At 51.8% G+C, this 142985-nt stretch overlaps 4 protein-coding genes, 1 long non-coding RNA gene and 1 other non-coding gene across 8 annotated transcripts in view; 3 read left to right on the forward strand and 3 right to left on the reverse strand.

Moving 5' to 3' along the window:
* LOC122370610 (allatostatins-like) overlaps nucleotides 1-4640 on the forward strand; it is a 20822-nt gene extending 16182 nt beyond the window's left edge. Inside the window, exon 2 of the mRNA XM_043346340.1 lies at nucleotides 3450-4640. Coding sequence (XP_043202275.1) covers nucleotides 3459-4289 — 831 coding nt within the window. The 5' untranslated portion in view covers nucleotides 3450-3458 and the 3' untranslated portion in view covers nucleotides 4290-4640. The remainder of the gene's footprint in view (nucleotides 1-3449) is intronic.
* A 17605-nt stretch (nucleotides 4641-22245) lies between these two features.
* On the reverse strand, nucleotides 22246-25404 carry LOC122370608. The gene is made up of 2 exons (XR_006254580.1): nucleotides 24237-25404; nucleotides 22246-23308 (listed from the first exon to the last, which is right to left on the reverse strand). It is a non-coding gene; the product is annotated as an uncharacterized LOC122370608 (long non-coding RNA).
* Nucleotides 25405-25533: 129 nt separating this feature from the next.
* Nucleotides 25534-34579, forward strand: LOC122370604 (COMM domain-containing protein 5-like). 3 transcript variants are annotated; one of them, XR_006254579.1, is made up of 5 exons: nucleotides 25534-25824; nucleotides 30839-30951; nucleotides 31578-31752; nucleotides 31917-32027; nucleotides 32985-34579. XR_006254579.1 is itself a non-coding variant. In XM_043346331.1 (5 exons), exons 1-5 carry the CDS (start codon nucleotides 25650-25652, stop codon nucleotides 33157-33159), a joined length of 780 nt encoding a protein of 259 aa, XP_043202266.1. In that variant the 5' UTR covers nucleotides 25636-25649; the 3' UTR covers nucleotides 33160-33853. The 3 variants fall into 3 exon arrangements, 2 of the variants coding, with proteins under 2 accessions (XP_043202266.1, XP_043202267.1); XM_043346331.1 differs by having other exon boundaries at nucleotides 25636-25824; nucleotides 30808-30951; nucleotides 32985-33853; XM_043346332.1 differs by having other exon boundaries at nucleotides 25817-25824; nucleotides 30846-30951; nucleotides 32985-33853.
* LOC122370603 (protein qua-1-like) lies at nucleotides 34507-37145 on the reverse strand. The gene is made up of 2 exons (XM_043346330.1): nucleotides 37060-37145; nucleotides 34507-35509 (listed from the first exon to the last, which is right to left on the reverse strand). The coding sequence occupies exons 1-2, from the start codon at nucleotides 37126-37128 to the stop codon at nucleotides 34754-34756; spliced, it is 825 nt and encodes a 274-aa protein (XP_043202265.1). The 5' UTR covers nucleotides 37129-37145; the 3' UTR covers nucleotides 34507-34753.
* A 1557-nt stretch (nucleotides 37146-38702) lies between these two features.
* On the reverse strand, nucleotides 38703-103212 carry LOC122370606 (protein dachsous-like). Its single transcript, XM_043346338.1, has 32 exons — nucleotides 103203-103212; nucleotides 101598-101623; nucleotides 100981-100988; nucleotides 96752-96970; nucleotides 92358-94185; nucleotides 71137-71305; nucleotides 67650-67885; nucleotides 66370-66601; nucleotides 65544-65716; nucleotides 63907-64732; nucleotides 60600-60712; nucleotides 56678-56843; nucleotides 53610-53692; nucleotides 53056-53226; nucleotides 52140-52271; nucleotides 51727-51965; nucleotides 49620-50002; nucleotides 48287-48755; nucleotides 47638-47753; nucleotides 47051-47265; nucleotides 46574-46734; nucleotides 45768-46016; nucleotides 45343-45451; nucleotides 44965-45123; nucleotides 44442-44641; nucleotides 44196-44313; nucleotides 43487-43933; nucleotides 43105-43266; nucleotides 42507-42787; nucleotides 42147-42287; nucleotides 41630-41831; nucleotides 38703-41333 (listed from the first exon to the last, which is right to left on the reverse strand). Exons 1-32 carry the CDS (start codon nucleotides 103210-103212, stop codon nucleotides 39261-39263), a joined length of 10116 nt encoding a protein of 3371 aa, XP_043202273.1. The 3' UTR covers nucleotides 38703-39260.
* A 38332-nt stretch (nucleotides 103213-141544) lies between these two features.
* Nucleotides 141545-141616, forward strand: Trnam-cau. The gene has a single exon. It is a non-coding gene; the product is annotated as a tRNA-Met (tRNA).
* The last annotated feature ends 1369 nt before the right edge of the window (nucleotides 141617-142985 follow it).

A 142985-nucleotide genomic window follows, 5' to 3' on the forward strand; every position in this document is an offset into this window, starting at 1 on the left:
CTGTCAGCAATGTCAAACTTGCAAAATAAACGTTTCAAATACATATACTGTTGCCCATTGAAATCGCTGAAGGTTCTAAAGCGATCGGTTAGTCGATGTATTTAGATATGATGAGCACAGGAACTTTCCTTGAGGTAAGGTCACTTGACGTGACTGGTGACCTTGAATTGAAAGACTTGGGCGGGAAAAATGGATCATTTGAAATCTTAAAATGTTAGATTTTAACAATAATTGCAAACACTATCCCGGCCAAATAGTGAGTGAGAAGGGAGCGATTCCCCAACCCCATGTTTAGCTCCTATAATTGAGCTAATCGCTAGAGCCTCGCGGAAAAAAAAAACGAGCGCTTGCGTCGTTACGTGACGCAGCGACTGTCACCCCATTTTAAAACATCAGTGACCTCTTAGGGCAGGTCAAGGGCCCCAAGGCATTGGATCGGTTTTTGGTGAATAACTTCGCAAATAAAGGTCGCATTATCGTCATTTCGATACAATCGTGTTTTCTGTTCTCAGACGCGTCGATTTATATGCTTTTTTTGCATAGGTGAAGCAATTTAGGATGTTTAGGTCAATGTCATGTTAGGGCAACACAGGTCACGAAGCTTTTGAAAGGAGGACATGCTGCATAACATTTGATTCGACCAGTCTTGCAGAGTCCATTGATGGCTGTCCCGACTGGCTAGCTCATTTTGATCGGGAGTTATTGACGAGCACTCCGTCACGCAAGGTGAACAATGCAAAAGTGAAGCATTAAACCTTGCCAAGAATGTATGAAGTCACGATTTCATGTGCGTGAGGTATATTTTTAGCTCATTTCCGACGCCAAATTAACAGTTTCCATATTTTCCCATTATGCTTATATGACACTAAGTGCATTACGGATTTGCATCATTTTATTAACCGACAACCGTGCAGTCTGCAGAGGTTTACTTAAGACGTCATAGTTAAGTGACCTGACATGAAAACGGGTTGATTTCAAATGATCCGGCTTGAATCAAATGTAAAGCATATGAAATGTCAGCCTTCTATAATCAGTGTGCTTTGAGCTACCGCAAAAAAAAAATACATGGTGGCGGCACCCACCCCTTCTTCTCGGCCGGCGAGGGTTAAACCTCGCTTCGAATTATTGCAGATAATGATGCGACCGAAAACAAAGCATTTATCTGTGTCTAGAACGGCCGCTGACTTGTTGGACAAGATCCCAGTCTTAATTTGCTAGATGGGAATAAAATACTCGGCATATGATGCATATATACCCCTCGATTTGCCCTCGTGCAAAATCAATTCTAATCATCCCTGTCGCCTTTTTTATCCGAGATGATGTCGCCACTAAACGGGTTGTTTTGTTTGCTTGCTTGCGTTGAATGGTCATTACGGATTATTGCAGGATTATGATATAATAGGAACGGGGCAAGGGAGGATATGCACTGCAGTGCAGGTGTTTAATTTAGATCACAAAGGCATCGTTTCCGGCATCGTGCAGAGTCACTATCTTCCCCTCCTCTGCACTGCGGCATCTCTGCGCCCCACACACGGCGTCCTCACTCCACGACCGGCCGCCGCCAACTGATCCACTCGCCGGGCGCCGCGACCTGACCCGTGTCACTGCCGCGGCCTGCGCAATAGAGTCGGGGCTGGAATCCGGGGGTTCGGCCGGCCGGCCGCCTCTGGAGTGGGGGACTTTTTTAGTAGACCTACTGTACAATCATATTCAATAACCTGGCCCTTATATAAACTTGGATTTCACATGGCGATTGGGAAGGTAATGTGACAACATTGTAACAAGAAACAGATGCTGTTATGCCTACACTACAGGTCCGATGTGACATTTTGCTGGAGCATGGCGCCACAGTGAGCGTTTTGCTCTCCGTTCCTACTACGCATCAGTTGCCTTCGTGCAGTGCGTTTGGGTCATTAAACATTTAACATTTATTTTTAATGCCGAGCTTCAGCGTTTTGTTAGAAGAGCCTCTAAGCCTAATAAACAATATGTTACGCATAAAGGGCCCAATTTCATTTCTCCTTGCATCTCTTTCCACCATTCTGGTTACCTATCTTCGAGTAGGGGAAGTTGGGGGAACGCCGAATACTTTTTTCTGACGCCCGTAGCACGCAAGGTAGACAACATAAGCTATTCTTGTTGGCGTCATTCGAGAGGCCAGTCTTTTGCCTTTCAAACATACCAGGCGCATTTGATGAATTCGCATGCCGTTAAGCGCACAAACTAAAAATATCAAAGAAGTGATTTTTCGGCGTTGCCCCGGACTGCGGGGAAAGCCGAAAATGGGAGAAATGATCTACGGGGAATGCCGACATTGATGTTTTGCCACTTTATCTCAAACTTATCCAGAATTTATCAAAGCTGACACGCGTTTCAAGAGCTTGAGGACGCTTGGTGCACACTGGAAGTTATAATTGTGTGATATAATAAGAAAATGCCAGGTAAATAATTCCTTATAGGTAACAGGCCGTTGTGTCGGTTGAAAGTGTAATTTGTGTGACTAAAAATTCGCGTTGCTATTCTACAGCAGTAAAGTCCACGTAGCGTGCTTTAACGTGCGTAATTGCACGTTTTCGGCATTACCCCAGCCAGCCATACTTTCATTTGCAGGCCCATAACTTTTCAACGTGCCGTATAAATTTCAAATAGGCAGCACACTTATGCAAAGACATGCTGAAGATTACTTGACCGAATTGGCCAGACAAACTGAGTAATGAGTAAGAAATGCGGCTTCAAAGGCGCATGTAGTACAAGGAACGCGTACCTTGAAAACGCTCTTGGCGCCCTCACAGCCGAAGTATTCCGAATGACGACTCGTAACAAACATGCGATAATTGTAGTCACTTAAGCTTCAGAGCATCACGGACAGGTGGCATCCATGTCTCACGGTTTTCGAAATATCTCGAATTTCGGCTTTGCCCCAACTCCGGCATTGCCCCAACTTCCCCTATTAGCCAACATCCAGCGTGCCATGTGTAGATAAACTGTGCCGCACTACACTTGTGTACTGCGGCGCAGCCTACCATCGCCAACGCCGCCCTGTCAGCTTCGCTCTGAGACGGATATTTGGTCAACGTTGGTGAAACCATATATGAATTATGATATGACAACAAGTCCCGACGATATTTCACAGCAGTAACTAAGCCTAATCCCTGTTTATTTAAAGCCACGTATTACACACATTATTAAAAAGTTTGTTTTCGTTTATCTGTTGGGTGATTTAGTGACCATTGACTATCGAAGGAGGTAGGTAGGCCTATTTCCGCACCGTTTGTGCACTATTTCAAGTACTAACTTATTACGAACTTTTGAGAAAATTGACTCTAGTTATGCTATCGTGATCAGAGGCCAGAGTAGGACAGATTAAAACAACTGACTTCACCTGAGTGCTAAATCTTTAGCACGCTCGTCGCTCAAAGCTCGAAATCACAACGCATTTTTCGTTCCAGAAATCGGTGATGCTGCTACTGGCCTTCTGTCGTCCGGCGCTACCGCTTCTGGTTCTTCTGCTGGTCTCCCACTGTGTCGCTATCAGGCAGCCGGAGGTCAGGGGTACCGACCCAGGCACTCCTGCTGCTGAAGCTGCCATCACACCTCGGCTAGTCTCCACAGACGCAGACACACAGTCCGGAGGAGCAGAGAGTCCATCCGACATCCCTCAGCTGGCCGCCCCACAGTCTGGCGAAAGTGTCGTTCGAAGGAAGCGAGAAGGGTCAGATCTGAACGCACCCACTAGAAAGCGGAGTCACTGCAGTCAGGATCTGGGTGAGCGGCCACAGCGCTATTCGTTCGGCATCGGCAAGCGGACGCCTTACGCCTTTGGACTCGGTAGAAGAGGACCGTACTCATTCGGACTCGGAAAACGAGCACCTTATTCGTTCGGGCTTGGAAAACGGACGCCGTACAGCTTCGGCCTCGGAAAGCGACGGCCCTACAGTTTCGGTCTGGGCAAGCGCCGACCGTACGGTTTCGGCCTGGGGAAGCGTTCGTGGGGCTCCTGGTTTGACGGGCCGACAACGAGGGACCTGCTGAAGCGGCCGAGCTACAGTTTTGGTCTGGGGAAGCGCGGCGCCCCGCTCAGCCACCTCTGGGAGACGGAGTCGCTGCCGGACGGTGGGCCGCTGCCCGCGCCGGCGGTGGAGGGGGCTGCTGAGCCGATGACGGCCCTGACGGGCGCGGGCGGCTGCCGGGAGCTGCAGAAGCTGGGCCGGGGCCGGGGCAGGGCGGAGCTCACCGGTCCCCTCCCCGGCGCAGAGCAGCGGCCCGGGGAGCGCGTTCCGGTGATATAAGCGGAGACATCACGACGGGTGGCTGTCACAACTCGCAGGACACATGCGATAAATTAATGCAATTTATCGGTCAACACGACTGCTGTATAAAAGATCGAGCTTTGACACACTAACTGAAGTGCAAGACGGCCGTTAAAGTGAATCAGTATCACTTATAATTCACTTGTATAGCCACTTAGATAAGTACCTATGTAATGTATGTAGCAGGTACTTGCATATCTTGTTTTGTGCGTTTGAATGTATTTGGATATTATCATTATTATCGTAGGCATTTTTTCGTAGTTTTGCCGGTATCATTACATTCTGGTTATCCAGGGACCTTATCCTTTTGTATCCTATTTTCAGGATGTTTCGATGTCATGTTTTACATTCACAGGGGCGGATCCAGGAAAACTCCAAGGGGAGGGTCATGAATCGAAGTGGTGCCCCTACCTATACCCAAAATTAAAAACTCAACGGATTTCGTCCACTTCATTTTGGTGGTGCCCCCATTTTCAGTTTTTTTTCTTTTTAATTTTTATTTTTAGTCAGTATCTTAACTTTTGCCACAACCACATTTACCAATTGTAAGCAAGTATATATGAATGTGCTATGTGTATATGTTGCAGGCACTTTAGAAAATCAGTCATTTTGTAAAATGCCTAGGCATTTTACAAAAAGACGGCTGTTTGAAAAATGACTGAACGCAACCAGGCTTTTTTCAAAATGGCTAGCCATTTTACAAAATGACTAGGCATTTTGCAAAATGCCTGACCAGCATGGAACGTAGATCCCACTACAGATACTATGGCCAACAGTTTTTGGACGTCTTCCTATACCCATAAAGGTACGTGTTCAGCCTGTAGCTGATCGATTTGAAGCTCTGTGATGACGGTAATGCTGAGTAACGACCAGGTTGAGTTGCAGACTCGGCTGTGGCATAAAGCATTGTTTAGTTAACGCTGTAAAAACTCCCAAGTATTTACATCAACGCCGTTCATGTTCTGCCTGAAACTAGACCTAACAAAACCAGCCGGAGACCGGCCCTAGTCAATAGGCAGGCCCGGTTGATGTACAATTACATGTAAACGAATGAGTGTAGTCTTTGTTTGATTGTGTCTTTGTTTGACAGCTTTGAGTACCTACTTGCATGGTCCCAGTTAAAAATATCAAGCTCCACATCGGGAGAATCATCAGGTCGCTTTGCGTAGGACGAGAGCGTTGGTTTCAGAAGACACTAACGCCTAAGTGTGTGGGATCGAATCCTCGCGGCCTCTAATGGTTTTACAGATACAGGCCGGCATAGGGCCAGTCGTTTGTTGACGCTCCAGATCGATCATTTTAAATCCAGCAGCGTCGCTGACGTGGGGGTTGGAAATGTCGCGGGCCTGCACTTCTCAAAATAGAGGTAGGTATGGACTTCCCACTGCTGGACTCCTCTGGTCATAATGCTGGACTCCTCGGTCCACCTACACGCTACCAAAACGTATATAATTGGGTACTCGTATCTTATCCCGCGCCCCGCTGGGGGGGGGGGGGGCAGAATCTGCCCCCCCCGTTTTTCGCCAATAACTTCTAAACGCGTTACGCCAGCGACGTCAAACTTTCAGTACCTTATCATACATCAATTTGACACGTTCCCTGAAAATTTGAGCGAAATCCGTCGGAAATTTTTTGAGAAATTGACGTTTTAGTGACGTCATGTTCGCCATTTTCGCCTAAAAAACGGCAAAACTTTCAAACGTCGCTAACTTCTTCATTTTTAAAGGAATCAAGACGTAACAAAAAAGGTTATACGTGATTCAACTTTGTCTATCAAATGGCTATCTCGGTTTTTTGAAAATTTTGGATTTTGGCAAAAATTTTTCCAAAAAACTGACTTTTTGGGGAAAATATTTATCAAATCCAAAATTTTGAGTTTATCGAAAAAACCGGAATACATGTCAAAGAAGTGGTCTATGTGCACCTACATACCAATTTTTAGAAGAATCGGTTAAAAATGTGGGAGTTATTCAAAATTTCCTGACGTCACGACACACAAAAATTTTGAAAAATGAATTTTTTGAAAGTTCTAGACCTCGTACGGAAATAAAAATAGCACCATTCGATTCGCCGTGAAAAACTGCATCGGATAGACACCTTTTTAGGCCTTAACAACCAACTTCAAAATTTGACCTCACTTGACCTGACCTTGACCTGACCTCGACCTGAAATTCATCCAGAGGTGGTCCATATCACTTATTGAGTGTGCCTATTGAATTCTATGAGTAAAATGACCCATAAAACATGTGTCGCACATGCCCTTTTCTATATTTTGTTTTTGGTGACCTGACCTGACCTGACCTTGACCTTGACCTTGACCTTTGAATGACATTGTGTGCAACGAATATTGTCTTGGTAGTCTAAGAACACGTTTTGGGCAATCAGTCTCAGTCCATTCTTCGGCAACTACGGTGCAAGGCCGATACTGTAGAAACTTGCATTTTGTACCCTTGACCTGACCTTGACCTGACCTCTGACCTACTTAAGCAAAAAAATTTGGGCTCTTAAGATCCGCCTTGTTGAGAGCTTTCGATTGCCGTTTTCCCCGTCTTTCTACGACCATCGGCTCGGAAGTTAGACAGGGGGGGGGGCAGAATCTGCCCCCCCCCCCCCCCCCCCAGCAGGGCGCGTATGGCTGAATAGCCCAGCGGGGCGCGGGTTATATCTACAACACGCTGCTCAGTCACTTTGTAAAATGGCTAGGTATTTTGTAAAATGCCTAGGCATTTTGCAAAATGACTGGAGAGTCAGTCATTTTGTAAAATGCCTAGGCTTTTTGCAAAAAGCCTGGAAAATCAGGCATTTTGCAAAATGCCTAGGCATTTTACAAAATGACTGATTTTCTAAAGTGCCTGCAACATATATATGTTGTGGACGCTGAGTAGTGAGTACTTACCAGGAACGTTATCAGGTAAGCGAATCGTTGTCAGTCCGACGAACTTGACCCTGGCGTCTAAAGGGTCTATCCTTGACACTTCAGGCTTGTCAGGGGCACCAAAGTCCTTCCAGGGACACCACAAACCTGTCAGGGGCACCTACGGCCTTGTAGGGGCGCCACAGGCCCGCCAGGAAGCAGGGGCACCACAGGTCTAGCAAGTATACACGACAGGCCTGTCAGGGGCACAACGGGCCTGTTGGGCCCATGAGCACCCCTAGGGGCAGGGGCACCACAGTCCTTCCAGGGGCACCGCAGGCCTGTGAGGGGCACCAGCGGCCTAGCAGGGGCACCAGTCAACACAGGCCTGCCAGGGGCACCACAGACCTGCCAGGGGCACCAGAGGCCTGCCAGGAGCACCACCGACCTTGCAGGGGTAACTTGGGCCTGTCAGGGGCACCACGGGCCTGTCGAGAGGCACTTCAGGCTTTTCAGGGGCACCATAGTCCTCGGCCGGGCGCAGGGGTAGCAGGGGCACCAGAGGCCTGCCAGGGGCACTACAGGCCTAGCAAGGGCACCACTGGTCTATCAGGGGCACCACGAGCCTGTCATAGCCAGGCATCTCAGGCTTGTCAAGGCCCAGGGGCACCACAGGTCTGTGAGGGGCACCAGCGACCTAGCAGGGGCACCAGTCAACACAGGTCTGCCAGGGGCGCCACAGACCTGCCAGGGGCACCACAGACCTGCCAGGGGCACCAGAGGTCTGCCAGGGGCACCACCGGCCTCGCAGGGGCACCTTGGGCCTGTCAGGGGCACCACGGGCCTGCCGAGGGGCACTTCAGACTTTTCAGGGGCACCAGTCCTCTTAGGGCGCAGGGGTACCAGCGGCCTAGCAAGGGCACCAGAGGCCTGCCAGGGGCACCACAGGCCTAACAAGGGCACCACGGGCCTGTCGGGGGCACCTCAGGGTTGTCAGGGCCCAGGGACACCACAGTCCTTCCAAGGGCACCGCAAGCCTGTCAGGGGCACCAGAGGCCTGCCAGGGGCACCACAGGCCTGCCAGGGGCACCACAGGCCTGCCAGGGGCACCACAGGCCTAGCAAGGCACCACTGGCCTGTCATGGCCGGGCACCTCAGGCTTGTCAGGGCCCAGGGGCACCACAGTCCTTCCAGGGGCATTACAAGCCTGTCAGGGGCACCAGAGGCCTAGCAAGGGCACCACAGGCCTACCATGGACACCACAGGCCTGCCAGGGGCACCACCGGCCTTGCAGGGGCGCCTCAGGCCTGTCAGGGGCACCACGTCCCTGCCGGGGACACTTCAGGCTTGTCAGGGGCGTTACAGTCCTGTCAGGGCCCAGGGGCACCAGGCCCGTGGTGTCCCTGCTAGGCCTGTGGTGCCCCTGGTGGTCCTGTGGTGCCCCTGTCAGGACTGTGATACCCCTGATAGGCCGGTGGTGCCCCTGGCAGGTCTTTGGGCCCCCGGGCCTCAAGGGGGGGGCCATGACCCATGTGACCCCCCCCTTGGATCCGCCCCTGTACATTCAAAATGTTTATAGCGTTGTTTAGTATGGGAATAGTTGTTTAGTATGGGAATAGTATGGCATAGGTACCTATGCCTACCTAAAAAGTTGCTGAGATTCGGCCAGCTGAGTTTTCAACCAGACGCAGGTGTAAAGGTATATTTGATAATGTATGTATGTGCCAAGTCGGATCATGCCTTTCTTATGTTTGTGTATCTCATATTATGTTTTCAACCTTGCTGAAAATGGCCGCATTGCAACTTCCTTTAATACAGCTAAACTACTACAAATCATGGTCTGATTTTACCCAATACCAGCAGCCTTTTATAGAACTTTTAATGCCTACAAATGCTGCGATTGGATTGGGTATGCAGCTGGAACAGACTGTCATTGGCAAACCAAGTATTTCGACAGTCGACGGACATATCAGTTTTCTACATACTACATACGGCCGAGGAGAGGGCCTACCTCACCGTTTCACCCAGCCTCCCCCTAGATAAGCTGGAGCCTTGCGGAAAAGGTGGAGTCTTGCGGAAAAAGTGAGCGCGTGATTATAAGAAGCACCGACTGATACCCAATTTTAATCTCTCACATCAACCAGCGAGCTCTCAGGTCAGATCAAATGCCTCAAAATAGGGATCCATTTTTGTGAGACACCTTGCCAAAATAGTCGCATATCCGCGAGAGACTGTCAGAGGCCATTTTAGGGCTCTGTGTGTCTGGCGTGAGGCCCGAGGAGACTGCCTCGGGCCCTATACCATTTTTTCACATGGAATTTGGAACCAAAAAAGTATTGTTTTGGATTGAACCTAGACTAGCTCACAAATCAGGATCTTTACGGCCCAACGATCACCTAAGGCAAAGATATTCCATTTCTCGTTCTGAAATAATTCCCTTACGCAAGAATGCTTCCCTTACGGAAGAATGCCAAGAATGCAGCCACCTGTGGCAGAAACCAATCGTCAGTCAAGCAGCAAGCCCTGCATGCAGTTGGTCAGAGCCAAGGGTCGGAGCTAGGTAGGTGATATCTTGGTTCTTGCTTCTTGATGTAGTATGATTAGTAAATGTGTGTAGGTTATTACCTTCGGCGGCAAACACATTGAAGTAAAGTCATATGGCCAAACACCATCAAACCTCTGCCTTCTACCATTTCCTAAAATCGCCACTATTTCGGGACTCTCCAACGCAACTCGCTGTCCAGACGTGAATATGCTCTACTATTGTAACTGTTCTTTTTAATAAGGGGTCGCTATTCATATGATAAAAATCAAATTCGCCGAGTACCTTCAACGCAAATGGGACCAACATCATGCTGCATATATTTATGCGATCAAGCGAGAACTTAGAACATGGGTCACATGTAACCAACCAGACAGGATACGCGAGGTGAGCCCATGGCCAGATTGAGGTGTGGTCATACCCGCCTCACCCATGGCCACCTTTTTGATAGGACGGGGCCTCCGATTTGCCACACTTGTGACACATACATCTCCGTAGAGCACATTTCAATCGCATGCACGACATTGCATCACGAACGAAGACACACCACTAACTATATCTTGCGGCAAACACCTTAAAAAGACCTTCCGACTCTTCTCGGGGACGACACAACATTGACAAAACAAACCTGGTACTTGATTTCGTCCTAACATCACCTTACTCTGAGCTACCTACTTTAACGGCCTTGACTTAACTCCTTGACTTGACTCCTTAACGGCACCCGTCTCGCTACCACTAGGCTGACTTGGGATAGGGGATGGGACGATGGGTCGAGTTTTTCGCTGGCACCGACCGAAACACAGAGCTTCGGCGGCAGACGGGTTTTCTCCAGCCGCGGGAGCAGGCCCTTAGAGGCTTTGCGGCCCAGCGAGCTACACCAGCGGCGCCCACTCCCTGCCACTGATGCCAGTGGCCTCTACACTGGGGTTAAATCTGCGGCAACAGACATACCCACCCTGTTTTCCCGACGCAAACCAGCCGCTGATCTGGGGATGCGGTCGGGAACTGTCCAGCTGGGTGAATGCAGGGGCGTCGCCACGGATTTTTGAGTGGGGGGGGGGGGGGGGGGGTCGGGTTTCTAGTCTTCACCCGATGGGTAGGGGTGTTTTTTTACCACACTTCCCAGTTTTGTGCGTGCGTATGTGTGTGTGTGCGTGTGTAACAAATCGGCGCGCAGCGCCGCCAAATTTGGTATAACCTATTAGATAGGTATACCTACCTACATCACTTGCGTAAAAATTATCACTGGTCACTTAAGGTCAGGTCGCCATGTCAAGTTCAGTTATACCTACGGTATACCTCTATAAAAACTTTCCTGAGTTTCCCCTCTCGCCATTCTTGTAGCTTTTCTCCCATAACTTCGAAATTTGGTACACTGTATAGGTACCTATAATGTATGGGGTTATACGTGTCAGCAATTCATGATTCTAACTGAGGATTTACATCTATGATCTGAAGGCAGGTCAAATACGTGACCTCATCATTAGAAAATAATGAGAAATTAGAAAAAGCACGAATGCCTCCTGCTTTGAGAAAGTTCGTCAGAAACGCAAAATATCTTTGGAGCCATGACAAATCAGCTCATTCATTGCCAGGGACAGGGTGCAACTTATGGCGAGTGATGACTCGAAAGGTCATTAGTGGAAATGTCCATCGATGGCCACCAGCATTTTTTTCTACAACTTTTGACGAAGACGCGGTAGAGCGATGACAGCACCTGGAAGGTGTTCACTGTTCAGCTCAACAACATGGATCCATTCATATGACTATATATGGCCTTGGTTCATATGCAGCAGGAGGTCCTTTTTCGATCAGGACATAACGTTGACCTGAGGTCGTTTTAACGTTAATTCTGAATGGTCAAATTTTAACTCATGTGACGCGTCTCAAAGAGATCAAGACGGTGATGACAAGACAACATACACCTTTTTTCGATCCGAATCGGCATCTGGTCAGTTAGTTTCGACAGATCTGCATTAGGAACGTCAGCTGGAGTGCGCTTTCGACAAACCACGCCTCAAACTCGGCATAGTGCAGCAGCGTGACATGGGGCATTTAATTTCGACAATGAGCGTGATTTTGACACTGGCCAATGGATTTCGGCACACGGCATGGGACTATGACATCGGGCATTGGAAAAAGGCAAATTTCATTTTAAAATGACAATGGTCATGCAGTTTCGTTGGCCTTTTAACCCGGCAGTTGCTGGGGTATTTCGCCACCCACCGTTTGCTGGGGGGGGGGGGCGTTAAACGCCCCCAGCCGATAACTCGAGAACCAATAGGCGCAGCGAAACGCACGAGGCGGCAAACGAAAGAACGCGACGAGACGCTTCAGATGAGTACTTTAAAGTTGAATTTTGAGGTCACAGGTCGGGTCAAGGTCAGGTCAAACACCTGAAATCGGGCTTTCAGTAGCATGGATTTCAGGACTTCGCAATGGGCGCCTCTCGTCATAAACTCTGTTAAAACGGTGCACAATCCATCATATAAGGCCTACAAGAGTGTCAGCTCTATGTAGGGGTCAATCAAGCATAGGTCAGGGTCAAGGTCAGGTCAACCGGGTAGGCACATATCCCCGAAAATCAAAACTGATATTCGCAGCCTGTGACACATGTTTTATGGGTAATTTGGGGCGTAGAACACGATGGTCACATTCATTTTATCATATGTATACGTGTTTGGCTCAAAAACCTCAATTTAAGAAATGCATGTATCATACACCTTTTTTCGATCCGAATCGGCATCTGGTCAGTTAGTTTCGGCAGATCTGCATTAGGAACGTCAGCTGGAGTGCGCTTTCGACAAACCACGCCTCAAACTCGGCATAGTGCAGCAGCGTGACATGGGGCATTTAATGTCGACAATGAGCGTGCTTTCGACATTGGCCAATGGATTTCGGCACACGGCATAGGACTGTGGCATCGGGCATTGGAAAAAGGCAAATTTCATTTTACAATGGCAATGGTCATGCAGTTTCGTTGGCGGTATAACAAGTTAAATCGAACAAATTTAAAACCATATTTTTTACATTAATGCGTTTTCAATGCTTGCCAATAGAATTTATAGCATTTTTCCTTTTCTTAGACTTCCCTTGCATAAATGGAACACAAAATACGCCAAGGCCGTGGTTTTAAGGTCTAAACGTTTTTTTTTTTCTGTGAATGGAGTTTGAGTAGGCTAGCAAGCCATGTCAGAGTCATGAGGTGAGAGGATCATGCGGAGGAAGCATTTGGGTGAGTCTACCAGTACGTGAGCAGTGAGCTGCGGCGGCTGACAAGGCGCTGGTATAAAACTGTCCCGCTACGGATTTGCAGCCAAAGCGATCGATGGGTCAGCCCGTAGCGGGTCTCCACCTTTCCAGAGGGCAGTTTTTTTTTTGTCCAGAAATACAGTTGACCATGACTGACCACCACCACCGTCCTGCAAACATTGTTGCCGCTCTCCGGTGACACGCCCATTCCCATCTCGGCAGACCTGAACCATCCGCGCTGGCGGTCAGCGCCACTCACAATGTGTCGACAGATCGACACAAATGGAAAAAAAATCAATATTTTTGTTTTTCATGCAAGAAATACGGCTGAAACATTGTCAACTTTAGATGCATTGAAAAGAGCGAGGCCCCGAATGACCCCCGTCAACCTTTGGATTCGCTAGAAGCGTGGCCCCGAATGACCCCCGTCGCCCTTTGGATTCGCCAGTGCTTCCACATTGTCACAGAGTGATGCAAGGATGGTGACCTCGAATGAGGTCAGCTTGTGTGCCGGAAGCGGGTGATGTTAGGGACGAACCGGTGTTAAGGTTCCAGAGCGACTGACGAAATTAGGTGCCCCTTGCCGTATTCCAATGAACGGTTGCCGCTTCGGATTGAAAAAGGTGTGGTTAGGGGAAAGTGGGGTAAGACGGTCAAGGTAGGTAAGACGGGCACCCCCTCTGCAGACCAAACCAATAGCGCTACGAGCGAGAAAAATTAGGACCAGAATAGCCTTTCCCACTACACACCGCCATTGAAGTCTGGTGAATTTGTGTTCGGTCAATAATCTTTTATTTTGATTTCTTTAAAACACTCATTTCATTGAAAACATTCATAATGTATTGTGCAAGCTTTTGTGTGCAGCACTATAGAGTTAAAAACTGGCAATCACTTGTGGCACACTCATATGCCTCCAGTGTTCATTCACCGCGGATTTGCTTTGTCTGCATCAAATTGTCCACAGAGAAAAATCGTGCTGAACTTCTGACATTGAGTTTGGGGTAAGACGGGCAACTATGAATCCGATGGGTCTGTAATGGTAAAAATATTTTTGTTGCTGTAGGAAAAAAGAAGCATTTCTGATAAGAATATGTTCGATTCCGATACTCACAGACATGTTAGCAATATTCCTTCGGCACAGTTTATTCTCGAATAATGAATGTGAAAAACGGCTCTACATGGCTTCTGAACTAGGGCCTATATACGAGTATACGCCTTCTGCACGAATCTCGTATACTGCCATTTCCGAAGCACTTGAGACCAACGAGCGACTGTATCAATGCGGCTAATCTCGGGCATTTGCTGCGAGCTGTGCTGGTCGGTGAAAGAAGCTGGCCGTCTTGCCCTACCCATGTGACCGTCTTACCCCATGGAGTGGGGTAAGATGGGTTTTTGCAAGGTTTTGCAAAAATAGCTGCAGTTTATTTGTTGAGTCAGGTCTAAGTCTCATCTTCTGGCAAATGGAAGTAAAATGTCTGTAAAAGGTTTTCACTCAGTTTCCCGTTTCTATGATGTTTCTAACCGGCCGAAAAATGGCTCCAAAGTTAAGGTGCCCGTCTTACCCCACTTTCCCCTACTTAGCAACCAAACGCCCATATTGAGTGTCTCTTTACAGTACTGTGGAACATTTTAACGCACATTCTTAGAATGCCTTTCCGAAAAGATGAGAGTTGCTTAATTCACTGATGAGATAAATTGACCATTGTCTAGCTTGGCTGCAAGCTGCCGACGTAAAATGCAGTATGACAAAAAATAATGCCCTTTGTCGATATTAAATGCCCCTGCCGTTGTTCAATGACCCTGGTCAAGTATCAACAGATGCTAGTCTAAATCCGTGAAAAGTGTCGAAATACGTGCTCCAGTGTCGAGTTGTTGGAGTGCCTGTCGAGATAAGGTGCCCGCTGCCGTAATTGAATGAACGGATGCCGATTCGGATTGAAAAAAGGTGTACGTACATACCATACAAATTCACGGAATCGAAAGTTATTGCAAAGCAGATGTTTCGGCAGAATCTGTCCAGTTAGCTGTTTGCCTTCTTATGGGCCAAACATAGACCTGAGATGAAATCTAACGCGAAGCTAGCGAAAGAGCGTTAAAAGAGCTATCGAATAGTTTTCTGCTTCACTGTAGCCCTTCTATTGGTGGTTTCCCAGTCGCTAACGTATTTAACGTATACTAAACTAACGCTGAGGCATGCTTTCGACCCCTGATCGATCTACAGGTTTGCGGAAAAAAGAGCATGCTGACCGTGACGAGAGAAAGCCGATGGTACCCATTTACAAGTTTTCGGGTCATCTCAGGACTCAGGTCATCGCCAATAAGTAGAGAAACTCGGGACCTGCTAGAACTTAACGAATGTAAGTTGTGATGGTTTTTCGAGGTTCTGATTACGAATGTTATCTTAGTTTTGAACGAAGATGATGACTCCATGCATTTGGGGTAGATCAGGTCAGGTCAGATCGACCAGTACCTAATAGTGGATGACCACCACCGATTGCTTCCTAGCATGTTATATGAATAAGCAACACAACTACTTCTTAAATGTTCAGATGGGCGCTAAGTTCAAAATCAGCTCCAAAAACTACCCTATCAATTAAAAGCACGTTATGAAAAAGTGAACTAAGGTCATCTTTATTTGAATCAGGGATATCGATTTATTTTAAGTAGGTGATTAACTCGAGCGCACCGGAAGTTTTGTTGCAATCGGCTCCTTTTTGCGCGACTTCTTTGCGAAAGCCCGAGACGGTTCCATCTGACTCCCTTTCCCCTACATGTGCACTGTACAGCTAGTTGTGACGGTAGCCATGGGGCTGAGGCTAGTTTGTAGTTTTGTAGTTAGGTACTGATCCGACGAATCGACTGCGACCATTTTTTTTAAACGATCAGACGAACGCTCGGGGCAGTTTTGGCGCGTCCAATCCTTTGAGGGATAAAAAGGTATACTAGGATGGGGGCTACTTAAAAACATTGTTGTGCTGGTGTTCCCCGCCCACAGCTAATTGACCTTTAGGTAATTGGCTAATTGGCTTTAGGGAGCTCTTGAAGCGATTTTGAATCTGATGTATTTGTTGGTGTTGCTGACGCCTGCTTCACTGACATAAAAGCTAAAAAAGCATACTCAGCATCGCAAAAAGTGGGGGGGTCGACACCCCCAGTTTTCAAGAGTGGGGGGTCACGACCCCCCCGACCCCCCCGTCGGCGACGCCCCTGGGTGAATGGCAATGCACCCTGCACAGCCGTCACAATCTATAGCAGCGGTCTGATGATGCTGATGCTGATGATGTGGTCGGGCTGTCACCGGTTGCATCGGTAGCCCTATAAACGCGCGTCGGGTGGTGGGAGGTTTCTGGGATATGGTTAGGATGTAACCTGGACAGAATTAGACAAGTCAGCTTCTGTCCGCTCCAGTCCTCTGCTCACCATCCGTCACGGTCACCAGTTTCCTCTTCCTCAGTCTCCAGAGCTTGTAGAGTCCCTCCTTGTTCTTCTCCATCTCTTCCGTGCTTTCATTGAAGAGGAATGTCTTCAGGACTTCTAGTTGGTCTTCTTGGTGTGGGCGTTGGAGTGAAGTCATCTTGAGCCGTTCTTCTGCGAGTTTGGTGCACTCAAGCAGGAAGTGGTGCTGGTCTTCCTCCCCATCTCCACACAGGAGACACGTGGTTTCTTCGCCAGTGTGTCTCTTCCTAGTCTCCAGCGGAAGCGTGTTGGATCTGGCCTGGAAGAGTATGATTGACGATGCTGTGTTATCGTAGATCGGATCTTCTTTAATGGCTGTTTTGGCAGATCGGTATACCATTATACTGGACTTGGCCTCGAGCTCTTCTTTCCACTGTTTGTCATCCCACTCTTTCAGGCGTTTCTTCAAGGTAGACTTGTTCATCCTCTCCAGTTCTGCAGCATTTAATCCCACAGCTTCCAGGTACCGTTTCGTTGTCTTCGCCCATGTACTTTTCCGCACTTCTAGTTCTGCTCTGGCGATCCTTCTGATGAGGTCGTTGCTTCCTTGCATCGCGCCTCTCAGGAACTGCAAGTGCCCTTCCATGATCCTGGTCTTCATCAGGGAGGTTCCCACCTCACCTCTGAGCGTACAGATCGGCGTGTATCTCGGTGCTCCCAGAATTTGTCTGAACACTCCATTCTCACATACTTGGAGCTTCTTGATGTCTGCGTCCGTAAGGCTCAGGATGCTCGCCCCATGAAGAAACGAAGGGAGCGACAGACATTTCCAATAGCACTTGCCAATCATCAGCTTGTTGCAGCATTTTTGCGTTATTCCATAGGTCATGTTGGCCAGCTTTTGGGACTTCTGATGCATTACGTTGATGTGTTCCTTGAAGAGCCTTTTCTTGTTTGTGACACAAACTCCCAGGTACTTGATCTGTTGAACCACAGGGATGTCTGCGATGACCTTGGGTTGCTCCTGACAATTGTAGATGATGACCGCGCTCTTGTCTTTGTTTATCTTCAAACCGAACTTGCCACTGATGTCCGCCAGCGTTGTCACTAGGTGCTCTGTCTCCTGTAAAGTCTCAGTTAGGACGAGTCCGTCGTCAGCAAAGAACAACACTGGGATTCGGACAATATCATTTTTGAAGCCCAGTCCCGTATCTGTCAGAGCTTTGGCGATAAGGTATGTTACAATCTTGAAGCTTGTCGTTGACCCATTGCATCCTTGTCGTATTCCTGATGTGACGTCGATGACTGCTTCAGTCCTGTCATTGAGCTTGATTTTCGTTGAGTCTCCCTGGTAGATTTGCGTCGTAGCATCAATGATTTTGGAGTCGATCTTGTAGAACTTCAGGGCTTCTACCATTTCAGCTCTATTAACCGAATCGAAGGCCTTCGAATAGTCAATGGCTGTCACAAACAATGGCTTTTTCCTGCGAAAGCTGTCTTCAACGCAGTAACGCAATAGGAATAAATTGTCTTCAACCTTCCCCCCACTAGTGAAACCTGCTTGTATCTCTAGCATTTCATCATTATACTTTAAGTGACTCTCAATTTTATCCTTCAGAATACTCATGAACAGCTTGTATGATATGTTTGTCAACGCTATGGGACGCAAGTCTTTTGCAGTGGGTTTCTTGATCTTGGGGATCATTTTAGTCTTCGACGTCTTCCACGAATCTGGCTTCGAGTCGGCATCCAGTTGCTGTTGTAGACAGCTTGTTAGGGTATCTAGGCCTTCCTTCGTCATTACGAGTGCTTTGTATAGTTCCGGTTTGAGCAAGTCTGGTCCTGGTGCAGTTTTGTTCTTCAGTCCGGATACTGCTTTTTTCACATCTTCTACTTCAATCTGTGTGGGGTTCATCTGTGATATTTCCTGTCTCACAGGGAGAGCCATATCCATCAACTCTCTCATGTGTCTCGGGAAGTGGGGTCCCTCGTGCACAGTTCTCCTCATACCTTCTTCATATTCCTTCTTCACATCACTGTTCCATATTTTACTGATCTCGTTTGAGTGCTGCTGGTACACAGTTTTCCAGAATTTCACCAACTCCTCTTCTTCCACTTCTGGTTCCAGTTTCTTGCCTTCATTGTCATACAGTTGGATGTCTTCTTGGTTTCTCTCCTTCTTCCTTAGTTTGTCAATGTTTTCAAACATTGACTTGCTCTTGTTAGCACTGTTCCTGATTTCTTCAGTTGTCTTCTTTTCTGATTTTGTCACAGCCTCTTTCACCATTTCCTGGACCTTCTTTTTCTGTATTTTATACTGTTCATTGAGCAGCTTCTCTTGATCTTTGTCTTTGGTGTTTCGTTTTTCCCGGTTTATGGCCCTGCGTTTCTTGATAGCTTCCCTGATTTCATCTGTGACCCATGGCTTTTCTTTCACCTGTTGCCCTATCAGGCTTTTCTTGCGGTATGTTGCTTTTAACTTGCTGTTGGCCACTTCTGTCATCAGGCCATTGAGCTCCTCTATGTTTGTTATGTTCTCATTTCGGAGCCTTCTCTGCATCTCTTCTCCGAAGAGTTCCAATGAGCCAGCATCTACCTTCCAGAATTCTCTGACACTTGTCGTTCCCTTATTAAAGCTTTGGTTTCTTGTGGGTATTTCCATTCTGACCGAGATCATATGGTGATCTGAGAGGTCAAAAAGCTCCCTCTCTTCATCAATTGTCATGCTCTCAATACGCTGATAGCACCTCCTATTTGCGAGGACATAATCGATTGCACTATTTTGGTCCTGCCTTGACCATGTATATGTACCTTGGCAAAATTCTTCTAGGTTTAGCAGTATCAGTGATGATTTATTTGTCCAGTCTAAGACAATTCTCCCATTTTCATCTTCTCTTTGATAGCCAAGCTGTCCAATGTGTCCGTTCATGTCTCCGAGCAACAATAGAGCCTCATCTTTTGCCATAATTGTTTCAATTATGTTATCAATTTCAGCTTTCATGTTTTTATTCCTCTCACAGTCTTCAGCAGATTTCCTTACAGACAGATATACAAGGATGATGTGCAACTTAAAACACCCTAATTCCATGACTGCATGCAAAATGTCTGTGCTACACGTTCTTTGTTTTGCAACACTTGTCCCTTGCTTAGTTTGGAACATTATCCGGAGTCCCCCTCCCTTCTTATCCCTCATCTCTCTCATACTCTCAATCATTGTAACACCTACAGAAACTTCATACTTTTCAAATTTTTGTTGTGTTTCTGTAAGACACAGTATATCACAGTTTGTTTTCAAAAGTTCTTCAAGCTCAAGAAGTTTATTTCTTGTGAGGCCCTGCACATTCACCATGTTGACTGTAACAGTTTTACTCTTTATCAGCTGATTTCCCCTTTTCTTCTTTCTTGGTAGTTCATTGGTTTCTGATGACCCTTCCTCGAAAGATCCTGTGTGTAGCAGTCCCCTTTTCCTCGAGTTCCTTTTTCAGCTCATGGAACTTCTTCCTCTCTTCTGGCGTTCTATCCAGGGATATGTATTTATTTTCTATATTTACCTCTCTCATCCTCATGCGGTTCTTGTAGATTTCTTCTGCCTCTTCCCTGCTGGACAGTCTCACCAGCATCAGCCTGTTCTTCTTTGTCGTCTCATCTTTCTTTCCGAGCCTGATGATTTTTTCTGTCTTGAAGCTCCTGTTTTCTCCCATAAGCTTTTTCATCATTTCCTTGAATTGTTGTTCATCATGGTCTTTTCTTTCTTCAACATTGGCAGACTTTGACTCGTCTATGTTGTGGAAGATCAGGTTTTGTGCTCTATTCTCCTTCTCTTTCAATCTCACGACTTTCTCTATGTTGGTTGTGTTACTCTCCAGGACTTGACTTTGTTGGGCCATCTGCCTCACCACACTTTCTTCCATCCCTTTGAGTTTATCACTCTGCTCTTCACTTTTCTGTTTGATAACATTGACTGCTTCAGACATTTCCGCTGTTCCCTTCATCGCAGACTGCAGTTTGCCAACTTGATCTTCTATCTTCTTTGCAGCTTCAGCATATGTTTTTGCTGGTTGTGTTTCTTTGATGCTTGTGATGATCACTTTCTCTTGCTGCTTCATGGCTGCCAGGATTTCTTGTTTTTGGGCCTTGATGGCAGAGATTATTGCCTGGTTGTCTTCCTGCACATTTTCTTTCTTGTCAGCCTTTGGTTGTGATTCCTCCTTCTCTTCTCCCATTGTGATGGCCCTTCTTGCAAGCTCTGGGAGGATAGCACGGCACTCCGAACATAACCAGAACACTCCCTTTGTCTCCTGGAGGGCTTTGTAGGTTTCCGACTGCACCTTCTGGCAATCCAGATGGAACCAGAACTTGCATCCATCACAACATACTCCATCTTGATTGTCTTCAACCTTGAGTCCACACTTCTTCTTGCTTCCTTTTCTTCTTCCTGGTCCTCCCCGGCAGATGTCGTGAGACGGCTGGCTCGTACCCGACGATGAGCGACTTCCAAATGGTTTATAAACATTAGAGTCTAGCCGCTTTACTCTACTTCCACCTTGTCCTTCCACATCCTGGTCATCATCGTCAGAGTCGAGTTCTTGAGTTTCGTTGAGCGCCTGTCCCACATTGTCAGTTCTTGTCTCTGTTTGAGCCTTAGCTCTATTTAGTTCTCCGTTTTTAGAAGTATCGGCCTGTGATTTATCCTTCTCCTCTACACTGGGTGACCCTGGTGGGGTTCTTTCAAGCGTATTTGATGGTTTAAATACGTCTCGATTCATGCCAGGCTGAGACGCCATATTGGGTTTAGATCATGCCCATGCCAGCATGCACGAGCAGGAACAGGAGGGTCAAACAGAAAAGTATGTGCAAAAACAGAATAACAAAACAATAATTCAGGCAGAATAATGCAACAAAAAAGAGTATAATATGCTGAAAACCAAAAATAAATATAGGACAAACGGGACACCCGACCTACCACGCCTAGCAACTGCCAAGGTATATGCCAAGGTCTGATACTCCCAATCTGCACACACCGACTGCTGATGGGTGCAGTTATTTTTTTACATCTTAGTTTTTGTTTATGCGTTTTTAGACGTTTCTCGGCGCACTGTTGTTGAAGTTATACAGGCCTATTTTACAGCTATTTTTGATTCACAAAACTACTGCAACTTTAAGAATTTTTTTTTTGCATATTGACATTTTGATGGAATTGGAACGCATTAAAAGATTTTTATTCTTAAATGTTGAATGCCAATATAATAACAATGTGAATCGAGCCACGCTCGTAGCGAAATATTACGAATCAATGATAACAGTAACCGGCAGAAAATATGTAGTTACCGCGATTGTATAAGATAATACTATATGTTCCGCGTGAAATTGACAGGAGATACCACAAGAATAATAGCCTAAACAAATATTGAAATAACTGAAAGCTCATAATACCCGCTTAGCACTGCTAACGCTGACCATTTTCTTCGAAGATTAAATGCTTACCATACCATAACATCTGAAGATAATGAACTTGAACCTCGAAAAGCGAGTTGTCCAGTTTCAGTCTCAGTTTGTGCGGTACTGGGATACATTCATTATCAGTGAATCAAATAAAAATTGTCCGGGGCATCATGCTGTGATTATATGAACCAGTTAATATGTATAAAATCTAGTTATTGGCCAAACGTAACGGCCACGGACCGTAGGTTGACGACCCCGAAATTTAGCGAAATGAAGAATAGGTTCAAGCAGTTTAAATAATGCTGGTGCGAAGAGTTGAATAGTGATGTAAATGTGGCCACAGTCTACAAACACGATAACAAATATCGATTGCGCTTCGCTCAACCAGAGCCATGCTCGTTCTTGCTCATGAAACAGTGCACCCCCATAAAATGAAAAGTCTGAACGAATGCATTCAGGTTCCCACCTCTGAATCACTTTATATTGAGATCCGTTTCTTAACAGGAACACAAACGCGGTCCATCAATTTGTCAGTACTAAGGCAACAGCGTCTGACAAATGACAACGCATTAAATGGCCAACTTCTGACACTATCTACCAATACGAACGGCAATAAAATTGCATTGCAAAATGCAAATAGAATTGCACGATTTCCAAGCGCAGCTTGAAACCAAGTGCGACCAGCTAGTGTCATTTTCACAACCAAGTGCGACCAGTTAGTGTCTCGAGACACATTCCAACTGCATAGGTACCGCAGTAACCCATTAGGGGCGAAAGGAAACACATGACTTGTGTACGACCAGCGTTCTGTCAGCGTACGACGCATAAAGCAAACTGCTCAAACAACTGCGGTCCCGAACAGCACAACACAGAGCTCCGAAACGAATGGTTTACAAAAGTCTACGACTGACGACATCGAAACAGTACGTTCATCGGGACTAGACGTCACATGACTCGCTCAACCCAGCTGGGTTATGGGTACTAATTGCGCTTCAAATTGACCTCTGACAGCCATTTACTTACGCTAGTTTGATGCATAAAACTGTACATTGAAACTCAAGCGACAGATAGGTCTCCATCATACAACAGAGCACCTCGCTAAAACGAGCGCGAGCGCACGTTTTGAAAAAACCGCACTGTTACACTAAACCGCACTGTCACACTGACAGAACACTGAGCCGCGAGTCGTGACAGTCGCACTGCGTCATATGCACGTAGATGTCGCACTCACGGCACTGTTGCTGGCACTGCGCTGCGGGTGGACACGCGCGGTGCAGTAGCTCCACGGTGTGCGGCTCACCAGAGGGATTACCAGTCTCCGACCAGACAGTCCAGGCGGGAAATGCGGTGTCTTCAATCATGACCGCCGTCCCCGTCTCCGCGGAGTGCCGCACGGCGGTGACGCGGCGGCGTCGGATCTTGAGCTGGTGGACACTGGACTCCTGCCAGAGCTACCAGCTTCAGCCCTTCAGCATCCTGTCATCAGCAAACTCCAGCAGAGCTCCAATGCAACTGGGAAAATAAAATTTATGCTGTTAAGCTAAATCATGCAAAACATTTCCTTGCACAGGATTCTCTTGCGCAGTTCAGCAAAATCTTCTGTGATATCCATGGCCGTGACAACTGACAAGAGGACTTGATGCCATTGTAAAAAATATAGGTTCATTGGTTCTCATTTACCCACATCAAGCCTCTATAGGTACCATTCACTTGTATATCATGAAGTATGTTAACTACACAATATTTATGCAATAGACTGACATGAAATATGTAGGAATGGCAAGAGAGATGGGTAAATAAGCCAAATAGGTTGCAGGATTTATTGGCACCAAACAGGTCAGAAAGTAGAAGTTCAAACAATCTTACAAACTACCCAGAGAAAGGCTTTGAATTAGGTACAAAATCATGCAACAGAAATAAAAACAATGCAGTTTTGTAGAGCATTTCCCAAAAGATAATTGTGATTCAGCCTTGCTCTCCCATTCTGAGATTGAATAAATACAAATTATGAGGTGAAAGTTACTAAAAAGCAGTTTTTGTTTTTTTAGAAAACAGCTTCAATCCATGTTTGCCTGATTTCAAACTCAAGGCAACATCTCATAGCTTTGACAGCATGAAATTTCATTTTTGAGGTTACAATTTCCATAATCAATTGTCCCAAACAGTGCACTTTAATATGGATAACTAACACCAAATCAGCCAGCCTTGTATCTTTATCTGGTGAAACTCATGAAACCAACAAAGCAAACAATTTCTGGGCAAAACATTTAGGTATTTGACAAGCTCAAGCACTAGCCACTGGAGCGGTATGATGGGGTCTCGTAACTTGAATGTTCAGTCTGTAAGAGCATGCCTGACTTGACTTAACGGCTTTGAGGCATCACAAAGACTTTTGCAGCAGCTCCTATTCTTTTTTAACATAAACTTAAACTATCATTACCATGCTATGATGATGAGGTGGCTGGTTTCGGTCGCATGAAAAGTAGCAGCCCTTCTTCCATTCTATTTCCTTGTTTTCACATGCTGGACAAAATGTTTTTTCTTCCACGTTCCTTCTGTCTTTATAAAAAATAATAGATAACATAATTGCTTCACTTCTTCTTTATATTTCAAGTATTGCTGCTTCAATCCATCACATCTCCCCAGGGCATATTTTAACACACTGACTGCGTCCCATTTTGGGACGCAGCCCCCTGCCTTTGGGACGTAGCCCTCGCGAAATTTGAACCACTGCGTCCCACACTGAAATGCCACGGTTTTATACCCCTAGGGTATGTGCCCTGCCCAGTGTCCTGTCCGTAGGTCTTGTACCTTGACCTGCCCTGCTCTGCATTCAGGCTCTGTGCCCCGCCTTGCCCTGCCCTCAAACCCGATACCTTATATGATACCCGATACCCGATACCAGCCTTGCCTTTGGACCCTGCATCCTACCCAGTCCTCAAGCGCCTAATGTGTCTTATCTTAGCCTCATGGCCAATGCCTGCCCTGTCCGTAGGGCTCAGACTCTGTGCCCTGCCCATCCCTGAGGTTCTGTTTAGAGATGTTAAGGTCGAGACCGCAGGCCCGGCGCCGGGCCCAAAATCGGGCCCGGCAGGGCTTTTCCATGACCTGAACGCGATGCTGCCGGGCTCATGCCGGGCTTGCAGAATGAACAGCGTAATGCTGAAAGGATGTACCGCCGGGCTTGATGCCGGGCTCAAGTATACTTGCACTCAGCACTCATAATTATATGAGTGCTGGGCTTGATGCTGGGCCTAACCAAACTTGATGCGGTGCCGGTCCGGTACTAGTCCCGGATTTCGGGGAAATTTTGACACCTCTAGTCCTGTTAATTGCCCTGCCCTCAGATCCAGAAGGTACTTATATTGATAGAGAATAAAAATATAAGACTTTAGCTAAAACTGGAGAAGAGTAAGACTATCCCTGAACCTGGGCGGAACCGACAGAGGCGAGGCTGTATACTGTACATTATCTCACTTGCATTATATACTATTTCGCTTACGATGTGCCCTTTCCGATCGAAGCATGTGCCCTACGCCATCTTTGGGACGCAGTAAAAAATCCTTAAAATATGCCCTGCATCTCCCGTTAGTAAACCATTGCCCTATGGCTGCTAAAGTAAATAAGTGGAATGCGCCAGAAATTGTCAAAATCGCGCCAAAATAGCAAACTAAGATGAGAAAAAATAACCGCACCCGGCCCTTTGTCTGTGTCAACAGCGCCCTCTGGTGGTTTTTTCCAATAGCGGCGAAAGATATCCTTTGAAAGTCAACCTGTGGTATTGTAATAATATTGTTAAACAAAAGAAAAGCCAGAAACAATATTGTTGAAGTCTCAAACGAAAGTGGAGAAAATGCCGCCGAAGTTGAAACTGAAATCGCAAGCGGAAAAAGGCGGGAGTGCGAGTGCGCCGTGTACGCCGACGGAGACAAATGCGCAACATATAGGCAAGGATATAAGTGCCGCGTCGGAAAATAAAAATGAGGACAGCGATGTAAGTAGTGGAGCTGTGACCAAGAAGCAAAAAGGTAAGAGGGGAGATGATGAAGGCAAAATAGTTTGCAAAGGTCCCAGAGGAGGTTCGTGTGGTAAAACTGTGGAAAACAATGCTGATGGGGGCATTGAGTGTGAATTGTGTCTCAACTGGTTCCATCCTGCATGCCAGGGACTACTAAAAGAGGCCTATGTAGCCATCAGGGAAAATAACCTGTTCTGGCTGTGTCAAAACTGCAAAGTGTTCATGCCAGAGTTCAGAACCTTGGTGCAGGGCAAACTCGGAAAAGTTGTTAATGAGATAGACCAAGCACGCCTACTTCGAATGGAAAGAAAGATAGACGAGTTGAGTAAGGCTGTTCAGGAACAGCACACACTGGCCAGCAAAATGAGAGCAGAAGAAGTAGAGGTAAGAAAGACCTATGCAGATGCTTTGAAGATGAACAGCAGTACAAAACCGGCAGAGTCAATATCAGCAGAAATTCAGGGTTGTCTCTCTGAGCAAGCTGAACAGGAGAAAAGGGCTAGGAACCTAGCAATCTATAATTTACCTGAAAGCCAAGCAGCTTCCGCAGAGGAACGGATCAAGGAGGATATTTCTCTGTTCACGGACATTGTGAAACAGGAATTAAAAAGGAATGTCAAAATAGAAAAGGCATTTAGGGCAGGGAAGAAAGTGGAGGAAAGGCCCAGACCCTTGATTGTGACAATGGAAAACGAGGAAAGCAAGTGGGATCTGCTCAAGGCAGGAAACGGTCTAAGAGAGAGTATAAATGAAACTGCTAAAAGCATATACATAAACAGGGATCTCACCAGAAAGGAAAGAGAGCAGGCAAAGAAAGTGAGAGACGAGTGCAACAGGCGAAGAAGTGCAGGGGAAAAGGTAAGGATTTTCAAAGGAAAATGTGTAGCTGACACTCGAAAAGCAAGTGATGTGAGGGAGAATCCATCCCGAGGGGACGGACCTGTTGGTTCTACCCCGTCAGGACAAAACTGACTAACAACAGGAGGGAAAAGGAAACTGAGATCTCTTAGAGTGCTGTACACGAACGTAGATGGGCTGTTAAATAAAAAGGATGAACTGGAATTAAGGATAAACAATTCTGCAGCCCCCCACATCATCATTTTGACTGAAGTGATTCCCAAAGCACAATGCAACGAAATAGTGCAAAGTGATATAAGGATTCAAGGTTATCAAGCACCGTTGATTAACTTTGTATTGGAAAGTGAGAATCCAGGAAGAGGAGGCAAAAGAGGGATTGCAATATTCATTGCAGAAAATTTGCTAGATGTGGAACAGTTCAATGTCGGCACAACACTGACAGAAGCAGTTGGTGTAAGAATTAGGATCTCCAGCTCAGAACAGGTGAGAGTCGTGGGCATGTATAGAAGCCCATCCATCAATGGACTTGAATCTACCAAGGAAATATGTTGCCTGATTGAAAGATTCACTGAGTCTGAGAGATCTCCAATAATATTCCTGGGGGATTTTAACTATCCTGAAATAGACTGGCAAAGTCATACAGTACGAGCAGGTCAGAATCACCACTCTAATATGTTCCTGCAAGCATGCCAGGAAAATTTGCTTACACAATTTGTACACCAAGAAACTCGCTTCCGCAAAGGGCAAAATTCCAGTACACTGGATCTTATACTTGCTACAGAGGAAGATATTGTCCAAGATGTGCAACATTTGGCCCCACTTGGACATAGTGACCATGCAACTTTGTCACTCCAAATACAATGTAACTGCTTGGAAGCAAAATGCTGCCCAATGAAAAGGAATTACAACAAGGGTAATTATGGAAGAGCCAAAGAGCTGTTACAACAAACTGACTGGAGGGGCATGGCAGAAGGAGGCATAGAACAAGGTTGGCATTTTTTCAAGTCCAGAATGGATGAAATATGTAATGAAGTGTTTCCTCTCCAGCAGTCGAAGCATAAGAAAAATATGTACATGAACAGGGAAGCATTCCGATTAAAAAACAGAAAGGATAAGCACTTCCGGAAGTTTATCAAAACAAACTCTGAAGCAGACTTTCAGAGATATAAGACTAGTAGAAACAAGTTGAGATCTTTCACGAGGAAGCTAAGAAGCAGTTTTGAGAAGAAACTGACAGGTGAACTTAAGTCTGATCCAAAGTCGTTTTGGCGATACTGCAAGTCTAAAGCAAAGACACAAACCAAGATAGATAAGTTCATCAGAGAAGATGGCACAGAGGCAAAAATATCAAAAGAGAAGGTACTTGAGTTGAACAGATTCTTTTGTTCTGTGTTCACCAAGGAAGACATGGCGACCCTACCAGCAGTTACACCAGTGGAGGGGAATCAGATACTAGACGATATAACCATCACAAGAGAAAAGATTGCAAACAAGTTGGTCAAGTTGAACAAATCCAAGGCCCCAGGTCCAGATGGGGTTCACCCCAGCATTCTAAAGGAGACAGCAGAAGAAGTTAGCTTACCACTGTCAATTCTGTTTCGGAAGTCAATGAACGAAGGTAAACTGCCAAGTGATTGGAAGATAGCAAATATTAGCCCAATTTATAAATCAAAGGGACGCAAAGATAAAGTAGAAAACTATAGGCCGATTAGCCTAACTTCACAGGTCTGCAAAATATTTGAATCTTTGATTCGGGATGAATTAATTGATTTCTTCATGGACAGTGAAGTGCTCTCTGATGCCCAGCATGGATTTGTCCCTGGCAGGTCCTGTATATCTCAGATGATTCTTGTCATGGAGGAGTGGTCAAGGAACCTGGATGATGGTACCCCAGTGGATACAATTTATCTTGACTTCAAGAAGGTGTTTGATGCTGTGGCCCATGAGAGGCTAGTCATTACCCTAAGAGGACTTGGCATCAGTGGCAACCTACTAAACTGGATAAGAGATTTCCTGTTTGGGCGCAAGCAGAGAGTGGTACTCGACGGGACAAGTTCTGAATGGGAGGATGTCACCAGTGGAGTCCCACAAGGAAGTGTCCTGGGCCCCACACTCTTTGTAGCTGCAATCCAATCTCTGCCAAAGGACATAACAAGTGCCATAATGATCTATGCTGACGACACGAAGGTGTATCGGCCTGTATTAAGAGAAGAGGATGCAAGACAGCTCCAGAGTGACCTTGATACACTGCTTGCGTGGTCCAACAAATGGCAATTACCCTTTAACACCAGCAAATGTAAGGTCATGCACCTTGGAGCCACAAATATAAAGTACAAGTACACTGTTGGAGACAGGGAGCTGGAAGTCTCATCAGAAGAGAGAGACCTTGGGATCCTGGTTGATGACTCCCTAACATTTCATGCACAGGCAGCTTCAGCAGTGGGAAAGGCCTTCCGCACTTTGGGTCTGATACGACGCACTTTCCTGACCCTAGACGAAATCACACTGCCACTACTTTTCAAGGCGATGGTTAGACCGATACTGGAATATGGAAACTGTGTGTGGGGTCCTGTCTACTGCGGTGACCAAGACAAGGTTGAGAGAGTTCAGAGGCGGGCCACAAAAATGGTAGCATCAGTCAGGCATCTAGCATACAAGGAGCGGCTGGAGAAACTGAAGCTACCAAGCATGCACTACAGAAGAGAAAGAGGGAACATGATCATGGTGTATCAGATTCTAACAGGAGGAATTAGGATCGACCACACCCGGATCTTTCAGAGGGCTCCACCAGACGCCACCACAAGAGGACACTCACTTAAGCTGATTAAACCATCGGCAAATCGCGCGCAGAGGCAGAACGCGTTCTCGCACAGAGTTGTGAACAAGTGGAACAGTCTCCCTGAAGAAGTAGTAAATGCCAGGACAGTCAACAGATTCAAAAATGCTCTAGACAAACACTGGAAGAACTTGCTGTACCAAACCAGAACCGACTAAACTACAAGCCAATGAGCAGGAAATCCACAGGCTTCCTTTTCCTAGCCTATCACCTTTCCTGTAATTCAGTAAGTAAGTAAGTAAGTAAGTAAAACCAACATTGTGGTTTTGATTTTACCTTACATGATAACACACTTGGCTGCAATGGCACATTTAATTTAATACTGTGAAAAGACCAGTTATAACCACTTTACAAGCACAATTGCACCTCATGCCGACATCCTTTTCCAAAGACAGTCAGCAGCGTCTTTCGTCAAAACTGGATGATCAATCCCCTTTCAACTGTTAACATCAACAATATTTCTTCATGGTGTGATCTCCATATGGAAACCTTGCAGGAAAAGAATTAATGTCAATTGTCAGCTCTTCAAAATTTCTTTGGACTTTAACTTGGAGTACCATATCCAGTTTGCTTTGATATTTTGTTTTTTATTCCATGTTGAAGTTGAACACCAAGCTCCAGATATAGCAGGCAGCTTGATCATCTTCGGCCTTGGTATAATATCAGTCCAAGTTCCAGTGGTGGGTATCTTCTAATATTCAAATTAAAATGAAAAGCAATAGGCTTTCTCAGCGCCGACGACGGATTTCACGTTGATAAAAAAGGGTGCTCAAGGTCAGCAAAACTCGGGTTCAAGGAATGGCGGGCGTTGAAATGACTGCTGACGTCATCAAGAAACCGCTAATGGTTAAGATATAGGGACTAAGCTGGTCCCACCCTGCAAGTAAAGGGAAGAAATTTCTTGAAAACCATAAAGCTGCGGGGGTTGCGACCAGGATAAATGGTGGTTTCTGAGCCTGGCCGCAAACTTGGCTATCTCAACTCAAAACTAATGTTAAGGTTGGATGGTCCCTTTAACTTCTTTGAAAATATCTATTTATTTAGTTTAATAACGTTTAAAGCAAAACTCATAGAACTATTGCAAAAACCTTTTTTAAGCAGCGTTATATATTTTTCCTTTAACATGCCTTTTCTAAATTTAATCATTTAGTGGACACTTTCCTCAGTCATATTGAATCGCATAAGCTGCGCGTATGTGACAAAAGATGCGCAAGAACTGATTGGCAAATTATTGTTACCGCCAATATTATGACCCGTGCCGCATTGTGTATTTATTTATCGCCTTGCGGCTTGCTTCAGCATATGGATACTTGCCATTTTACATTTCCAGTTTCAAGATGACTGATTTTCTATTTGGTTCTTCAAAACTGCCTCTAGAAATAAAACTGCTGCATTCTGCAGAAAGAAGCATATCAGAGACTGACTTGAAAACATTGCTTGAAGGTGAGTAGTTTTATGGAATATGGTTTGTAGCGTTTGTAGCTCAGCACGATTGAGTCAAAATGCTCAGAACATTTTGCAGGAATTCAGTTCGTTTTATATGCTATGTAGAAGTATGCATCTTGCTCTGTGAATGTGATTATGCAATAGTTTTAGGGTGATTGGATTGAATGGTGGAAGATGAGGTGTTTACCTATGTTTGAGTCAAGGCCATAGGCCCATAGGTATATACCAAGGTTTGAGTTTTATTTTGGACAGGAATCTCAGTATTTTTCATGTTTACCTACTCTTGGTATGCTGCATGTATTGAATCAATGCCATCAATTTTCTATAGCTGTAAATTCCCATAATGATATATCTGTCAATGACAGGCGAGAGGTGGTCAAGAAAAGCATCGTTACCTTTTGCTGCTAATGAATAATGATGTGGTTGACGACTGACGTGTAGATTTCGTTTTGTCATAGGGGCAATATATTAATCTCAACATTTTCCATTCACTGATGGCATACTGACTCCATGGCCCATGCTCCATTTGCTGCTGGTGGTTTACCCCAGTCTCAGTCTCTACCCTTCCCTTGCCCCCTAACTGACCTGTCAGCCCCTGCCCCACTGACTTATCTGTCCTCCAGCCGCCTCGCTGCACCTGGCTGGTCACCAGGAGGAGGCCCGCTGCCGGTACGAAGCAGTGCCCGGCCGGCTGGCAGCTGTCTATGGCGGCCTCATCAGCCTGCTGAGGGCCGGCCGTGCGCTGCCACCGGCCCGCCGCCGCGCCGACATCCTCACAGACGCCCTCCGACGCTACAGGTTGGTCAGAGAGCAGATTGATATCTGTGGCAGAGCTAGTCAGTGAAAGGGACTCGCCTATCGTGACTCGATAATATGGTGTGATTGTCTGTTGTCATGTGTACTTGACATCAAGGCATCCAATTTTGTCGGTCGTAACACCTATGCTCCTGCTTTTCTCTCAGAGTACCAGACAGTTGGCACTCAGCGCTGGTGGCGGCGATGTGTGCCTCTCCTGAGCCGCCGCCAACGGCCGGCCCCGTCCAGTGGACTCTGGATGTAATCATCTCAGACAGGTCAGCGAACGGGGCAAGGTGGTGGAGGGTATGGGGGCGGGGGGGGGGGGGGGGGCTCACTTTTGAATGCTCTGTTGGGTAGTGTGTGCAGTAGACAGTCTGAAGTCCTTTGCGGCAGTGGAAGTGCCTACGAAGCGTTTTCTTTAAATCACTGGTTTTAGTTGCATGCTGTTGCTTATATCTAGCTAGTGCCTACTGCTTGTATTTCGGTATGCTTAGTCGCCTTACGTTACATTCATTGGATGACCTCTCTGGAAATATTGCTCCTCGACCTCGACACTATAAATTTGTTTGGCTGTTCGGCCGTCATTGTTTCCGTATTTAGTTGTAGTGAGCTCCGTTTGGTGATGTTCGTTTTCTAGCTCGACGGTGGCGGCTGTGGCTTTCCGCCCATAGTTGTCTTTAATCACTAAGAAAATGCACGGCGTCTGAGCATTCGTAACTACCGTTCTGAAGGTGGAATATGGGCTTTGTTCGTCGGAGCTGAGCAACTAGATAATATGGTGGAGGCATTTCCGTTTACAAACATTTTCGTGTCTAGTATGTTTACCAATGTATCAATGCTGCCGCAGTCCTTATTTCATCATCTAAGCTCAGATGGCGTTTCTTTTACCAAATGTGCAGAAGCCCTCTGGAAATTTTGCGTTGATACCGGATGGGACGTTTAGTGTTGCCTATCCATATATCGTATAGTTATTATTTAACCCAGTTTATGTAAAAAAGTCCAGCAATATGCGTGCTCCTTGAGCCATTTTCATACCGACAGAATTATTTAGCTCTCATGAAAAACGTTATGTTAAAACAAAGCTAAGTCGAACACTTCCCATGCTGATGAAAGGCTTACGCGAAGGGGCACGCGTAACGCTTATGGGTGTTATACATCTGCTTAATCTTTTTTATCTCACTGATAGGCCGCTTTTCATCCATTGTTTTCTCAGTCGATGACATACCTTTCAGTGAGCGAGGACAAGTTTTGGAACCATCTGTGGGGCTGACTATACCGAACGCTGCTGGTGGCGGCACCTCTCTGCAACTACCGAAAGCTCAGTTTCTGCGACTTCGCCGTGAGATGGCAGTGGCGCGCCGTGAGGTGGACAACGTCCAGGCCAAATTCGCATCTCGGGTTAGCTGATAAAGTGGATGATTTTTGGTGACTTGCTTTCCCTCGAAATGCAAGAAAACATATGCACCACGAGGACTGGGTTTCGACCAAGGTGCCTTATCAGTTATCACCCTTGCATAACTGAATGATGACTGGTACAGGATTGCCTGCGCCAATGTGTTGTAACTTATATCATAGCTGTAGTGGAGAGAATTTCGTGTACTGTATGAACTGATGTGCAATTTATTCGTGTACTGCGTGCCTTGAGCGGGCACCCTCGCGTAATCACATAATATTGCGATCGTATCTCGCGAATGTGATGCTTTCTGTGTCCACTTTGTATCATTCCATTGCTGTATGAACGATTAGTGCGTTCCTATAATTGCCTCTTCCATCATTTTGGTATTATCTTATTTACCCAGTCGAATTGCTTCTAGTTGTAACTCTTCTTTCTTGCAACGAGGTTTCGAAACGTCCGGATTTAAAGTGCCCACCCGTTGGCCCGTTACTTTTGTATCACCAGGAAATTAAGAAGTTTTATCGCGATCGAAACTACAGTACATTCGACCAGTTGGAGCCATATGGTCAGTAGCTATATAGTATATTTGCAAATTTCGTTACTTCAAAATTTTCCTTGTTTTTGTCGATAGGATCAATGTGATATACCTACTCCATGTTTGATCTATTATTTCCGTATAAATAAAATATAATGTTTGCTGTAACATTGGTCAGTGTCATTTTAACGACATCCTTCTTCAACGACACTTGGGATGTATTTATAGATATTTTCTCGACATCTTGTTAGCGCTCTTCCCAGACCCAGAACACTGAAAAGATCTTTATGAGGTACAAGCCGAGGTGTACCAGTGTTCTACCGGTATGCGTAATGTTATTTATGCGATAAATAGCGCAGAACCCATGTCGGGAGTCATGTGTGAAAAACGCTAAGAAAGGTTACTTTGTGTTCCGCATAGGCATTTAATGGGACTGTTCAGGTTCATATTACTCAAATAAAATATTTCAATGTGTGAGCTTCTCACATTTATCTCACAGTGAGAACTGCAGTAAAATTATCTCCGTGGTCCCTGTAGAACAAAACGGATGTTAGAAGGAATGATCCTGTAACTTTCAGGTCATCATGCTCATTGCACAATGCGCACGTCTGGTTTGCTCCATTTTCCATACAGTGCATCGGGGTTATAAAGGGTCTCTTTTGCGAAAACGTGAAGGTTATGTAGACTAAAGGCCTCTATATCTAAGCGCGTATTGAACCAGTCATAGCTTTCGGTGAACGTTTATTGAAAGTGAACTAAGCGTAGAAAATATGCGATGGTTGTCCATTTTTCGGACTGTGATGTGTGCTCTCAAAACGGTTAGTTACATAATTTGTATTCTACATATTAATAGCCTGTACCTACAACAGTTGCTAAATAAATAGAGGACTAGAATATCACAGAGTGCGAGCGGTTTAGAAAACCGGCAGATACAAGAGTCCGATGATGAATAAAAAACACGACATGTGCAGACAAGACAATTCTACTGTTCCGCAAACTTCCATTAACTCCGAGAGTGTGCTTAGAGTTCAGAAACTCCTTATTTTCCACGATAGTATCGGTTATTGGCGTCAGGCATACTGGGGCATCACGATCTCGGTGGCTGGCGAGATGGTGGCCATCCCCTCGCCGTCTCCGCCCGCGGTAGGCCTCTTCTTCCGTCGTCGGCGACGGCGCAGACAGCAGGTTCCGGTGCCGTCCTCGTCCCCTCCGACCCGACAGCGGCGGCGTCTCCGACGGCGCTTCACATCCCGTCCGCCGTCAGCCTCTCCGTCTCCGTCTTCGCCCATCTCTCCGTCTCCGTCCATCTCACCGTCTCCGTCTTCGTCCTCCTCTCTGTCTCCGTCTTCGTCTTCATCTCCTACGTCTCCGTCCATGTCCTCGTCTCCGTCTTCGGTGTCCATCTCAGCTCCGACTACCAGGGTGGCGTCAGGGTCGGTCTGTGCCGCCTGTCCTCCCATGGAGCCGTCACCCCCATCGGATTGTGATGGCGTCAGGTCGCTCCCTGAAGCAGCCTCGCCTCTCTGGCTGCTGGAGTTTTCACCACCAGGAGCAGGGCCGTCCCCGTCTCTGCCTGTAGTGCTTCCCGCGCTTCCCCCGCCTGTAGCGCCAGCTCCGCCGCCTCCTCCTGTATTTTCAGAGGTGGCGAGCGATTCCTGTGCCGCCTCTGTGGGCAGCGGGAGTGGCTGCTCGGCTGTGGCAGACGCCTGCGTAGTGGCAGCGGTAGTTGTAGTGGTAGTTGTAGTGGTAGTGGTAGTGGTAGAAGTCTTGGCAGCGTTCTGTTTTTTACTCAGTTTGATGAGATCTGTGATGGATAACGGCTGGGGCTGTGGGCAGAAAGAAATGGATCAACTGGGGCGTCTAACAATTAGCCTGTGTATGTAGATCAGCGACTATCACGATACCATTTTTGCAGCGATCACAAATAAGTTGGCTGCCGTTCCGGAAGAGGAGCGCCGATGTACCCTCCATTTTCAATTACAGTAATTGGTGTGACTGAGTACCTACTCTATTTTCATGCGCAGATGCGCCCTTTAGTCCATCTCAGTTTAGCTATAGGTCAATAGGGTAGCCTGGGGCAAGACGCCCCAGATAATTTATTTTGCTACATAAATTTTGTCCCACATCACCTGGAAGGCCAAATCAGTGCTCAATGCGTTCTTTGGACATTTTACTTTAAATTGCACCCCTCAAATTCATTCACTTATGATCGGACTCCAAGCTAGGAAGTGATTTGTGAAGCAACTGCAAATGGGGCATTTTGCCCCAACCCCAGGGCAAAACGCCCCACGGCCTGGGGCAAGTAGCCCCATACTTTAGATTAAAGATTTAACATGGTAGTTGGCTAAATCTTATGTGAGAGGTCCGTTAGACCTCTGGAGGCACGGCACTGAAGTTAGCACATTCCATCCTGTCAGGTGTTCAGCTCTGACACTATTATATGAGCAGGTTTTTCACCTACCTCATAAGACCAAATAATAAATTATTGCAATGCGAATGTTAACAAAATACTTCCTTTGCCATCCAGTTGCTGAGAAAAATACACATAAAGGCATAGAAACTTACTGTTCGCCAGCTACCGAACATTAGAAAGTGGGTAGCCCGAACAATACATGAGGTAAAACGCCCCAGGGGCTTTTTGCCCCGCGACCTACTGGGGCGTTTTACCCCATCACGTAGTTCGGTCAGAGAACAACGCCTTGCACTCCAGCAAGACATAATTTAACACGAACCAACCCGGCATGATAAGCGTTAGACAATAGTTGTTCAAAATACATAAATGTCGTTAACCTGATGTGGACCATAAAAGAACGCCATGATACATAATCTGACAACAAAACATAAAAATCACTCCAAAAACACATTTTTGGCTATATCTCCCGAAAGAGTCATCACAATTTCTTTCCAGTCTGCTCATACAATGATCATATAGTGCACGTTTTATAGAAGAGATGATGTTTCCCCAGAACTCTGCCAGCTCCGAAAAACATCGGTGAGGCGTTTTACCTCGGCGGGGCGACTTGCCCCGGTCTACCCTAATAATCAGGCCGATAGACATTGATGGCAAAGAGCGAGATTGTGGGACACGACAGAGATAGAGTTAATTCGATATCAGTTGCTTTCGGGTTCGGCGAATGATGCATTTAATTTCTGTGCCATTTATAGTTACCAGACCATGGTCGCAATCTGTGGTTCTGTCGACGTTAAAAATTAACAAAAAAGCTTTGTTACTTGTTAGACAAAATTTTCAGATGATATAACTTTTTGAATCATGCGAAAGCAAAAGATGAACAGAAATCATGTAACTATTCCTTATCCGCGGCCTGGGCCACATAACCCCTGTTCTGCTGAAACCCTTTCGGCTTCACCGACTCACCGCGCTGGTGACGGGTCTGGCGACGAGCGCGATGGTGCCGAGCACCACCAGAGCCAGACACAACCTCATGGTGCTGGTGTCGAGCGAACACTGCGGCCGCTGACAGCCGTGACTGAACGACCAGCCCTCTCGCTTCCCACCCAGTCCCCCGCCGCCCTCTGCCATGAACACCCCGCCACCCCAACTGCCCCACACCATCGAAACCCCGGGGGCCCGGAGGTCGTCATCGTGCATGTCTGGCTACCGGCGGCAGGTGGTCGCGGTGACGGTCACTGGCGGAAGCTGGATATCGGGGATGGGAGAAGGGAGAGATGGTGAGCTGGTCAGGCTTCGACGCCTCCTCCGCCCTGTATCCAAAAACACATAGGTCATGGGTCCAATGCAACTAAGCAGGCGGCTGGAATCTTAGTGAAGAACAAAATCGGACACTTATTTGGGTGCTGGTCTTTGGTCATATATTGTATTTACAAAACGTTTGATCGATTATGAGCTAAAACCGGAACCGGAATCGGACAGACGGCTGGCGTTTTTCCCGCGAGGTCGCGCCGTTACTGCATAGTGGCGCGTCCGCTCCATAATGTGTCAGCGTGCCCTGGGGCGATGAAATGGTCAGCCCGAAACGGTGGTCTGGCGTCATCTGAGGTCATTTCCGTGGTCAATGATTCACGGTTTGCGATTGTTCAATATGATGTGACAGTCCCACACAGCCGTATTGGTTGTGCTTTTGGTTCTGATAGGGTAGAGGTCATGGGCGCGAAAGATGCACTCTGCACAGCGCACAACGTAAAACCGCAGACGAGCGTTGTTAATCGGATAGGCAAGCAATGTGGCAGGCATGTGCTCTAAATAAAAGTAATGGTGTTGATACTTACATTATATAAATCGAAACGTTCAGAAGTGAGGCTTCTCAGGGCGAACATTCAGCTTGCGCTCATAGGTGTGCGAGCCTTGGCATTCATCTATGACTTTTGCAAGCATGAAAAAAAACGCTTACGATGCTGATTGCTGACATGATAGCGGAGACTGGAAAGCTGTATTTTCCGGTGAAACTGGATACCATTATTACCGTTCTGCGTTGTCACTGCAACTAAAAGGTGCCAACAGTGTTGCTCTCGATAATCGTTTCGTGGTTCGACCGTCGTTAGTGATCGTTAAACGCAGTCGTTGTCTGCTGATGGCCAGAGGAAATCCCCGTCATCAGGAAGTCACGCGGACGCTATGTCCCAGTGGCACGCGAGTCGCGCGCGTGGTGCCCGTACTGGCACCAGCGCCAGTTCGATTGTGGTTTAGCGTGTACCGCGGATGCACCCCGCCCTGTGTTAGGGCAACGGGAACAAAACTTCGTAGTTGTTACGAACTAGCGAGTGGCGACTCTGTATAAATGCGAGGCCAAACATACTGTATTCTCTCCTTCTCTCAAAATGCGACATATTCGGTTGTGCCGTGTTCCTTATAGCATGCTATGAGATGCATCTTTTCATGGTCTCGAAGCTGTAGGTAGGCTTCATTCCGGAAACTTGTAAACTTCGCTTCTTGCGCTGCGCTGATGCGCTGATGATGTGCGCTGATGACCACTGTAGTCCGGGTGCCCAAAAACCCCTATTCATCATCATCATAGCCTTAAAGCCCACATAAAACTTTGCTTTCACGTTTGGCACAAATTGACCGTCGTTTATTAGCAAACTCAATACAGACACGTTTATGAAATGCGCACAATGTTACTGCGGTCAATACATCAATGGACAGTTTTGATTTCATTCACTCTTGCAGGCAGCCACATAACAACAGAACAAACAACATCTCGCTCAGTCATACAACCGGAGGTGATAAAATATCAAAAATGCCACAAACCTCAAAGCTGTCGAGTTCAAAGCCACAAATATCAACGAATATCTTTCGCACCGCTCGACAACTTTTCGAATGTTCGTAGCAAAGCTTCACCATCATTCGGCGGTGGTAAAATGGTGCGTAACGTTTGGCATATGTGACCGCGGCGGGTCACACACTGGTCACACAGGTCACTGACGGGTCACGCCGGTCACACACGGTCGTGACCAGCCATTATACCCTATATCACATGAAGACACGAGCGGTGCCGAGCGGGGCGGCAGACGCGTCACTGCCGCGCGGCCGCTGTCGCCACGGCCCACCGCGCGCGATGGCATGGGCGATGAACACTACACGCGCTCGGAGAGTTGTGCCTAGAGGCGCAGTTCGCTCTCTGAGCTGGACGAGGCGCCGGCGAGCAGATGCGGCCGCCGGTGCGCCGCCGATGGGGGCACGTGCGCTACGTGACGCGACAGCGACGGTGACCGGGTGGCCAGCGGGCTGAGCGCCGGCGAGAAGGACGGCGACATGGCCGGCGCCGCGAACACGTCGTGCGCGATCGGCGAGCGCGCCAGCGACGGCGGAGCGCCCGGGCCGAGACCGGAGCGCGGCACCACGGGCGCCGCCACCGAGCGCGGCGCTACGTTGGTGAGCAGCGGCGGCGGCTTGGCCGCGCTCACCGCGTACGGACTGGGCGCGCTGTCGTCTTTGAGCCGCGCGATCTCGGAGAAGACGTGCGCCAGCGGCTGGTACTGCGGCCCCCAGTTAAGCAGGTAGTCCCAGTTGTAGCTGCCCGTCAGCTCCTCCTCGCTGTGCACGATCGAGCTCAGCGAGCCAGTCATCGACGGCTGCGTCTCGTCCAGGCCGAACGCGCGCGTGCCGTCCATGATGGCCTCGTTCTCCTCTGCCCCCACCGCGGTCAGTTTGGAGGACAGCAGCTCACCGAGCCGCGCGGCGCCGTCCGCAGACCCGCCGCCGTCCAGCACGTGCGCACTGTCGGCGCGCGCGCTCTGCGAGTGCGAGTCATCGCGGGACGTGTCGATACCCAACCTGGCCAGATACTCCTGCGTGTTGTGCGCCGACATCTCCGATAGAGAGTCCTCGTCGGGCACGGCCAGCTGGCGCAGCTTCTGCTGCATCAGCGGCCCCTCGTTGATCATCCGTATCTCCTCGTCCTCATCACCGTCCTCCGCCGAGCCGCGCCCGGAGGAGGCCGACCGGTGCGACTGCTCAGAGAGCTCAGAGTGCGTGTTACGGCCGGCCGGGCGCGGCTCGGCCGTCGCGCCGCCGCCGCCGCCGTACGGGTGCACGATCTCACTGTACCGCGGCGGGAACTGGAGACCGGCCGCCGGCCCGGCTCGCACCTCCGTGTCGAACGACGTGTCGAACTGGTCGGCCATCGTTGGCTTCCCTACGCGTCGGTTACGCATGTGTAGGAACACAAACGCGGCGCCGAACGCCATCACGATGAGGATGATGGCCACCAGTAGACCCACACCCCAAGAGGCGAGCCCGCCGCCGGCGGCGGCCGGCAGACCGGTCCCGTTCAGCGATGGGTCCAGCACCACCTCGACGCCAGTCAGCGCACTTAGACTTCCCGGCCGGCCGCTAGAGGCCACTATCTCGAGCCGCTCGCTGGTGGTGGCCGGCGGCTCGGCCTCGCGTCGCGCCCTCCTCCGCTCGCCCAGACTGCGCGTCACCACGATCTCACCACTGGTCCGGTTCACGCGGAAGAACTGGTGCGGCTCTCGCAGTCGGTACACCACCTGTCCGTCGGCGCCGCGGTCGCGGTCGGTGGCCACCACCCGACCCACCACGTACCCGGGCGGGCCGTCGGCAGGCGTGCGGAACTGGTACTGCTTCTCGGTGAACTCAGGGGCGAACTCATCCACTCCCCGCACCGCCACTCGCACAGTCGCCGTGGCAGTCCTTCCGCCGGGGTCTGCCGCGCTGATGGTGAACGTGTACAACTCCCTCTGCTCGTAGTCGAACACCGCGGCCGTGGTGACCTGCCCGGTGAGCGCGTCCACCTGGAACCGGTCTCCGCCATCCGTCAGGGTGTAGTTTAGCCGCCCGAAGCGGCCGCGATCGGCGTCGTTAGCGTGCGCCGTGAACACCAGCTGGCCGGCCGGCGCGTTCTCCACAGCGAACGCGTGGTACACGGGCTGCGGGAAGCGCGGCGCGTTGTCGTTCTCGTCGCTGACGCGGATGTGGACGGCGGCTAGCGCTGAGAGCGGCCGGGCGGGGTCGCGGTCCGTGGCGCGCACCACCAGACGGTACTCTGAGAGCCGGTCGAAGTCGAGCCGCTGTCGCAGGCGCACCACGCCCGTGTCTCCGTCAAGGGCGAACGCCTGCTGCTCGTTGCCGGAGGTAATGTCGTACACGACGGCAGAGTTCTCGCCGGCGTCCCGGTCGGTGGCGAACACGCGGAGCACCTCGGCGCCCACCTGTGCAGGGGAGGGGGAGGGCGTCAGCGGGGACAAGCTAGGGAAAGGTCATGTAAATACTAAGCCTCCTGGATTTTCCAAAGACGATTACGTTCACAAATTTGGTAATCGTAAAGGGGTTTGAGAAGTCATGAAATAAGTCCAGTTGTGGTAGGCGTCTAAATAAACCACTTTCTCAAGGTACGTGGTCGAAGTAGAATTTTATCAGTTGCTCTAAAATGAAAGAAACTGCATTCCGTCACCAAATGCCTGTCTCTATGCATCTCCTGCCGACTCTCCCGTTATCGCCTTCTCACCTGGGTCTGTTCGCTGATGACTGCCGTGTACTCGGTCTGGTTGAACTGCGGCTGGTGGTCGTTGACGTCCGTCACGTCGATGACAATCTGCGCCGTGGTGTTGCGCGCCGGCGTGCCCCGGTCGCTGGCAGCCGCGTCCAGCACGTAGCGCGCGCGCTGCTCACGGTCCAGCGGACGCACCAGCAGCAGCTCGCCAGTGGTACTGCAAGACAGAGAGGAACGGAAGTGAGTGATGGCGGAGCTCATCCACTTCCGGTGCGGTGAAGCAGGGTTGCTTGCTGTTTGGGGGTCTTTCCTGTCTCGGAGCATATGTAGACGAGAACAACTATGAGGGCCATTGTGCTATATTCCGCTACATTTGATAAACATCTATTTGCTCACTTTAACCGCACGGTGATTGAAGCCTTCGGTAAATATCTATCCTGTAGCCAATGGATGTCGAACTCTACCATGGCCAATCAATTCTCTCAGCACTATGTCGCCGGGTGATGCTCCTATGTCCCCCACAGACACTGACCTGGCGATCTGGAACATGCCGTCCTCGTTGCCGCTGACCAGGCTGTAGTCGATGTTACGGTTGTTGCGCGTCTCGTCCACGTCCTCGGCGCTGACCTGCAGGATAACCTTACCCAGTGCTGTGTCCTCGCTGACACGGGCCCTGCGGGCGGGAGGGGGAGAAAGCATTGGTTACCATTCGATGAAAATAAGATAAAACGAGCCCAGGCATGTAGTTTGAGGACAAAATGTCATGCTTTCACGCTAGCAGCAGCTGCGCCATGTGCCTACTACTACCAATAAAAATATCAAACTTATTTGCTATACTGAGACAAACCAATCCATCGTTCTGCCGGCCACAAAGCCCTCCACCCGCACTCACTTGTAGACGGACTTCTCGAACTCTGGCGCGTGGTTGTTGATGTCCTGCACTCGGAGTCGGACCGCGGCGGCGGCTGTTCGCGACGGGCGGCCTCCGTCGCTCGCCACTACCACCAACTGCCTATCCGGTCGACCGGGCTCGAAACGGACTGTGCTGTTGGTGAGCAGTACGCCGGTGTTGGGTTCCACGGCGAACTCTCCCGTCTCGGAGTCGTCGAGTAGGGAGTAGGTGATGCGCGCGTTCTCGCCCAGGTCCCGGTCAGAGGCCGAAACCCGCAGCACCTGGAAATGGGAAGGGGAGTTAATAAATTAGCCACTCAGTGATTGTTCGTTCCGTGACAGGTGGGAGAAGGGACAATTTGAGGCATGGCTTAAAAGTGACTGATATCGATGGCTAACTATTTTTACGGAAGTGTTGACATTCCATTGAGACCATCATTGCCTCTGTGCCACACGCTACACTGAGGTTTTCCTATGAAACATCGTCCTCTCGTCATCGCTCATCAGTCTTCCACCGCAATCCCCGCCATCCGTCATCGTTTTCCACAATATAATCCAATTTTTATCGCCGACCACTGACCGCAGGTGGTCGTACCCACCTCGACTCCGGGCCCGCTCATCTCAAGCAGACCGCCCGTGTAGGAGCTCTGACTGAACACAGGAGGCTCGTCGTTGACGTCCAGCACGTTGATGGTGACGTTGGTCTCGGCCTGGTGCGCTGCGTCCGACGCCGACACGCGCAGCACGTACTGGTCCCGAGTCTGGGGAAGGGCGGGAATACGATAATGCGGGATCCGAAGGCATGCTTCATTTATGAGAGGAAGTGGTGATGGAATTTACTGAAGCTTGAAAGTATTAGATTGAATTCCAATGCGGCATACATTACGTATGTACTATGTACCCTTTACATTATCCTGCTTGAAACTTAATTTTTATATCTCGCCAGAAGTGTAAGGCATCGAACATTCGAGCACCCCTTACCTCGCGGTCGAGCCGCTCCACCAGCACGATCCGGCCGGTGAAGCGGTCGATGGCGAACGCCTCCTGGCGCGCTGCGCCGCCGGCGAAGCTGTACGTCAGCGCCGGGCTGGTGTCGACGTCGTTGGCGGTGACGGTGGTGACCAGCTGGCCGACCTGGGCGCCCTCGCTGACGCTCACCACAGAGGTGGGAGGGAACGTAGGCCGGTTGTCGTTGATGTCGATGACGCGGATGTGGAGCGCGCAGCGTCCGACCAGCGCCGGACGGCCCCGGTCCGTAGCCGTGATGGTGAGGTCGTACGAGGCGCGGATCTCTCGGTCCAGCACGATGTTGGTGCGCACCACACCCGACGAGCGCGACTCGATCACGAACGCGTTGTCCAGGTTTCCTTCGACGATGCTGTAGACGACGTCAGCGTTGGCTCCCGTGTCGGCGTCCGTGGCAGAGACCTGGCGGGGAGACGGAGCAGTGTTGGTGAGAACGGAGCGTTCACTCACATTACTTCAACAAACGGTATCGTATCGGATCAAGGAATTTTAAATCATTTAGAGGAGGCCTTCTGTTGGGCATGAGAGAATCGTTGACTCAAACCCAATCCTTCACGTCAAGGCAGTTTGAAGGCAAGTTTTATACTTCTATTCTTTTCCGGCGTCAAGGCAAGGCGGACAAGAGCTCAGCTTTTCTGAGCTGCTGATCCTCAACTCCTCTCACCTGTACGACGAAGGTGCCCTTGCTGTTGCCCTCCCAGACGGCGCTGCTGTACTCGTCCTGGGTGAAGCGCGGCTGGTTGTCGTTACGGTCTTCCAGGTCCACGAACACAGTGGTGTACCTGGAGATAGACGTAGCGACGTCACGGATGAGTAATGCCATATCACCCCTTCCAGTGCCGTATTACTTTTGGCATACTCATGACAATCTGTATAGCCTGCAGCTCTCCTTCTAATTCAGGACACTCACCCGTAGAGCGGCGTGGTGCCCTCGGCCTGGGACACCACCACCAGCCGGCGGCGGCGTGTCTGCTCAAAGTCCAGGCTCCGCGGGTCGCGCACCCGGATCAGGCCATTGTTGGCCGTGATCTCGAACGTGCCGTCCTCGTTGCCGGAGCCGAAACTGTAGGTGATCCGCTGGCGCCGGCCGTCACTGCGCACCGCCGTCACCTGCCGGGGAGAGAGGAGAGTGGTGAGATGGTGAGATCGGGCTTCCGATGAGGGAGGCTTCGTTTCCATCAGCTGTTCCTGACATTGTATGGATTTGCTTCTGTTTTGCGAACCAAACAGATAACTCTGTAGCCCAGACTTTAGTTTGCAGTTATCGAACGCAAGCATATCCATGGATCACCTCTAAATAATTTAGGATTATTATCCATAACTTGAGGAGTGGAAGTGAAAGAGCTTCCAGTTCCCGCTGTAAGCAGAGCATTAGAAGTCAATAAGCATCTATATCCGCTGCAGCTCCTGGCTGCTCTGGAGACGTCACGCACCTGTATGACGTCGCTGCCGGTCTGGGCGTTCTCGGGGATGCGCGCCGTGTAGGTGTCGTTCTGGAACTGAAGCGTGGTCTGGTCGCGCTGCTGACCCACGATGATCTCCACCAGACCGACGGCCGACTGCGGCGGACTGCCGCGGTCCTTAGCCACAACCTGGAGGACAAAGAACGGTCAGAGGGCGCGTGGGATAGCATGGCAAGCAAGACAAGGCGCGCAGGGTCGACGGCTGGGCCTCATTGTCAGCCGTGCAGAAGATGGCCGGTAAATGGTGTTCTTGCTCACTGATGTTCTCACGAGTTGACTTAATGCGTCTACCAAACAACGGTCCAAAGCATCGTTTGCTAACGTCGCCAGTGTCGACGGGGATCTCACCTCCAAGTGGAAGACTCGTCCAGACTCCTTGCTGAGAGACCCGATGGCCTTCACCACCCCGGTCTCCGGGTGGATTCGGAACGCGCTGTTGGCAGGCTGGTTGGCGAAGCTGAAAACATTCGAGACTCTCTTCAGGCACGGAGTCTCAGGTAGTTTTGAATGCCGTATCGGCAGGATCGGGCTGAGTCATCGCTGAGTCATAAGTTTGCCAGCACATCACCGCCCACACGAACTCATCGGTATTTCAGACATCCGTGATCATTGATCAATAGCCATTCAACCCCAACTCTTATTGTGACTCTCAATAACCCGTCTTCCTCTTCTATTCCATGTGACTCCTTCATGACTGTTTAAGTGTCTAGATTCCACTTGTATCATCCTTCCAACCTCCCCTCTGCACTGGTAGCTCCAAACCCCTTTCTCACCTGTAAGTGACCTGTCCGTTCGCGCCGAGGTCATTATCGTCAGCGTGCACGGTGACGAGCTCGGTGCCCTGTTCCGTGTAGGCGGGCACCCTCGCCGTGAACGGGTAGCGTGTCAGCACCGGCGCGTGGTCGTTGGCGTCGTCGATGATGACGGTGACGGTGGCACGTGCCACGCGGGCGTCGTACTGACCGCCGTCAGTGGCCTGCACCTCGAACGTGTACCGGGAGCGGCGCTCGCGGTTGAACGAGCTGAGGAAGAACGGGGAGATGGTCAGGGGAGAGATGTCGTGTGCGGGAGACGAGCACGTTTGTCAAGCAGGTGGTGGATGGTAATGGCATAGCAACGCTCTGCTTGGCTGCGTATCATGAGCATGATTGCTTTCTTCAATGGCTGTGTAATTGAACAAGGAGTTGACCTGAATACCATTGTTATCAGTCATAATTACTGCTACCATAAATAGCACAGTTCCTTGTCAAGTCTTATCGTATTATGATTAATGTCCCCAGCCCATGCTCGTCAGGACACGACACGGCCACCTCATTTTTGAATTCCGCTGCCTAACTTCTGCTGACATCACCGTGTGTCTTTCTTTTAATTTCAACTCAGGGCCAAGCTTATCACCCTCTAATCCTTCGCTATCTTAGCATGCCTTCCCCGCGGCGGTAGGTGGGTATATTCCTCTCTCACCATTCTCCTATCCGCCTCTCTCCACCACACTGTATCTCAGGCCCTTTGGTCCCTCCGTCCGCATCGCACTCCACGTCTCTAATCCGCCATGTCCCCTGCCCCACCGCGCGACACTCACCCAGCGGTGGTGATGCGGCCGCTGAGGTTGTCGATCCGGAAGCGCCACTGTGTCTCGTTGCTCAGGCTGTAGGTGACCCGACCGTTGTCCCCGGCGTCATCGTCCGTGGCTGTGACGGTCACCACATCCGTGCCCAGAGGCGCGTCCTCGGGGATACGGACCTGCCGCGGAGGTCGAGGGAGCTTAGGGTTAATGTGGACTAAAGAAGACAGCTGAGAATGTCAGTAACTTACAGTGCTTACTGCTTACAGTGCGGTCACGGGTGGTTTAGTTTTTTTTTGGGGGGGGGGGGGGGCTGGTCTCAGGTTGACGCGTTTAAGTGTTACTGCAAATCAAATTTTCATAATGCAACTTGGTCCTGAAATCAAATGTTAGAGAAGGATATGCTACAAAAACTATTATGGATCGTATAGGCTCCCCTTCCCCAGCCCAACGCCCTCACTTCCCTTACACCGTTAACCCTCGCGGTCGGCTGACCTGGTAGCGGCGCTGCTGGAACACGGGGTCGTTGTCGTTCTCATCCAGCACGTGCACGGTCAGCGGACAGTTGAGGGGCGCGCGGCGGGCCGGCGAGCCACCATCCTGAACCGTGATCTCCAGTTGGTAGGCGTCGCGTGCCTCGCGGTCCAGCGGCCGGGCCGACAGCGCTCCGGTGCGCGCGTCGATAGAGAACTTGTTGCCGACGTTGCCGTCTGGTGAGGGAGACGGGGAGGGAGGTGGCAGTTAGAGTGGAGATCTAGGTGCGAGATTGGTGTTGTGTCCAGTGGCGGTAGCTGGTAGGAAAATGTACAACGCTAATCGGAAAGTCAAGCTTGAATGTTTTCAGGCTGCAAACTTGTAGCTGTAGAAGTTTGTTTCGTATAGAATTGAATGCATTTGATTGGGCGACAGCATCACATTCATCCTTTTCTCGGTCAAATTTAAATCAGCGGAAATGCTCTGCGTCTCTTTCTGAAGTTGATAATGTTGTGTAGGGCATTGGTTCTTAGGGTGAGCCTGCACAGACGCATACCCCAAACAGACACCTGTGATGCTAATGCCGATATTTCTGTCAGACTACCCACCTGTGATGCTGTAGGTGATTTGTCCGTTGCTGCCGATGTCGTCATCGACGGCCACTACGGCGTGGATCACGGCCAGCTCGCTGTTCTCCGGCACGCGCAGCGGGTAACACGCTCCCCTGGTGGTAGAAGGGACGGTACAGAGGGGTCAGACAGCCGGTGACATGACAGGGGTGTGGCCCTAATGGGGGTTCAATGTTGTTTGGATATTCATGCTGTGGTGACATTGAATAACGTGTGTTTTATTTGTGTACCTCAAGTGAGCATGTTTCCCTAAAAAGTTTATCCTGTGTTTGGTATTGAATGAAGACACAATAATTCAATTAACTGCACTAAAAATAAAAGTTAGGTAACATTCCTTACGATTGCAGATGCAATCATCAACCACTGCACTAGGTATTGCAAGGACTGCAAGGACGGTACATGCAATCGCACAACTCTTACGTAATTCCTTTGTTACGTTGGGATGAGCTCCTTTTGAGCTAGTCTGACAGCTACAAAATAACCCCCTGTAGCGATACGCCAACCGGATACAAGAGTTCTGACACTGAAGTTTTTGCTCAATCAAGACTTGAGCACGTGATTCGAAGTTTCAGCACCTAGAACTCTGATGTTTAGTTGAATGACTGAAACTTGGAGTTTAAACACTCACCTGAACTCGGGCGAGTGGTCGTTTTCGTCCAGTACATCAACGATGACTGTGGCTGCGTCGAAGCGGCTGGGCACGGCCCCGTCGTTGGCATAGACGGTCACCACGTGTCGGTCTGTGGTCTCACGGTCCAGCCTCCGTGCCGTCCTAACCTCGCCCGTTCGCGGGTCCACCTTGAACGCATCTCCGGCGACGCCAGCCGGGATCATGAACGTCGCCCCTCCGCCTTCACCGTCGTCCTCGCGATCGGCGGCGACGCGTGCCACCAGGGTTCCGACGGCGGCTCGCTCGCTGACGTTGGCGGAGAACAGCGGTCGGCTGAAGAGGCTGACGTGACGGCTGACGTGCTGCACGTCCACGCGGACGGCGGTCGTGGCGCGCTGCGGCGGCTGACCGTGGTCGGTGGCCGTGACGTTCAGACGATAGTGGCGCTCCGGGCGACCAGTCAAAGGACGCGCCAGAGACAGCAAACCTGGCGGAGGGGGAGGGGTGAGGTGATATCTTTGGCGCCAGAGACAGCAGACCTATTGGAGATGGGAAGGGTGAGTTGAGGGGCAGGGAAGAATGAGCCTAGGGATAGTTACGGGTGAACTAAGGACTGACGAGCCAGCGACAGTATGTCTGATGGAGATGGGGAGGGCGAGCTCTGGGGCATCGGCGTCTCAAGTCGGACGGAAAAGTGTGCGTCTGTTGTGTCGTGATGTGATTTGACACAAAACGAGACACGGAAGACACCGTCTGCGTGTTCAAGTGCGGAGTTTTGAACTTCTCGGAAATGCCCACAGGGAAGTGTGGTAGACCGACATTGCAGTTCGTCTTTCCGTGCAGACCACTTTTTCAAGGTCTCTTGTCTGGTTTTTCTGATAAGTGCTCGGGAGAAATCATGGTCACCGATAATCTGTCTTGTTTGACGGACACTGACGCAGTGCGGTTCACCAACTACCCCCAGATGCAACCGCATGAGAAATTAAGAAATAAACAGCTATGTTCCTCAGTCGATATGGATGTCGAACATTGAAGATCAATTTTGGCTCGGCTCGCTACTGGACAGAAAAAGTATAATCTTCCAAAGGATTAATGAGCTTACCAGACCACATCTCCGCATCTGCAAAGCCACTCATTGAAAAATGATAATAACATCAACAACAGACCGCGGCAGGCCCCGGCTCGTCGATCGCTGCAGGTACCGAGGACGACACTCATTATCAGCCCTGAAAACGTCACCGATACCATCTACAACGCCGCAACATCATCATATCGACTTATGGCAGCGTGCGCTCCCAACAACCCCATCGTTCACTTCGCGTGGGGCGCGCTTCTGCTCCCGAACACCCACCTGTCTCCTCGTCGAGGCTGAACACGTCCTCGCCGTCGCCGTCGGTCAGGGTGTAGGTAACGCGGCCGTTGTCTCGCGAGTCTCCGTCGATGGCGATCACGTGCAGCACCGGGTAACCGACCGGCTCGTCTTCGTGGACCGTGACGCCACCGCCTCCAGCGCGCACGAACACGGGTGCATGGTCGTTGACGTCCTGCACGATGATCTGCGCCGTGAGCGAGGTGCTGAGACGGCTGCGCACCGGCTCCGCCTGGTCCGTGGCTGTGACGATCACCGTGTACTCGGCGTGAACCTCGTAGTCGATGGCCTCGCGCAGGGTGAGGGCCCCTGAGTACTGGTCGATGGCGAACGCCGGCCGCGGCGACTGCTGGCTGATGCTGTACCTGTAGGGGCGAGGGAGTAAGGGAGAGTTAGCCGGCATACGTTATACAATGGTTAGGTTTATGGTTCTAAGAAGTGGGCTATGTCACCACTCACCTGATGTCTCTTTGAAGAGAAGTGATTAGCTAGAAAGCTGTACCTAAGCTTTAGCATGCCAAGGCCTCTTTGAATGAAATTTTGTAAAAAGAAGAAGAATTGATTTACATTTGTGCTACATAGTTCGCTATCGATGCTTGTCCGAAGTCCCAGTCAGATCAGGTCCGGTTCAATGTTTCGCCGTGCTGCGTTCCAAATGCGATGTTCGTGCCAAGTGGAAGCAATAAATATTCAAATGTGCGGTCAAACCTGAATCGCAGCTTCTGAGCACAGACTGTCGATTACGTGAAATCAATACTGTGTGTATGTATGTACATTCTCTGCAGGAAACCTGTTCTAAAGCTTTTAGCGGCACGTGCGCCTTTCAAATGGCGATCACGCCTGCTGATCATCGCTGGCATAGCAAAACAGTGAGGCGGCTGCCGCGACTGGCAGCCTCTGCGATTTCGGCGTGACCACCATTCCGACAAACAGCGCTTCTGCAGCGGCCGAGGGAGAGGCTGCAGCCACAGGCCAGTCGCGGCCGACCCCGCGCCTATGCAAAGTGTCCGTCTCCGGGGCCGGTGGGCGTCCGGCGGCGGCGGCGGCGGGAGCGGTGACTTCACGCGGCGGCTGCAGGCCGCGCTGCCGCGACAGATCGGAGCTCTCGGCCATCGACAGGCGCCAGCTTATCCCCGCTCGCCGGCCGCCCGCACTCGACTGATGAATCGACGCGACAAACAATGCCCGCGCACGCCGGCATTTGCATAGCGCCGCCGCCCGTCTCCGGTCCTGCACACGACAGGCGCGCCGCCGCAGCCGGAGATGCCGGAGATCGGCCGGTTTACGGAACAAACCGCTTGGGCGAACGTGATCGGCTGCGATGTGGCAGCTGGATGCGCTTTGTTGTGCCGCGCATGGCATCAAAGCTTCCGCTGTCCGGCTGCGCTGGTTCGTATTCAATGGTAATGCTGTTTCGGCCTTATTTATCATAGTCGGCGGTCGTGCATGATGTACAAGCGATGTGCCTTGCTAACACGGCGCGTTTACATGCCGACCGGTCGACTGAGGTGGGGTCTGCCGCTGCCAGTGACGCGGGCCAGCGGTAGGTCGGACCTCTGGCCGGCTCTGGTCTGCCTCGGACTACCCCACAGAGACCGCTGGTACGGCCCCAGCAGGCGCCTTCATTAAGCACCCTGAGACCTTGTTTGACCGGCTCAGCCCTGTGCAGGCCGGACCGCGAGCCTGCCTAATGAGGGTGTCTCTCTGGCCCTGGTCACCTGGCAGCATACCTGTGTCTAACCGCTGAACCCGCTAGGCCTAGGGTATTGGCGGGCTCCTAATCCTGCTCGTCGGAGAACTGTGATTAGCATGTCCTCAGTGACCCTTGACCTCATTAGTTAGGTCCACATGTTTCTCTGCTTCATACCTTGTTTATTCCTCTTCCACATCTTTTATGTCATCTTTTCGTAGCAAACCCTCTCTGCGCAGATAATCAGTCCAAGCGACTCGGAGAAAACGTGCAGGAGGAGCTGTGGAGGATGAGATCCTTCAGCTTCCTTCTTTCCCTACAGCCCCTCTAACTTCCTCCAGTCCCCGTCCAGCCCCTGCGACCCTCTCCACCCCATCCCATTCCCCTCGCGGCGCCCACCTGACGGTGCCGGCCGCTCCGCTGTCGGCGTCGGACGCGGAGAAGTTCCAGACGGCCGTGCCGGGCGCCGTGTCCTCGGCCACCGAGAAGAGCACCAGCTCGTCGCCGAACGCCGGGGCGTTGTCGTTCACGTCGCGCACGCCGATCGTGACGGTGATCTCGCCGTTCTGCGGGTTGGTGGCGCTGGCGTCGGCAGCGGCGATCGTCAGCTGGTACTCCGAGGCCATCTCGTAATCCACCTGAGGGGAGAAAGGGGAGTGGGAGGGTAGAGCGGTGACGTTGACCGAACTGTGTTTCTCAATGATGTGGATACGGGACATTATGCATCTCTCCAGCGTCGTTCATTCGTTGATACGACCGTTTCCTTCGTTCCCACCCTTAACATCCTGCACCTGCTCTGCCTTGGTCCTCACCTCTCGGCTGGTGAAGAGCGCGCCCGTCGACCGGTCGATGTCGAACGTGTCGTTGAGGTTGCCGCTGAGGATGGTGTAGGAGACGCGGCCGTTCTCGCCGGCGTCCCGGTCGATGGCTTCCACGGTCCCCACCTGGCGACAGCGATAGAGGTTCAGGGGTCTGTTGCCTATCATTTGGCCCCTCAATAGCATCCTCAATCCTCATTGTCCCGCTTTCTTCTGCGACATTAAGGGCAACGTCACCTACATCCCAAAGTTCTATGTCATTAGCCCCACATCATCAACCCCCAAGTCATCCGCAGCCGCCATACCACCCGCCTCAACGCATTGCCTATCCCAAGTCATTAAACCTTCACATCACCCTGTCACCACGTCAGCAACTTCCACAGCAGTCCCTCCCACCACGCCAGCTATGCTCGGTCTCCCTCCCCGCTAATCGGCGGGCCACCCGGCTCCGAACGGCGCTCGGTCGCGTTACAATCACATTACGATCAGCATGACGTCACTGTCAGTGATCCGATGTTATCTCGGCCAAAGTCGCCGGCTCAAAACGTCAACGCATGCGGCGCCTGTGACGCCGAGCGGATTTGCAGACGCCTTCGACGCCTGGTGGGAGAGCTTTCGCTGGACGTTGTTGCCAACTCGGTATAGTTAGTCGGGACCTTCGCCAGTCCTTACAAAGGGCAGAACCCGGATTACCGACTGGGCTGAGGCCTTTCTTTCTTTCTCATGCACTCGTCGCCTATAATTTCGTTTCTTCTTTTTATAATTGCTTTCCGAATACTGCCTATTTTTGTCCAGATACAAGCCTGAATTTTGTAGCATCCCTTCTTCCCTTACCTACTACCTCAAGTTACCCATTTACTTCTTCCTTCCCACAGTTGAAGCTTGTATCCCTTCTTCGCACCGAACTCACCTTGAATCCGATCGGTGAGTTCTCCTGTATCGAGAAAGTGAGGCTGGACGTGGCGAACGTCGGCGAGTTGTCATTGAGGTCCAGCACGTTGATGGTGATGGGGTGGGTGGCCTGCCGGGGCGGCACTCCGCCGTCCCGGGCGACCACCTCCAGTCGGTATACGGCGCGCGCCTGGGTCAGGAGGTCGTGTCAGCCGGGAGCGAGACGCCATGTCACTGTGTCAGATGGGACCGACACCGTGTCATACGTCGTGTCAGACCTAACTGACACTGTGTCAGGCGTGTCAGACCAAAGCTGACGTGTCAGAGGAAATTCGGACAGCAATGCCGGCACTGAGCTGATCTTGTTACTGGCTCAGTTTGTCTGATTGACGGGGCTTCGGAACGAACAGGATTGTTACATAAATGCGAATCTATGATACGACTCTGGAAACAACAGTTGATTGGTAATTGATGTGAGATCGAGGCTAATCGCGCATCCCGCTCTTTCCTCTTTTCATTGTGATGTTCTCGAGTTCACAGGATTACTATCATGGTGTGACATTATGTTCTTACCTCATGGTCCAGCACTCGTGTGGTCGAAATCACGCCGGACACGGGGTCGATGGAGAAAGCCCCGTTCACGTCGCTGTCCGTGTCTGTGGAAGACCGGTGGCGACGTCAGAAAATTCAGAGTTCAAAGCAACTACTTCAGTCGGATGAACTAAGCAGTCGGTGGCTCAGCTCATTTGGGCAACGACTAAACACGCATCAGTGACGGGCAGTGAACACGATACATGTGTTTTCATTTCATTCTTCTTTTTATTTTCATGTTGTATTTCAACTACCATTCAGTTGATAGCGATCCGGACGAAGTCGTTTTCAAAGTAAACTTTGCAAGCTATTCCAGAGATTATGCATGCATTTGCATACATACCCACATGTCTCGGCATTTCCTGGAATGCTATCAGATTGCCGTCGCTCCCATTTCCTCGTAGTGGCTCTCCTTCACGAGTGCACGAACCCTTCCTGAATTCTGTTCCGTAGTGGCAGCACCCCTGCAGTACCCGCCCTGTGTTGGTCTCTGGACTCGCCCCAGCCTTAGCACGCCCTGTCAGGGACGGACGTCTGCGGGTTGACAGCCGCCGCCGCCGAGGCTGGCCCGGTCGGGACGGGTGCGCTGGGAGCCCCTGACTCTGTGCTCGCTGACAGGCCGCCCATTGTTCGCGGATTATGGTGCAGTGATCAGAACCAGAGGCTGAGAGAGGACCCGGCGGCGGTCACTGTCATCCGGCCACCGAAGGCCGGGTCATTGCACTGGCTCGGTGACTGGGGCCTAATGAGGGAACTCGGGACGGGAGGATGTTCCGGGGTGCGTTCTGATGGCACTTGGTGTGTGTGTGTCATGGAGCCGGTTGTGCGGAGGGTGCGGGTGTGTGCTGGCACGCTCCCAGTGCTGGGTGGCCTCTGTCACCATGTCAGCAGCCGCCCCGCCCTGTACCGGCCGCCCGGCCCGGCGACGGCCCGTCTCTGTCGCGGAGTTTATGGCGGCGATTAGCGATCGGCCGGTGGTGGCGGCTGTGACACCCCGGCAGGTCACAGGGTCCCAGCCGTCCGCCGCGCCCCTGCCGGCCCGCCCCGGCTGAATCCCACGCCGCGATCCGTACTGAGGCCGGCCAGTGATGGAACACATCGCCGGGTGGATGGCAAATCCTCAGTCAGGCCTGGACCTTATGTCGCAAACCACCACCCTTAGAACTGCGGTGTGTCATTTTCAGTGCCTCGGAAGACCTGACCCTGTACCATCCTCTCATTCAGACACATATTTACCTGAGCCCTCATCATCTACTCAGTCAACAACCTGTACCTGTGCATAAGAACACCTCACCGCGTCTGGCCCGTCCCAAAACATCCCGACCTGGTCGCATCTGACCCGTGCCTGAGTACCCGATCCTGCCGCACTTGACCCGTCCCCACTACCCCGACCCGCCGCCTCCCCTGTATCTGCAGCAGCGGTCTCAGCCTCTATCGCTCAGACCCACCTCCGCTGCCAGCCGACAATCCGCCGTCCATCCCACATAAGAACGACACAGCCGCGATTATAATTAATTTTATTTGAATTGATAAAGAACAATCTAAATAATGATTAAGGCGGCGCGGCGGTGTCTGCGGAGGCGACCATTACTGCCACCCGGCACCGGACAGCGGGCCGTCCCGTTACTCGGCACAGTCGCAGCATATGTTGCCAGATGCTATCCGGCCGATATAGTGCCGTGTATTTTTAGCCGCCGGGCAGGCTCTGCGAAATGTATGACCCGAAATGAATAGTGATAATGCTTGGCACCAGCCACTGAAGAATTTAGTCGAGCGCGGCGGCATTTGGATTTCGTGTGGGTCTGTCGGGTGTATGTCATAAGCGTGTAGGTATGTGTTGTTTTGTTCTCAGGCGAACAAGACAGGTATGAACTGAACAAATGAAATGTAATGTATCTGCATGCAATGTGACCCGTTACTTTTGATGTGCTACTCATTCATTGGACTTAAAATATGCCTAGAAGATCTCCTAATGTGACATTTAAAAATCGATTCGATCGATTTATGTCGAATCGTTCTAAGAAATGGTCATTACATAACATGAAATGGCCCCGCATTTTGTACGCTCGATGAGCTCCGCTGTTTTGTCGCAGTCAGTGGTGTTCAGCCGCACCTGGTTTGACTGCAGATTACCGTTTACTGGAAACTGCCACCTGGCTGCCGGTCGAGTTCATAGCCCATCTGCGACGATCGCTGGTGATTGCACCGATCACTCGATAAGTCCCCGTGCACGTCTCGTTGAACGACGGACGTCCTGGCTGACCGCCCGAGCGATGTGCGGAACCGTCCACAGACACCGCTTTCTGCAGCCGAATTGGGCACATAACTCACGCTAAGTGTCGCGCGGGCTCGCAGTGACAGGTCACGTGACAGGTCGCCGTGATGATGGAAGCTGTCACGTGACGGCGGCTGGCGTCCCGGCGGACTCCTCGCGTCCCGCTCGGCGCCGAACAATGGCAGCGCTAAGTCGTTTTTACGAGCGTCAAACCAACACGTTGACTGCGACTATTCCAAAAATGACGCTCGGGCCGCCGGTGCCGATCGGTGCACACTGCACGCCTTGCACAGGATGCCGTGCACCTGCTGTGCACCCATCCCCCGCCCACCTGTACGTGGGGTGTCCGGCGTCTGTCTCGTCCTCACTGAGCCGTACCGGTAGTGCACCCTTAGCACCTCGCTTGGCTCGTATAAACGGAATAATTGGCGTGATTCCGACCACAAACCGCCACCAGTATTTCACCGGTAATGCGCCTGGTCTCGCTCCGTCACGTCGTCCAACCACAGCTGTCGGCCTACTGTGACCGATATCTTCAAACCTCGGATTCCCGTATAGATGAACCACATCTCGCTCCAATTCTCGCCCTCCTAGCAGTGTGGTCACCCAGCCAATTCCTCAGCCCGAAGCGGCCATCAAGTCGCGTGTCATTCAGTGCCCCGCCAACCCTCTGCATTCTACCCATGCATGTTGACCTTATCCCGCTTCGTTTCGTTCTGTCCCCTACCCTTCCCTCTTCTTCAACCTTCACCCAAAGTCTCCCCTTCCCTCTCACCTGGTCCGAAGCTGTAGACGAGCGTGGCGTTCTCTCCGAGGTCGGCGTCCGTGGCGTGCACCTGGACCACCTCGAAGCCAGCCTGCTGCTCCTCGCGCACGCTGATGACGCCGTCCAGCGGCTCCAGGAACTGCGGCCCGCTGTCGTTGTCGTCCAGCACACGAACCTGTGAGGGCGGAGAGGCACAGAGGTTAGACGAGTTGTGGACTCGTGGGATGTGATTGTCGAGTATGCCCGGGGGAGCAAGAAGGCCAAAGGTATCGTGCTTTGGTATGCTGTACTGGCGTCATTTCTACAAAATAGGCTAGAGCAAAGTTACAACAAAATGCGCTAAAATTTGTCATTAACGAAATTCTGAGTGTAGGTATCAATTCAAAGTTTAAGCAGTGAGAGTTCGAATGTAATCGTCCAATCACTTTCACATAGATCGCCGATTCCCAGGCGTTTTTAGGCCCGCTGCCGGTCCGCGTATTGCAGCCAGGACAGCCCGTTAGCCACATACCCAATTACTGAGCTATGGCACTGTTGCTTTCTAAACTCGTGAGATATGTGCAGTCGTCGGTCACAGTAATGGCGCTGTCCCCATTCCCGTACTTTCATTTTGACGTCGCGCCAGGAACGATGTCACATATCGTCTCCTACTGCTGTATCCCCTTAGTAGTACTCCTAATGAACGTAAATATCGAAATATAATTGTAGTCAAGACATAAGCTGCACATAATCCGCTACTCCCGCAGCGTCCCTGGGTCTCGCTACCGTCCAACTCGCTCAGCGTCTAGCACTTAGAGCATTTGCAATGCACGCGAGATACAGTGCGCACTCGAATGGCTGACCTCTGTACCACACCTGGCGTTATCAAAATTGCACCCATCCCCACCTTAACCTGCGCCGAAGTGTCCAACACCCAGCACAGGTCGACGTCCTCCAATATCACCCAGACATCCGCTGAGCTGGATTGTGCAAGCGCAAAGATCAGTCACATTCCCACGTTGACCCAGCGTCTAATTGAAATGTTGATCCATGGGATAAGGGAACGCCGCGGATTCCTGTGCATGATCAAAGCTCCGCAGACGTCAGTAATTAGTGTTGCACCGGTCAGACACCGGAAAGTCGCGGTGCGGAGAGCACCCGGATCTGCCGTCGCTGGTCTGACCGGCCGGCAGACGACTCAGCTGATCAGGGGCTCGCGCGGGCACCGCCGCACCGCACACTGGTCGGAAACGCTCCAGCGAGAGGCCAGCGGCCTTTCCGCAAAAGTTTTTTGCTTGTTATTCCACAACTAGTGGAGCAAACTTCATAAAACTTTGCATACCTTCTCTGTCATATGTAAGCTATCATTTGGATGTCAAGCACTAAATATATGACGTGAATCTGTTAAGTTATGACGTCATAATTGAGTATAATACAGGATCTAGCACCACTTTAAGTCAACAAGGGAAATTGGGAGCTGCCATTCGGGCACCGGGATATTTCATGCACTCCTTGCAAGGTCCAGTGCTTGACTTTAGCATTGTTGACTTTGCGTGACGTCATTTATGACGTCACTAAGGCCATGTAAGTTTTTCGTCAATAACTCCTGATCAGATGGAGCTAGAGAGTCGGGAAAGCCACCATTGGACTCAGGAAGACCTGCCGAATCGAATGATATGCGATATGACCTCCTTCAACCATTTTCGTGACCTGAGGGGCTCCGACCTGACCTTGACCCGAGGTTAACACCTTAACCCTCGCCGGCACAGGGAGTTGATGCAACCCCCCTAAAGTTTTTCGCGAATAACTCGCGTAAAAAGCGGCCGATCGCGACGAAACTTTCAGTACCCTCGCATTGATCAATTTTACACCTACCCTGAAAATTTCATGACCCTGACCCCAATGACCTTTGACCTGTGACCTCTTTTCCGTGACCATGTTTGGCCGAAATCGCGATTCGGCGTATGTCGGCTCGCATTAGCCGCGCGTTTGCAAGCTTTTCGTGGTTTCAAACGTTCAAACATGTGATTTGATGTTGCTCCCATACATTAGGATGGGTGTCAAGGTCACCTGAAGGTCAGGTCAGGTCATTGACCTTTGTTGACCTCGGATGACCTCGGTTCACTTTTTCGAGTTTTACATGTTTCTAGGCTAGTTTTTGGAGCTGAATTCTAATTTAGCAACCATTTGAACATTTACGAAGTAGTTTTGGCGCCTTCGTAACATGTTACGAAGCTGTCAGAGGCGGTTGACACGTATTACGAATACCCGTCACAACCCCTACCGGTTGACCTGACCTGACCTGACCCGACCTGGTCTAAATGCTTAAAGACATCATCTCTGATCAAAACTTATACGATATTCGTGATCAGCACCCCGGAAACCACATAGCAGCCACATTTTACGACTTTCTAACAGGTCCCGATTTTCCCGGTTTTCGGGTCATTGACCTGACCTGGAAGGTCACCCGATGACCTAGGACCTTAAAATTGGGTATCATCGGCTTCCTCTCGTGACGGGCAACACGCTCGTTTTTTTCGCGAGGCTCTAGCTCGATCAGGGGCCAAACGCGAGGGGGGTCGTACCCCGCCTTGTGCCGTCGAAGGACGCAAAATGGCCTGTGCCGGCGAGGGTTAAGTTGACTTCACCCGAACACCAAGTATAGCATTCAACGCGCCTGGGCTAGACAAACACAATTATGCCAAAATCGCGGCAGTGCGATCATTTTTGGCAGAGTAATTAACCTAAAACCGAGCCCGTGCCTTGTGGCACTTACCTGACCTAAGAGGTCACTGGCTGACCTAAGACCTTAAAATCGGGTAGTACCTAATTTTTGCGTCTTATAACTGCACACAAGCTTTTTTTCCGCGAGGCTCTAGCTCAATTAGAGGCGAAACGGCGAAGGAGTTGTACCAACCCTCCCCGGTCAATGTAGAAAACCAATCGGTCCGGCCAGGGTTAAATACCGGAATTGTGATCTAATGTAAAAAGACGGCCCAAGGTAACCCGATGTCAGTGACAGGTGTCCTATATTTGCAGCGTCTAATATTCACGAAGGTTTCAATTTCCACTTTCTTCAGCCGAGTGATGGTTGTCAATAGCAAGGCTCTCTAAATGCAAGCTGTAATCGCCACGCAATATGTGGAAGGCTTTTGATGTCAATACATACATAAATGCATACATAAAACGCGCTTTTCACAAAATTCATAAACTCAAACGCATCTGTTTTTAATGACCAGTCAACTACGCATGGATGCGTGCAGGCCACACAGGTCAGCGTAAGCCGGGCGCGGCGACCGAGCCGAAACTGGGGCGGGGCGGGCGGTAGTTGGGTAGGAAGAGCGGCTCCTGCAAATTTTGCGCAAATATGCGCAGTTAGCTTTTATGTTGCCCTGGTGTAAATTTAAATCCTACTTCATCTCACAAAAAATCAGAGTGGAACTAGATGGGACTACCTGTTGTTTCCTTACCTAAACTTTGCAGTTATATTCCAGAATCACTGTAGGAGAGCCTTCATAAAAAAGCTATAGTACATCTTAGTTAGGGAAAAAGTATACCAAAAATTTTGCACTGGCCAGTCGGCAACTTCATAACGAACATTTTGATGCATAATATGTAGGATTTCAATTTCGTGTCTATCAGCAATAAGACTCTGAATATCCGGCTCAAGAAACCTCTTGCTCCGCGTCAGTTTCCGAGTTCTGGGATACCCCATCTTCGGGGGCTGATTACAGCTATTTTTGGTCACCCGGATTAGTTTTTTTGGCCTAAGTATAATAATTTGATCAATTTCAAATCGATCTATATAAAAAATAATCCGAAACTCCGGAATCGCCCGTGGCCTCTCGTGAGGGCGTTTCCGACCAGTGTGCACCGGTGCGGGTCAGGTAAGGACTGGAGCGCGACGGGGCGGACCCCGAGGGTCGGGCGTCCGTCGCGTCGGGTGCGCTACCTTGACGACGGCGGCGGAGCGTCGCGGCGGCACTCCCTCGTCCGAGACGTCCACTGAGAACTCGTACAGCTCGATCAGCTCGCGGTCCAGCTCGGCAGCCGTGCTGACCACACCTGGAACCGGGGCAGGGAGGCGGTCAGCATGTCGAACTGCGTGACAGGAACATGGTGCCCGTCAGGCGACGCCTCTGTTGATCAGTTTCTCAATGGTTTCAACGTCAGGCGCGCGCCACTCCTATGGTGATGCTCAGTAGGGACGGGGGGGCAGTGGGTGTTAGATAGTGGCTTTGCTCGGGAATATTGATGCTAAACGGAAACGGTGCTTGAATTGGTACTAGATTGGAGCCGCCTACAGATAGTTCGATGTTCATTGTTCAATGACAAACATGCACAAGACAATGGGGCAAGACAAACCACGGTGGGGGCAGCAAGTGTAAGCACATCTAGGCTTTATGGTCATCACTCAAACGCGTTATTAAAACCAAACCCACTCCTCCACATCCATGGTTTAAAGGTTCAAAGGACGTCATTGTCGAAAGTCTAAACATCGTATTACTACACGTACTTTTGACCAATGCTGCTACTGGTGCGAACTGCGAAGAGTCGCACTAAGTCGATTCACCATCTAACAAATCTGAGTGAGCTCCGGCCGGCTAATTCCGTCGCGGAGGAATTCGCCCTGTGTGTCCGAGGAGCGGCGATCCACCACGTCACCGGCGTGTCACCTCGGCGAGCGGCTCTGTGTCGTCACCGGAGCCGGCTGACAGACCGGTACTCTGACACCCCTCCCCTCCCTCCCCCGGGAGGTGACACTCCCGAGTGGGGGATCTCGGCACGCTCCGGCCGGCCGCCCGCGCCCTGCTCTTCAGTGACGCCGAGGCCGGGGTTTCCATACGTAATCCAATGAGCGGCGATTGCTTGATAAATGAGCCGGCCGGGCAGCTGGATGGACTGTTTCCGAGGCATTGATGTTTGTCGTCATTGCATTTGAACTTAAGACGCAGGGACAATCTAGTGACGACATGCAGAGAACCGTGTCGCTTCTCAGGCCCTTGTTGCCACTAGTTAGACGCTCCGCTCCGCGGCCTCAGTCGTGAAAGATCACGACATCGGCTTGCTCGGCGACAAACAAGGACAGTTCGAGCTGGTCTCACGGCTTGTCTCACCAGCGAGCCGACAAGACCGGCCTGCGCCCGCTTTGTTCAAAGGTCACCCGCCTGGGAATCGGCCGGACCTGCTGGATTTGTGCCGGCTCTGGTGACACATGCATGATGAGCCACAAGTATGCACGGTTTACACGGAGCCTCAGTCTCAGACGGAGACGTTCGCGATGCGCCAGACGAACGATGCTTGTCGATTCTGTCATAGACGGGCCATGGCCCTGAACCGGCTCCTGCTGGGCAGCTTGGCCAAGCTGCTGACCATATATGCAGAGATTTTATTTCTGAAATTGCAATGCTGTGATGCATCAGTGTATCTGAAGGCTAGTCGTGTCCTGCAGATTTATACAAGTGAATGCATTTTAGCTTATATATTAATCTATCTCTGGACAGCGTCTGCTGAACCATGTTCGTGCCTCTTTCGTGAACGTTCTGTTTGCCACAAACGATCGATTGCGGTCGGTTTCTGATTATCATCCTCCCCATATCGTTCCATCTGGTGATCAGTGCCTGCGGCTGGCCAGATGTCCTCGGTTCGTTCCAGTCTGGCCTCTTGTTCGTACTCTGTGACTGCTGCCGTCATCCCTCTGAACAATTCAAACCAAGCACCACAATCGGTAGCTATTTGGACTGGGATACTCGTTCCACCGCCGTCTCATCATCCTCTCTGTGTAGCATTGAATTGAGAAGGTAAACAGCGCTCGCTGATTGAATATCCGTCTCACGGAGTCCCACTTCCGTCCCACCATTTGCCACCACCCACCATCATCCCACCTTCCCCGTCGACCAGCACTCCGGGCCGGCACGCCTGGCTGCGGCCGGCCGCGACGGCTTAGCGGGATGGCTGCGACGTTGACGGTGTCTGGCCGGCCGGATTACCGACACGACGGCGACACGGGCCGGCATTCCGTCGGAGCCGCAGGTCCCCGAGCGGGACACGGCGACACACGCCACCCGGAGGATCAGCCGGCCGGTCCGCCGAGAGACGCCCGGGACCGGGGGTGGAGGTGGGGCGGTTCTCGGGACTGGAGAAGCTCGAACGGGACCAGTGGGAAGAATGTTTGACAGTGATTGGGCTTGGTTGATTAGGGAGGTTCTGATGTGAGAAGGTGGATAGGGCAGCTGCCAAGAACGGATGACAACTGCTGGGGTAGAACTGAGTGCGTTTGTGACGAGAGCGGGATAGAACAGAGTAGTTCTTGGGAGCGAGGTGGGACGCTTGCGTGTCAGAGTCAGACGGGATGCAGTGCTTCAGTGTTTGTAACCAGACAGATATTTGGACCAATGAAGGCAATGAAGGAGATGGGAATGAGCTGAGTTGGAAAGGTACGGTGGAGGCAAGATCAACACTAGTGTGAAGGAGGAAGATTCGTCAGTAGCGATTGAAGAACAATGTAATGAGGAAAATTGTATCTAGTGCCGCAATCTATCGTTTAAATGACGAACTTCCGATAGCTGACTGGTGATCAGTGCAGACTGCAGAATCTTAGAAGTATTACTTAGAGCAGAGCTAAGGAAACCCATTGTCTGCCGTTTTTTTTCAGCAAAAGCACAGATGATCTTCTGAACCTGCTGTTGCAGGACATGCCATCATTATCCAGACCATGTCCGCTGACCGTTGACGGACAGGGACACCCTCGGCGGCCGGCCGGTGACGTGTGGTGTCACCGGTGGTCGCCGGTCCTCAGAACAGGTGGGCTTGGTCGTGTCACCTCAGCCGCAGAGACGCGACAGAGGCGTCCGAGCGGACCCGGTTCCCAGAACGCGTCAAACGGAAACGTTGCTCCGGAGCAGGTCAGACATGCGCCCTGAGTCATCTATTGCAATGGGAACACCAGTGGAACAGGCTGGGAGAGACAGAAAAGTGCTGCAGATGACCAACTCTGGGAAACTTTCCGAGTACGGTCGTGAGCGGCTTGTTTCTTCAACAGAAAGGAACTCTGCGAAGATCACGATTGTTACATAACTCAGGTGATAGCGGCACATCTGAACGAAGAAGCTTACTCGGCAACAACCCAGTGAAAACAACAAAATGACAAGTCTAATGTTGCTAATCGCGAAAATTACTCAGCAATTCAATAAGTAAAGACAACCTCAACTTTTCAAACTTGTGACTCTATGTAGTTACCACACCGAGCAGCCACTCACCGGATCTGGGGTGCACCCTGAAGCTGGCGTTGATGGGGTTGAGGCTGTAGCGCAGCGACGCGTTGGCTCCCAGGTCCCTGTCGGTGGCCGCTAACGTCCCCACCACCGTCCCGACGGCGACATTCTCCATCACAGCCAGCTCGTACGTCTGCTGACTGAACTCTGGCGCGTGATCGTTGACGTCGAGCACCCGCACCAGGGCTGCCGTGGTGGCGGTACGCGCCGGTGTACCGTTGTCGGTGACCTGGACGGTGAGTCGGTACTTGTCGGCCGTCTCCCGGTCCAGCTCACCCTTCAGGTACAGCCAGCCGCTGTTTGGGAAGATGCCGAACAGTCGGCCGGGCGGCTCCACCAGTCTGTAGGTGAGTCTCGCGTTGTTTCCCGTGTCGGCGTCCGTGGCGGTCAGCTGTAGCAGCTGCGTGTTCACCGGCACGCTCTCCGGCACCGACACCTGGTACTCGTCGCGCTCGAACTGCGGCGTGTTGTCGTTGAAATCCTGCACGGCGATGTGCAGAGTGAGGTTGGCGGAGAGCGGCGGCGAGCCCCCGTCCGTGGCGCCCACCACCAGGTCGTAGGTGCGCCGCTGCTCGTAGTCGACCTTCTTCACCAGGGATATGGAGCCGTCCCTGGCGCTGATCCTGAACACGCCGTCCGGGTTCCGCAGCAGGCGGTACCGCACGCGGCCGTTCTCGCCCGAGTCGTGGTCGCGCGCGTGAGCCGAGTAGATGGCCGTGCGCAGTTCCGTGTTTTCCGGCAGGGAGAGCGTCGCCTCCACGGCGTCAAACTCGGGCGGGAAGTCGTTCACGTCGCCGATGGTGACGTTCACCTGTGGGCAGAGACGGATGGAGTCAGGACTCCTCTCAACGGCAGGTTGTCTATGGGCATCGCTGATTCCCTTGCTCTCTTATCTTGGAACATTATCTGTCAATGAAAAGAAACAAATGATTCACGCGAGTTCACTAACGCGTCAGTTTTAGGTGCTAAGTTTATTCTGCACTAATTATTTCCATTCCCCTGTGTCCAATGCTGGCGCGACTGGTTTCCACAACCTGCGCGTTTTGCCGGTGAGGTATCCGTATTTGCAGTGGCCAGGAATGCGTGTCGTGACCGGCGGTCTGCCCGTCACCGCTCTGGGCTGGCCGGCACTCCGCCTACCCCGGTCCACAGCGAGCCGGCCGCGCTCCGCTGACAAGACCTGACAAAGAAGTGGCTAAACGCGGCGATGTGCCGCGATACCGGCGAGGCGTCGGACCGTCTTACAGCCAGATTAGGGCCGGTCGACACACCGGGGCTGTAGGACCGGCATTCTGCGCCACCCGTCCGGTCAGTCCGCGGCCCAGCGCGGCGCGGCGGCCGGTCCGGGCCGCGCGCGCACCGGGCCGCGGCCAGCCCTGCCCGCGACACGCACTAAACCGGAGTTATTGACCCGCTCCGCGCCGCACTGCAGGCTCCAGCCTCTGGCTAACAGTAACATACCTGCTTCATATCTCCCGCTGAACTATGTATATCAATGAATCATGCTGGCGGTTCAGTTAGTCTCTATGACCAACTCCGTGCCCCCGTCGCTCCCCCCAGGCCCCAGTGCTCCCCATCGCAGTGACCCCGCCCCTGACCCCGGCGTGGCCCCGCCCCCTGACCTGGGCGTGGCCGTAGATGGGCGGCTGTCCAGACACGGCCTGCATGTTGAGCAGCACAAACGAGTGTTTCTCGTGGTCGAGCCGGGCGGCGGTGCGCAGCGCGCCCGACTCGGGGTCCACGCTGAACCAGCCGTCCGGGTCTCCCGAGTACACGCTGTAGCGCACCTCGGCTCCTGGGGGGCGAGAACGGGTGAGGGAGTTAGACCGGCGGCGGGTGGGTGGTTCTGGGAGCAGGTGGGCTGGGGTATAGTGGGAGCATGCGATACATTCAAACATTTAACAAAGTTAAATCTAGGCATCGCATTGAATCGGCGGCACCTTGCAGTTAGGGCTCGCAGCTCCAGGGGAGGGGTGTCACCTGAGTGGATTCTATGAGACATTCAGCACCCGTGAGGTCATGATAGGTCAGTAATGGCGCTGCCTGAGTGTTCTGTCTATCTCTGCTGAACATTTTACCGATAAAGAAAACCTTCTCTACTAGCATTAGTGTCGCCCGAAGCACGTGTGTATGTCACGGACACCATCTCGTTCGTTACGCATATGCATTTACCCCCAGCGGAGCGTGAGTTTATGACTGCGGATTGATTGCTGATACGATGGTCGTTGCACCAACGCAGAGATGTAGGAAGCAAGTGAACTTATGAAACGCATTAACCCTGCTGACAAATTGGGTACAGCTTGTCGGCACAAGCGGACTTCTGCTCCAAACAACCTCTGCTGAGGAGGACTCCGACCTCGCCGGCTGCAATCGTTCCGACCTTTGGGGCACGGGACGCCCGTCCCGGTTTTCATCGAGAACCCTCGGCGCGCTGCGCTGTGTACTGACCCGTCTCTCCGGCGGTGGCGCTGACGGAGCCGACCTGAGAGCCCACGGGGGCGTCCTCGGCTATGGCGTACAGGTAGCGGGCCTTCTCGAACAGCGGCGGACGCTCGCTGCCGGCCACCAGGCTGAGCGCCACCTCGGCGTTGGTGAGGGAGCGCAGCCCGCCGCCGTCCGTGGCAGTCACCTCCAGACGGTGGACGGACGGCGCCTGACCCAGCGCGCCCGTCACAAACACCTGGGGAGGTAGAAACATAGGTCAGAAGAGATCGCAAACACCTGCCGGGGTACAAACCCGGGTCAGAGTGGGACATCAGCGCTGACAGCACCGGCCACAAGCATTAAACGTAAAATTGCAGCGTATTTTACAGATAAGATTGAACAGAATTGTCTACAAGTAACAAAAGACGAGCTAAATGTGTCTTGAGCCCGTGTAACTATGTGTGAACTGTAAAAAGGGCCTCATTTGACGGGTAGTCTTCTTGCCCACACACTTCATGCCTAACAAACCCGGAGCCTTTAGCTAGAACGCTTCCTTGTGACCGCTCCTGTATGTGGGTCCGTTCAGGATGCTGGGCGGTTGTCGGGCCGCTCAGCACTTGTTAGCCGGTGTTTCTGCGCCCTTCACATCTGGCTGATGTACGAGACAGGTGGACGCGCCGTGGCATCCAGCACCGCTCCCTTGCGGCAGTCCGAGCCATTCCACGCCACGCCGGCCAAATTAGCATCGTGTGTCACGCCGTGGCCTGAAGCAGCTCTATGCGGGCGCATTCTAATCCTATTACTGGGCGTATCACGATAATCGTTCCGCTCCCGGTGACCGGCCACTCGTCACCGGGGCCACTGTCTCTGTGGTGGCACCCCGCCGGGCGACGTGCCCAGTCACCCGCCCGGCGGCCGGCGCAGGACACGCCGCGGCCACCGACCCCGCCTCACAGCCCGCTGGAACCCGCTCCCGGGTCAGAGGGGTCAATTTAACGCAATCAGAGTGGACCTGATGTACGGGTGTTGCAATTGGTGGTGGTCCAACTAACGGACCCGGATTCAACATAGGCATTCCTTCCTATTCCGCATGACAAATATCGCTTTCTCAGCTTCATGCACACCTATTTTCGTCAGTTACTCATATCCTCCATCACATACCCTCCCTGCACCCTTCCTCGTATCTTCCCTTACACTTCAAGTACCCTTCCCTTACGCAGCTGAAGTCACTGACTGTTCGATCAACCCGCAGCCGCCAACCGCCCTCCCTCTTCCTCTCTGTACCCTCCGCGGCGTTAACCCACCTCGCCGGTGCTGGCGTCGATCCTGAACAGGCCGTTGGCGTTGCCGCTGACAATGCTGTAGCGGATGCGTCCGTTGGAGGCGGCGTCAGCGTCTGTGGCAGCGACGGCCACCAGCGCGCCAGAGTTGACCTCGTGCTCGCGGAGGCTGACCTTGTACTCGCGAGGGTAGAAGGTCGGGCGGTTGTCGTTCACATCGCTGATTTGCACCTTGACCATGGCTGTGGTGCTCAGACCGCCTGTGGGAGAGGAGGGGGTCAGGTTAGCTCAGGTCAGGTCACTGGTCCGTACTTTGAACATGGCGGTGGTCATGAGACAACTTGTGGGGGATAGGCCAGGTCAGGTAAGGTCACTGAGCTGCACCTTGACTATTGCTGGGGGAGAAAGAGGGGTCAGATCAGGGCCCCATGGTCTGTCCAATCATAACTGAAGTGTTTAGATTACGCGTGGAAGAGTGATGGTTCAGCTGTTGCCGAAGAAATGCTTGGAGGAGAGGAGATGCTCGTCATGCTTGAGGACTAAAAGGTTCAAAGGCTAGACATTTCCGCCTCAATAAATCGTAATGGATTGCTATTCCGTTATCTCTGCAGCATAATTAGAACTTTCAAATTGTCGTCATTTTTCGCACAATTAAAATTATCACTTGCCTGATAAAATTACATGTATTTTAAGAACATATTCTTAGAACTATCAATGCTTATACCACGGTGCCAGTTTTTCCTCGGCTAGGTGTGGAAATGCTCAATCTCGGATCGCTAATCCGCCAGTATTCGACCATAAATCACCCCATACTGCTAACGACGACATCTCTTGGACGCATGACATTGGGCACCCGGCGGCGGCGCTGCACAAGTGTGACGCTGAATTAGCGGACGGTGCCTGTATCTGATGGCGCCGCGCCGCGCCGGTGCCTGGGTGACCGGCAGCGGCACCGGACGGTCGACCCAGGCGCCGTTATGTCTGGCGCTCCGTGTCACAGATCTCGTGTCGGCTCCCGGCACGGTGTCCTGTCTGGGTGCGCCACGGGGTCATTCCGGGATGGTGCTACCGGGTCGTTGGGGTCTCAGAGCCCTGGAGTCGGTTGCGTGTAACCCGATGGTGGATATAGGTTGCTTTTGAACTATGAATTTCTTGCGACAGACTCCTTTGCTGGTTTCTATTCAATGCAAATGAAGTTTAAAAATGTATTTTGGGAAGGGTTTTACTTTTCCTCCGTCTCTCCACACATTTGTCAAACACTATGTTTTATTGAATCATTAAAGGGACCCTCCCACCTTCAAAAAAGTTTATGAATTGGCATGAAAGTGATGTCGCTCGGTTCAGAAAGAGCGAAAACGAATATCTACCAAATTTCACCGAAAAATATTCACCGGTTTTCAAGGTATTAGACTTTTACTTTTGTTTACTTTTTGGGGATCTCCGCTGTTTCTAGCGACTTTATTTTAGAAGTGCGGCGTTTGCGGCAGATGTTGCGCGCAAATAGCATATACCACCGCGTGCTACAAAACGTTTTAGTCAAACATTTAAAAATCGTTAGATATTTGCGCTGACGTCACACATTCAGAGGGGTATTCCTAAGCATTAGCCCCTCTGAATCAAAATGCTGCAATTTTGAAATTCAATATTTCCGATTTAAGGCATTTCTCGATGTTATGAGTGCCGAAACCGGTAATTGTGAGCCAGGGACCCCATTTTGGCTATCTCAACTCAAATCTAATGTTAAGGTGGGAGGGTCCCTTTAACCGTGTTATCACACCCTGAGGCGTGACGCCGACCCATTTCTTGCCCGTCTCCCGGCCCTGTCTGTCTCCTATCTCGCCCGCGGCGGCGGTGGCGGCGGCGCCGGCCCGTCTGCCCGACCCGCCTCCACCGCGAGTCGTCAGCCGTGACAGTGGCCATTGACGCGTGTCTGGGACGAGCGTCTGTGGAGGACATCACACGACCGGCTCTATTCGCGGCGCTTCACCGGCCTGTCGTTTGTCACCGCACAGAACAATGCAGCGCCCGGGGATGGAGCTGTGAACCGGGAGTTCGCAGAGGACGGCCTGTGTGATTTATGGTGAGCAGACAGCGCGCGGCTCAGCTGCTTCGTGGCTAGTTTATTATGACAATTCGTTCGATAGAGAGATGTTTATTGACTAGCCACTAGACATATGTAGATGAAATTAATAGTGAGGGTCTCTAACATATCTTGGATCCTTGGATATTGGGTAACATTTGGTAAGATTCGATCCTTGTAAACCTTCCCGGCGAATAAATTTATCCAATGTGAAACAAAAGATGTTTCAATTATGTTTCTCGCCTTCCTTGAAGCCAACAATAAGCGCGGATCGAATCCATGCCACCCGCTGCCTTTTGGCTATACATCTCGTGCCTCCTGAAGATCAGCAAGGTGAGCTCCGTGTGCAATCCACCGTTCCTGGATTGGCGCGGCTAAATCGGGCATATGGTAGCGGAACACCGCACGGCATCAAATCATTCCGGGAATCCGGCCTGTCGGATCGCCGGCCGGGTGGGATGCTCGCTGCAGACATTGCAGACCGGAGTCAGCAGCGCACTCCGGTATGAAGTGAAGTGGCTTATAGTCAAATGAACACGTCTCTGGCATTGCTGGTCGTGTTTGGCGTGGTTCAGGCATACATGCATCGTGCTGGTATGCGTTTGCGGGGATAATTGTTATGTTGACGTAATTAATATGAAATGAAAATATGCATCTCTATTCGTCCTTTATAACAATGTCTAAGGTGTTTTGTTATCACGGACTTTGACCTGCCCTCAGTATTCCGTACCTAATCGTAAGTAAATAAGTATCCTATTCCTAACTCCTAAGCCGCGGCTTGGTACGCTACTCGGTTTCTGAGAAAAGCCGATCAGTGCTCCGGTCGGGTATAAGTACCGCGAGCGGCTCGGACAGGCCGTCAGCGCCCATCCTTTATCGGCCGATAGTGACCTCTGTTCGGCCTAAGCGGAGTCGCTCAGCATATCGCGTCGCGCAGTTTCTACTGCTCGCTCGTGACGCTCGCTCACTCGTATTTGTATTGGTTGAGGCGCGCGGTGCATTTGAGCCCCGGTTTTCGCTGAGCTGGCGTGACCACATGAAAGGCCCACCGGTCACCTATCTTGGTGGTCAGCGCGGCGACCGCACTTGGGAAACAGTGACTCGGGTGTCTGTCACGAGGGCAGTGATGGGGTGGAAACTGTGCCTCCCTCTGAGCTGAATGAATAGGCAATCGTAATAGACCATAGTCTCTACACCTCTGTGCAGGTTTACAGAGGTATCTGGTTGGCGTTTTAAACTTCTGATTTTAAGTAGGAGGCGATTTCGATTTATGTTACTCTCACGTGAACCGACCTTTGGAAAACCTGCCCACAACGAACCGCTTCGAGTCACCCCAATCCTGCACATACTGGCTGTTTGTCACCGCAGCTATCTCAGTTTCCCGCTGCCCCACCCACCACCCGATCGTCCACTAACCACTGCTCCACTCACCTCTGTCCATGGCGACCACGGGGAACTCGTAGACGGCCCGCGTCTCGTGGTCGAGCGGTGACGAGATGCAGATGTCTCCCGTGTCCGGCTGGATGGTGAACTGACGACCCCCGGCCAGGGTGTAGTTGACACGCGCGTTGACGCCACAGTCCGGATCGGTGGCCGAGACCTGGTGGAAGACAGAGAGGCGATTGGTGAGACGTTTGTCGTTTTGTTTGTCGTTTATTTACGATAATGGGCATGGTAGTCGCGAAGGACGCGCGGATCGTGAAATAAATGAGGGACGTTCTGGTCGATCTATCGCTGTCACTACGCCGTTGTAGTTGTTGATCCTGTGGAATGTTGCACCTGCAAGGTGTTCTGATATGCTTTTATGGGCTCTTTGATTGGCATTGGCGTAAAAATGCATTCAACGAATGTTACACATATGCGATGGTGCGATACAAACCAGTGCCGAGGCTACTGATTTCCTCTGGAGATGGGATTCGAAAGGTTGGTGTGAATCAGATTAACCCCTGGAAGCCTTGCTGAAGCTCAAGGGAAGGGTACGTTATACATGCATACTATATTTCATATACAATTTAATTCGCCATATTATTATTTATTTTTGCCATTGATCATTATTATTCTGGTTATGGATGCATGCTATGGTTCTTATTCAACCTTTATAGGTACTAAAATGCACTTTATTCCCATTTACGGAAAGAACAGCGAAACTGGTCCTGGAAAGTTGACTAAGGAACTGGCATCTCCGTCGATTCCGTATTCTAAGCACCGGACTGCAATGCAGTAGTCTGCAGCGCCGCTGCCCTCTGTTGAATAACCCATAGACTCACCATGGATGGGCACCGACAAGAGCTCAAAGCTAGAATCGATGCGGAACGGGGCCTCTGGATTCGTGTGATATTAGGCAGTGCCTACATCAGGGATTACATCCGAAGTCTCACTTAAAACGGTGCTCGGATGCATTCAATAAAACTGTCAGTCAGCTGCATAGCATCGCATAAGTTCACAGGCTTGGTATGGGACTTGTAACGGGAGTGAACAAGGCGTCACAACACTGACAGTGCTATTGAAACAGTGGTGATTTTCTGGGATCAGACTTGAAATATTTCGGAATCAGTCGAGGACAATAGTGGACAGAACTTCACCGAGTCGTGGTAGAGGCAGGGTCAATGTCCCGATAACAGCGTGTTAAATTCCCACCGGTACCGTGTTGAGATAACGCACATATGCGGAAAATTACAGCGAGCAGGACTAAATACTGCACGTTTGATTACCTTGATACATATCCATGGACTGTGGAGACTGGGGAGCTCATGGCTGACTCTGAGAACAGGTCTTGAATGAGATAGTGAGATTCTTGAGGCAAATTGACGGAATCAGTTCCTTTTTAGGACAGCGGTTGCGATCGAAATGCTTAAATGTCAGATTTGTTTGGCATGCAAAGAATTTACATTTTATGATAGCGCTGTGAATCACTGGCTATCAAGCTATTGACGAGAAGTGAACTTAGAGTGACTGATTTTGATAAGAAATCATTGTGAACTTCAACGTTCGGTTAAGATGAAAATTGGAAGCCTACGTGCACCAAGCCGCCGCCACCAGACTTCTAAGCGTCTGCTTCCGGATATTACAAGGTTTTTATATACCCAAATAGGGAGACCGTGGCTACACAAGTTAGGTTTTGGTAGACTTGCAACGTCTAGCACTCGCTCTATTCGCCATTCGACTCTGCTCTGCACGCCTCTCGTATCGGTCGCGTCGGCCAGCCACTCTACTCCAGTCCCATCTCGGCTCCCATCGCGCTGATGTCGGCCACCATCAGCCGGCGCCGCCGACAGCTCACATCATCATCATCAGCGGCGGTCACGACGGCTCCGATGACGGGCCGGTTCGCCGCCGGTCCGGCCGCTCACACCTCCGACTCGACCCGCCCGGCCGACCGGCGTGTCCGATAATCGAGTCTGGCCGTGCCCGACAAGCGAGAGACGCCGGCGCCGTATCCTCTGATGCCTTGCAGTCGTCATTAGTCAAACGAGGCCGCGCGGCGAGCCAGCATGGCTACCACCGTCTGCACGGAGCGTCAGGGAGCCACGCCGCGCACCGAGAGGGTTGCCTGGTGGGGAGGGGGGTCATGTGCCCCTAATGCCCCCCCCCCGTCCCTGGATACGTCACGGCGAGCCAGCATGGCTACCGCCGTCTGCACGGGGCGTCAGGGAGCTGTGCCGCGCACCGAGAGCGCTGCCTGGTGGGGAGGGGGTCATATGCCCCTAATGCCCCCGATTGGATCCGCCACGGCGAGCCAGGATGGCTGCCTGCCGCAGGGTGCTATGCCGCTACCCGGCAAAAGTCTGAGAGAAGACTTAGAGATGCGAGCAGGCTGTCTTTGGCATGTGTGCCGCCTTCCCTTATGCTGCCCTCCGCGCCTGAATGAAGCGGAACTTCGTCGAAACATGCTGCATGTTTTGCTCGAACAGAGTCAGCAAGCATGCTCCGAACATGGACAAACATTCTGGTCATTGCATGAGCAGTCCGAACGAAAGGCACGAATTTGGCAGTCTGCCAATTGTGTGCACTAGAGGTGGCAAAAGATGAAAATTTTGGGAACCAGACTCGAACCAGACCCGGCTGGACATTTCTGGAACCAGTCGGACCCGGTCTTAGTTGCAATCGGAACCAGTTGGACCCGTTCCCCAAAAGTCAATTAATACAAACTACTTGTAGGTATCATTTGTTGCATCATGTAAAACAGCCTATTTCCCACTGGGAATACTCATGAGCTACTGTGTGCAAAGAAACATTCACTTCATTCACTTCATTTTTGCAATAGTGTGTAATGTGCAAGATGTATAGTTTATGGTAGGACCCGGTTGGACCCGTCAGAAAATTTCCAGGAACCGGTCTGGACCCATATGGGTCCAGACTGGTTCTTTGGACCGGGTCCCCGGGTCCACATTTTGCCACCTCTAGTGTGCACAGACAGAAAATGGGAAGTTGCATGCTCGGTGATGAAGCAAAAAATATTAAATTTAGGGCACAACAGCACAGATAAGGAAGCGAGCTGAATTGAAATCGTTCCCTTCTCCTACCAGTGCATGGTTTCGTTTTTCAACTAAAAGGTTTTACAGGTATTCTTAGGACCAGGAATCAGCAACGTTCTTATCACAGTAATGCAGAGTACTTATTTGACCTCTAAAACAAGATTTCGCTTTCCACTCGATATCGCCCTAACATCCCAGCCGGTGTAAAAGCACACCGCTGAGCGTGCCGGGACGGCTCCGCCCACCGTGGTGTTCCATGCACCCGTCGTGACAGCAGTGACCTGTCACCGGAGAAGGCGCCGACCACGACCGCACGCAGGTTCGACCGCTCGACCCCGACCGCACACACCCCGACCGCACACACCCCGACTGCCGCCCGGCGACCCCATTACCGTTACCGTGCGTGCCGAGCCGGACCGGGCCGGGCCGACTCCGATAGAGCTCCGATTAGGATGTTCGTTATTAGCTATATTGTTAGTCGGTCGATGGGCTCAAGTGGCGATAATGGTGATTGGGGTTGGGCGGACTGCGACCCGGCGCTCGTTAGACGGCTGGCGGCGGTCTGCACTGTCTGAATGGTGTCACTAATGGATCAGCGGGTTATTGAGCCGCCTCTTATCCGAAGAGGCGGGTTTTTAGTTCCGTTAGTGTGCATGATATTGCTGTTACCGACCGGTAACGGGTCTGAAGTAAGCTCCGGTTATTGCCTCGCTAACGATAACTGAGTTGGCCAGATGGGCAATATGACTTCCGAAGTTGACCCGTGGGAAGCCTTATTTTACAGCCAGCCAGCGCTACTTAGCACAACGAGATGCATCGGCGATCTGGAAGCCGGTGTTATTTTTCTGTGGGACGATGCAGTCACCGGTGGTACCTTTATTATATCAACGTGCAGTCTCCAGTGACAAATAGCTTCGAGTAGCCTTACGCTCAGCAGCGCCACTGTTGTATCCGTTGTATCTTAGGACAGTCAAACTGCCTTACTCGGACAGCTTTTCCTCTTCGTCTCACCTTTTGTCCTTGTGTAATCCCTAGATATGTAAGTCCCACCACATTCCACTAGCTAGTCCCAACATACCTTCACACTTATTCGTCCTATTGTATCCCATTGTTCTATCCCATCTCATTACATCATACCGGGAAGTTCTACCTTATCCCATTGTCTCGCTCCCTCATCCCACCGGTCTGCCCCGGCACATCCCACCGATCATCCCACCGCCGCGCCGGGGCCGCCGAGGCGCCATGGCCGCCGCCAAATTAGCGTTGTAGCCCGCCTGACTGGGTGATAGAGACGCGCCGGCTGCAGGGGCGGCCGATTACTGCAGCCGGGCCGCCGCCCTCTGCAGCCCAGAGGAGAGGAGCGCGCTGCAGGCCGCCGGAACGGCACGCATTGTGTCTGGAAGAGCGGCCGGTGACGCCGACCGACACCCGCCCGCTGGGAGAGGCCGCCGCGCCGTGCCGGGACGGATTAGGCGCCCTCTCGGCCGGCTAATAGAGACAGCCGGGTGTTGTTGGCGTTTCAAGAGGATGTCCACCGAGTGTAGTGCCGGCGTCTTACAGAGCAGGTCGGCAGAGAGAATGAGCGGCGCCGGTTTAATTTGTCGCCCATGGGCGGGCTTCCCTGGCGACTGAGTGGCTGGGCTCTCCCGGGGCGAGTGGCCCGCTCGGGAAGGAACAGCTCAGTCGGTGTCCCACTGGGACAGGCCGTAACCGTAGCGGGGCGGACAGGCGACCGCGGCCCCCGCTGCGCGCGGCCGGAATTTACAGTGTGGCCCTGTCAGGCGGGCCGGCGCAGCGGCCGTAATGTCGCAGTCGGTCCGTATCACACGGCTGCGTCACGGACCCGGGGAGTCGCCGTAAGCCGTACCGCTGCGCCGTGACGCGCAGCAGCCGCGTGTGCCGGCCCGGCCGTGACTGGGGTCCGACCTGTGCACGATCCGTGCCGGCCCAGCGTAGATGTTGCAGGTGATTGCCGCCCCTATATGGTGCGCCAGAGCTCCGCTTTTGTTGGCTTATTGACGCGCTGTGACCATCGGAGAAAGACTGACGACATCCGCGCTGCAGACAACTATGACACCTACAGCCCTGACACACGTCTTGACACCCGCCATGACACCCGCCGCCGCCTGCCGCCATGACACCCACTCCTGACACCCACTCCCAGACCCGCCCCTTGTCTCGCTCGCCGTCCCGCGGCGGCTGTCTCGGGCTGGTCGCTGGCGATGCTGTAAACAGCAGCGGCGGCCGGCCGGCCACTGTAAAACCGCGGGCAGCCGGTCGGACGGCCACCGCACGCGGATACAGCGGGCAACGGCCGGTGGATGGACGGGAGGGACGGGGTGAGGTCAGCCGGGAGACGGGTGGGGTCGGCCGGCCGGCCGCAGAATGTGATACCGGGATGGGTTCGGTAACCGTGAATCTAACTTGTGGTGGTACAAATTAGTGAGACTCGCAGAGTTGTGTTAGGTACTAAAAAGAGAACTAATAAAATGCAGCATCAAGCAATATAGCTTTCGAAGAGCCAGCTTTTGCCCGCTATTGTGCAAGCACAGCTGCTGACGCTATCTGAGATGCATCTTGTCGATGTTACTGCACCATCTAAGAGGCAGTTTCCGGCCAATGCCTCCCGAGTTTCATTAGCACTTATCTGCGACCTGAGGTTGCACCGGCCGCAGACCGGGACGGCTCTACCCCTCCCGCATTCCCTGTCTGTTGACACTGTCCCACCGGGCACCGACCGCTCCTTCCATCACCGTGTGATGCTGACGACGCACCCCGTCACAGTCCAGTGACGTCACCACACCCAGTGACGTCACCACGTCAGCTCCGTCAGCAGTCGGCGCGTCGCCGGGCGGCGCTGCCGGCGGCTCGTCTCGTCTCGTCTCGTCCCTGTCGCGCCGGTGGCGACGGAAGCGCGGCGTCCCGGCGCCCCGGCCGGCCGGCCGCAGGGTCGCTCGGTAGCGGCGCCGGCAGCGCCCGGCCCGGCCCGCTGCAGAGCCCGGCCCGGCCCGACGCGCCGCTTCAGCCCGGTTAATGGCCGGCCAAACAGCCGTCCGGCGATATATCGCTTCTAATCGCCGGGTACGCAGCCGGAGCCGGCCGGCGATTCTCGGAACGGCGCCCCTGAAGGCCAGCGGCCGCGGCCCGGCCGACCCGCGACCGATCGCCGCCTCGCGGCACTAAATATCGCCGGCCGCGGACGGCTTTACTGCCGCCACCCCGTCTCCGGCGGCGCCGTCCGCCTGATGGGCACTGTCCCCGAGCGATGATGGGCCGACGAACCGGGAGGCTGGCGCCAACATCGGATTCTGTGGTAAATAAGAGGGCATTTTATCCAAATGACCACTACCGACGATAGGCATCTGATATGACCGCTTTGCTGAGGATTAAGCGCGGACAAAGCGTTTGCTGGAACTCTTATGCTATTTTAAGCGATCAGCGAGTAGTTGACCACGTTTGCTGTCCTGAAATCAAACCTGAATATGACAATGATTCCTCTGTTGGTGTGAAGACGCCCGTGAACCGTCCTTCGATCAGGCCAAGTTAAGCGCTATGGAGCCTCTCCTGCCGTTAGCCCGCGGATCAGCGGGACCACGTCCCGGCTGATGCGTGAGTGGCGTGCACGTCCAGGGCGGCCGCCTTGATGACCGTCCGGCTGCATTGCGGTACATTAGCGGCCGCGCCGGTCCACTCGGACGCACAGCAGCACTTCAGACAAACAACGGGTCCGGACAAACAGTCGGCGAGAGCTGCTGGAGTAATCTGCCTGCCGCCGCCGCAAACAGGCGGCAAGGCGAGGCCGGCGCATCCGAATTACTTGTTTTCCACTTGTATAAAAACGTATTCGAAATGTGATGTCATTTAGTCGCCGTAGCTAAGAATAGATCCATCCCAGACGACATATGTACTTTCCTGAAGTCTGTCTGGTGTCCGGCGTAGCTGCATATCAGGGCACCGACTACCAAATCCGTGGTCAGGAGGTGTCTGTCTGATGTTCTGTCTCCGAACAAAGGGATGGACCCGGTGACATTGTTTCTGTGCTTGTAGATTCTCACAGCCTGTCGATTCTGGTTGATCCTACGTGTTCTTCTGTAGTTGCACCGATACGGATTAGGCTTCTCTGAATCATGAACATAGGTAATCGAACAGACCGTTCGCTTTGTAGGAAGCTTTTTATCCAACACACCCATTTAACACCTTGTAGAAACATTTATCACCGAATAACTGATGATGGAATATAAATACACCCGAACGCTACGTTGGGAAACCGCGTAAGTCGTCGAAAATGTGAACACGATCGTTGTGGAACCATTACACCCGCCGTGATCAAACAAACGATCCTATCCGACACCATTCATCACGGCACGTAATGGCGGCTCGGCCGCCGCCGTCCTCCCGCACTGCCGGCCGGCACACACCACACCATGACCATCCACTCGCCGGCCTAATCACCCTTTGTTACGTTACGAAACATTCACGGAATCTGTCCACAGATCTGTGTTCGTGAGCATAAGCGGGCGGTACGGCCGTCACGCTGGTCACGATGGGGTCGACTTTCGCTCTCGCTCGGCTGTCGGTGTCCCTCAGTCGGCCCCAGAGCGGGCAGCTCCGACTGTCGGGCGCCGCCGTGTCTCCTTGGCGCCGAGAGAGAGTGGACGAGATGTAGGGCTGGATCGGGGCGGGGGGCGGGGCGGTAGCGCACGTGTTATCGCGGTGAGCTGAGCGGTGAGCGGTCGGTGGGCGGCTGGTGAGCGGCCAGAGATGGCCAGGGGCGGCTGCACGGCCCAGGCCCCCCGTGGCGCCGCTCCGACATTGATATCTCGCCGAATGGCCGGTCCAGCTCACAGATCAGTGCGTAGGTTGCGACATACTGAACCAAAAACCTTCGAATCATTTAACGTTGAAAAGATGACTCAATCTTGTCATTCCTTGCATATGTCCTGGTGTCTCTTTTGCTATCAAAACTGAGTGTTATGTAGCTTTTCTGCTAGTAACTCCCCATCTAATAGCATTCTCGTCATATTTGGAATATTCTCGGCGCTGCCCTTTGCCCTTGAACGGGTGGGCGGTAGCCTGCGGTGGTTGTGGTCGGATAGGCCACCGGTATAGGATCGCAGTATCAGTCTGTGGTATGCCAAACTTCCCACTCCGCATTCCTCCCTTGAATAGGCGATATGGCGAACGCTTCCAAACGGGGCGCGACACGCAACGCGCTACGTCTGGCACAAGCCGTTTTATCTACAAACCAGCACTTTTAACGACATTCTGACCAAATTTGCAGCAGAAATATACGAGCCGCGTCGGCCGATGCCCCTATTTCAGGTCGATTTACAGGCGTGGGCCCCAGACTGGGCGGCTGCGTTCAGTGTGAGATAGTGTTGCACAGCGGCCGTCTGGCCCGCCGGCCCGCGGCTGGGGTGTGCTGACGGTACGGGCGAGCCGCCGCCCATCCCCGGCCGGCCCGCGGCGCTGCCTCCCGCGCCCGACACCGCCGAAAAACTCGGCACCTGCCGACAGCCACCGGCCTTGGTCTCAGCCTCGCCTAGACTCGCAGACCCTATCTCAGCGCTCTCTCTCTCTACCCCGCTCTCCTATCCTGCATTTCTATCCGCTCCTCTCCGCGGCTTCCACTCCGTCTCCGTCGCTCGCTCGGAGCAGCGGAGGCGATCGTGCGGCGCGGACGGTGCAGTTTTACCGAGGAGCGGCTGGAGGGGCGCCGGCCGGCCGGTCGGACCGAATTAATGGCGCCGCCGAGTGCCCACGGCGCCGAGCCCGGCCGCCAGCGAGCCACGCTGACTCGGCTGGCGAGCTGCAGTGGTTAGATTCAGACAGGCTGGCGGTCAGAGTCGGGGAACCCTGAACTGAGCTGAAGCGAGGTGAGGGTGGTTTGAGCTGATAGGGCTGTATGAACCAGCCTATAGGTTCAGCGTAGTTGTCTCTAGTTCGGGCTAGTGGTATGCGCTGTCGTCATAGCAAGTCCATTATTTGAACGTTACAGCTTTACCCAGTTGACTTCTGTGGTCTGGCGAGGCCAGTGTGGTCAGTGATTTGGCCTGACCACAGTCGAACGGACCCCGTTTGACTGAACCCGCGATGCTGACCAGCCACTCTGTGGTGAGTCCGACCGACCGACCGACCGGTCAGCCGGCCGGCCGACCGGGCGGGCAGCGGCGGCGGCCGGTCCCAGAAGAATGGACCGCATAAAAATGAGTTACTGCGCGCCGGCCGGCCGGGCGCCGGAGCGCTGGCCGGCGTCGGCTGGCCGCGGCTGCCGGCCGCGGCTGCCGGCCGGAGCGGGCTCCTCCGCCGTGGAGAGCTGCCGCGTCCGCCGCTGGCCATCCGACTGCACCGCTGCCGGCTCCGGCGGTAAACTGAGCGGGTTTGGGCTATTTCGTGGGTGTTATTGCCCGGCTAGCCGCTGTCAGCCGCCGCATAAACCGCTGCGAGTCTGCGCCACTCACGTCTAGCTGCCGTTCAGCCAGAATCTGGTCTGGCGTCTTGTTGCGCGGCCGATGCCGCCTCCTGTAGTCTGCACTCCGGGGGCTCGAGCTGGATCAGCGTCATTACATTCAGTGACGCGAGTGCAGTGATTTACATCTGTTGTCTTTTTGTACGGGAACAAATTAGTTAAACAGCACCTGTCGTTGCGCTACGCTTCCCAGGGGCGTGTTCATGCAGGTAATTACGTTTCGCGGAGGGCGCGTTTTGGTCACTTAGCGGTGCGCTCGGCGGTGGGAGCCATTAGGAGTGCGGCTCCCACAGTGGCCGCAGCTGGCACTCGGAATGTACGGCGGCATCCGTGACCCCTGCGCCGGCCGCCGGGAAACTTCCACCGCCATTAAAAGTCCATCTGGGCGACCTCTGGCTCTCAAATTTAATATAGAACATCCGCATGCAGTTGTAAGCTATTCTAGGGCATGTTTACATGCTGGATGGGTAGGCACTTAAATGCTGGTCATTTCCGTCATCAGTAAAGCATGCTGGTAGATTTTTCAATATGGATATGCCTTTGTAGGTTTTTGTATGCAGCTTGAGTACCCACGCCTTATTGGGCTTTGCATCAAATTTTCTATTTTGCTGATGGGGTAAAAATTAAACGCATTAGTTCTTAACGCATCATTGCACTGTATGTAATGATAGCTCATTCTTAGGCTCTGTCACATGCATGACCCATTTTACGGTTTGCAGTCATATGGCATAGCTGAACGCTGTGTTACTGTCAGCTTGACGAGCCCAATGTAGATGTACAAATATCCCACCGATCCCAGGCTCAATACTGATTAGTCATTACTGAATGTATAAGGCGACCATCAATATAGCAGAGATCCTGTTTGTAAGGCCAGCGATTATAAACACTCCTCAGATCCGGCATGCCATAAATTCATTTTGGCCCAGTCGTCTCGGCCGAATGAGACATGAGTCCCACATGTGCGCTGTCACTGCCACGGATACCCCTGCGCGGATCGCGTGTGACCGACAGGTTAGTGTCAGAGGCGGTCGGCGGAGTGCGTGCGGGTCGCTCACAACCACCCCTGACGACCGGGCGGGGGCGGGGTGGCCGGCACACCTGTACAGGTGGCACAGTGGGCACGCGATACGGCCTGGAGCGGGACCGCCCGCCGGCAGCAGCTCGACACGCTGATACATTGCCGGGCGGCAGCTGCACGCTGGCACTGTCGGCGGCCCGGGGACCGCGGGAGGGACCGCAGAGGGGCGGCCGGACGCAGCGGTGACAGGTCAGGTCGAAAGCAAGAGCGACGCGACTGAAAAGGGAGAGTTTGGCGGCGGTAAATACAGACGGTTTACCGGTGCACCGAGCGGAAAATGGAGGGTGAGTGACAGTGTTCCGACTGTCGTTGCGTGACGCCCACACTCGCGCGCAATGTCACTGTTGTGTTGTAAATGCTTGCACGTCATGTTTTCGTAGCAGACGGCGCTAAAATGAGAGTCAGGCCCGACCAACAATCGCCGGACAGTAATTGACGTCGATGCTCATTATGCAGGCAGGCACCGCCTCTTACCAAACATGGCGACATGCCAATTTAATTGTGCTTTTCTTGCAAAGCGGCCCGGCAAATTATAGATGATGGTTAAATAATGCTAGTCGCTGATCCCCGAAGACCTTGCTTAACCGGTAGTATGATGCAATCTAATTTACCTCGTAACATGACTGCAGTAACACGATTTACTCGTGTATCTGAGCTTTGAAATGAAATAATGCTCACAGGGGGGCAATGGCTACGCCTGCTGCGTTAAAGCTACACGTACCTCCAGAAGGTATGGTTAAGTGTACTTATCTACCAGCGCCAGGGTATTTCGCTTCTGATATCGGTATCTTGCATTGTGTTTTATGCTTCAGGATTTGTTTAGCGTCGGTCGTTGCTCGTTACCAATGATGCATTCCAGAAAGATAATCTGATAGGTTTTGAGGCAGCCCACCTTAGTTTTAGCAATGCCATCTCAAATATGCGACTTAGGACTTGCTGAAATATGCACTAGTGATTAAAGTTATGACTATGCTGCATATGACTTCTTGGCTCTAAATCATTCCAATTTGAGGTGAGGTTGATACCTTGTCACTCTGCCCATGGCCAGTTATTCAACTCAGCCTGAGATCCATTCCAGTCCTTCTATTTTCAACTACTAATTGGGGCCATTCTATCCATAGATCCAGACTCCGACATCGCCCCAAACTTTCTACATCTTGAACCATCTGAATCGGGCGGTTCCGAGACACTCGATCCTGAACCACGCCAGACGTCTGTCAGTGTCCCAGTCAGTCAGACAGTGAGCCCGTGAGATCCCCAAGTGCGCCATACGTCAGCTGTCTAGTCATGTGACAGTCCAGGGTGATCCTGCACAACTTCCCAGTCGTGTCAGCGTCTCGGTCACGTGCCGGCTCGATCCCGCTTTATTAAATCAGGGGGCCCGTCGCCAGCCGCTCTGAACGGGCTCAGTGTCAGTGCCAACAGAAGCTGGTCGTGCAGAGCGGTCTACCTAAGCCGCTGACCGGCTGTCGGCAGTGCCCGGCCGCAGCTCGAGCTGCTCGGCATTAGTGCGCGCCAGTGGAGACGTGCGACCAATGAGGGAGGGCTCCGCGTGCCAGAAATGTGTGGTTATTTCGCTCCCCGAGCGAGCACTGGAGTCTTGATAGACTGTTCCGGCAGATATACGTTCGAAATAGGAATGGATTTATTCATATAAGGTGGATGTTCAACTCAACAGGCAGCTATCTCCTCACATTTAGGCTATCGGGTGAATAATTCCGGTCATTGAAGTTCTGGGACCCTACCGAGCCGAGCAACTTGTCAATAATTTAGCAGGAGATTTACATACTTATCTTTAATAGTCGCATATCTATGCGCCAACTGCAGTTATTTCTTATTGAGGAGTGTATTGAGCTCTGCTTGTTCGTTGAAAAGTGTTTCGAGTCATTTATTGGCCCGTCATTATATAACATTGCTTTGAAAACTAGGATGTAACCTAGTAACCTAGTGAAAACTAGGATGGCGCTCAACGAAACGCGAAAGCCAATGATTACTGAGAATACAACATGTGATAGATGCTTAAACGAAATATGCGTGAGGTAAGTACCAACATGTACAGGATCATAGCCCTGTAAGATACAGATAAGTATCGCTTCTTACCTACAGATGCGCAGTGCGCGTCTGTTTTGGAGACTGCACTGCTGTATAGGAAGATATCGGTGGGGACTTCATCGCCGCACATAACAGTATCAATGTGCGGCCTTGGGGACTGCATGTGTGCATATAACAGCAGGTACCGCTGTTCTGTATGTATTGGAGACTGCATCTATGCACAAAACAGTACTTCATGAGACTGCGCCGCAACACGTAGAGACTGCACTGCTTCATAGGACAGTAGCACTTTGCTGTCTCAGACTGCATGTCTGCACAAAACACTACCACAGGAGACTGCACCGCAGCACTTGGAGACTGCATGGCTTCATAGAACAGTAGCACTAACTTCCCTGGCTTCTGGTGGTAATGTCAATCAATTGTATCGAACCACTATGCCACATGGTCATGGAACCGATGGGTGATTTGAAGGGGCTTCCGCCATAAGCAATCCGTATTGACTGCTAGATATTGAAAATATAGCTGGTTTCAACTGAGTATTTCTAAAAGAAGAATGCAGTCACGACTCAGCACAAACATTGCATTCTGTTTTACGCTCTTTGCCATAATGGATTATCAGAAATTGAATAATCAATGAGACCGGACAATTTAAGGCTACACCATAATAAATGAAAATGAAAGCTCCATCTCATGCCGTACCGGTCTGTGGCCGTCTCCTCCATTGACCCCCCTCGGGCTCGGCGTGCCCGTACTCACGGCGGCGCGGCGCGCACCCCCGTATCCGTCCAAGTGTAACCGGCTGGCGGCCACCAGGGCCGTCAGGCTCTATCAGATCCCTACCGTAAATACCCGGCTATCTGGTCCATTCGTTATGTGCCGCTGACGAAGGTATAACTCAGTGCGCGCGGGCCGGGACCGGCCGGCGGCGCAGGAGCGTCCCGGGCCGGACCGGACCGGACAGAGCCGCGGACCGCGGACCAGGGACCGTACGAGAGCCGCCGGGCTGCCGCCCCTGTAGAGCAGGGAAGGTCTTCCCGGCGCGCAGGGGAGGCCGGGTCCGCCGACTCCCCCGTGCCGGCGGGGTACGAAGGGCTGTCAGACGTGCCGACCGTGGGCCGGCGGGAGGCAGGCCCGCGGCCACCGCGCGGCCGGCCACCGCGCGCGGGCTGCCCTTGTGCAGGCTACACCATGCATCATGCATAGAGCGGCAGAGGTCCGGTCGGAGCGGAGGAACGCTCGGCACCGGACCGCGCTGCCTCAGCCGCGGCCGCTGGTGTGGAGGCAAGTGCAGAGCGGGTGGCACGCAACTGGGTAGACTGAAAAATTGCGTCTCCCTCTCAATCTGTCTCCAGCTGACTCGACCTACCTTGTCCCCTTCATACTGCTTTTTCCAAGCTCCACCTACCTCTTCCTTCTTGGCCCTGACCAGCTGTCTACGATCGTTTTACTTATAGGTTGTCGATGCGCAATAAACATTCTGGAATGGAATGGAATGGAATGCCCTGGTTGTTCCTCTCCCATCTTGTCTGCCCCGCTCTGCCGCTGACCCTGTCCCTCCGCCCTATTCTATCCCGAACCATCCCGGTCGGCCGATTTTAACCTCACCCCGCCCTGTTCCATACTACCCTGTCCCACCCGTCGCGCACCCTTCTTCCACCCACCTCTCCCGTCCTTCCCATCCCACTTCCCTCCCTCCCGTCCTATCTCATCCCTTCCCTCCCGTCCTATTCCATCCCTCCCTCCCGTCCCCGGCCCGCTTGTCGATAAGCTGCCGGGGCGCCGATGCCGGCCGGCCGGCCGGCGGATGGGCGGATGGGCGGACGGCGTGCAGCGCCGACAACCGGTCCGGCGGCGCGGCCAGCGTCCGAGAGCCACCAATTTGCCGCGACCCGCCGGAGAAAAGGCCGGGAAGGCCCTCCCGCGGCGACCCACGAGCGCCGGCCCGCCTGGTGGCCGCCGCGGCCAGGAATGCGCCGCGGCCCGCGCCGTCCGCACCGACCGGCCTCGTCTGGAAGCTGGGCTGGATTTTGGAGCTTTGAAGATACTGGGTTAGGTGAATATTGTGGATGCGAGTTGAAGTAGCCCTCTAATCATCTCATAGCTTCTGACTGCACTTTTGCTGGGTTTCTTTTTCTGCAGCTAATCCCATTCCACGGTGGATATGTCAAACTGCCGAAATCCCCACGAAACCGGTTTCTTGGAATTTTCTGTAAAAAATCTCGTCATGCCTAACTACCATCTGTGAGGGAGCGGGCGCCTCCCTCTCTGGGCGGCACGTCCCCGTATCCGCCGCCTGCCGCCCCCGCCCGGCGGCGGCCGCGCTGTCGGCAGGCGGCGGCTCTCGATACAAGACATGCCGCCGAACAAAGCCCGTTCCCGTGTAGATGGTCACTAAACATCCCGGCCGGCTGGCCGGCCGCTCGCCGGTCGGCGGGGAGCGACCCTGGCCGCCGCCGCCGCCGCCGCTGCCGCTGCCGGCCGCTGTCAGAGACTGTACGGCGGCCGGCAGAGGCCGTACCGCCGCCAGCCATTGCATTCCATTCTGCTCACAAAGAAGCGCGCTGTGCGGCGGAGAGCGGCCGGCCGCTCGGCTGGTCGGCGGTCGGCGGGCCGGGGCGGCAGGCGGCCCGCCCCTCCGACCCGCTCAGGGGGTGTCGGCGCCGGGGGCGCGCCCGCGGCGGCGGCGCAGCAGCCGCGCAACATACAGGCTATTCTGGACCGCTTAGCGCGGATAGGTGTAATCAAAAGCTTGTTTTATATCCAATGTAGCTACTCATGTGATTAGCGTTTCCGATTCAGCGCTGAGAAGCTGAGAGAGATAACATAACTCAGCTTTTCCCACATAGCGGAGACGCGGCGGCGGCGGCTGAGAGCGGCGCGACCGGCCGAGGTGCGGATAGCTCTGAGGCGTTGAGCCGCAGCAGGCGCTTTGATGATTATCTCCGCCACATTATATGACGGCGATGGCTTTAGTGTCTAAATATGATGATGATACTGGCCTGAAAACCTATCTAAGCTGACAGGTCTGAGGTACGCCACAGCTGTACGGAGCCTCAATGGCCGGTGGACACAGGCTAGTGACACTCGATCGGGCTCTTAGTGACCGTGCTACCCTCACTAGTACCCACTAAATCATGGCATTTCGCCGGCCAACGCTCGCGTGCCACCGGAGAAAAACCGGACAACTGTTCGCCGGTCGTGGTCGTGAGCTGCGCGATGTGACGACGATAGGAAGGGTGTGTAAATGTGTAATGGAGCCGGAATAACGTGCATCAGCCGCGGCGGTCGCCGTCATCGAATTGCTTGCATTGCGCTTCGAGCTTACGTTCATTCGGAGGGACGTGGCACGGTTAGGATTTTTCCGGCATGTGACATATGAAATGCAGGATTCCATGTGCATTGATGTAACACATTTCAAAGAGTGTAGAACAATAAGTTGATGTTTTACGATTCAAATCGCGATGATATATGCGAAAAGCACATTCCAAGTTGAAAGAGAACACTTGACGAAAGCTAGTGAATGACTTCATGCCATAATACAGTTTCTCTAATGTATCTTCGTCTGGTCACGCTATTGTACCGTCATGGGCTGTCTGTGCTTTCTCCGTGGCCCATTAGCACTAATAGAGCGCATAACTCCAACTTGGCCGGGTGGACTTCTGGCGATAATCACCGGTCTTGTGGGGCCTGATTGACATCTCTGCGGCCGATGCAGCGTCATGACGCCAGGTGCGGCACGGAATGCCGTCCGTTTCGTGGTTCGTGAGCGCGATGTGGCGGCGCGAGTGTTCACTCCCGGTGGGTAACCTACTTCGGACGCATCTGGCGCTCGGAGGGCCACGCTCGGGTCAACCTCCCCGTCACGACTGATCCATCTCTGTCTGATACAAGAGCCAGCCGGCGAGCGGCCGAAAAGCTGGCCACAAAAATGGTCCGCGACTAAATCGGAGAAAATGAAGTCAGAGAGAAGATTTGGTCGAGGAGTGGATAGCGCTAGTGACAGAATCAAATCGTAACAAGATAGATATTTAACGGATCCGTCTCAGAGAGCTGACAGCCAGAATGGATGCAGCCGGAGCTATGAAGAAAGAATACCAACGCCTCGCCTAGGTCAGGAGAAAACTTCTATGGGTCACGCAAGGCCAAGCCGACCACTGACCAGGGATCTGTGTTTGGCTGTAGACGCAGACGGGAAACCACCATGTTCAGCGGGGTAAAAGTCAGAGGGTGGGCGGAGCCAGGGATCCCTGCCACCCCGTGCGACCTCGTGCGTCCGTCAGAACCGGGCCCCCGGCGGTGGGGAGAGGGGGAGGGGCGCTCCCAACCCGCGCCACCCCTCTCTGACCAAACGAGGTATAAATTTCCGATTCGTCTCGGAGGGGCCGACGCAGGGAGGCTGGGGTCCAGGTGGGACCGAATTCCTCTCCGCGCCCCGCGGATGTGCGGACGGGATACGAATTTCGGCTCGGTTAAAATGAAAATTAAGCCGTAAATTGGTGGTTGGCGTTTTCACCAGACGTTGGAATTTCCGTCGTCGATCAACGCGAGAGCTATGACCGGGATATCGATCACTCGCGTTCAACCTTTGACCTTTGCTCGTTCCATTCTTCGACACATTCTCTATTACTTTCGTCTTTGCATTCCGATCCCAACTTCGCAACTTTTCAGCCGTCTATTGCGACATGTGATCAGCTCATTTGCCTGATAAAATGTATGATTGTTGGCGCATAGTACCTTTATCTGTTGTTCTCGTATGATGTTTTTTTTTTTTTTTGTCTTCCCTCGTGTACCTAGTTTTCCTTTCCCGATCATTCCGACCCATTTTTCTTTTCCTCTCCTTTTTCTTTGTTTTTCCATGTATCTACCCTTGGATCTACATGCCATGCTAGGTTGAACTGAATGGTAAGTTTGCATGCGTGTCATATTCCGTTCGCTTTTTATTTTTTACTTGACATGCCATTTATGTTGGTCACGTCTTTATGCAGACTGACTTTACCATGTAGAACACATGCACACTTGCCTTCCTGCTCAGTGCTCGGGTCTCATGGCATCACATTCCATCGCGCCCGGTCCCGTGCTCTGCGCTTGAGTCATTCCTGTTCATCATATTCAGCTCCAGCTCATCCTCGTCACTTATCATGCCACTTACTATATCCAGTACGATATAGCCCTGCCTCGTCCTGTCTCTCCCCGTCCCATCCCATCCGGTCGCCCACCCCCTCGTCCCGTCCCTCCTCGACCAGTCTTTCCTGTTCCATCCTGTCTCATCCCATCCCGTCTCGCCGATCCCTTGTCTGGTGGACCCTGTCGAACTGTCCTCTCCCATCCCGTCTTATCTCGCCCTGTCCCATTCCGTTCCGTCCCTTCTTATCTCGTCTCGCCCCGTCTCGTCCGTCTCGTCCGTCTCGTCCCGTCCGTCTCTTGTCGACCGGCCGCTGTCGAGCCATCTTGTCTGGTCCATCCCTTGTCGACCGGTCCCTCGTCGAGCTGCGATGTCGGCCTCTACGACCGCTAATGACTCGCCACTCGGGCTCTGCCCTGCCATCGACGCATCACTCCGCGGCGGCCGGGCGCAGATGGGAGGTAACGGTGCCGCCGCCGCGGCGAGGGAGGGGCCGCGCCGGCTGACATGGGCCGACCTGGCACGCAGCGCGCCGCTCCCGACCACCTCCCCGAGAGGAGGCGCTCCACACGTGCCACGGACGAGCCGGGCAGCGGGCGACGCGCCGACACCGAGCCGCAGTGTGCAACACCTGTAACGGCCGCTCGTGCCGGCCGGCGCTCGTTCCGGCCGGCGCCCCGCCGCGCCGCGCCGGGCCCGCGCCGAGCTCTTATTCGGACCGTGATTGACGTCCGTCAGCGGGTCTCTGAGTGCCGGTGTCATGCTAGCATCTCGGTGCTGAGGAGCGGATGGTAATGCCGGAGAGGAGTGGGTTCGACTTGGGTTCGACCTGCTGTTGCCGGTGCCGACACCCGTTGGGCCGGCCGCGGACCGGGCGCCCTCCCCGCCCCATCCGCCTGCCGGCCGGCCCCTGGGCGTCCCCTGCACCCCGGCCCGGTCCATCCGGCGGTGTCGGCGCTCTCCGAGCGGCCGCCGCTGTTTACAGGCGAGGTCGGACGCCATTTTGGAATGGGGCCGGCCGGCCGGCTGGCCGGCTGGTCGGACCGGCCGGGGCGCGGCGGGCGCAGGGGCGACCCGAGCGCCGCGCGCGCCGGCCACCGACAATGGCGGCGCGCCGGCGGCGTGGTGCCAGAGCGCCCGAGTGGCACCCAGTATTGTGACAGCGGCGCTGATGACGCTTTCAGCGGGGCGCGCCATTCAGCACCGGCGGACGAGCGGCAGCCCATTGTCACGGTACAAATGATACCAAAATAAAGGGTGTAGAAGAAGTTCGACATGAAATCCGATACGGGTGGGAGCTCTGAAGTCGCCTGAAAACGGTCCAAGATTGGAGACAGCGGAGGCGGATGAAGGAACTGGGACATGGAAGACTGAGCGGCGACTATCCATGGTCTATCGATGTCACGGGTGTAGCGACCGCGTGGAGGCGGACGAGACGGATCGACTCGATAGCTCGCGCAAAACGCTCCATATGTATATGACCGAACACGATATGCCGAGCACTAGGCGCGCTGTATGTGATATACGAACGCTGTCGCGTAATCCAGTGGGCGTGTGTTGTCTCACGTGCACGAGATATTGCGTGTTGGGGCTGATACGTTGCTGTACAATGCACCCAGGAAATAGAGGACTTTTCCGGGATGAGCTTTACTGTCTAGTGTCTACCCCCGACCTGAAATGAGTTTAAACTGATGTTCTGTGTCTGGAATATGGAAATATAGGTAAGTAAAAATTGTGATCTAATGTGCAAGTCAAGATGAATGGTACACAATCAGTTCACTCATTATGCAATCTCAAGATGTCTTTCCTACAAAAGTTAATCTTTATATTTCATATTTACTTGCTTGTCCAAATATATAGGTATTTTGACTTGCACTAGTCTAAGAAGGACTGACAAGTTGAATCTCATGACCTTTGAAAAATTGATGGCTTATATATTTTTCCAACCTAATATGGCATCACTTATCTTACCTACTACCGGACCCCATTGCTCAGGAGTATGAGAAACAATGGATGGATGGTTTACTAGCACCTTAGTGCCTTAATCAAGGGCTTCTGGTATGCTATAGTGCCGTTTTAATAAACGACTTGTCAACAATGAGCAAGGAAAACACTGCATAAACACGAGTACCTACATATGCATCGCATTTTCCATCGTGAAAAATGACACTGCTGATAAGTACCGTAACGGTGGTATGGAAATTCGGGGGTGTTGTGCATACCACGAGCTTTTGGCTTCTGAATGTGGCGCGGGGCCACCGCGACACCTCCCGAAATGAAACGCCACATGTCATGTATGATATATATCTGCATATGTGATACATAGGTAAAGGGATGCAAAGGCCACAACTGTGGCCGTCGCGCGCAGGGCCGTTCGCGGGCCCGGCAACACAGCAGGTGCGGTGGCCGCCGCTCCCCATGACTGAATAATGGGACACCAACCTGTCACACGGATATGCATTTAAATTGGGCGGCGCGCTACTACACGGCCGGTGCTCGGCCCGTGTCTGTCATTGTTTATTTGTCTGCTCTTCAAGGATGTTTGCCCTAAAATGTCGGTATTTCCAATGGTTGAGCTGCTAGCCTTCGATTCGGTCTGGGTAATCGCAGCAATATTTTAAGTTCTGAGTGATTAATTTTCATCCAAGGCCGCGCCTCACTATGACGTTTATGCATTTCTTAGATTTATCAATCGACAGGCTGCCGGTCAGTGTCAAAATTGATGAAATTAAAGAATTGAAAATTTACATATTCAAAGGGCTAAGACATGAAAGCCTCAATCAACTTGGCATGCATAAGTCCGCTTAGCATACACCAATATTCAAATATTTATGCTTGGACACTGTTTATTTATGCTTGAATGATCCAGTACCTATGCATTGATGTATCTTTGTGATCGGTAAAACTTGCGTGATCTTGTCGAGATTTAGCCTAAATATTTTGAATTGTGACATTCAAGAGACAGCTCACCTCACATTGAGCTTGTTTCAAATACCTTGATTCTTCTCATCCGTTCTGACAGCTATTAATGGGTAGGCAAGACAGTTAAGAAGCCCAATTTAGGCATAACTACTACCCAGCAAGCATTTTTTTGCGCACACGTATTTACCTACCTAACCGCCCCGTTTCAGCTAACCGTGCACCATCCCCGTCAAGAGATAATGTATCGAGTGCTGAAGGGTCTCGAACCCACGAGCTCTCACCTCTGGGATGGCGAGTTCATACCAAATTATATACGGGACGAATGAATAAAAAATCCCTTTGATTTTTTGTCCTCTCATGCAAATAATCAACATTTTTTAGTTCATCACGGGTTAACTGAAGTATCTGAGGAAAATGTAACAGTAGCTCATTAGAAGGCTAAGCACAGCCCCACTATCACCCAAAAGACTGTATATACAGTACCAGGCTGTATACCAGGCAGTGCACGGTATGCAGCTGCGTCTGCGAACTCACCTTGAGTATGCAGTGTCCGACGGCCTGGTCCTCGGCCACGGACACGTTGTAGAAGCTCTGGTCGAACACCGGCTCGTTGTCGTTGACGTCGACGATGGTGACGCGCACGGCGGCCGTGGCCGAGAGCGGTGGCGAGCCGCCGTCCGTGGCCAGCACCGTGACCCGCGGCTCCGGCTCCGTCTCACAGTCCACATGCGCGCGCGTCGTGATCAGACCGGTCATGGCGTCGATCTCGAACCAGTCGGAGCGAGCGCCGTCGCCCGGCACCAAGGAGTACTTGACGCGCGAGTTGGAGCCCTCGTCGTTGTCGAGCGCGGTGACCTGGAGCACCTCAGTGCCGGGGTCGGCCACCTCCAGCAGGCTGGCGTGGTACTCGCTCTTCTCGAACCGCGGCGCGTTGTCGTTAGTATCGGTTACCAGGAGGTCGAAGGAGCGCGTGGCCACCAGTGGCGGCGTGCCCTGGTCCGTGGCGCGCACAGTCAGGGTGTAGTTGGGCTTCAGCTCGCGGTCCAGCGGCCTGGACACGATCACCAGGTAGATGATGCTGTCGCGAGTCGTCAGCCCGAAGTGGCCGTCGCCGCCCGAGAGGGTGACGTTGACACTGATGTTGTCGTACTCCTCCTTGGTGTCGGGGTCGTTGACGGAGATGCGAGCCACGAACTCGCCCGGCTGAGCGTCCTCGGCAATCCGCGGAGACGCGTCCTCGCTGAGGAAGATGAGGTTGATGGTGGGCAGGTTGTCGTTCACATCTGAGACGCGGATCGACACGAAGGCGGTGGCCTCGAGCGGCTGTGCTCCTCCGTCGCGAGCCACCACGGCCAGCTCGTGCACCTCGTGTGCCTCAAAGTCGAGCGGCCGGTTCACGGAGATGACGCCCGTGTCGGGGTGGATTTTGAAGTAGTTCTGGCGGTCTCGCTGCCTCCGGTTGATGGAGTAGGTGACGCGCCCGTTGGCGGCGCTGTCCGTGTCTGTGGCGAACACCTGCAGCACCGAGCTGCCGATGGTGGCGTTCTCCGGGATGGTGGCGAAGTAGCGCGACTGGTTGAAGATGGGCTGGTTGTCGTTCACGTCCTGGATGGTGATGTTGACCGTCATGGAGCCGCGCAGCGGCGGCGAGCCGCCGTCCAGCGCCTCGATCACCAGGCTGTAGAAGGCCGTCGTCTCGCGGTCCAGGAAGCCGTTGATCTGCAGATCGAGGTAGAGCACGCCGTCGCGCTCGCGGTGCGACGACAGACGGAACGCGTCGTTGATGTTGCCCGAAACGATATCATATCGCTGCGTGTTGAACGCACCGAGATCGAGGTCCCGCGCTGGGAACAGCGTCCGTTTGACATCGCGCGGCGTGTTCTCGGGAAACTCTATCGTCATCGTGTCCACGGGAAACGTGGGCGCGTTATCGTTCGCATCGTTGACGCGGATCACCACGCGAATGTTCTCGCCGCTCTGAGGGATCGCCACTAGAGAGTACGAGCTGCGCACCTCGCGGTCGAGCACGACGCGCGTGCGCACCTGGCCGGTGCCCTCGTCCACACTGAGGTCCGTGTCCACGTGGCTGTCGGGCACGGGCACGATGAGGTAGGGCGGCGGCTCGGGCGGCCGCGGTCCGCACGCAGCCGTCTCGATGAATCCGACGCTGGTGCCGGCCGGCACACCCTCGGACACCTCGAACTCGCAGACGTGTTCGGCGCTGAGCGGGCGCGGCGCGGCGGCCAGCAGGAGGGTTAGCAGCGGCAGCAGCAGCCGCGGCGGCGGCGGCGGCGGCGCCCGACCGGCCGCCATGGTGCAGCGGCGTCTCAGGCCCGGCGGCCGCACATGGCCGACGTGAACCCTGCGGACGGAGGGACCGGTTACAGACACGGCGCAGACAATGGCTAGCCGGTGGGCGTCGAACAACGGGGAACGGGTACGGCAGAGTCGCGCACACGAACTTCACACTTCACCATATAGCTGAATGGAATGTTCGCAGCAGCTATCCTACATTGGTAAACAGTACATATTCCTCAAAATTTACCTTTGTTCACGTAGTTTATTCGAATCAGTGAGCATCCAATAATAACCGCCGACCTGCAGAACCACTTCTTGCGCCGCTCCTACTGGGACCGGCAATCGATTTCCCTTCACTTCAATCCGCACATTGCATGAAATCAGAAATCTCGGCGACCGTCTCCCGAAGCGGCTCCCTGCATGCATAATCGCCAATAGCTGATGGGGACTGTGGCCAGTATGCTGATGTCATGACATTGTCGGTGAATAAAATCGAGTCTGCACGGCAGACAAATACAAGCAAGAACTGATCAATATCCCGGTGGACGTTGCATCGATTGTCCCGGCTGGAAGATCTGGCACGCCGGCTCACGTGCCGCAGCGGCCAGGTCGGAGCTGCTTCTCAGAACGTCAGTTCCTGGCGCATTACGGTAGCTTTATGGATGGGTCTGCTTTTCCCGGTAGTTGAACTGCTGCGATTGGATCCCAGCTTCGATTATGTACCAGAAGTGTGATTTTTTATTAGATACGTTCTTTTATGACGTTTAATGGAACTGCTTGAGCAATAAAATATGGTTTTGCATAGTGGTGGCAATATTTTCTATTGATTTCGAGTCGTTAACTTTTGTTATCACATCTACCGCTCCACCTTCGCTAAACTCAACAGCTTATCGAAGCAATCGTACTTCATTGAGGCACATCTGGCCTAAGGTCAAGAAGCTTGACCCTGCATACCCTTTCTTCATCTTTGCATGCACTCTGTTCAGCTTCATGTTCGCGGAAGTCGAGTCAAGTGCTTCGCAGAATTTGATACAATCTTTGAATGCGACTCATCGCGATAGAGAAAACTCTTCGCGCTAGATGTCAACACTGAACAGCCATACTCCGTTCAGTACCAAAACTGGTCAGACGATATGCCTGACGGAGATTCGCTTCAATACCTTTCTAGACATCATGGGGTGAGAATGATGCGAGCCGGCATGAACTAATCCAAAGCACAGTGGGGGTATAGTGCACCGATTCGTAACGATCCCGAGCATAACTTCGGTCGGGACACTTCCCGGGAGTCTAAGGTACCGACGTTGTCCTACAATGCCAAATCTGCCATGTTCACCGTGTTCGATGCCGTTCCACCAGACTTTTCCACTGCTGCCAGCCTGGGACCTGGCGTGACAGCGCCCTTTGGACGCCGGCTCATCGCGGGCAGCGCTAATGGGCACATTGTAGCCGCTCGGTCGGCCTTCGCTGCTCGCCGTTGGACGACGGCGCGGTCCGAGACAAAAAACGGCCCGGCGCCCCGGACGCCGCCGCCCGACTACAGAGGAGCGGGCTGCCGCGAGACAAGACACCGAGACCAGACTGCGAGACGAGACACCGAGACCAGACGGCGAGACGTGACCGAGAGACAAGACTGCGAGGCAAGACACCGAGACAAGACTGCGAGACGAGACACCGAGATATGACCGGGAGACAAGACAGGAAGAGAAAACTGCGAGACAAGACAGCGAGACGCAATTGCGAGACGAGACCGCGGCACGAGACGGCTACGGTCAGAGAGGTATCGGCTAGGGAGTAGGGAGACAGGCGGGGGATGTGAGACAGGACTAGAGGTACAGACTGCGATGGCAGAAAGTACAGAATGGGGCTGAGAAATGAAACTAGGAATGCGGACATTGACCGCAGACGAGGTTTGCGAGACGAGCTAGCATTCTTCATCGCCCTTTTCCAAGCGAGTTTGAAGTAATTCATCTGGCACAGACACCATTAAAAGTCTGTCGTCTTCGGTACGTTCGCCATCATCAACCACCGCTAACGATGGGCAGTGTCGAAAACGTACCAAGACGAATGGTCGCTTCAGCGCCTCGCTTTCAGATCGGTTTCACCCTTGTATTAGCTCTTATGATGACTCGGGACGTCCCTGGAGCTGCGGAAGGATTGTGTAACGCCATGATCTAGATGAGTGGTCTCTGAGTCTGTAGAACGGATAGTCTCGTGTCGTGGTCCGAGCGAGGCACCAGAAGGGAGAGGAAGGAGGAAAGGGCCTTCCCGTCCCTCCCGGCTCGCATCGCTGGCTCTCTATGGATGCCGAGGAGCGGAAATTTGAGACAAAGCGGCCACTCGACCGTGCCATTCCTGCGCGCATTCACCGGTGCTCATCCTATCGGAAGGAGTGATGGAAGGGTCGTGTATGGGAAGGAGGACGTTTCCCGTGAGTATCTCGGCTGCTGGACGGATGAAGCCTCGACCTCTGTGGTGGTCATATGTGCTAGCACTTATACGGGTGATGTTCATGAAGAGGCTAGTGCGAGCATTTCTTCTATGATGATTCAAAATGGTCGTGGAAGATTCCACTGACCACTTCCCTATCCCCTCAGATAAGGATCTTGAGTTTTCGATTGGGCAATGGTTACCTTATTGAATCCGACAGCCTCCTCAGCCAGTTCCGTGAGCACCTCGCACAGTCACCACCGTACTGCGTTCGGCACGCACCCACACACGCACACACACACTCACACACGGTATCGCAATGGGCGGCGCGCTGGCCCGGCTCGACCGCCGTCCCGCCCCCCACGCGTGGTCCGGCAGCACTGCAGTGACCCCGGCCGGCCGGGCCGCCGCTAGTTCGGTACCTGTCCGCGTGGCGGCGCCACCGGCCGGCGCCGGGAGGTGGCCGCGGGCGTCGGACACCAGTCAGCAGCTCCGCGCCGCCTGAATGCCGGCCGGCCGCCGCGCTGCTGCACAGAGAATCGCCCCGCATGGCATCGTTCGCACTAACAAGCCTCCCCGATGTGCTATCGCTGCAGAATGCAGCCAACTAAAAATGCTCATAGCACCTCGAGCTTGTCAAGCCGAAAGAAGAGCCAGGCAGGTAGAAGATGGAGAATAGTGCCGGATGAAAAGGATGAATACATCAATGTAATGGCTGTTCGGAATCATCCCGCTGCAGGTTTGGGTGCAACGACCTCAGAAATGCGCGTAATCAAGGCTGGTTATTCGGGCATGCAGAATGCATCTTAGCAGCGGACGGACTGGGAGAGAAAAATAAAACCGGCTGCATGGCTGCTAAATAGATCGGGCTATTAATGCGGAATACAAATAGGAGTGAAATGGATCTGTATTTTTAAGGGGAAGCTGCCCGTCGTTCCGATAACTTGCTGCCAGTAGATGTCAATGTGAATGTCAATTGTCAGGTATAAGCTTCGTTTGCCGTTGATTGAACATTTGCTGAATTCCAACCATTTAAAATATGCTGGTTTGAGCAACATACAGAGTTGCGGAGTCGGAGTTTGCCGGAGTCAACAGTTCTGACCGGAGTCGGAGTCGGAGTCGATTTTGGAAACCAGAGCCGGAGTCGGAGTCGCCCGGAAAATCCATCGACTCCGCAGACTTGGAAGGGCTGTGGAGTCTGAGTTGGAGTCGGAGTCGGAGTCATCGAATATGTATTGACTCTGCAGCCCTGGCAACATAACAAATGAAATTCGCTCCTTTTTTAAATAAATTGTTCAACATGCACTGGTGTCGGACATACATATTTTTCTTTCTTCTGGTAGTCTTTGTCGATCCAGCCCTGCAGTGGAGACCCAAGAGATGACAGGATTATGTAAGGGGAAACATTGGGCTTGGGCATAGATCTTTGTTTACCGAGGTCAGTATGGCTGGGTTGGTCACGATAGAAAGTGCGCCTTGCGTCTCAACTCGTCCCGGAACACCTAAATGTTTTACTAAGCGTGTTGCATGGAACTTTCACCGCTACGTTTGGCGTTGTGGCTGCAGGTAATGGGGCTGTACTGTCCTGTCAAACGCGGTCTGCTGTCTCTATCTCCTGCTATTCCTCGTCTCTCTTATTTGCGATTCCCCACATACAGGGTTGGGCAGATAAATTGGGACAAAATACATATTTGCATTCAGAACGCCGTAGCTTAGAGATTTGTAAACGTAGGCATTTCAAATTTGGATCACATATTGTCACACCAATTTCACACATTTATCACCAAATATGGTCACCGTGGTCCACCTGCATCAGTCCTTATCGGTGCCTGGACTGGCCGCTTGCGCGGCGAGATCTTCCGTCTGAAATGGCTCGTAATTGTAGCCAACTGGCACTGCTGAGGCTCGCCACAGTCACATGGGGACGTTCGTTAGACTCACCCGCAAAAACGCCCCAGCAACCAGAACTTGTGTGGGCTGAGGTTTAATGAGGAAGGGGGCATTTTCCCTTGGGTACAAATTGCGGGATCCTCCGTTTCAGGAGATTTTGTATTTAATTTACTGTATGCCGGGGAGCTGACTCCTCGAAGAGCATCACTCCATGCAGGATGTTGCCTTCTTCCATCTTGTTGATTCGAACTGCCGGAATAATGGTTAGGTACGCTGTAATGGCGAACCCCCTCCCGATTCCGTAAAATAAGGGGGCCCCACGTGGCCGTCAGAAGTCACCGAGTGGAATGCCATCACCGAGCTCTGCTGCATGCTTTTTGGAACTAAGATCACGTCTTCTGGGCTGGTTGCGATGTTTCATGGTGTTTGCGGTTGTTCATATGTTCGGTTATGGGGATACCATCGTCGAAAAAGACCTGCACGTGCTTGCTCGCTTCTCCAAGCCCTTCAAGAGGAAACGATCTTTTTAACGTCACAGCTGCTTCAACAACTATGATAACAGGTTGATATGCATCAATGCATAAGAGTACATGTTTGAGGTGCTGGTATATCGCTTTCTCATGGCGCGGCTACCTTCGTTGTAAGCTCGCGCCACTGTTTTCGCGAGGATCCTCTGATTTAACTGAATTTTGCCTTTTAGCCCCCCTGGAAAACCGGGGGAGCGGCCGGTGTCAATGCAATAAGTATGTAAGGATGATTCAACATCTTCTCTTCCTCCAACGTTTACGTCTGTTCGATACACACTACTTTCAGCCATTTGATGGAGCATAATTAGAGTATTGGCATGCATGTGCGCGCGGATTAAGTTGATAGTGACTTGCTTAAGCCCACGTTCTGTGACCAGCCGACTCAAAATTACAACGCAACCTGCATAGCATGGAAAAGTATTCATTAGCCTATATTCATGTTCAAAAATTATCTTAATCACTCAAAAAATAGTCGTTTTAGAGGAAGTTGAAATTTGTCCCAATTTATCTGCCCACCCCTGTAGGTACAGCCCACCGCTAAAGTAATGTAGGGTTTTACCAATCTCAACGGTTGGCTTTGACTGGCGATTGTTTAATGCGGAGTGATCGAAAAGAAGATGTCAATAGCTAAAGTTGCAGCTGCAAGGGTGACGATACATATAAGCTACATTCAAAGTTTCATTGTAGTCTGGCTAATCGTTCCTAAGCTTCAGAAGCAGAACATACCCATGACTGAAACCACACATTACTTCTGCTGTGGACTGTACTTCTAATTCTAGTGTTAAGTTAAACCTTCTGGGCTTATTTAGACCATTACAGCCTGAAGCTAAAGGGGGGGGGGGAGGAGGTCATTAGTTTGATTTGGTCACTGACTGGTGCACCGTAGTGGATTTGGACGCAGGCGTTTCTTTTTTTTTGCCATAGAGGTCAGAGGAGAGGCGGTCCATCCGCTCCAAGCGGTCACCGCCGATCATGACATTCTCTCATTGAGACTGTTTCCTGCAGCCTGAGAAGGCTGAACGTCAGCCGGGATAAGTGAGTGCGCTTTGAGGACGGGAATACCCTTGTCCTGAAAAGGACGACTGTGCTTGTCTTGATGCTTGGTAAGTGGTAACTATAGTCTAACTGATGCCTGAAGAGAGGTATCAGGTAAGGGACTTCTCTGAGAGATTGGACAACTCGGTGGCCTGCGCGCCACCTGGTGACCGCCGCCCGTAGCTTAGCTTACCGACCAATATTAAACGGTCACAGATAGCAGCACTCCAACCGGAACGTCTACGAGTGTTAAAACGCTACCTTTTATAGGCGAAGTAAACATTTTATACTGAATATAATGTTTTTCTATAAGTAAGGAAAAACATTGAACCCATCGCTGACACCTGCCTTTTCACAACCGATGTCCCGGGGGCGAGGTTTGCAGTCCACATGTTGGCAATCCAGCTTTAACTTTTAAACGGCAAACACAATTTACTGCCTACTCTTCTCTCCCCTCCATCCGTCCTTTATCTATCTCCAGGACCATTGTAAGTTAATCCTTGATCATACCTACCTTCCTGCTCCAGGCTGACGCTCATCCGACCTAGACAACCAGCGGGACACTGCAGAGTGACGGTTAGAGTGGCTAGTTAATTTGTTTTACCGGGGCACCGGTAAAATTCGGTGATCGAATCAGCCCATGTTTAGTTTGCTTGTTTATGTTCGGCTAGGACCTTACATACTTTTCGGCCTAGACTATTTTAAAGGAGTCGTAGAAAGAAAAGGACCTCTTCCAGCACCAGGTACAGGTACCTGCTGGAGGCATAGAATATTAGTTTTTCTTCTTATTTGCTGTTGAAATAGGACGGCATTTGCTAGTTTTCAGAACATTTTTAGTTAGATTCTCAGCATTCAGTTAGATAGGTACTGAACTAAGAAGTGTATAACTAGTAAGCACAATCACAAGCGCATATGTAGGTATTCTGTTGAACATGTAGGGGTACCGTAACCGTATTTCGGTTCATCTGGACTATGTATACCGTCCCGGCTGGTGACAGGCATGAATCGAGGTGTAGAGGTCGCTTCTCGTGGGCTCCACAAAAGCGGTTTTCACCGTATACCTCCTCACTGAACTTGACGCTCTGCTCTTTAGATATTAATCGCATTAGTTAGGTTAGCTAATGGACATTCCTGACACCAAAAGTAGTACTGCATTGCTTGGCGGTGCCATGTCTGGCTTTTGGTTCCCCGATTCCTCGAGTTACTTGAATAGATGTTTTTATGTATGCTTGTGCTAACAAAGCACAAGCATATATAAAAATGTCATTTACTCGCTTTTCTTTTTTTATATTTTTAATTGCGTGCTGCAGTATTGTGTGCCAGCTTTATAACCATACCCAACTTCAGCGTACCTACTATGGACGTCAAACCCCTTGAGACCCCACTTTTTTGCGATAATTTTTAAATGCGTCAACTCTCGTTGACAATATTCTGGCAATGTGTGTTTCAGAACCTGCCGAAACTTTTATTACTAAGGTATTTTGACGCCAAACGATTATGAAAGGTATTTCTCATTCACTCGTAATGTTAAATTTCACGGAACAAATCTGCTGTTTGGGTAGAGGCTACGCGCTCATGGGGCGGAGCCACATAATGACGTCAGCGCTAAGCTCCGCCCTACCCCTCTGGCGCTCCTTGCCCGGCGACCGGTCACTCGCGTCTCTCGCTCCATTCAGGCTTGATGGTGGGCGGTAGCTGGTAGCGGCAGCGGGCGCTGGTAGATGGCATTTAGAGCAGATGGCGCTGGTGGCGGGGCTCGAGTGTGGCCGAGCGCAAGCCTCTGCCCGGGCCTGAATTGACCTTAGCATTACGAGTGAATGAGAAGTACCTTCCATAATCGTTTGGCGTCAAAATACCTTTGTAATAAAAGTTTCGGCAGGTTCTGAAACATACATTGCCAGAATATTGTCAACGAAAGTTGACGCATTTAAAAATTATCGCAAAAAAGTGGGGTCTCAAGGGGTTTGACGTTCATAGTAGTATTGCACTCCATGACTGGCGCGATTAAAGGAGACTTCATCTGGATGCAGTGTGATCAAAGTGCCATCTGAGATAGCTGTTACGTCATGCCCTCGCTGCACCCTAGCAGTACACAGTACGAACCAGATGTGATTGTCACGCTGTGGTGGTCGGGATTAGTAAAGCCCCTTATCGTTCGTGACCTACTTTGGACGACTTTTCACCATCCTCTCCCGTTCACCCTTCACAGCCAAAGGCGCCTCCTTGTTGTGAGAATGTATTTGAGAAGATGATTGTCATCGACCCTTTAGAGCCGAGCTCTGTGGGCCGCCGTCACATCAACAGTGTCGTCGACAGCGGCGTCGGCGTGGGTCACGTCGGACACGACGTTCTCGGCTGGGTCACTCCATCGGACCCAAGGCGGTGGCCGTCCAGTGCCCGGCACCAGGCCCGCGCGGATACTCTGCTACGTTGTGCCGCGCCGCGACTATTCACACACTCCTACTGCGCCGGCCAGGGGCCTGCGGCGAACGGAGCTCCGATCAATTTGGAATTTGTCTCGCGGTACACGGCGGCGCTGCGTTTGTACGAGCGGCGGCGCTACGCCGGATATAAAGACTTCAAGCGCTGAACAGTATCACAGGACATCGCGACACGGCAATGCGACGCTGTTCTGAGCTCGCCGGCGGCTCGCGAGCGCGGCCGGCCGGCGGAAGGCGTGCTGGTCAGACAGCGTAATACGTGTGTACTATCGGAACGGTGCGCCGTGGGGCTGGCTCTCCCTCTCTCCCTCTGCACGCGCCACATTCACCCGCCTGACACCCGCCCGGGCTCGGCCCCGGGGCGGCGGCTCGTCTGAGAACACTGCCGGTCATCGGCCGGATCGCGCAGCCACTCAGTCACTCCCTCACTCAGTCCTCAGGCACCGGTGCGCGGCGTCAGTCCGCGCCCGGACACAGCCCGGCTGTCGCTCTCTCTCTCTCTCTCTGACACCCCTCAGTCACTCGCGCGCTCAGTTCTGCCGCCGCAGCTGGTCCAGGCTCTGGACGAAGTTGTGCAGCATCAGGTGCCACAGGCCCGGGTTGTCCAGGTAGGCGGCGTGGCTGCCGTTCGGGATGACGCCCACGGTGGCCGTCTTGATCTGACTGAGCGCCTTCAGAGACGACTCGCCCAGGCCGCGGTCCCGCGAGCCGTAGATGATGGCCGTCGGCACCTGGGGACGGGAAGGGTAACGAGTTACAACACGGCACCATGTTTCAGAGCTCGAGGCGGTGAAGGGTTCAAAAGTTTGCGTTGCTTGCTGGTTGCAAGAGCAAAAGTGAACAATAAACTGACACGGTACAAATTTCTGGGATCACTGTGTCAGACTTTTCGGTGTACATGAGATGACCATTTTTACGATATTTCATTAATATTTTGTGCTAGTTTGCTTTTCCTTCATATGGTAATATTTGTAACACGAAACATGGTTGCAATTTAGTTGTTGAGCAGGGAAAGGATATTTTCGAATGCCCAGATGATTGGATTATATTTTGTCAGAAATACTTACGCTTTAGGAACAAGTTATTCGCAATATAATAGGTAAAGGCACAGAATCACCATATGTATGTTTATATATGAAATATGCATTGTTGACTTGTATAAAAGGAAAAAAAATCCACATAAACCCTTCACATCATCACACCTGGATCGACATTATTTAAGACATATGAAAGGCTTAAGGCTGGTGACGGGATATCGCCTGAAGGTCATTCACTGTCGCTGAGTCAGAGGGATAACGAGTGTGGGATTCTGGCACCTCATTCCACGGGCACTTACGGTGTCATCCACCACAGCCAAAGAGTAAAGTAGCTTACAGCTCATGGCCAGCGAATGCACTATGTGGAACGCAATGACACTCTGTGCGGCTACTAGCCGAAGCGTTTGGAAGATTCGCGAGATTAGGGACCCTTGCCAAGGCTGCCAGGGTGTGAGGCCTGGCCCATCTGTTGCGAACTACTTTGTCAGATAATTTTAGTGAAGCGATGATGTAGCGCGGGGGACTGAACAGGGGTGCGGTGGAGTGGGGGTGGTGTTGTTTTCCGGGGGGAGGACTTTCTTGGAGCTCTGTTAGTAGTGGGGAGTTCGGTGCCAATGTGAAGCGCTGGAATTGTGCTGTTGGAGACTGGAAGTGTGTACGTAAGTAAAGTTGATTTCTAGAAGCCCACCCGGCATACAAATGCATCTGATGGGAGATGCTTTCATTTTGAGGCTTGATCATCATCGCATTGTATAGACGTCGACTCGGTAACTTCACTGCTCGGGCAGGAAGGACAGGCTCCAACCCGTGGGTAATCGACACAGTGAGAAAAGGGCTGGATAAGGCAGTTGGGGTCGTAATGATCACTGCCAAGCCATTTGTTGGCGTTTAACTTGATTTACTGGATGGTCATTAGTCCAGTCACCAATTCATCATCACTGGTCTACTCTACCCTTTTCAAATTTGCCCACTTATATCGTATTAGCGTAGCTGAATTTAAGTGCCCTCGAGAATCATTGGCGTGACTGTCCTAACCGAGCTGCACTTCACTCCTATCGGCCTTAATCTAAGATTCATTCTTTTATCATACGCACTCACATTCTCACACACAAGCGCTCTTCATTTATTCACCAAAATTTATTTAGTGCCCCTCGAAATCCCTCCGATAGTGTTAGGTGTCTGGCAACAATAACCTCCCCGGCGAGATAAATGTCTCTCTTATGAATCCATGTGTGCTCCCGCTAACCGGTGGCCAGGCCACAGGGCTGTCCAGTATTGCATGCAGGTAATTCTTCACCTTTATAATTTAGTCGGATCCACAACACGTCCAATAGACTTATGATGCGAATTCGCGAATTACACCCGGCTGGTTTCCCTTTTGAGAGAGCGCTAGGCCTCGCGCTCCCTCCGGTCCACGTCCTGGAACTTACCGTTCACGTCCTGGGACCATAGTTCACGTATCCACGTCCTGGAACTATCTGCCTGGAACTCATCTGGTTCCGTGGGTCTTACGTTACCAGGACTCACGAACTCCGAGGGGGAACTCTCCCGGTCCCCCAGAGGCTGTCCATCACCGGATGTGGCCGGAAACTCCTGGCTCATACCGATGATCAAGATGCAGGTAAGTATGATGACTTCCTGGGACGTACGGCTTCCTGCACCACCTGTGGATGACTTACCAGTGACCCAGCACTCCACCATTCCTGATGGATCCTTGACTTCCGCTGGGATCCGCCGTTTCATGCCTCTGAGCCTGCCTACCTTTGCCCACTAAATAATCCTGCGGGAAACCAACAACAACCGCGGTATCACCACGGTGGGTAACGTGAATAGCTCTGCTAAAGACGATGTGCTCCTTACCTTACATTACCGGTCTGGACGAATTTCTCAGGAAGTTCTGTGTCTAAGTCATGCTAGTCAACATTCCGACATAAGAGCCGGGCAAACAAACCCTCTCCTCATTTAGACTCCGGCTTATTGATCTAAGATAGTCAGCTTGCAATATACCTTGTAGCCACTCGAATGTGACAGATAGAAAGATCAAATGTGTCATCTTGAGCCATTAAATTTTCGTCATTCTGTGTCGGGTGAAATACTTGCTACCAGCAACCACATAACCACGAGTATTCAGGTTCGCTAAAAATATAAGCCCCAACAATTTCACTGATATTGTTTACCTGGTCTGAAATATTCTGCGTCAATAAATCTCCCATAAATTACGACCGAGAGCCGATGGACCGTCCTGTCCGCCGCCAGCTCTGTCCCGCGACTAGTGATGCAAACAGTACGCCCGGACTGCCCATGATAAACGTCATTTAATGGCTATGCTCGATAATACCACGACATTACGACGACCTAGTGACATTATGATGACCCAACATCTTTGAACAAATTACCACGTTCGTTTCCACAATTGCACGCCACGAGTAATTGAATTCCTTAACAGCTGAATTCTGACCTGAATTTGCAGCCCAGCTCATAAACCTGGGCGGCCCACCGCCGCGCCGCTTCACCCGTCGGAATTAACAGCTGGACCAAGGTCGTCGATCAGACACCGTGTGCTTCTTCTATATGTGCTCTTCTTATTCGGTGTGTGTGTGTATCTAATGTAAACCTCTATACTGTAGTGCGAACTCCACGAAACACCAGAGTGGAAAGCGTTGATGACGTCTCGACGGATGATCTTATTGACCTTGTGGCCAATCACCCGTTTCCAAATTTGTAAGAGCTCGATCCTCCCCACTATGCCCACAACAGAACGTTTCAAAGCTTTAGTGTGTATTCTAAATTAAACACGTTGAATTTAAATACAGTCTAATTCATGTTCCAAGTCAAGAAGCTAATTCAACAGAATACCAATAATATATGACTTACGCCTAACCGGTTAATTTGTTAACTTTCTCTTTGACAGACCTTCGTACAGAAACTAACAGCTACATTATTAACCCGCTATGTGGCGTAGCAATGCCAGCTCACATCAATGTAAAAGAGACTGAAACCACGCCCTGAACTCCTCTCACGAACCCAACTGAACGTCACTGTTGAACATAGACACACTGAGAATCCCATTGTAATCCTAGTCTGCAAATGGTAAGCTGGAGATCCTAACAATGACATATACGCACTCGTGAATTTTTAGCTAAACCTCGATCACCTATAACGCAGCTTATCCGGTAGTAAGACCCCAAGAACAAAACCGCAATACAGCTTTGCACCAATAATTTCTGACGATCGCGGAGAGTGGAGACCACAACTAGAATTGTCTGGACCGACCGTATAAATCAAAGCAATTTGCTATTAGCTTGGCAACGACCATTGGACAGATCGGGCAAGGCGTGAACCAGGGGGGGGGGGAGATAGGATCAGGGAGAGCAGACTTTCTAACATTCAGATTGAACACTCACATTAGGAGCTGGAGTGTGACGTCAACCTCGGCAGTTGCACTTGCGTCCTTTCTCGTCGACGGCTGCTGTCCTGCGTCTCCATCACTCGAGGCACTAGCAGAGAACTGGAACAGGACGATTGCAGCGATGCGGCTGAACGGGCCCGTCTCCCGGCGGCATGGCTTCTCGGGCGCGGTGATCCCGACGCGACTGCGGCGGTCCCACTGACTCGGTCCTCCCGTCCCGGTCTCACTCTCCGGTCTGACTGCTCCGGTCTAACTGATCCCGAAGTAAAGCGGTCCCTTTTTTATAGTTGGGTCGGGGTGGCGTCGCCCTCTCCTGACCTGGTTCCGGGTGCCGGCTCCGATTCAGGTGCACTTCTTTGTCTTCTTACTGCGGTGGCTTGAGGGCGTGCTCGGTTTTGCATTTGCAACGGCCTCTCCAAAATACGGTTGCACTGAATGTGAAAGCATTTGAATAGGCATTAGATGGCACAATTCTTCGGTTCCAGTCTTCATCGGCGAACGATGACCGTTATTGTTGATCTGCGCTTGTTTCTGATAAAGCGGCTTGAAATCGAAATGCTTGTTTATAGTAGGCAGCCCGCAACCATTTATCCTTTGTAATGTTGTCTCTAGTTTCCGTTACACTTGCTCACTCACTCGTAGTCTAGGTGCTGTACCTCTTGTTCAGATGCTCCTCCGCCCCAAGGACTTGCTTTCCGAGCTCATGAGCTGCTAGCGCAATGACTTCCCCTGGATATCATTTAGACAGTCTATATTCCAAAAACGTCCTTGCTGCACTGGTCGTTGCTGGAATGCTATATGGTGGGGTCAGGCGATAAAACTATTGCGACTTTCGGATTGCTTGGTGCTCAAGTTGATCTGAATTGCAGGTTTGTACAACGTCCAGTATTGAGTCGATTTTTTTTATGCATAACTGCATTCTTGCATGGCTTTATCATATTCCATTCCGGTTGGTGCTGCCCTCAAGTGACGACGTCCGTAACGAACGGTGACCCGCTAGGTCACCGCGTCTCTTTTTTCCGCGTTACCTCGCTCTGTGCTGCTGTCCTTTCTAAATTATGGGCGGCCGGTGTCGATAGGGACGTTGGACACGGGAAAACAAAGGAAAGGGTCTCTTCGGAACGCGGCCAGCGTGTCCGGATCGGGCAGTATTCGGTCGTGCCAGGATTTAAAGTTTACAGCTAATAGTAAACTAATAGAAAAGATGTAGCCCGCTACATCTTCAGTCCAAAACAACCCTAGTTGCGTCCCCGCAACTCGGAACGGTGAACAATGAACATCTCGATGGTTCCGCCACTCCATCCTAGACTCTACCTAAATTTCTTTCCACAAAATCAACACATCTGATACATTAAGCATTATCCACATGCACATAGCATTTCTCTTACCATGGCTATTCGTGTACTGCATTAAACTCAGCTGTCGGCTTCCACGGCAGCCGGATCAGTCGTTCTCCAGTCAGCTCCAGGCTGGCAGCCGGACCAGTCGTTCTCCAGTCAGCTCCAGACTAGCAGCCTCCACGGCAGCCGGATCAGTCGTTCTCCAGTCAGCTCCAGACTAGCAGCATCCACGGCAACCGGATCAGTCGTTCTCCAGTCAGCTCCAGGCTGACAGCCAGACCAGTCGTTCTCCAGTCAGCTCCAGACTAGCAGTCTCCACGGCAGCCGGATCAGTCGTTCTCCAGTCAGCTCCAGGCTGGCAGCCGGACCAGTCGTTCTCCAGTCAGCTCCAGACTAGCAGTCTCCACGGCAGCCGGATCAGTCGTTCTCCAGTCAGCTTCAGGCTGGCCGCCAGACCAGTCGTTCTCCAGTCATCTCCAGACTAGCAGCCTCCACGGCAGCCGGATCAGTCGTTCTCCAGTCAGCTCCAGGCTGACAGCCAGACCAGTCGTTCTCCAGTCAGCTCCAGACTAGCAGCCTCCACGGCAGCCGGATCAGTCGTTCTCCAGTCAGCTCCAGACTAGCAGCATCCACGGCAACCGGATCAGTCGTTCTCCAGTCAGCTCCAGGCTGACAGCCAGACCAGTCGTTCTCCAGTCAGCTCCAGACTAGCAGCCTCCACGGCAGCCGGATCAGTCGTTCTCCAGTCAGCTCCAGGCTGACAGCCAGACCAGTCGTTCTCCAGTCAGCTCCAGACTAGCAGCCTCCACGGCAGCCGGATCAGTCGTTCTCCAGTCAGCTCCAGACTAGCAGCATCCACGGCAACCGGATCAGTCGTTCTCCAGTCAGCTCCAGGCTGACAGCCAGACCAGTCGTTCTCCAGTCAGCTCCAGACTAGCAGCCTCCACGGCAGCCGGATCAGTCGTTCTCCAGTCAGCTCCAGACTAGCAGCATCCACGGCAACCGGATCAGTCGTTCTCCAGTCAGCTCCAGGCTGGCAGCCGGACCAGTCGTTCTCCAGTCAGCTCCAGGCTGGCAGCCGCCCCGGCAGCTGGCTGGATCAGTCGTCCTTCCGTCAGCTCCGAGCTGGTGATCTTCACGGCAGCTGAATCAGTCGCTCACCTTTGTATTTCTTCATCTTCCTGACTACTGTTATCAGCATCAATATCCTCTACTTCCGCGCCTCAACGTCTTCTTCACCTCGTCAGTCAACAACTTTCAACTTCATCTTCGTTTCCATTTCTTCATGAACTGCTTCCTACCTCTCATCCTCCTCGGGTTCGGAGGCTTGCGCCAGTTGACTAGCTTCGCAATGTTCTGATTGATCAAGAGCCCCCACGTTGGGCGCCAATTTGTAGCGCGGGGGACTGAACAGGGGTGCGGTGGAGTGGGGGTGGGGTTGTTTTCCGGGGGGGGACTTTCTCGTTGGGTGTGTTAGCAGTGGGTTAGTTCGTTGCCGATGTGAAGCGCTGGAATTGTGCTGTTGGAGACTGGAAGTGTGTACGTAAGTAAAGTTGATTTCTAGAAGCCCACCCGGCATACAAATGCATCTGATGGGAGATGCTTTCATTTTGAGGCTTGATCATCATCGCATTGTATAGACGTCGACTCGGTAACTTCACTGCTCGGGCAGGAAGGACAGGCTCCAACCCGTGGGTAATCGACACAGTGAGAAAAGGGCTGGATAAGGCAGTTGGGGTCGTAATGATCACTGCCAAGCCATTTGTTGGCGTTTAACTTGATTTACTGGATGGTCATTAGTCCAGTCACCAATTCATCATCACTGGTCTACTCTACCCTTTTCAAATTTGCCCACTTATATCGTATTAGCGTAGCTGAATTTAAGTGCCCTCGAGAATCATTGGCGTGACTGTCCTAACCGAGCTGCACTTCACTCCTATCGGCCTTAATCTAAGATTCATTCTTTTATCATACGCACTCACATTCTCACACACAAGCGCTCTTCATTTATTCACCAAAATTTATTTAGTGCCCCTCGAAATCCCTCCGATAGTGTTAGGTGTCTGGCAACAATAACCTCCCCGGCGAGATAAATGTCTCTCTTATGAATCCATGTGTGCTCCCGCTAACCGGTGGCCAGGCCACAGGGCTGTCCAGTATTGCATGCAGGTAATTCTTCACCTTTATAATTTAGTCGGATCCACAACACGTCCAATAGACTTATGATGCGAATTCGCGAATTACACCCGGCTGGTTTCCCTTTTGAGAGAGCGCTAGGCCTCGCGCTCCCTCCGGTCCACGTCCTGGAACTTACCGTTCACGTCCTGGGACCATAGTTCACGTATCCACGTCCTGGAACTATCTGCCTGGAACTCATCTGGTTCCGTGGGTCTTACGTTACCAGGACTCACGAACTCCGAGGGGGAACTCTCCCGGTCCCCCCAGAGGCTGTCCATCACCGGATGTGGCCGGAAACTCCTGGCTCATACCGATGATCAAGATGCAGGTAAGTATGATGACTTCCTGGGACGTACGGCTTCCTGCACCACCTGTGGATGACTTACCAGTGACCCAGCACTCCACCATTCCTGATGGATCCTTGACTTCCGCTGGGATCCGCCGTTTCATGCCTCTGAGCCTGCCTACCTTTGCCCACTAAATAATCCTGCGGGAAACCAACAACAACCGCGGTATCACCACGGTGGGTAACGTGAATAGCTCTGCTAAAGACGATGTGCTCCTTACCTTACATTACCGGTCTGGACGAATTTCTCAGGAAGTTCTGTGTCTAAGTCATGCTAGTCAACATTCCGACATAAGAGCCGGGCAAACAAACCCTCTCCTCATTTAGACTCCGGCTTATTGATCTAAGATAGTCAGCTTGCAATATACCTTGTAGCCACTCGAATGTGACAGATAGAAAGATCAAATGTGTCATCTTGAGCCATTAAATTTTCGTCATTCTGTGTCGGGTGAAATACTTGCTACCAGCAACCACATAACCACGAGTATTCAGGTTCGCTAAAAATATAAGCCCCAACAATTTCACTGATATTGTTTACCTGGTCTGAAATATTCTGCGTCAATAAATCTCCCATAAATTACGACCGAGAGCCGATGGACCGTCCTGTCCGCCGCCAGCTCTGTCCCGCGACTAGTGATGCAAACAGTACGCCCGGACTGCCCATGATAAACGTCATTTAATGGCTATGCTCGATAATACCACGACATTACGACGACCTAGTGACATTATGATGACCCAACATCTTTGAACAAATTACCACGTTCGTTTCCACAATTGCACGCCACGAGTAATTGAATTCCTTAACAGCTGAATTCTGACCTGAATTTGCAGCCCAGCTCATAAACCTGGGCGGCCCACCGCCGCGCCGCTTCACCCGTCGGAATTAACAGCTGGACCAAGGTCGTCGATCAGACACCGTGTGCTTCTTCTATATGTGCTCTTCTTATTCGGTGTGTGTGTGTATCTAATGTAAACCTCTATACTGTAGTGCGAACTCCACGAAACACCAGAGTGGAAAGCGTTGATGACGTCTCGACGGATGATCTTATTGACCTTGTGGCCAATCACCCGTTTCCAAATTTGTAAGAGCTCGATCCTCCCCACTATGCCCACAACAGAACGTTTCAAAGCTTTAGTGTGTATTCTAAATTAAACACGTTGAATTTAAATACAGTCTAATTCATGTTCCAAGTCAAGAAGCTAATTCAACAGAATACCAATAATATATGACTTACGCCTAACCGGTTAATTTGTTAACTTTCTCTTTGACAGACCTTCGTACAGAAACTAACAGCTACATTATTAACCCGCTATGTGGCGTAGCAATGCCAGCTCACATCAATGTAAAAGAGACTGAAACCACGCCCTGAACTCCTCTCACGAACCCAACTGAACGTCACTGTTGAACATAGACACACTGAGAATCCCATTGTAATCCTAGTCTGCAAATGGTAAGCTGGAGATCCTAACAATGACATATACGCACTCGTGAATTTTTAGCTAAACCTCGATCACCTATAACGCAGCTTATCCGGTAGTAAGACCCCAAGAACAAAACCGCAATACAGCTTTGCACCAATAATTTCTGACGATCGCGGAGAGTGGAGACCACAACTAGAATTGTCTGGACCGACCGTATAAATCAAAGCAATTTGCTATTAGCTTGGCAACGACCATTGGACAGATCGGGCAAGGCGTGAACCAGGGGGGGGGGAGATAGGATCAGGGAGAGCAGACTTTCTAACATTCAGATTGAACACTCACATTAGGAGCTGGAGTGTGACGTCAACCTCGGCAGTTGCACTTGCGTCCTTTCTCGTCGACGGCTGCTGTCCTGCGTCTCCATCACTCGAGGCACTAGCAGAGAACTGGAACAGGACGATTGCAGCGATGCGGCTGAACGGGCCCGTCTCCCGGCGGCATGGCTTCTCGGGCGCGGTGATCCCGACGCGACTGCGGCGGTCCCACTGACTCGGTCCTCCCGTCCCGGTCTCACTCTCCGGTCTGACTGCTCCGGTCTAACTGATCCCGAAGTAAAGCGGTCCCTTTTTTATAGTTGGGTCGGGGTGGCGTCGCCCTCTCCTGACCTGGTTCCGGGTGCCGGCTCCGATTCAGGTGCACTTCTTTGTCTTCTTACTGCGGTGGCTTGAGGGCGTGCTCGGTTTTGCATTTGCAACGGCCTCTCCAAAATACGGTTGCACTGAATGTGAAAGCATTTGAATAGGCATTAGATGGCACAATTCTTCGGTTCCAGTCTTCATCGGCGAACGATGACCGTTATTGTTGATCTGCGCTTGTTTCTGATAAAGCGGCTTGAAATCGAAATGCTTGTTTATAGTAGGCAGCCCGCAACCATTTATCCTTTGTAATGTTGTCTCTAGTTTCCGTTACACTTGCTCACTCACTCGTAGTCTAGGTGCTGTACCTCTTGTTCAGATGCTCCTCCGCCCCAAGGACTTGCTTTCCGAGCTCATGAGCTGCTAGCGCAATGACTTCCCCTGGATATCATTTAGACAGTCTATATTCCAAAAACGTCCTTGCTGCACTGGTCGTTGCTGGAATGCTATATGGTGGGGTCAGGCGATAAAACTATTGCGACTTTCGGATTGCTTGGTGCTCAAGTTGATCTGAATTGCAGGTTTGTACAACGTCCAGTATTGAGTCGATTTTTTTTATGCATAACTGCATTCTTGCATGGCTTTATCATATTCCATTCCGGTTGGTGCTGCCCTCAAGTGACGACGTCCGTAACGAACGGTGACCCGCTAGGTCACCGCGTCTCTTTTTTCCGCGTTACCTCGCTCTGTGCTGCTGTCCTTTCTAAATTATGGGCGGCCGGTGTCGATAGGGACGTTGGACACGGGAAAACAAAGGAAAGGGTCTCTTCGGAACGCGGCCAGCGTGTCCGGATCGGGCAGTATTCGGTCGTGCCAGGATTTAAAGTTTACAGCTAATAGTAAACTAATAGAAAAGATGTAGCCCGCTACAATGAGCACGGATAACCCTTTGATATGACAATGAGGAGAGCTGTGCAGATTTAGGCTGACCTGCGAACATACAATGGTCTTGTATGTTTAACAAATATAAATGGCTTATGGCTCACTTGACAGCACCATGAAATCGCATGCATGGCGATAGGGAATTGATACTAGATGTATCTTTTTATTATAGCGAAACGAGCGATTAATTGTAAGAACCATTCTCCTTTGGAACGTAGGTAATTAAGATGGTAAAGTCATGTCCTCTACAGTCTGCGAGAACAATAAAATACAAATCAGATAGGACCAAGGCTGACTGGAGCCGACAAAAACCCGTCAGACAATGCGCCGAGGGTGAAAGGATTCTTGTGGGAAAATATTATGAAGGACAAGTTAATGCCAGGAGATTGGGCGGTCTTTTCTGCCTCTGAGGCGTGCTGGAAATGTCTGTACTTTTGAGTGCTACCATGATTGTCTTATTTGACGTGATGCCTTTTACTGTTGCTGACGTTCGCAACTAAAATGTTAATGGAAATGTGAAAACCCTTGCCTATATCGAAGTGTTTTCCAATCCATAGCGACATCGCGATTGTTCGCTCCTGTCTACATTCTCGAAAACTTACTTGACCCATAAACCTGTTCATATGAAACTTGAAAGCATATCAAAGATACATGGCTTAATAAATTAGTTACCTGCCTTACTAAATAACAGATTACAACCCGTGGGTGCCGGTTGCGAACAAAACAGCACACGAAAGCAAGCAGCGCTACCTCGGCAATCATTGTCCTCTGAAGGCATGAAGTTTTTTTCTCAATGAAATGACAGCGCTGTGACAAGCCGCATCTCGACTGAGCTACGTCGATTGTGCAAAAGCTTGTGCGCGCAATGTTTCAGTTGCTACGCTTGCCAATGGCAGATATGCTGAAACCTTTTCAGCTAACAAATCTTGAATCTGTTTGCTTTTTAACTGAAGCTGAATGAGCGGATTGTAGGCATCAGCGGTGCGCAACCCGCAATATTAGCTCGGACAATAAAGGCTGACCCACCGACGGTATACACACACCTTTTGACCTTCGTTCCTATCCCTTTCGTTGTCCTTCGCCGACAAAAGTGACTGTAAGTAACTCTAAGCTTTTCACATTCTGGCGCCTAGCATGAGTTCATCATAGCTATCAACGGGCTGTTTGGCCACTAGTTATTTTACCTCACTTGGCATTTGGTATACCCTTCGGTGATTAATTGCCTCGCGAGGTGATTTACTTGCCTTGATTCTTAAGCTTGGTTGAAAATAGCTACAACAAATAAGAATTAACTTTTGAGCATCCTGGTTTGGTTTCAGAGGTAACTATTGAAAGTTTCTCTTTCTTTACGTTAATTATAAAGGAATTAATAGACGGAGTCCAGCCTTGGTGCTAGCACCCGCGCTCATTAGCTGAATATCATTCACACGGGACGGCCTGTGAACGGCCTCATATAGCTGTGCAGACGAGCGTGCATTCGTAGGGCCTATTCAGATGCTGATAAGGTGACCAGTTACGAAGCCGAAAGCCGCGGGACAGTACTGCACAGTTGCGACATAGGGTCCGTCCGTCCGCATGAGTCATGAAGTTGCCAGTCTCCGCATTGTAAACTCGAAATGGAGCAACTTGAAGCGAGTCATCTCTCATTTCGACACGGTTCATGGTAAACAATTCCAGGGGGCACTTTCTCTATGGGCTATTCTATGTTTGACAACAGTACTAAATGCTAACGCTCGTCGTGAAAAGAGCTTTATTTTTTTTTTTTGTGAAGCCACAGTAGTGGCTGAGTTTTACTATGAGGACAAGGATAATTTGGATGAAAAGCTTGTTTTCTCCAACGAGTTTCACAAATGAATCGATGTAATCCCAGATGAGCAAACTAAGAAGCAATCTTGCAAAAGGTCCTGCGCTGATCGTGCGTGGTGATCCCACAAATAAAAACTGGGAACATACAGCCAGAACGGGTTTGACCAGTTCTCACCCCCTTTTCTACAATCCAGTTTGGATGGGCACCACCCTCTTTATCTGATGCATAGCTTGTGCAGCTCTTCACCTTTAACAAAACCAACCAAACTCGATACCTATAGACCGTTTCATCCACCCTGCTCCCCGCCAACCCTCCTCTCCTCCCCTTATAGCAAGTTGACAACCCCCCAGATCCATACAGCCTCCCGGGTCGATTCGTCACCCCACTACGTACTCGGATGGTGCGCGCCTTGATGGGTGTGATCTTCTCGGTGCCTACGGGCGCCACGGGCACGTAGCCGACGAGCCAGGCGGGCTGCTGCATCAGCAGCGGCACCGAGTACTCTCCGGACGCCGAGGGCGACACGATCACCACCTGGTCACCCAGACCGAGCTCGTAGCGCACCGACTCGAGGAACTCGGCCTTGGACAGCGAGCCCGGCAGACGGCCCGTGCTGCGGGAGTTGGAGAAGCCTGCGGGAGCGGGGGAGGGTCAGAAACGGGTCGGAAGAGAGTGGTGCTGGTCGATAAACTAAGAGGATTACCTACCAACTGTGCTTTTACTTTCAAAGTAGTACAAACACTTTCAAAGTAAAAGCGCACTAGGATAAAAAGACCAATTAGCAGCTCAATCAAAGTCACACAAATACTTTTTAAACTTATTAAAAGGTGTAACGTTAAACGACGTGCTTACAAATGGACACCGTCAAGATTAATATATTGCAGGCGCGACGAACTCCTTCTTTGTATTGAGAAGTGCTGCATCACACCTCATCTAGCTTAGCTGCCAACCCTTTTGCACGCTCAGGGTCACCACCCCACGCCTTGCTCACGCAGTCACATCCCATAGCCCATCAGCGCGGCTCCGCCGGGACCATCGTCCCTGAAGGCAGCGCCTCGGACGACTAGCATGGGGGGCGTCACGAGAGCGCCCTTTTTCATTGCGCCAGGTGCGAAAAACGTCGGGGTGCCTCCACGGGCGGTCACGCACGATCACGTCGTGCAAAGCCACCAGTGACGGTGGTATCCTTATCACATTCGTCAGAGTGTTTTTGTGACGTTGGACTGACATCGTGACACAGCCTAAGGCCAGATATCAGTCGCTCAATTAGGATGACGTTTCGTGACGTGACGTAAGTCCGTCGCTGTGACGGCTCACTGCTCATCACTCTGACCCGGGACCGCCTTGACCCGGGACGGGCGATGAGAGCCACTGGCAGTCAAATTTGAACGGATGCCGTCGTATGAAACAGCGCGAGGCCGTCGGCAAAATATGCTGAGTAGGAATGTAACGGCCGGCTGCCCATCCGTTACTGGCGAATAGGACTTTTTAGACCATGTTCGTGGATGATTGAATTTCTTTTAGCCCCTGCCTATAGCCGCTGAAAGTTGAAATCATCCGATGACGCTTTTTAATCTTATCCCGGGACAGGCTTGGGGTACAATGGTAGTGCATTGTAAGAGTGCTCTTACAGTGCACCCGGGGGCTTTGCTCTCGCTCTTTTTACTATATATTTTGTTTTTACTTTTGTGCGAGCATATGAACAAAATCATGACAAAGTCCTCCCATGCTAAACGCGGAAGACGTTCGTCCCTCTTCAATTCCATTGCCGTCGCCCCAAGTCGACGCTCCACGTTCATACGTACCAGGCAGGTCGATGGCGACGGCGTTGTATCCGAGCGCGGCCAGCGTGCGCAGCGTTTTGATGTCCTGCCAGGTCTGCGAGCTGTACTTGGCGCCATGCAGCAGCAGGAAGGTTATGTCGTCCACGGAGGACTGCTCCGGCAGCGCCGCCGCGTAAAACACGTCAACGCCCTGCGGAAGAGACGAAAGGGAAATGTCAACGTTGTCAACACCCTGCCAAAGGTGACGTAGAGTGCGGGAGTTGTAATGGCTTGGGGAGACGAGGAGAGTATCAACGCCCTAGGAGGAAGATGAAGGGGAAAACGTTAACAGTCTGGGAGAGATTGGAGAATGGCGTGAGGGAGGGGGGGGGGACAATCTCAGCACCCAGGAGAGAATGTTGGGCAGAGAATGAATGAGGAGATGAGAAACAAGAGAAAATGTCAATGCCTGGTAGAGACAAGGATAAGGTTTCATTTTTCTACAGATGTCATTCTTGTTGTACGGTTCAATTATCACAGTTGTATCAATTTCACGGTACGGCCATCTCGTGTGATTTTGTCGCGCTGCGTCTCACGGTATTATCTCACGGTGTTATATCAGTGTCTGTGGCGATTTTCGGCGACTGTCTCACGGCACGCGTCACGGTCGGCGGCTGATGAACCAGGCACTGACTGAAGTACCATCGGGCACCTCAGCGAGGCAGGGAAATGGCGTGGGAATCAACACAGCCAATTACTAGACGGTCATTCCTTCGGTCCATACGGTCAGGGTCTGCGTCATGTAAAATTATAGAAGTTTATTGTCGGTCCATGATGGCACGTCATTGTGGGTCGTCAACATAAATGTGTGAATGAACTTGATGGGCTTTTTCTGAATGAAGTTAACCGAATTAACAGTACGTGAATGATAATTGTGATGTGAAGGTAAACAGAAGTAGTTCGGTAACGAGCTTTACGACGCTTGTAATTGTGGTGTATAGAAGCTTAAAATCGTTTCGGTATTTGGCCGTTCCAATTGCGTTCCTACATACCTTGGGAGATTAGTGGGTTACAATTGCTAAATATCTGTGTGCAATTGTGCATGCATGCAGGCTATGTCAGACAAGACTGAGCGATTGCAGGCGTTGCAAAGCGTCTGTGCTCGAGAACAGAAGCCGGCTGGCACTGCCACAAAAGATTTCGTGCCTGCCGCCTTAGAGCTGAAGTAACGAAATGATCTATGAGGCGTACGCAACAGCGGGAGTCGGTCATGGATGTAGGCTTAGATAAATCCGTGTTCAAGCGTGCGATATGCATTGAGAACATGGAATGTACGTTGTTGCGGCATGCATCATGATTGGCGCAGGTATATCACAGCTTTGAAGTGATTCTGGTTATTTTTGTCTTCATTTGCTTGGTTATTGGCTTGACAATTTATCAGAGCCAACGCAGGTCATTCACCTTGCAACCCAACGTCACAGCTGTTGCCGGCTGTTTCGACCCATTGAACTTCAGTCAAATCTCTTGGACAACGAATTTATCTCATCACAGCAGTGAATGGAATAGGCAGCCTTCCATCGGCACGACCTGTTACTGTCCGTTTCCTTCCACCCTGTCAGCGTTCGTCTGCGCCTGTCGGAAGTCAGCTGGGTGACAGGTGAACCTGAGACACCGGTTCACCGTCTTCCTAACTGGTGGCTCGGTCGGAGAACCAGCCTGGTGCACTGGTGCGGACAGCGACCGGTCAGTGACGCAGTATCACCACAGGTTTCCTAATTTCAGATGAAGTAATGGCTGTTCCTCTGTCAGTGGACAAGCCAGTGGACACCCCTTTCTCATTTGCAGATAGATTTCCGTATATTTTACAATCAGGAAGTCAAATTTGCAGAGCTCAGGAAAACTGGTGACGGCCCGATGTCGAGTAACCAGCTGAACCCTTTGTCGGTCGAATTGTCACGACCGTGTTGGCTTGTAAAATGTGTCGTAGTATGTGTGTCATGCTGTGAATTTCGGGACAAGGTGAACTTGATGCCTGGATACTAAAGTACGGATATTTGATGTCAATTATTCAGGTTTCTGGTTAATCAGGATAGAAAACCAAGGTAACCCGGAATGATGTCCTCAAGGATGACTTCACGAATCACGCTAACTTAAGGACGGTGTTGTACGCGCTCCACGCATAGCTTTGTTCGGACTCAGTTTTAAACTGTTTGATGGTTTCAAGGTGAGTGAAGAACAGGAATAAATTTATATGTATTGTAGAGGACGTCTTTGGTTATAGGTTGCACTTTCGGCATCGTGATCATTTCATCTGTTCCATGTCCATCAGCATGAGAACAAACTGATCGTAGTTGAAAGGTCAATTAATTCACTCTATCCGAACAGGATTATCTGGGAGGACTCTCCGCTCAATAAATCGCGACAATGAATCATTTCCAGCTCACTAATGATACGCTGTAACCGTGTAACAAGTTGCACGACCTCACGATAAATCCTGGCCGGGCGAGGGCATGATCTAGGGTGAGGTGATCGCTCTGTTCTGGTGTACTCACCCACCTCCGAGCCCGCTCTTGGCGTGTTCATTTATTAGCAGTCGCGGCGATCCTCCCCGGCTCTGTGTTCCGCCCTGCGCCGGGTCACGATGGTGTGGACTGACGGATCACGTTTCTAGTTTCTAGCCAGTCTGTCCTGTCGCGGGGCTAACGGTTTGGTTTGGACGGGTCCATCAGCTACTGACGTGGGCTTTCCCAGGGGTAGAGCGGCAGTGGCGTGGTGCTGTCAGTCTCCAGGTGAAGTGAAGGCACAGAGCTGCAGGTGATCGGCTGAAGGCCAAAAGTCCTGCAGGGCGACGTGCTTCCTGGACAGATTTTCCTATTGAAAACCGGGCGCAGAGGAGGGACAATTTAGGGAATAGATGGTGACCAGAACCGTCAGGCAGCAGTTCTTGAGGGGAGGAAATATGTCAGGGAACAGCTAGTCACTAGCCTTCAACGCCGACCGCTTGTCAGCAAAGATAATTATCTCTCCGATATAACTACAATTAGCTTCGTTCATCGATTCATGTCACACAATCCACATACTTGACCACAATGATCTATAACAAGAAGGCAGACGGATGCTGATTGCTGATGTATCTGCTATCTCACGGCATGACATGTAAATTATGCGCTGCGATATAGCCTCTACACACGTATGACAGCGGCCCATTACAGATCACCCTTTACCCAGACCCGGACCAGGATGCAGGTGGGCGGACCGGCGTTCCCCGGGACTGAGCTGGCCGCTGTGTGGAGCGGTTCACCGTTACAGTGCCCCAGGATCAGAGGCTGCTGCTAACGTGTGGGCGGGTTCAGCAGTGCAGCAACATAAAACATTTATGATAAGAGACCTCAGGTTACAGACTTATCTATAATGGAAAAGGAAATACAATAGTAACTGTCGGCTGTTTTTGATGGCTAAAACCATGCAGGTCAGTATGCGATATCACAACTGAATATTTATCAATTCTGTCGTACTCAGCTTGGGGATTCCCAGTTATCACTGCAGTAGGGCTTCTCCGACCCCGCTGTCGCTTTGGTCCGGTGCTCGCCAGTGCAGCTGTAGCTAGCACACACCCCAGCGGCCCCCGACCCTGCCCGGTACCGACCCGTACCGCCGTCCCAGGCCGTCCCAGGCCCGGCCGGCCGGCCGAGCCACCAAGGTCGTGTCAGTGGACCGGCCTGGCCTGCTGGCTGCAGGGGCTGACCAGCCGACCGGGGACACCGTGCCCCGCCCCACCCTCCGGTCACCTCTGAGACGGACTACCGAACGGTCTGATATCGTCTGGCATATGGAGAACTATGAGACGAAATTTTGTTGCGGTAAGCTCGTTTCCAGGGAATCGGCTATTTTTAGCGAGCCGATGATAAGACTCGCGACGGGTCGTCTGGTTTGAGGCTTCTTTTTCTTTCCTGCTAAGATAATTTTTACGAAACTGCAATAGCTTCTTATCTTAAAAGGTCGTGTGGGATCGGCGTCATCGCCCATAGAACCGCACAGATCGGTCTTTTTATAATCAGATTTCTGATTATTTGACCCATTTTGCTGTTAACTTTCAAATTTTATATAAAGTAATCTAGTAAGCAGATTTCATGAGAGACTATCATTGCGATGTTTCCTATTTAATTAATAAGGCTTTGAAATCGGCTGAGGCTGAGCACACCTTTCTGTTATCAGCTGACCTCTAAATTGCCATGCGATCGCAGGCCTTGACCACGGTTTAAGACGTGCTGCTCGAGTCGACGGCACGACTGCTTTCCCTTCGCCGCTAAATAACTGCGCTTCTGCGACGTCAAACAAACCCTCCCCTTCCCTCCATCAAATCCCCACCCCGCCAGCCGGTTTTCAGACCAAGCGCGGCAGGCACGCGCTGAGTAAAACCTCCAATCTCTACGTTAGAGAGTATCATCCCCCGGACCGCGCGCCTGAAAAAAGTCCCGCGCATCCGTCTAAATCCCGTGTCCTTGGTCAGCCGATATAGAATCACGTTTTTTTTGTGGAGTGAGGGCGATGCTCCGTTACGAGCCAGATTGAAAGCTGGAATTAAAATGCAACGCGCTTATCTGAATGCTATCGACGTTTCACAGCTTACCGATCTTATTATCGTAATCATATGACTCTCGGATTGGATTGGCAACGGATTCTAGAACGTTATATCCGCTGAACCATTGCAAATAATCAGCTTAATGATATTAACTGAAAACTCAACCCAGGTCAGAACTCCTAATTAAATAACCTTTCTAGAAGTGGTTAGCTTACAAGCTGACTCATAACTACGAACAACTAACTACTTGTTTTGCTTGGTCTATGCTCGAAGTTTGAAAGTCTTTCGAACGATGTCAAATACCTAATCCTTGCGGGCTTCACGGCTATTTTAATTGAAGTCTTGTAGAGCCTCTACAGTCTGCTCCATAATCCCCAGGATCAATCGCGGGCCATTCATCTACGGTGGCACCCCGCCCCTTCTACGTTACCCACAGTCCTTACCCCGGGTCACCCACCTTGGTTTCTGTGACTGCTTCACACCTCTACCTGCCACGGCCTCCGTCGCCCCCTCCTTCGCCATCACCCGCGTCCCTTACATACATCTGTGTCACCCGTACTCTGTCCCCACCACAGATCCTCGCCCGTCAGCCCTTACCTGGACGGCGATGACGCCGGTGTCGCCCCTCGCCGTCACCCACTTCACCCCCTCCGCCACCCACCTGGACGGCGATGACGCCGGTGTCGACGCGCAGCCGGTCCGGGTCAACAGCCGGCAGCTGACCCCTGCTCAGGTCCACGGCGCTGACGACGCGCGGCGACTGGGGCCGCGCCGCCGCCGCCGGCTCCGAGCGGGCCGTCGGCGCGCGCACCGCCGACAGCGACGACGTCGGTGGCTTGAAGAGGACGTCGTCGTTCACTCCGGCCATGATGATGGGAGACTTCTTGCCGGCCGCCACCAGCCGCTCATACAGGCTGTTGCCCTTGACGATCTTGCGCGGAGGGAAGAACGACGCTGCCGACTGCGGCTCCGCCTGCGAGGGGAAGAGAAACGGTCAGCTGGGGCCTGGGGAGATGAAGAGTCAGGAATCACTATATTCATGATGCGAAATTTCAGCTTCAGGTCATTATTCTCGGTTCGATTCTTTGCTGGTGGAATGGTCCACGGCAGTGAACTAAATCTTGAAGATAATTTCGAATTCAGTGACCGACACGGCTTAAAGTCGGCTTAGTAGCTCAGTTGCGGCTCAGGGTTTCAGTAGCCGCTCAAGTGTCTCAAGCTCGGCTCAGTGACGTATTCTATATGGTACTCTGCGGAGCGATAAGATACATAAAGCATGATGGAGCACTCCTGGCTGGCACCAGGCAGTTGATTTTATTTACATGTGCTGACCAGAAAAGAACGTCTCATTGGCTCTTAAATGGTGTAGGCTGGCTTTTGAACCAAGAGAAATTGCTATGCATTATTTACATTGTGCGGCTTTTGACTAGAAGCATACTGCTTAGAAACAGGAACCGTGCCGAAACTTCCCCGTGAGGAACGTTGGATCATGCCGCGAAGAGGCATTACAAATGCACAATTGCACATGAACTCAGCATACGAATAAGACAAACAACGCGTCATCGGCAATCGTTTGCTTATGCAGGAATGCTACTCGACTAGTAGGAAGATTTCCCAGCGGAAAATGCATTATTATTCACTGACAGCATTACTGTCTGACGTTGGAGACAAGCTGAGGGCCAGCTTCCCAGTTCATTCATTGGTTGTCACGATAGACCACCGGTGATTACTCATTTACCTTGAAGAGTATGGAATCCAAGAAGTCCACCCTGTTATCATTGCATGTTTACTGCTCTGCGGCTGTTGTATTGCGAGTATACGAGTAGTGTCTCGTTCGCCGGCTGGTGACAAAAACTGACCTACGCCAGATAGCTCGGTATGACGTGCGTACGGCGTCTCTCGGAAGCGGGTGCCGAAGGGCTCGAAAAGGTCTCAAAGGGGGGCAGTGAAGAGACAGGGCGTCATGACGCGCACAGCGCAGCGCTCTTGGCAGCCTCACAGGCAGCCTACGTAGCTCAGTGCATACAACAAGCTATATCAAACAAGTGAGAGTGACATTGGGGCTGAACATTTGACCATTGCTCTCCGCCCAGGTCTCGCAGGTGCGACCCTGATCGTAGTACACAAGTGATGTTGATTGAGTTTAGAGTGTGATCTGCGATTTTAGTGCCACTGACGAGCGAATTCCGGTCGATTGTTGTGAATCCGGTCAGTCGTGACTGGATTCTTTGCGAGGCGCGGGAGACGTGGAGAGCCCTCCTCCGAAGCCCGTCTCACGACGTTGTTTGTCCCGATTGAGACATCGGGCCGCCGCGTGTCACGAGCACGGCTCAACTTCAGGCCATCGGTCACGAGGGTGACTAGGCCGATCCGAGAGGAACTCTACCCAGGCTGGGTCGGGTCGGGTCGTGACCCTCCCGGATAGCCGGAGAGCAGAAGCTGTCTATCAGCGCAGCCCGACTCCAGTCTGCGGGAAGCGCGTCCCGGCGACCCGACCGACACCGAGACTGAAAGCAGACCCGCCGCGGCCAAGGTCGCCCCCGCAGGTGTCGTAACCTTTTCCTGACCCAGAGAGCCAACTGGGCGCCGCCACTAGTATGTCTGGCTGCTGGTCACGGGTCAGCTGTCTTGTGCGCAGCATTCAATGCACCCGCTGAGAGTGACCAGACTCCAGCGTCGACGGATTTATGGTTTGCGTAATGGGACAATGGTATATTGCACAGAACAGCATGCAATAGACATTAAACAATGCATTAAAGCTCCATTGATATATGAATTTTACTTCCGACGTAGCTGGCGACTCCAAAGTACTCGTAAGTCAGCTCCGCCAAGGACATCATGGAGCCTCCTGAACTATGTAGGTGGGTATCAACCAGGACATAAGCCCTTTGCATGCCTACATTCCCCGGCTTCATTAATGTGCCGCTACTGCGGAGATAACTGCACCGCCTCTGGGCTGGGTGGGTCGCTCGGCGGGTCACCCCATACCGGCGGCTGGTCGGGTCGACCTCGGCTCCACACCGACTGATGAGCTGGGCAGTCAGCAGAGGTCGACCGGATTCTGTCCTTCAAAGGGGTGACGCCCAGATGGGATGCCGATCCGGCCCCGGCAGACTGTATGCTGAGAACCTGCTCCGGCACAGACGGAGACCGACAACTAGTAATAACCTTCAGAGAGCGAACCTTCAGCGAGCGACAGCCCTGCAAAATCCTACAGATGATCGGCACACAATTATCTGACCATCAAACCGGCTACTAGGGCGGACTCCGAGACCGGCGGCCTGGGCGGACTCCAGGCCTCGCCGAGAGAATCGATGGAGTGCACCGAACTGACCCAAATGTGTCCGCAGCGGCGCGTGGGGACGGCGACGCGCCCTCAGAGGCCCAGCCCAGCTCTGGGACCCTGCCGTTACGCAATGAAGCTCCACCTCAGAGCGGGACCAGTCACGATTGGTCGAGGGTGGGCCGTGCTTGCTCTGCACTCTGTGTTGACTTTGGCTACCGGTCGCTACGGTGGACCCTCGGTGAATGTTGTTGCGGAGCAGAGAGTGAACGTCTGGTGGATGTGCGGTGCTACCGCACTTTCACAATGTCAGTTCAAACGGCATTACTTGTATTTTAATTTGTAGGACCGACCGTGCAATTGGACTCGTATTTGTAAAATTTTCCGGGGACTCATATTTGTTTTTCAATAAAAAACAATGCTAACGAACAGTGTTTTGAAGTATTGAATACAAACCTTGAGTAGTTTCTGAAAGCCATCAGAATAGTTGCCAAGGTAGCCAAGGTAATGTCAGTTAATTTTATGAGTGTGATTCATACGACCTTTTCCAGGAAGTCGTAACCAGCTTCAAGCTGTGCGTCTCAAATAAAATAGTCACGAGGGTCATTGCGTACAGAATGGCCGTCGTTATCTCTGTTGCACGTTTTTACGCCGTTTTTTATTGCAATTTTATCTGTCAACCCAGCAGGTGGGTGCCAGCCGTGGTTGCAGCCAGCGCATGGGTCGGCGCATTTGGGCTGTCGGCTGAGGATGGTGGGGAGGTGCTGACTGAGCTGAGCTGGTGTCCATGGGGGGCAGCGCCGTGGCTGACGGCTGAGGTGAGTGGGTGTGGCCTGCACGGGGTTCCCCACCCCAGCACCGACCCCCACAATGGTCCACCGTCACCCGGCCTGCCGTGACGTGAGGGGCGGCTGTTATATTGCCAGGTCCGACCGTGCCTCTCGAACGTAATTCAACAAGGCATTCACATTTCAATTACAGGCCTTACCATCCAATGTTCCCCGGGCCCCTCCGTCTGATTTACAAAAGCCGGATACTGTGAGCTACCAGGACAATGGGTTTTCCTTTGGGCGGGCTTTCGATGTCGCCGCGACGAACCACGCCCTGTGACGTCACAGAGGTTTGCCAGGGGGGATGAGGAACATCTCTGAGGCTGGCATCACAAAGAGCCTTTGTTAGTAGTGCATCTTGCCGTGATCTTATCACAGGGAACACAGGACTGAAAGGCACAATACACGAACAGAGCAATTAAATTGAAAGATGCTGACGTCACAGTTCTCGGAGTTCCCTGAAGACCGCAGAGAATGATCGTCTAGGCATCCACCAGCCCGGGAGGGAACAGAACAGCGAGAGCTGAGCAGAACGAGCGACAAGGCCATAAAGAGAGACGCCTGTCGGATATCAATCAAATGACGAAACCCTTCTCTAAATGAGTCCGAGCAACAGCTTGATGCAACACCCGAGATCCTGTCGTTAACAGCGCAATCAACAGCACACACGCAAAGAATGGCGTGCAGTGAGCGATCGCAGTCGGCCTCGAAAACCGAGCGGCACCTGAAATGGCTGATATCCTAGTCGAGGAATGTGGCAGTTTTCTTGCCGCAAGTCGTAGCGAGAGAACAACATAAGTAACGGTTCTGAGGGGCCTTCCCTTGATGAGTGATTGCTGTTATCCCACCGCAGAGTCTAACAATGCACGGTGAAGGTGCAGGTGCCGGACCCGCGCCGCTCGCCCGGACCCGCCGCCGCCGATTGTCTACATTCTGATACACCGGGTCACGGCCAGCCTGTAAAATCTCCCGGTGGAAGGTGTGGAATGACGCGCTCAGCCGGTTACCGGTCCCTGGGCCGTCCTGAGAAGACGGCTGGGCGCAGATCCGCCAGACACGCGGTGTGAGTCACCCGGAGACGATCCTCGCTCTCTCGGTCCACTCCCCGGCTCGGTTGGCTGATGACAGCTGATGGCTGAGACCGACAGAGATGCGGTGTCATGTCCGAGTCGCCGGCGAGGATCGCGATCTCAACTGACCGCATGTGTCCCCCACATAGCTGCGGATTGTGGGAGCGGAGCGAGGCTCAGCGCGGCGCCCTCCCCTCCCGTCTGTCCCCCTCTCCCTGACTGCAGAGGACAAAGTCGGATGGCCAGCGCACCTCGCTGTCACAGTCTCCACGAACGGGGATTAGCCGACGGCCCACCAGCGATTACCGTTCGGCACTGGCAGTCAGCTCTGCCTTTCTTTGATAAGCCCCAGTCAGGGTCAGAACGCGGAGTCTGCAGCGGTCACCAACAGTGAAAATCTCAGTAAATTGGCCCGTCTCCCAGCGGACAGTCGGGCCAGCTACACACGTGAAGGCCAATTTCCAGCCAGCAGACATCGATAGCTCAATCAAAAATGTGCGCCCCTGCATTCCTTGCAAGACTAGCGGACCAGGAAAACTACTTTGGATTCTTTGCATCGTGTAGAGAATAGCACACGGTATCACGACCGATCAGGCCCGCAAATGTACCGTAATCCCTTGGAGTTTGACTCAGCGGGAGCAATCTGGCTGCTTGCGATCTCTATACGTTTGCCAAACGGCTGATCAAGATTGCCGCCAACGGGACCAAGCAGTATATTGGGTTAAAAGTTTTTTTATGATTTGCAAGGATATGTTTTCGTTAATATTACATATAAGTTATCAGAATGATTAACATAAGTCTTTGTCCTTCGGATGCTCTCAACGATTTCCAGGGGTTCCCGTACTTACCCTGGACTAACCCCGTAAAAAATAAATCCACGTGCTGAAAACAACCCCAGACCACAAGGATGAGGCATTCTTGGTTCTTATCCTTACGAGGAACTCATTCTGTTGAGATCAAAGGCTTCATGGATCCTATACTTTGGACATCTTTGGACTAAGAAGGTTACGAATCTTCCAATAATTCTTCATTTACCCTCACTGCAAAATTATCAATTCACCGTGACCTCACAACTTCCTCGCGCAGCTGAAGCGTCAAACATGCGTTTCCTCACGGCTGTCACTCAAGGCTCGCGCGTCTTGCAGCGTCATATTCGCTCTACATATGCCGTGCCAACGGTGTCCTTCTGTGGACCTCGGTCCGCTTCCGCGCACGTGACTGGGTGTTTTGATGCCCGTGTCGGCCGCGCCCTGTCGGACTGGCCCGCCGGCCGGCGCCGGTCCTGTCCTGACAGCAGACAGCGATGGGTGTCCGGACAGCGACTGGTGGCTGTCCAGTGTCTGCCAAGTACCCCGCCCTGGCCGGAGGGCTGTCTGGCGCCCACGACAGGTCGCGGAGTTGACAGCCCGAACAGTCCCGACAGGTCGCGCAGCTGATGTCGTCCCAACAGGTCGCGGATCTGACAGTGCCTACAGGCCGTAGAGCTGATCGTTCGGACAGGCCGCAGTGCTGACACTCCCGACAGGCCTCAGAGGGGCGTGGCTGGCGGAAGGCAGGACCACCGACCGACGCCAAGGCTGACAACTCGGTCGGAAGGAGGGGGAGGGGGGCGACAGGCTCCGGGGGCCCAGTCGGACCCCCTCTCGGCCGCCGGCGCCCCCGGCTAGGTCGCCCGGTCGGTCTTCTCTGGACCGACAGCTTCGGCAGCAGAAATGACTCGAAATGCCGCTCCAGACCGTTATTTACAAGCTCTTGACACAGGTTGAGGCTGCGCAAAAAGATCGTTAATTGCGATGAGTAGCTACAACAACAGCATTTAATTGGTGTGCTGCTAACTAGGTAGACAGTTTCCATTGTGCTTTCTAGTGCGTCTTTAAGTTGAAGACACGCCTATTATAGGTAGGGGAAGGTGGGGTAAGACGGACCAGCTAAGGTTTGAGGCCGCATATCTTGCTGCACTGCTCTCGTAATTCATATTATTTATAGTCTTCGGAATGCTCAATCCTTCCTCTGTTGATATGTGTAAAGACTAAATTTCAAATTAAAGACATCTAGGTGGTGGACGCTCTTAAAGAGGGACATGTCAAAAACTCAGACAAGAAAAAACGTGGGGTAAGACGGACCACCCAGCAGTGCCTGCTATCCGTTCATGTGTGTTACACTTCTGCTCTGTACTCTTGTAAGAAAAAGTAACCAGAATGGTAAAATAACAAAATGAGCCTTTATTCTTTACTCATGTGTGATGGAAGTGCAGCTAAAAGCTGGGAACATGTGTGTTCATTGTCGTTTGGCATGAATGCATGCTAACTGAGCACTTGCATGCATGGCTCACATGCAACAAAGACTCCTTCCTGAAAAATTAGCTTACTTAAACTTGTGTCAATGTTTTGGAAAAGAACTTTCCATATGCAGGGTACAATGGACCACCACAGGGTAAGATGGACCACAGTGGTCCGTCTTGCCCCAAATCTAAATTCTGTCATTATCATGACGTATATGTCAAATAGCCCAACATTGCAAAACCTTGCCTTTCCTACAGTGTGACTATAACTAAGTTTATTACTTTGTTCTTCACATTTAAGTGCAAAATAGAAACTGATCTTGCAAGAAAGGCGCCGTAATTGAATCACCCGTAGACCTCTTATATTAGATCGGTTTGACGAAAAACAACATTTTTCTCAATAACTCAAAAGCTATGCATCCTAGCAGCATGAGCTCAAGGTGGCCATTGTTACGAAGGAAAACAAACATAGTGAGTGCATAAAGCAGTAGATACCAGCAGCGGTTCAGCCGGGAGGGCTGGTGGTCCGTCTTGCCCCGCTGGGCCGTCTTACCCCACCTTCCCCTATCGAGTTTTGCGAGAATAGGAGCTGCAAGCTGTGAAAAACCAGGTCACTTGCTGCTGGACGATGATGGTAGGCTTTGGCTGGGGTGTGCTGGAAGAGGTGTTCCAGCTTTTATGCCAGTGTTTTTCGTTTTGCAGTGTGTGCTGTGCTATTATGTGATATGATTTGCATTGTTTGACTAATTTGCTCCGTTTGAGAGAAGCTTTGTGGAACATCGCAATAAAAGAAAAAAATGTCAAGCTGCAGTGTTCTCTTTATTCATCGCTCTGCAGGTTTGTATTGAAACAGCATAATGAATAATGATATTGAAAGAATTCGATCTAATTGTAAAATTTTGGCACCGTTTAAATAAGGTAACATAATTTAGTTTGTTTATCAAAAGCCCGTCTTTCACTCTGATGGCTTATCATAGGTCCCGGTCACAGGTTATGCTCTCCTATTGGCAAAACTGACCGGAACCTTATCTTACTCTACTGGGGAAGTTCCTGGTTATGACGCGGTCACACTGCCGTTTCTCCCCGTGAGCCGGCTGATTTTACCTGCTTTTGTGAGATAAAAACTGAGCTGCCAGAAGGAAGCATTAGACGTATACGATATTATCTAAGTCTGTATCAGTATATCCTGGCAAAGCAAGGCTAGTTCAAGATATGACCTTCAACCTGATCACATCGCATCAGCAGCAAACCCTGTTAGACGTAGACAAGGCACACCTCACCTGGGATTTTGATCGAGTGCCTTTTTAGTCGGATTGTTATTAAACGCTTTTGACCTCCAAGTCCATGCTCTATTTATGCATGATGGCTAAAAACATCAGTGGTGTGGGAGTGATTTACAAAACGCTAGCCGTGCGGTAATGGATGCTAATTTTTCTCCGGATCACTGGCTTTATTACTCGGTGCTCGACCGGCGCGGTGACAAGGCTGCTCTCGCAGCCTGTTCGATCACCTTCGGTAGCTCCTCCGCGCGCCTGTCCCCGGGTCAAGGTCGCAAGGATCAGGGACGGGCGCAGCTCGTCTTCGGACGGCCAGAAACAGGTCAAGTTCGCGGCGGCGACGCGCCGGGAGCGCTCCCACCTCTATCGACTCCGTCAGGTCAGAATCGGGGCCGGCGCGCCCCTCCCCCGAGCCCGGCGTATAGTGCGGCGCGCGGGCAGCGTGACGCGGAACCGCCGCGGCCGGCGTGGGTCGGGCGAGGTCAGCGTCGTGACCCCCGAGGTCAGCGCCGTGACCCCGAGGTCAGGCTGCGGCAGGAGACGGCGGCGGCGGCCGACCCGGGCCGGCACCAAACGAGGTCACCGGGCCCGCGCACTAGGTCACCGGCAGCACGCAGCTCGGCGCGGTCGGCGCAACTCAGGGCTGGCCACAGGCGCTACTCGAGTGTGGCTGTGTGGGAGCTCTGTGAGTGACTGAGCGGCTGCTGAGTAGCGAGTAGCTGCTACATGACATCTGAGAGATTTCAGAGCTACCTCCTATGCATATTGCAATCAGAAACGGTTTCCTAATGGCACTACCGAACCCTGCTCGGAGTCTCAATGCGATTACAGCGTGACCTTCATGCTGAATTTATTACGTCTCCATTCAGATAGTTATCTCCCCTCTCTTCTCCGTCGAGCGTTACAAAGAGCATACATCCGAGATACGCCATCTCCGTATGCAGGCGGCGACCGACGCGAAACGTAAGCCCGTGGCCATTTCACAGTCCGCGACCGCGCAAACAGGCAAAAACGTCCGTGTGCAGGGCCGCCTCTGTGCAGTTTGCGCAAACAACGCTGCGTCCGGCGGCGGACAAAGAGGCCGCGGTCCACGCCGCCCCGGCCCGGCCCGGCCGCCGGTGGTGAGTGCTCTGACCGGACACCGGTTCAGCGCCTTTGATGATGATAATTCTCCATCGAAACGCATCAAAGCGCGGCGCCGAACCGTTAGTTGGCGGCATAACGGAGTCGCCCGCTGCGGTAGTCAGTCATTTCCGGCGGCTTCCGGGCGTCACGAATCAATCAGTCACGACGGTCACTGGCGGTCACTGACGCATACCGGGGGTCAACGGCTTGTCACCAACGGTTGGTGCCGGTCATTGACGGTCAAGGCACCGGCTCTCACTGTCACTTTGGTCACCATCTCGTACTTATATAAGAGCGATGCGACCATCCCCAATGCAGAGAGCGTTGTTACATTGACGTAAGCTTTTCGAAGTCCGAACACTTTAACCAGCATCAGGTAGTGCTGGGTAAATTTATGTTAGTAATTTTGACGATAATTCAGCACGTTGCGTTGCTTGCTACCATTCCATGTGAGGGCCCGTCCTTGCCATACCAATTGACTGAGGTCCCGAACCATGCCGCTTTATTAGGACGTTTGTCATCAATCACTGGAAACAAGTGTCGGATGGTTCTGCCCCGTGCCATGCATTGAGTGCCATTGCGCAATGTAATGTGACTATGACGAATTAACGGATTATTGTCCTAAAAACATATCGTAAAAGCTATTTAGGCGTCTGATTAATGCGTGAAGTCCTTGAATCATGTTTGGCTTGTTCACAAGGCCTTCTTGAATTTCGCATGGGGAGATTTGAAGGATAAGTGACAGCTACTTCTCTGCACTTTGCATAAATCCCATGGTGTTCATTAAGCACCATTACGTTTCGCAATCGTACATTCCGATTCATAAATACCCCTTGAGAATCTCATCAAAAATGCCACGCTCTTGTTTTCTTGCACATTCCGAGCGGCGTACATTGAGCATGACGTACCTACGATAAACTGTCCATTACGGACTCCCGTTCTGGTTCGCTGCGGGTGCCGCGGACGAGGCTCGCTCGGTAGCTATGTGCGGCTTGCGGTGCCCTGGCCGCACCATTCGGAAGCTCTGACATTGGCCTGCTTGTGGGCCGGGCTGGGCGCCACAATCCAGGTCAACTGCCGACGGCACGGCAGGCCGACAGCACCGCAGCGCTGCAGCTCGGCACGGTGTGGGAGCGCGAGATGCGGCTCTGCTTGGCTCGGCTCGGAGACCAGCCGTGACGGGTCTGATGCTGAGCGGATGTCCCACCGCCGACACCTCCCGCGGCGCCGTGACCGGCGATTGACCCGTGCCGCTAACCGCCGACTGACGCCAGACCGGACGCGCGCACAAAGACGAAAAACCGGTCGGCCTCATTGTCGGCGGTCGGTCCGCATCCCACCAGTTCGTTACCCCGGAGTGCCGGTACGATGGTCGGCCGGGATGCAGCCCAGTGCTGCAGAGCTCAGCTGTCTGGGTGGCCCGGAGTCTGATATTTATCGGCCGCCCGGCATGTTGTCGGAGCAGACCGACGCGAATGATGTGCTGAATATCAGCCGAGCGTCCCATGTATGCAAAGCACCCGGTCTACCTTCATCTAAAAGCATTTAAAGGGGATGATTGTTCTGGAGCTAGTTATTGGAGCAAAACGAAATGCTGCAATTTGGAGCGCCGTTACGAGAATTCATCAGGCGTTTCTTGACGTAATCGTAAACCGGCCAGACCACAGCGGTTGTTCCGCTCGAGTCCTGTTCAAGCCTTTCCATCCTGATGTGGCGCAAGCGGCATCAGCGACTACCGCCTCATGGCGTGGTTCGCCCGACAATTTCGCCCACTTTCGCAACTGCAACTACCGCCGGGCGCGGGTCGTGCGAGCACCCCGGCGTTACTGGAGCGCGTCGGTCGCCGGGCGGCCGCTCACCGGCGCGGCGGCACTCACCTGAATTGTCTGCAGCGCTGCGTAGATGACGAGCAGCAGCAGGGCGGCGGTGGCCGAGCCGAGCGCACAGCGTCCTCCGGCGGAGTTCATGGCGGCCTGTAGGGCGGGCGGGGCGGGCAGGCCGGTCACACAGACGGAGCGTGCTGTCGGAGGCGGGGCGAGCGGCCGACTGCGGCCGGCCGTGTCCGCCGACGCGGCTCCTCAGCTGCCGGCGTCGGCCGCCAGGAGGGACCGCGAACCGGACCGGCCGAGTAGCGGGCCGCCGCGCGGACCCGGCCGGCCGGCCGCAGGAGGGGAGGTCCGCCAACAGCAGGAGGAGGGAGGAGGTCCGCCGCCGCAGCTGGAGCTGGCCGTGACGAGCCACCACCGCCGATCGGCCATCGATAATAGCTCGGACACGACCGGCAGGCGACATTGAGCTGTCAGAGGTGGCTCATCTACGAACTTCTCTTTATACAGAATACACAAAGAAGTGTGCTGCTCGTTGGATGGGGTTTGTTGACATAAAACTGAGGTGTTCTGATTATATAATATACATTAACAGGTGAAAAATCATTTAAAATATGGTTATGAATAACAACTAAAAGTACAATGTGAATATTCGGACATGATTTGATACATTCGAGCGAATGACAACAATCACAAAATCCTAAAATACCAGACTTTTCGGCTACAGGCTGTCTTCGTCAGTGGATGGACTGATTCAGGATGCGATCAGCAAATGCATTACAAGTGTTTCACTTCTAAGAAGGAAAATCAACACAAGCGATTTTGCATAGCGATTATTTCCTTGCGGCAATATCTGATGGCAGTATCTGCAATATCTGTTTCATGCAAATGGGTGTTCAAGCAGTGCGACAATCATACTTCCTCGCTCCGAAGCCTATTTGTAAGTCAAAATGGTTAAGCGGCTCGCTCTGAATAATGGCCTCAACTTGTAACTCGTCAGAAAGATAGTTGTCGCCGGATATTGTCGCCGGGTAGTCACGTAAATTTACTGGTGCTGCTCAAAATGTAAAACAACAATACACGTTGTGGATAGGTTATCGTAGATGGGTAGGTATTGTCGCTATAGGGATGTCCGCACGGTGTAACATTCCAACTTTTCCGCTGAAGTTCAAATGTTCCTTCCTTAGGCCTATAAAGCCACCGGCGGAACGACAATGGATGATAATCATACGCTCCGCAGAGGCAGACCAAGAAACACGCCATGAATACTGAAGTGGATCGTAGAACACGACACAGGAAATTGTGGATCGGGGACTGCAACGGGGCACACAAACATAATGCGGGGACTGCAACAGAGGATAGGAAGGAACCACTCACGAAAGACTGCGACGCAGGACAACAGCACATCTGGGAGACTGCACTAAGTCACAAGAAGGGAACACTGGCGACTGCGACGAGCGAAAACAATGCATCACGGAAACTGCAATAGAGAGTGTGAACATATCACCACGCATTGACGCGTACCTTGGTGGGAACTGAGCTTTATTTTCTCTTCTCTGTTGATGTTGAGCTCACAATGCCCATACATGGCTTAGGCTGACTCTCCTGCATCTCTAGTACCTAACGCTTACGATGCTTGCAGGAGTGAAAACGAATTGAAAACTGGAAGTGTCATCTCGATCGTTTCGCTTTCCAATGAGATCATTTGGCACCGCATGCCGTAACGTATAGTGCTGAATGTCATCTATCCAGGCGAATTAATTCTTATCTCAGCCACTCTCCATAACAGGGGAAAAGTTCATGATTATGAAATGATCTGAAGACAGGCTTACTCTGCTAACCTTTCTAAAGTGTAATTGATGATTAGGATTTAGGTTGCCAAATGCCAACAAAGCTAAATTCATCAAAGTATTAGGTACCTAGTCGATAATTATACCTAAGTGCCATTTCATACCTATCTTTTTAACATTGTCAGTACTCAGTAGTAAATGGTTATTTTAGCATTATTGTATTAAAAGTGCAAGAACAATTATTTTGTGACATTTCCCTTACTTTGGTTAGGATGAAATGAATAATGTAAAAATCATAAATATGTTTCGGCGTTTGGCCATCTTTAAAATAGACATTCTGATAACAATAGCAATGACTGTAAGCGTCTCTGCAATAGGCTCAGCCAAGGCGAACCATCCTTCATCTCCAAATCTTCATTTCTGCAAGTTGTACTGTTGCGGGCAGGGCCGTGGGCATTGCTCACTCAGTCGCGACTCTCTTATCTGCTCTGCTGCTGGCAGGTTGCGTGAGAGGCGACTGTCCAATGGCACAGACTCGACGTTAAAACACCGCCGACTCTGTTCTCAGGGCGTTTGACGGGAGATAGCCAGTGCCGTGTGAAAATACAGGCAGATGGGAGAACTTCACGCTATATGTCATGCAGAAGAGATGTGTGCTCAGAATAGAAGGCCTTGGTGCTCAGCCCTTCAGCTCAACAGTTTGCCGTTCGTTGACGTTTTTCAGACGTTTAATGAATGCACTGAACGATTTTCCTCTCGCAAGCATTTACGTTATTCGATTCACACCAAGTTTTATATCCCGCGTTGACCGTCGATGTTGTTACGCCTACGTAGCTCAGCTAAGAGATGATCATCACGCGTCAGACCATCTATGGGAAAATCGCTCTGAGAGCTCAGTCACTATGCCCGTCCTGGAATTTGCCCCGGGCGGTGAGAGCTTCAGGTCATTGGCAGCGGCTACGTCCAAGGTCAGTGGAAATGATTAGCGAGCTCACCGGAAGGACCAGCCTCATTCCTGGGGTCGGTGGGGCCGTTGAACCGGCGCTATTAGGCTCATTCATCGGAATTTAAAGGCACTCAGCTGGGAGGGTAAATTTAAATCGGGTGCTCTTGGTGGTTGATTAGGGCATTCGAGTGAAAAATTGTCTGTTTCATTCTAGTGGAACGGAGCTTATTTCTCTCATGCTGGCTTTTCCAGTACCTATAAGGAGCTTTTCATAATGAATATCGATAAACCATAAGTATTTCGCGGAAGAGCCGAGTTAGACAGGGGGTGTTTTACCACCTTCCGGCCTGCAAATGGAGCCAAGCACTGACTCGAAGCGGGTTAACTGGTCGACAAAAGCAATGGTAAGTGTTTACAAAGTAATATAAAGGCATGGGTCGGGTGGGCTACCATTTATATATTTTTCTTTTTAGTTAAAAAAAAATATTCATAGTGTCAGGGCTGTGACGAAAAATAAGTGGCCTAAATCCGATGAGAAAACAGGATTTGGGGGTACCCTAGGTTTGGCTCCTGCATGAGTTGGCCCCCCCCCCAAACGCAAGCCTGGATCCGCCAGTGGCGGAATGCACACTAAGCATGAGAACTAGAACTTTATCAGAACAGCCTCTACCTTTTTAACTTTTAACAGCCTACTCCATCTGTATATTCATCATATTGTTTCGCTCATGCTGAAGGAATTTTTAGCGATCATGTCCCTCGCATTTGACGAGAAGTAGGTATAAGTGACTCGATACCACATCGGGTCTGACTAGCGGCCCATCCATTTTTTATCGCTGATCCCAGTCCAGTCCCATTCCACTCCGCAAATTCAGGGCCGGTGTCTGACATGCTTTCCGCGTTTGCTCTGAATCAAGCCTTACCCCTGCAGCTGTGTGTGGGAAAAGCTGCTCTCGTTCAAGGCCCCGCATTTCCGCATCTGCGCCCGTTGTCCCGGTATTGTGAGAAATCTCAGCTTTCAGGATATATGTCCTGGACGGTGCGATCAGTTCCTTACGGCGTTCTTGCTCTCTATGGAGAGATTTCCTTTATATGTTTCTGTTTCCGCTTGACACGCCACTTCATACGCAATTCCTGTCTTGACAATGTCTGTACATGTTCCTAATCGCTCCCGAGTCGTAGAACAGACAACTACTGGTAGCAACCTGTGGCAAACGCCAAACATCCGTTTCTGTTGTTCCGACGAAGCCTTTGGCTGATTTTTTCCTCAAGACCTCGTTTAGTGACAGGCGGCCAGCGGCGTGCGACTTCGCAAGCCTTCTCTTTGGGTGGTATTTATCTTTCATTAGACATGTTTATTGGTTGATGACGAAAACAAAAAGGCACTTGAGCAGGATCATTTCGAGATTCACAGTAAACATGGGTTTGATAAGTGACAACCACAACAGACTTACTAGAATTTGTATCCATTTGACATTGATGAGGGATGTGTGGGGTAGCTTTATCGGTTTTCTGTCAATTGTCGCTATTTTGCCACTAAAATCAGCTTATGTTGCGAAACACAATACCTACTGTTCGTAACTAAGCCTTCTTACACGATGCTGACTACTATTTTTTCTTTGGGTACAGCTGCCTTCCACCATATCAATCTATAAGCAGCTTTTACTTTCAACTATGCAATGATCAACATCCCTTTTCCATCTTCTATGTACACTTATCGTTTGCCACAGGCAAGCCACGGCGGATGTTTCTCAAGCCTCCAATAGGTAGGCGTCCTAAAAAGGACAAATAAAGGATTGTTTTGTTCATTACACTCACTGAACCTTTGAAACCATCTGCGCCTGATCATATCAATATGTCACAGTTTCGTCACGATCGTAGCTATTTACGGTTTGTCCTCACCTAAGGTGTCGTTACCTTCCACAGCTCACGACTAAGCTCCTAAAAGCAAACTCTACTGGATATTTTCAGCAATTTTATCTGCGCTAGACAAGTGACAGGGAGTCGCGTGACACTGATCATGTGCTAATAGTGTGCTCACCGTGTTTGATTAACCCAAAAATGTGTGCAAATCTCTACATTCCACAATCTGAGAGTACACTGGAGTGACGCAAAGGACACGCTGTCCACACAGACAGACATCCAGATGTTCCCATTCCTTAGAAACAGTGAGTATGATATGTCGGCTCCATTTTTTGTTGTCCTTAACCATGTCCATGACGAAAGGTCTGTGCTTCGGGCCCGTGTTGGCCGTCCCGTCCATCCGTCTTACCTTGAGGCGACACCACAGCGAGGGCCGCGGCTTGGTCAGCGGCTGTGTCGGGTCGTCCTGCATCGGCACGGCGCGGGGCGACCTCAGAGCGACCTCCGATCGACCTCCGAGAGACCTCAGAGCTCAGCGAGCTGCCGGTCAGCGTCCGGGACTCAGTAAGGAACGCTGCGCTGCAACGGCACCGACGTGTCCCACTCTGCCCCGCTCGGGTCACACTGAGAGAGCGGCAGAGACAGCGGCACGTGACGGCGGTGTGGCGTGTCCGCGGGCGGCGGCGCTGTCGAGTGAAGCCGCCTGTGACGCCGCCGACGTTATAGGTCGGGTCGGTGCGGCGTCGGCGCCAGCCGTGACCGCCCCGCCGCCTCGGGCACTCTGTGGCCGCCGGGGCTGAGCGATGGACACTCACAAACAATGCCTGCGGGCACGGACGGGGTCAGCGAGACCGCCACCGCCGCCGGTGAAAACGCACCGGCCTCACCGAGAATGCCCCTTCTTGGGCCTCAATTTTTCTCATAAAAACACACATGGGGTTAAAATTGAGGACATTCGTCGTCTATGAAAGAGGAGCATTAGTACCTTTTTAATTGTTCATTTAGACAAATTATTAACCGTCTTCAGTTGCTTTTTACTCAGTTACTGCATAAACGCCTCTGTCTTGTAGAATTTCTGCTTGTCTATTTTCTTATTTTTATAACATTATGTTAATTATTTGCCGATAGAGAGTCGATGTTAGGAAAACCTACCAATACCCGCCGAGCTGCACTGTGAGGTAGACTGTGCCGCAGTACCCGGCCGGCCTGTCACACGTCGTCCGGACACCCGGGTGTGTTTGTGAGCTCGACACGGGCACCGGTGCCGTTCCGACCGGCCGGGTCTCCCTGTTAGTCGGACCGACATACACAGTGCGCCCGAGCTGTGAAAGCGAAAGGCCCAGTTGCATCGTGGATGAAAGTGGGTGCTGTCAGCGTGTCGGTCGACGTCAACGCGACGAGTGAGGTTCGATACGACACGGTGGAGTTGTGACCTCTACTGACACATTGCTGCACAGTGCACAGCTCTGGCTGGATATGTGTTGCATAGGTTTGCAAACTGCAGTGTCACATTCTCTGGCACATGCTCCGATGGAGGGCCGTGAGCGCAGCATAAGCGTAAGCTACCTAGCTATGGCCGTCTTTTCATACAAATAGATCTCAATGTGAACACAGCTTGCCTGCCTACCAGCAGGCCACGAACCCACAAACACAAAACATGATGAAATGAATGAGTGTAAATCTCAGTCTGTTCACCTTGGTGCCTGGTCGCTCGGTCAGCCCCTCCACGGCAGTAACTCACGGTCCCATCGGCCGCGGCAGTAATTCACGGTTCCATCGGCCGCGCGTCTCATTAGTGCAGCCCAAGACCGTGAACGTGACTGCAGGAGCGTCCTTGGGTCAAATGGCGGCAATAACATTCACTCATCAGTGGGCAAAACGGTACAACATTGGACTGAAGAGTGAAGAGTTTCTTACAGTGTCACGTCATCGGTCTTGTTAACTATATATCTATACGGGTACATGAGGAATTTGAATGAATGGTAATGATAAATGCATAAATAGCGAATGCCTTTGACCGATTTCAGGGGGTCCTTCCTTATTTCCTCACTTTAGGATATCCCTATTGATTTGATTTGTGAGCTTCTTTGATGCCTATTTGTTTATCTTTTTTTACTGCGGTCTCATAAAATGATGTGTCTGCTTCGACCGTCTGAAACTCGTCTGTGGTGACGTAATTTAAATAGCCTAATTACCGCCATTCACTTCAGTCATTAATCGTTTTCTAACAGACGAGAATATCGGTCGACGTGCTTTTCCTAAATGAGACACAAAATCGCTAACATTTATTTTGTTTTACCGGTCATCAAATAGTGCTGCTGATTTAGTTAAAGTTTCTTGGAGTCCAACAGAGCAATATTTAGGGAACTTCTGCACAACACAGTCCTTTGTTCTGCCATATCTATAAAAAGCCTACGCAATGCTCCAGCAGTGCCCAATTGCTGACCGCGTCCTCGATGGCTTCCCATGGTCTACTGACGTCACCGTGACTGCCTTTGATGTTGGACGTGAGCGTTGTGCATTTATACCTGCAAAGCAGACCACTGTTTGAGTCCAGCCTGGACTGAAGACCCCAAGTCGCCCAAAGGCGGATCTACCGTGGTAATTTCAGCATCGTCTGCACCGTTGAGAAGGTTCCAGTATGACCAGACGCAGGTCCCAGTCCCACGAGAACTCGAAGCCGGGCTGGACCGAGTAAAAAGCCTCGGCTGGAGTTGCTCTCCCTCCACCGCCAGTTGCAGCGCTGCCTGTCGTTTTTATTGTCTCGGAATGTTTGGCGGCACCTCAGTCCGCGGCCCGGCGCGCTCTGACCTTGGTGGGTGGTGGAGCACCTGTTCGAGGCCGTCGGCACACGGTGTGGTCCGCGTTGCTGGCTCCTGGTGGCTGCGGTTAAGGAGTTCCACCCTGCTTACCAAGGCCTAAAGCTCCTCTGTCGCTCGAGGTGCGAAATTCCTGCCGAACGCCGACCTTGAGTTCCTAAACGCTTACGAAAATCATGCTCGCCGGTCATGCCAACAACGCTGTCATCAAACTTGATAGTTTTCACCCGGATGTGGAAGCCGAAATTGCACTAATAAAACACTGGGTTACGGTCTAATATCTTGGATAGGTACTATCATGTATTTTCTCATTTCGGGCGTGCACGCAGCACGCAAACACCAAGCACCTGCGTCACATGATGCAAGATCACGGCCATCCAGCGTCGGGCCGTGAGATGAACAGTGAATATGCTGATTGCTGGCGCCGGTCAGTGTCAGTCAGGTCACTGTCCACGTCCAGAGTGACTCCACCACACCTCTAGGCTACCGACTCACCGCCTCCAGCGCCGCCTAACGGACAGGTAGGAAATCTGTCAGCAGAGTGGCGCAGTGGAAGCGTGCTGGGCCCATAACCCAGAGGTCCGTGGATCGAAACCACGCTCTGCTACGTTTTCTTTCTCATGCCTGAGTCACAGGAGAGCATTGTGAATGTCAGGGAGTGTTTTCCAGCGATGCTCGCACGGTACTGCGATCGCTGAGTCGTTTTGCTACTATTCCCCAGCAGCTCTCCGCAGTCCACACGACTCTCGTGTTAGGGGACAGTGGGGCAAAGTGGCCACCCTTCGTTTCACCCCTGTGCAAGTGGCGTCAGCTCCACTTAATGGTTACCAATTAATTAGGTACTTCTCTTTGCGATCGTTCGAATGAGCCAGACCGGGATTTCCCACTCGCCCTCATTTTTCTGTTAGGTACTGACGGAATGCCATATTTTCCCAGATTATTCTGGGAAACCGTCTGTAAATTTTAATGCGTTTTTCCCACTAATAACAGAACTGACTTTTTTCTTTTACCTATCTCGGATTGTAGGCGCGGGGCACTGTGCGAGTGACGCTAACTTTACGGACATGCATTGTGGGCAGCTTCTAATTCTATAAGTTATCTCAATTTGAATAACAAACGCAAGGTGCCTGGCTTAGGAGCAAGGGGGTCCTCAGAGGCCGGTCGGGTAAAGTGTCCTTAGAGACCGGCGGTACCTTCAGGAGCCGTGTGGGGTTCACCGTCTAAGACCGGCACGGTGCTCTCAGACGTAGGTGGGACCCTCTAAGTTGCCGGTGTGGGGCCCTCAAAAGTCACCGATGGGTGGCCGTCAGATGTGCAGATGTGGGGCCTTCAGAGGCGCTGGTGTTGGGCCCGCAGAGCCGCCTATATAAGGCCTCAAGAGGCATTGGTGTGGGGCTCTCATGGGTACCGATGTGGGGCCCTCAGAAGCACTGATGTGGGACTCTCAGAGATGGCAGTGTATGTGGGGTCCTCAGAAGCGCGGGTGTGGGACGGTCAGCGACACTGGTTTAGGGTCATCACAGGCGTGCTTGGGTCCTTACGCGGTGGTCCTTAGGCTGTTGGGTCCTTACTTTAGCCCTTAGACTGCTGGTGAGGATCCCTCATAGGCAGACGAGCCCTTTAGGGGTCGAGACCGCCGACCGGTATGGTACTCTCAGACGCCGCTGGGACCCACTGAGTCACCAGTGCGGGGCCGTCAGTCAGAGTCGCTGGTGTAGGGCCCTCAGAACCGCCCATATACTGCACTGGTGTAGGCCCTCAGAGATGGGACTGTACGGGTCCCTCAGTTACGTCGGTGTGGCCGTGTGGGCTCTCAGAGGTCCCAATGAGGGCCCTTACAGTCGCCATTATGGGGGCCCAGGGCTGCGGAGTCGATGGATTTTCGGCGACTCCGACTCCGACTCCGACTACGACTTTCAAAAACCAGCTCCGACTCCGACTCCGACTCCGGGCAGAATTGTCGACTCCGACCGACT

Source organism: Amphibalanus amphitrite, unplaced genomic scaffold, assembly GCF_019059575.1.
Source record: "Amphibalanus amphitrite isolate SeventyFive unplaced genomic scaffold, NRLGWU_Aamphi_draft 001149F_arrow, whole genome shotgun sequence".
In the NCBI taxonomy this organism is placed as follows: Eukaryota; Metazoa; Arthropoda; class Thecostraca; order Balanomorpha; family Balanidae; genus Amphibalanus; species Amphibalanus amphitrite.

Excerpts from the sequence above, each read along its gene's own strand:
- LOC122370606 (XM_043346338.1), bottom strand. Across the intron at positions 66,602-67,649 it reads TCGACGCCAGCACCGGCGAG|GTGTTTGTGACGGGCGCGCT; the intron begins GTGGGTTAACGC and ends CTACCTCCCCAG. Across the intron at positions 45,452-45,767 it reads AACGGACAGGTCACTTACAG|CTTCGCCAACCAGCCTGCCA; the intron begins GTGAGAAAGGGG and ends GAATGTTTTCAG.
- LOC122370603 (XM_043346330.1), bottom strand. The coding sequence starts at position 37,128 with ATGAGGTTGTGTCTGGCTCTGGTGGTGCTCGGCACCATCGCGCTCGTC. Across the intron at positions 35,510-37,059 it reads CCAGACCCGTCACCAGCGCG|CCCCAGCCGTTATCCATCAC; the intron begins GTGAGTCGGTGA and ends TTCTGCCCACAG.
- LOC122370604 (XM_043346331.1), top strand. The coding sequence starts at position 25,650 with ATGCCGCCGAAGTTGAAACTGAAATCGCAAGCGGAAAAAGGCGGGAGT. Across the intron at positions 25,825-30,807 it reads TGTGACCAAGAAGCAAAAAG|CATATGGATACTTGCCATTT; the intron begins GTAAGAGGGGAG and ends GGCTTGCTTCAG. Across the intron at positions 30,952-31,577 it reads CTTGAAAACATTGCTTGAAG|CCGCCTCGCTGCACCTGGCT; the intron begins GTGAGTAGTTTT and ends TCTGTCCTCCAG.